This window comes from Gallinula chloropus, assembly GCF_964237585.1.
Source record: "Gallinula chloropus genome assembly, chromosome: 2".
In the NCBI taxonomy this organism is placed as follows: Eukaryota; Metazoa; Chordata; class Aves; order Gruiformes; family Rallidae; genus Gallinula; species Gallinula chloropus.
In genome coordinates this window covers 158,236,580-158,358,475 of record NC_140086.1, presented here as the reverse complement: position 1 = coordinate 158,358,475, position 121,896 = coordinate 158,236,580, and the positions used below count along the sequence as shown (strand labels likewise).

Sequence of the window (121,896 nt, the reverse complement as noted above, 5' to 3'; positions counted from 1 at the left end):
CCCAGAGGCCCCGCAGGCGAACGGACCCTGAAGGAGGACAAGGCGCAACTGACAGCGTTTCCTCCAATAGGAGCTGCGGGTCCGGCAGCGGGCAGCCAATCGCAGCCCGCGGTGGTTCTTAAACCAGCACCCGCTCCCGCCTCTTTGCCCGAGGGCGGGGAAGATGTGGTTGGCCGCCATCTTGTGTGTGGCATCCCCGCCCTTCCCTTTATCTTCCTTAAGGACTCCTCTCCGCTGCTCGTCTCCGGCAGCCCGCCGCCCCGACCCGTTCCCTGGTGGTGGGTGTGGGTAGCCGAGCGAGCCGCGTCGGGCTTGTGCGCGGCGGCGGTGGACGGGCGCCACGCTCAAGATGGCGGCAGGCGGCCTCCACCCCCCCGTCGTGGCGGGCGTGGCGTGCGCGCGGCGGCGTGCGCGGGTGACGTCAGGGCGCTCTGGGCATGGGCAGGTGGAGGGAGCAGGCAAAGTTTGGCCGGCGGTAGCGGCGGGGTTGTGGGTGCCGCTGCCCGGGTCGGGGCTCGGCGAAGGCTCGGAGCGGCCGGGCCGTGCGGGGCAGCGCAGCGTCTCTCCGCACCTTCGTTCCTGCGTGGCGCTCCCCCTCGCGGCGCGGAGGGTGGGCGGGCGGGCGGCGGGCGCGGCGCGGCCATGGCCGAGGACCCCAGCGCGCTGCCCTGGTCCATCAACAAGGATGACTACGAGCTGCAGGAGGTCATCGGTGAGCAGTTGGGGGGGACGGGACGGGATGGGACGGGGGCGCTCGGACGCTGCCCGGCGGCTGGGCGAGACGGGGAGGGGGTGTGGGGTGTGTGGGGCGCCCGTTCGCTGAGGGGGGGAGGTGGGGTGTGTGTCTTCGTTGAGGGAAGGGGGGGGGGGTGTCTGTCGCCCCTCAGCTGGGGCTGGGGGGTGTCCGGTGACACGTTCCCCGTCAAGGAGCGGGAGCGGGTGTGTGTCCCCTTCCCGGCGGTGTCTGTGGGGGGAGTGAGGGGGGATGTGTCTTCCCAGCCCCGAGGGGTGTGGGGGTCCAAGAGGCCCCTTTACTGAGGGGTCTCTCCCCTCCCGTCGGGGCTGTGTGGTGCGGGGGTCTGACCCCCTTTTCCCCCGGCTCCCTCCTAGAGGGGTGTCCGCGGGTCCGCCCCTCCCCCCCCCCCCCCCCCGCCCCCCCGCCGTGGGGTTCGCGCGTTCTGGGGGGGGGGGTCGGGGCTGCGGCTCCGTTGGCGCGGGGGGCTGGGTCCCATGGAAGGGGGCGTGGGTCCGCCTCACCCCCGGGAGAAGCTTGTTGCGGGCCGGGGGTGTGCGTTGGGGGGGTACCCTCAGGCAGGAGGCTCACCCTCCTCTGCCGCACCGGGCTGGGTCCTGACGCGGGCTGCGGGGACGGAGCGGGACGGGGCCCACGCTGCGGGGCGGCTCTGCCCAGCACCCAGCCCGTTCCCGTGTGCGGGGCCCGCAGCGGCAAACTCCGCAGCTCACTCAGGATCTCTCCTTCCAGGGCACCCCCGTTCGGTTGGGGCTGGGAAGCGGGGGAGGAGGGGGGGGGCATCTCCTCTCTTCGGAGCCTTGACTTGCAGGGGCCGGGAGGGTTTGTGGTGCCACCGAACCAGCCTTTTACCCCGGGGTTGTGCCGCTGCGGTGAATTTTCATTCATTGTCCGAGGCCCCAGCCTTGCTCTTGCCATTAAACGATTATTCCGCCTCCTCCCCGCTCTCTCTTGACTTTAAACTGCACAGTTACCAAAGGCCTCCCGCTGTGCTGATGTATCCTCTGTCTCCACCATTCTGTTGGGGTGCCTGTCTGAGGGATACATCGCCCTAGGGCGAGTGTGTGACACATCTGAGGTGGTGCCACAGGTGACTCTAAGGGCAGCGACTCCCATCTCGTCAGAATAAAGCATGAGGTGGCTGGGCAGGCCCCTGGCCAAAGGCTTTTAGGAAGGAGGGTGATTTCTAGAGTGATCTCTGTGGAGTTCTTTCATTTGAAGTTTATAAATGGTGTGGGGCTATCATGCCCCCCGGGCCTTCCATCTCTGCCTCGTGGGGAGACTTGTTTTCTGTGAAGGAGGGTGGGAGAGTTTGTGAAAATGCTGTTTTAAGAGATTAAATTCTTGGCATTGTTTAAAAGTAGGAAGGAACTAAAGCTGGGGGGGGGGGGGGGGGGAAATCCTTCTGGAAATCCTTGTTGCTCTGTGGGATCAAGCTTTGTCCTCTCCCTGTGCTTGGTGGGAGCAGCAGTGGTTTAGGAAGCAGACAAACTCCACGCAGTTCAGGATTGGGAGGGTGTAATCTTACAGCTCAACCCTTAAAACCTCCTGTAGAAAATGTGCCCTGAGGAGGGTGAGGTTCAGCCTCTTTGAGGAGCCGGAGATGGGATGCAGGGAGGAAGGTGGAGAGAACATAACATGCGTTTCCCTGTGAGAAGAAACTAGATCTTTAGTGTGGAAATGTGGTGTTTAGGTGCCTTTTTTCTTTCTTTTTCCTTTTGGGAGCCAGCAAAGGGGTGCCCTGGTAGCACAAAGCAAGGATTTGAGCTTGAGTATCCAACGAGACAATCTGCCTCTTTGTAGCTGGGAAGCAGAGTGGGATGGGAACAAAAGGGAATGTAAATGCACTCCTGCTCTTAGGAGAACTTGCTGCTGGAGACGTGGTAGAGCTTCAAAGTATTAGGAGGAGCACAGAGATGTTTCCTCATTTCTCATTAATTGGCAGAACCCGGGGAGAAATCAGGAAATAAGTATTTAATTCTCTATCTTTTTCCCTGTTCCTCTGTAAAACCAAGTTTCTGGATGTCGCCTGCTCACTGAAGGATTGTGTTGGCATTCTGGCATGTGATGGAGTGTACACTGAAATGTGTATATTGCAAACATATGGTTTCTCTTTTTAACTTCCCTCCCCCCACCCCTTTACTCATTTCAAACATTGGTGTGTCTGCCAGTGTCCTGGATGGAGATGTGACGCAAGTTTCCTAGCATGTATATGATTTGTGGGACAAAATGTTAACTGAGCTGGACTGTTTTGCCTCCTGCTTTGTGTCTACTGCAAACCTCAAGGGGTTTTTTTTGTTGGTTTCTTTTTGGGTAGGTTTTATTATTATTTTTTTTTCTTCTTTGAGCTCTTCTGTAGAGCTGTACAAGTCTTTTAGGGAGGAACAAAGAGATGTCCTGGTGTGGGAAGAGATGAACCTTGCACCGGTGCTTTTAAAGGATTTAACTTGTTTCCTGATGAAAAACGTTGCCCTTTACATTTAGAGCCCAACATTCACTAAATTACCAGCTCAGCTCTTTTTCCACGTCAGAATAAAGGAAATCCATGTGTAGCCCAATTCCTTAATTTGTGCTGGTTTTGCCTGAAAAATAGCCATGTGTGGCTTCCATTTGATGTGGATGGCTGTGTACTGTTTTGGTTCAGGAATTGAAAGAACAAGTTTTCTACCTGCAAAGAGAACTTCTCCAGTAAAACTGCCCTCCTAATTCCAGCTAATGCTTTAAAAAAAAGGATTACTCAGCACTGGGGGATGACTCATGCCATCATAAAGGTATGGATTAATGCCTGCATTTATTATGCTTGGTTAGTGTTACTAACTGCTGAGTAGCCTCCTCAGGCTTAAATAATTTCTGTTCCACTGGATCAAGGAACCTTGCTCAGGATCAGAACCTGACTTTCATATTAAAAAAAGATAAAGTGGAGATGGGGTAGGAGCAGCAATTTACAAAGCATTGTTATGAAATGTACCCCTGGAGTAGCAACAGGGTTTGCAGGTGAATACTGCCTCTGGAGACATCTAAATTTTAATCTGAAAAGAGAAATGTAGTCTGTGCTGGTGGTTGTGAAGGTGGTCTTCCAAGTGTGGACTGCATACAAATCACAGCAGTCCTCTCTTTGAAGCCTGGGGTGGGATGGGAGGGTGGTGGTGGTGGAAAAATCGACCTCATGCTGCTTGTGCTGATCAGATACTTGCACACCGTGGGTTCCCTTGGATCTCAGAATTCCTGTTGGAAATGCTGGTAGCTGTAGTGAAGTTGATTGGAACTGGGTCATTCTCATTTTGCTACTTTTCTGGAAGGGTGAGAGCTGTGCTGGCTGTGGCGGTTTGATTTAGGAGCATCCTCTTCGCTGTGAACAGGCTGTGCCAGAAACAGGAGATAAATTAGTGGTGGGAGTGCTCCTTTGCTCTGTTCCTCTGGCCCTTCTCCTCTGACAGATCCCTTCGTAGCGATGAGGACAAGGCAGGCAGCGCAGACAGATGTGGTGGGAGTTTCTTCTCCCCTCAGAAATGAAGCTTAAATTGAAAAGTGAATACACCATTTAAGGCATGATTAGGGTTTTTAATGGCTGTGGTTCACAGAGCTTTTTGAGTTGAGCTTTGCAGCTTTCACACACTGATATTTTGGAGTTGAGTGTCTTGGTTTCTAGCCGAATTCTTCCCAAACTCTATGTGTGAGTGTATGTACACCTGCATGGGAGAAACTGTCTTTTCTATTGCAGGTTTAGAGGAGCTTCTTAGAATTCAGATTTGTGATTCCCCAAACTTTATCAAAATACCTGTGCTTTCTAGTAGTGTCCTGAAGTGAAAAAGCATGGCCTTTGAAAAAGAGCTGCCTGTAAGTACTCACTGGGTAAGACTGAAGTCTCTGGATGCAAAAACCAGGCTGGAATGGAAAGCTCTTGTCCAGTGGTGACTTTTTAGGTTTCTTTTTTGAAGTGTGAGGTGGATGTTTACCTGTGAGCCTTATGTGCTAGCTGCAGCCAGTTTCATACGCCTGGGTACTTAGAACCCATTCAAGAAAAATGTTACACTCTATAAAATATAACTGCTTGAAAACTAAATTGAGCGTTTAGACTTCAGTCTTCATGCCATATGTTTTGTTTTAGCATTTCCTCACAGATTCCCACTCCTCCCCACCCAGCCTAGCTAAGCAACATTAATTCCTGCAGAGTATTCCCAGTATTCAGGCTGCTTCATTCATTTGAAGACTTGCTTTGTGTGCCCATTTGTAAAATTTTCCCACTTCAAGTTGGTAGAAAACCCTTTTTGTTGTTTCATATTATGCTAAAGCTTAAGTAAAATCATCTTGGGTCAAATGTAGATATGTTAAAAAAAATTAGCAGCCATTCATTGTACTTGGGCTGCTTGGGCACTGAAGTCAGTGATGCCCAGTACTGCAGTTTCTGAGCTGCTTGGGTGTAGAGAGTTATATCCTCTTGTGTAGTCCTGAGACTGAATAGCCAGGTTACTCCCACATCCAGGCTATCTCTTCTTTGAATGCTTGGCACACCTCACTGCTTTAAGACCTTTGATACCATCTTTCTACTAGAATAGTGCTAAATTGAATTGATCTTCGCCTCTTGGGAAGGGAAAGCAAAAGGTGTTTGGTTGTGCATGTGTCTTTGTTTAGTGTGTCTGTTGTTTGCTCTCTGATAGGAAGGAGGATAGAAGGCACAAGGAAGCTAACTGAGGATTTACAAAGCCAAAGGGTGGTGAAAGAGGCTGGCTGGGAAGAATACATCCTTGTTAACAAAGCTGTGTGGCTGTCTTGCCTACTGATGTGAGGGAAGGCAGAGACAGTTCCTGCTGGCTTCAACTATTCTGGGGTATTAAGGAATAAAATCCAAAATCCCCCCAAACAAACTGCATTTGGGGTGTCTCCTGTGGAAATAGTTCACACTTTCCTGTGGTTGGTTTCCATATGGTAGCTGCTTCCAGTACTGCCAGGATTCCCGGACAGGTTAGTGTCTAACACTTTCATTTCTCAGGAATACCATTGAACTACTTTCAGTTTAATGCAAATATCTTGGCTAGTGCTGGGAAATTTGGATGTGTTGCTCTCCTGAATACACCTGAGGGGTGTGTACTCTGGCTGACAATTGTATGCCTGGGAGGCTGCTTCCTTCTGCAGCTGATGAAAACTCTTCCCCAGAACATTTGCCCATTGAAATTTGGCAGCATCTCTTTTATTTCTGCTTGCCCACCAAGTCAGTGCTTAGAGATGTAATCTCTTATTAAAAGTTGGAACAATTTAAAATGATGGGCAATAACACTGGCTCTTATTGCTAATTGTGTTAGTGAATTGTGAAAAAAACTGCATTTTGGTCAAGTTTTCTTGTAAGATTTCCCTGAAGATGCACGATATCCATCACACGTCTCTGCAGTGGTAAATTTAGCTGTGGACATGCTGATGGAGTGCCTGTAAACTCCGTGGTGTTAAACTTTCTTAATAGGGAGAGACAGACTCAAGAGCTTTGTGGGTGTGGAAGAATAGCTGTTGGAGCAGTGGAATTTGGCATTGCAAAAATCTTTGAAATATCAGGATCCTGGGGCTTTCCTGAGGAGTGTAGCTTGTTACCTTGCACTCCCTTCAGATTCAAACTGAGATGCAGATACAAAGAACTTGGCATTCAGAGTTGTGGCAGTTTCCTGTGACTTCACCTAAGGGACTTCAGTCTTGACATTTAAGGAAAAAAAAGAAACAACCCACCAACAAAAAAATCCCAACACAAACCCATCAAACTGTCCATCTTTGTGGCAGTCATGCAGGGAAGTCTCAGAGGCAGGTCAAGTCCCTGGCTGACAGGCAGCCCAGGCTTTTTACCAGAAGGTGTGTGAGAGGAGATGTTCTACCTCTGATGTGCAGAATAACACCCATGCTAATGAAGGGAGCTGTGCTAAGAACAAAATCAAACTTGTCTGATGGGGTAAGACAGGATCATGCAGCCAATAGTGTAAACACAGCCAAATGACAGTGGGGTTACAGGGACCCCACTAGTTTGTGATACTGTTCCAGTGTTTCTCCTGTTCCTCTCCTGGGTGAGTACAAATGAAGAGACTGACCTTAGTGGGGGATTCTGTCAAGTTACTTGGTGCCTGAGGTTGTATGAGTGTGTCATTTGTCTTGAAACGCTGCTAAAGCACGGGGTTTCCATGTTAATCATCACAGCCTGCATAGTCTCTGTTTTTAACCGGATTAAGTAGTGCAAGCAAGAAGGGATTTGCGGTGATCCAAGTGCAAAAAGGAAAAATCCAGAGTTTCTTTTCACCCTGTTCAATAGCTGCAGCATCCAGCAACTTCCCCCCCCAACACCCCACCCCAAGTCCTTCCTTTCACTACTCCCCCAGGTTCTAGAAGATTGTTGTTTTTTGATGTGCGCACACAGAATTTTTGCTTAATACACATTTTCTTGTAATTAAGAGCAATTCCATCCTGGGGGAAAAAAATACTTGGTTATGTATCCATCTCCACCAAACTAGAGTCTAATATGCCTTGCAAAGATTACTCCCCTCCACCTCCCATCCGTTGTTTTTATACTGCTTGTACTGCACACTTGTGAAACACCACTTTCAAACTCTTCTAACTCAGTCAAATTAAAATGCATTTTTTTAAGGGAATACAGAAAAACTCCTCTGTATAAGGCTTTAGTTTCTGGCCAAATTTCAATTTTCTGCCCCATCCGTTTTGTCTTGAAAGCTACAGAGCTGGGGGATGGGGGGGAGGAAAAAAAATACCTTGTTCTCTTTCATTTCACTGTTCCATGCTAAACTGACTTTATACCATTCTCCCAAATGGATATTGCCTTCAGGCAGGAAATAAGCCCGGAGAGGAGAGGTAGAAGCAGCTGTTAAAGAAGTGTAGTGTGAGTTGGAATGCTTCAGTGATCAACTGTAGTAAATCCTCCTTCAGTTTTGCCAAAATGTTACTGCTTTATAGTCATGAATGGTAATTTCAGCACAAACTTCGCTCTTTCTACTGCTAGCACCTTGCTATTAATAGAGCTGTGTGGGAGGATGCACTGTTTCCTCTTCATCCATCTGCAGAATTGTTAATTAAGTTAAAACTGCAGAGTAAAAATTTTGACCTTGAGTACCCCACTGAGTCTTCTGGGGAGATCTGACTGAGCATGTGGCTCACCCTGTGGTATCATCCTCTGCTGGATTATCGTGTGGAAGAAGTTAAGTGGCCTTTCATCTTGCAGTTCATTGGAGGGGGCAGAGTGTTGTCAAATAGGAAAATGTTCTAAAAATCCCTAGTTGTGAGATTGTTGCATCTTGTGGCAATTCAGCTTGTGTTCTGTAAAACAGAAGTTTTTGAAAGTGTTGGATGAAAGCTTTGTGATGAGTTGGACAGTGATGCATTTTCATTTTTGGTTCAGTTGAAGCTAGGCTCTTGCTCACCTTTGGTCTTCAGGGGATGGAGAGTCCATTTTTCTTGGGTTCCAGGGTTTGTTCCAGCTCTCTGAAAAGGCAGTTTAGAAAACGGCACAGAGAGGAGTGGAAAATTATAACAGCCTTTAAAAAGTGAGAGAGCAACTTAATAGCTGTGAGATGAGAGCACTTGAAGAACGTTTTTCTTAGGAAAATTAGCTGGCTGTGCTCAGAGCTGATGCCTGGTGAGGTGAGTGGGGCAGCTGAAACAGCAGGCAGGCATATCAGGCCATCTCCAGCTTCAGGTACACAACATAGTCTTAGGTTATCCTTAAAAACTCCTAAAGAAGATGCTTCTGGTCACGGGGTAAACACCTTTCCTACAAACTCCCCAGGGATGGGTTTCGTTATGTCAATTTTCAGAACACAGATGGAAAGCTCCTGTCACTTGTTCTGCGGAGACACAGAGCTAGAAAGGGCTCCCAGGGTCACAGAGTCCAGTTCCCTGCTATTGCTGATGCCAAACCATGTAATCCCTGTATCAAATTAATGAGTGCTTGTGTTTGAAATGGCACATGGGGGAATTACAGGCACACGTTCTATTAAACACTCAAACCTCCATGTGACCCTGTCATCGCTGTATCAAGCAGCTGCTTAATGGATTCCCCACGACACTGGGAAGTAACAATGCCTCTTCTTATATACCATGTGTCTGTAGCTCAGTGTTTTTCCTCTGCAGCCTGCTTTACACTCAAGCTGTATCTACAGGGATGCTTCTCAGTGAAGATATAGGAGAGCTGTGCCTTGGCCTTTGTGCTGTCTCCAAATGTGACACACACTTCTGATTTCTGATTCCTTAAGATCTGCCAGTGGAAACGGAGTCCTTTGGGAACTTGACATGTTATGTGTCCTCTCTTGTAAGAACCTCACCTCCTAGGCTGCTTCTTTGTGAACCTCTCCGTGTCTCTCTTCTTGCAAGGCAGCTCACCAAGCAAGCTGAGGCTGTAACTTCCACCCCTTAACTAAAGTAAAAATTATAATTGAGGATGCCAAGAACTGTCAAATAAATAACAGTATCAACAGCTAAGAAATACCTGGGTACTGACTTCCAGCAAGCTGTACTTCACAGGAAAAAGCGGCTTGAGCACGGGATCTCTTCCTGCTGAGCGACTCACCGATGCAGATCTTTGTTTGAACAGCTGATGGACTCGCAGCCTGAGTGTAATCATTGTCCAGATCCTAAGGCCCAGGATGGCTCTCATTACTCTTGGTTAGAGCATGTAATTTTTAACCAGTGGGCTAATCTTGTGTGCTGAACACACTAATAGACGCAGAAAAGATTTATCAGATCAAACTATTCCCTGAAAAGAAAGGATAATAGCCTTCATGAGAGGACATATCTGATACTTAAAAGCTTATTTACCTAAAATAACCACTGTACTATCAAACATCTGCACTGTATGCAGACAGATTGTTCTGTTTAGTGGAATCCTGGCCAAATAAAATATCCTCTACAGTTGACAATTACAGTTGAGACAGAGTTCAAAGATAAATGTTGGGAGGGAAGAAAGGAGAATGCTGGCTTGGCTACTGTACCAGCGCTGTATTTCGAGCCTTGGTAATACCTGATGACAGCCAGCATGATATTTACATTGCTGCATATACCATAAAGACAAACTGACAGTGATTAAAAGGGAAGGATAAACCTACTCCAGTAATATCGCTGTGTTTGGAAATGAGATGTTTGAGCCTGCTTTCCATCCTGTAGAATTAACACTGCATAGCTGCAGCGCCCTTTAAATTATCCAGAGATTCTGGCACCAAATCAAATAAATATAATTGGTTTCAAACTGAAAATCTAATTTAGGCATGCTAATAGCATCTTAAGTAAATGTGGCAGGTCAGGCAGGACTTGTGTAACTGCCCCTTGGAGCTTACTGCCGTTACTGCCACGGGAAACCTGTCCCAGAGGCATTCCCCAAATCACCCGGGCACCTTGTGCTGACAGAAGGTGTTGGCATTTTCTGGGGAGGTTCTGGTCAGACTGTCAGCGTGTCAGTAGTGTTTCTGCCCTTTTCAAAGTGGGTTTTGGGTTAAATCATACCTGTCTGAGGGTATGACTGGGGTAGTGTGCTAACTTAGGGTGTCCTGGGGGCTGCGGGAGCTTAGGGATACAGTCACAGCAGCACCCTCTCTTCTGTGCTTTAGAAGTGAAAAGGTTGGGGACACTGTGAGATGAACTGATACTCGCCCCTGTTATTTCTTCTCTCTGCTGATACCGTCTGTGACCGGTGGCCTTTTCTCTTTTTTAATTTTCTTTCACCTCTTGTTCTAGCATAGAGTCTGATGGCTGGGCAGCTGCAGCTCTTCACTGTGTTCAGCACTGCTTGGCGGTGGGGAGGCAGCTGAAAGCCTGGCTCAGCTGCCTGCTCTATAAACCAGTGACTGTAGGTGAAGCAGTTCACTGATGAAATCAAACCACAAAGTGACCTGGTAACAGTTTTGTCAGCTGTCTTGCTGACATGCTTTGTGTGGCCAACCCTCTCCATCACCCTCTCTTCCAGTCCTGGCCTCTGTTACGTTGACAGGCTGACCGCTTGCTCTCCAAAGCTGTCACTTGTGTGTGTAGCCTGTGAGGATTCCCAACCTGAGTGTTTACTGAAGGTGGGAAAACAGATGACGTTTTTCTGTGTTCAGGGCCTAGGAGATATCAAAAGACTTTCGAGAGAACAATACACCATGGGGTGGGGTGAAAGTTTCCATAAGACTCCCCTTCCTTTCTGCAGAACTTTTGGCATGGAGTTGTGCAGTTTACAGTAGCCAAATCTCTCTACAGCTTAGAAATCAGAGTGATTTATTTAAAACATGGAGTGCAGTGGGGCCATGGGGAGGTGTACCCAGCCAATCAGTTGCTGATAGCTCTGAATATGATTTCTGAATTCTTACAAGTGACTGAGTGTGAGTTTGTATTCCTCCTTTTGAGTTTGAGAACTGAATCAAGGACCTGGGCAGTAAGTCTGCAGCGTCAAGTGTTCCTGTATTGACGGACCGCTGGAGGGGAAGCGTGTCTAAACAAAGTGCTGGCAGCACTGTACGATCTTTACTGTTAGGCTTATTGTTGCTTTTTCTCTGTGCAGGGAGCATTGAGGAGTCTTGAAAGACATCTTACATGGGCAGAAACCTCTGAGCTCTGAACGCAAGGCGTGGGTTTCAGTGGTACTGTCAACAGCAAGCGCTCTCATCAAGACGGTGAATGATTCACTGTCAGCATATTTACTCACAGCTCAAATATTTTGGCTGTGTTTCTAGTTTGATAGCTGAGTTTTAGAGATCTGCTTCTTATTTTCTGAAATTCTTGGAGCGTGCTGGATTAATGCTGGAGTATCAGTTGTCTGTTGGACACCGCAGGTACGAACACGGAAGGGTTGAACGGAGATTCTCAGGCATTGGGGAAAACATGTAATTGAGTATTAACAACATCAATGCCTCCTGTGTGAGTACTGTTTGAAATACATGGCCTCGCAACTTGCACAGAATTGCAAACTACTTGAGCTCTGGCTATGCTGCAATAAATGACCAGAGGTCATTGCAAAGAGATACAGCTACAGTTTAAATGAAACAAATGTAGGAGCTGATGGTAACAGAGCTCTTTGTCCCCTTTCTCCTTCCAATCCTTTCATTAGAAGGTCTACACTGTAGTCATTAGATGTGCTGGTGCGAAATAAGTCATTTGCATTTAAGTGTTAATTTTGTGCCTGGCCATATTATCACAGAATCATAGAATGGCATGGGTTGGAAGGGACCCCAAGGGTCACAGAGTTTCAACCTCCCTGCCACAGGTAGGGCCACCAACCTCCAGGCCTGGAGCTGCACAAGGTTGCCCAGGGCCCCATCCAACCTGGCCATGAATGCCTCCAGGGATGGGGTATCCATCACCTCTCTGGGCAGCCTGTTCCATCCTCTCACCACTCTCTGTAAGAAATCTCCCCCTAATATCCAAGCTAAACCTTCCTTCCTTTAGCTTTAATCCTTTCCCCCTTACTTCCCAATCATCACCCTTTTTCAGTGTTGTGTCCAGCACGTGCCCTGTGTCTTAATGTACATGTAGTCACCTTTGGCTTGAACCCAGCGACATGTCTGCAGCACTTGGCTGTGCTCAAGGTGAGCCCTAAGAAGGAATGAGCATCCTGCATTCAGTGATGTGAGTTCGGCTGGACTGAAGGGCGGGGTGACATTTGCATGTGGAAGTGCAAAGTTCTAGAGTAACATATTTAAAACAGGGTTGGGATATTCTTTTTAAAGCCTTTTTCCTCAGAAATGATCTTTGAGGTCCCTTCCAACCCAAAGCATTCTATGATTCAATGAAAGATGAGGGTAGCTGCTCTCTTGTAAATGTGAGAGTTCAGCTGTTGCACCTGCCTGTAGGACTGCTGCATGTGTGTACTTGTGCTGTGACATATAGCCAGTAGGATCATAGACTCACAGAAGGGTTTGGGTTGGAAGAGACCTTAAAGCCCATCTAGTTCTAACCCCTTGGATGGGCAGGGACACCCTTCACTAGTCCAGGGTGCCCAAAGCCCCATCCAACCTGGCCTTGAACCCTGCCAGGGATCCAGGGGCAGTCATAACCTCTCTGGGCACCCTGCATAAGGGCCCCACCACCCTCAGAGTAAAGAATTTCTTCCCAGCATCTAATCTAGACCTACCCTGTTACAGATTGAAGCCACTTCCCCATGTCCTATCACTACACTCCCTAGTTGTTCTCCCTCCCCCAATACAGACTTTAAAATTTTCTTCACAACACTTCAAATAAATCTGCTTTAACTTTTTGGCATTACTTACACTTCTTTATCATGAACAAGTTATTTTTTTCCCTGGACTGTATTAGCAAGTATTTCTTTCCACTCTTCTCTACTCCATATCTCTCTGCCCTTGCTACAGATCAAAGACCACACAACTGGGCTTGAGAGCGGGTATGCCAAGTTAAACCTGGCTTCTTACTGCCTCCATCAGGGTTTTAAATAGGGTATTGCCATCTTGGATGTGTCTGTAGCTTGTGGAGAAATGAATGTAAAGCCCTTGCTTCTCTCTCTCTGGGAAATACTATTTGTAGTAAATCCATACGAGGAACAAGCAGTGGAAAGGTCTGGGAGTGAGTGTGGCTGTTGGTGTGGTTCTGGGAGCTTCCTGGGGGTAGGCACGTGCCTGCACTCCCTGTGGTACTGGTGGAAGCAGCTCCACGCTCTCTTGTGGTTTTGTAGCTTTTTTGTCACCTTGGCCATGGATTGCTGTGCTTCTCCTTTTGTTCTCCACAGGTTTTCCAGCCAGACACAGAACAAAACCGACCACATTTTCCCTTGCTGGTTCCAGTGCTGCTCACAGTGTTTCTAACAGCAGCATTCAGAGTGCACTCGCTGTTTGGGTTTGCTCTGAGCAGTGCTCAGAGCACCACAGTGATCTTCCTGCTGATTCAGGGCTGTAACTTCACTTCTAGCATCATTAACATTTGCAACGCTCTTCCTGGTCCTGGGCTGAGTATAAATGACACTTTCCTGTGAAAGCTTTCACCTCACTGTGGGTGAGAAGGTTTTTTTGGTTTTGTCCTCTCTGTGGCAGTACTAGAGATGTGCCTGAGTCCCGTTCTGAGTTCCCTTTGCTTTATTAATGCCATTTGTAACTGTCAGTGTGGATTGCATCTTCCCTTTTGTACTAGGAATTTGACACGTAGTGTGGTGGTGGATTGAAAAACTCTGACTGTATTCAAGCACCATTAACATTGCCTTGCTTCGCTTTCTGAGTTGTGGGGCTTGTGGCAGGAAGACTTTTGATGTCTGGTGGACTCTTCCTACCAAGCCCTGCTTCGGGAAAACAGCATTCCCACCCTGCTTCGGGAAAACAGCATTCCCACCCTGCACTGAGCTGGCTATAAATTTAAGAGTAGGCTTTTTCACTAGTGGGGTTTTTTTCAGAAGAGGCTTATTCCTTGTGAGAGGACTGTCTTCAAACCAGAATCCTCACATGGGGTGGAGGAATTAAGAGGTATAACTTTGTTTTTGTAGCAAGTGGACCAAGCAATAACAAGATCAGTCTGAGTTTGCAAGCTGGTGCTTTATTTCTGGTTTCATTAGATCTGTATCTGCCCTGTCCTCTGTAAGAACACTTAAGAAATTCTATTCCCAATCTTGTAGCTTCTTGTTTTATTACTGTATTGTCCTTGGGGTGAGTAACTGCAGAGCAGGGTAACTATGTCCCACAGCTCTTGGGCATCAGGCTGTCCAAGGAGTTGAGGGATCTGGAGGCAGAGGTTGCTGTCCCTGGGCCTGCAGTGGCAGGCATGAATACAGAGTCTGTTATAAAGATTAAAGGTCTCCTGGGCTTTGGATGTCCTGTCTGTGATCTGGAGCGAGGACTGTTAATGTCACATCGTTGACCAAGAGATCTTGGTGTCTGTGTGTATCATCTTCTCCTTGTTACAGATGTGTAATCCCATAAAAAGATGTGAAGCAAACTGTCTACTTCTCTCACTGCTTCTGCAGCTCATCACAACAGGGTGATTTCTTTGGTTGGTGTAGCCAGCAGCATGTAAGATAAACCCTTTGAGACATTCTGCTGGAGCCCACAGGACACGGTTCTGAATTTTCCTTGTATTTTTTACCTGAAACTGGATACCTGGACAATGAAGGCCGTTGCTGGGTGCTGAGCAGCCTTGCAGGGAAGTGTTTAGTGTGCATTGTTCATAAGAGGAAAACCCGGGGGCACAATTATAAACAGAGCCTGCGTCACGAGCGGCTTTTTGGCACTGAGCTCCAGATAGTGGAGGATGGAATCCAGATCTCGCTTAAAAATAGAGAGCTTGTGTGTACACTGGGGAATGGTGGGAGGAGAGGACAGGGTTCTGCAGAGGCGCTCAACTGAGCGTGGACTAATGCTGAAGGAGACTTGGGAACATGATTTACGGGGTGGGCTGGGAGGTCTGGATTTCTTCAGCCTCAGAAGAGTGACCTAAGGGGCAAGTTGTTGCTGTCCTCAGCTATCTAGTGGGAGATTACAGAAGAGGTGAAGCCGGGCTCTGCAGAGAGGCACCTGGTGAAAGGCTGTAGTTGTGAGCAATGTTGGGAAATCTGATTAGATAGTGAGGTGAAAAAAACCTTTACCATGTGGGTGGTCAAACACAGGAACAGCCAAAAAGGTGGTGCTAGAATCTGTTGTTAAAGATATTCAGAACTGGACAGAATTTGATACTGAGGAAGCTGATCTTAACTTGGGATTTGGCCCTGCTTTCAGTAGGAGAGTGAACTAGAGGCCTCCAGAAATTCCTTCCAACCTTACCTACTTGTAGCATTTCACTTGACCCTGGAAGAGCATCCTTCCTCTGTAGAGGGGATTGGATACCACATTAAGATAAAGGCTGGTGCTCCAAGACTGTTACAGAGGATATCCCTTGTTGATAGAAACAGCTATGTGAGCAATAGTTACCCTGAAGGGAAGTTTTCACATCTCCCAGGGTACCTGAAACTCAGTTTCCAGTAGTGTGATGGACTTAAAGCTTGGACAGTGCTGGTTTTTAAGCACTCTTTCTATGGAGCTGCTTTAAATTGCCACTGCATGTGGTGGGGGGGAAGAGTGTTCTAGAGCCAGGATTTGATGTTTGTCTTGTGACTATTTGACGTGACTGTTCCCATTGCTTAAGCAGAAATCTCTGCCAAAAGGACCTCTGGCTTCAGTTGCGTTCGCTTGGGAGGAGGCATCAGTGCAATGCATCCCAGGCTTGCTGGGAGAGCTGCAATGCCCTTCTGTGGCTGCAAAGATTCAGTTATCTTTGGGAACAAAGTGTGTCTGAATGTGCTGTATCCTCGGGTCAGTTGCCTATCTTTCCACTCCTCCAAATAACCTTGAAATCACGGGTTTCCATCAACTTCAGTGGAGATCTCAGGGGTTTTGGTGTTGTATGTATGTGGGTTTTTTTTTTTTTAAAACAAAACAAACCCAAGTTTTATGTAAGTTTTGTGACAGCAGGTGACTGCAGACGGGAGTACACCCACCCTTGAAGGCTGGCAGTGGACTTCTGTGGAGAGTTTGTCACAGTTTAAGGAGAAGTTCAGGCTGGAGCTCTGGCTGTTGAAGGTATAGGTAGTGTGCATCCAGAGGAGATCCCCTGGGAAGTAGAGCTTCAGTAACAGTGCTGGGAAAGTTTATGGGTAGGGCTGTTTTTATCCTTTCAGAGGTTGGTTTTAGTTCAGAAAGAACCGTTTAATCAGTCACGTGAAAGAAGCAAGGGTTGGAAAGGGTATGTTTTCCTCCTTAGGCAGTGTCTCCTAAAGCAGGTCGTGACCCTTTTATGCAGGAATTCTGCAGCTGCTATCCTACAGGTTGGAACTGTATCTAACAGCCTACGGAGGCAAAAGCAAGGGGGGTATTAAACAGATCCTAATACCCACTCGGGGTCTCTTTCCTCTTGTTCCTTCTTCTCCCACTCCCAACAAAACGATCATCTGCTTTTCAGGAATAAAGCAGCAAGCCTTTGGCCGTGCCCAGTTCTCATTGTTTTGCTAAGCCCTTGTGCTGGAAGAGATTAACTAGGGAGAGAATTTTCTCCGAAAGCTGGAGGCGGAGGGAAGAGCCTCAGCACTGACCTTGATTGGAGTATCTCGAGGTGGGGAGCAAGCATGAAGGGAGCACAGAAGTGTTAACCCTGTGCTGCCCACGGGGTTACAGCTCAGCAATGCACAGGACTGTGTTTGCCTCTGAGCTGCTTCTACTCAGAGAGTTGGTTTATCTAAGTTGTGCTGCCTGAGCACAAACTACTCATGTAGATGATTTTCTTTGCATGGAAGGAAGTTCATGGCAGCCCCAGAAATCACTCCCCACCTTTTCCCATAGATTTCTTACTTGCTTTTAAAACTTACAATCTTCCCTGGTGAGTCTTTTTCTTTCTCTCTCCGTTGATACCATCACCTCCGTGCTCGTTTCGCTTAGTGATGTGTTTAGCAGCTTTGCTGCAGCATCTCTCCTTTCCTTCTCATAACCAAATGGTGTGGCTGCAAAGCCTGAAGTGGCTGTGTTGCTATGTTTTCTGTACTCCTCAGAGAAGCATGGAAACCCGTCTTTGTTCTGTCCCAGAAGCACGGCACGCTACCAAAGAGCAGCTTGCTTGTGGCACATCGTGCTGCAGCTTGGCTTAATCCTTCCTTGATACGCTTTTGAGATTTCATTGTTTCTCTATAATTAAGTGCTACAGAGGAGCTGAAAGAAATGATGAATTAGTGGAAGAAGGGGGGAGTGGGGAGAGCAGGTGGTGATCGAACTGGAGAGAGAGCTGCCAGGGAAGTAGGAGCAGCAGGGAATTAAATGGGAGGAGTCTGGAGTTTGGATGATTCCCTGCCATGTGACCAGAAGGATTTAGTTTGGGATTTCAGTACTGTTCAAATAATGCCTTACACCCAGAACAGATTGGGTCCCTGTAGGCTGGGTTATTATCCAAAAGGTTGAGCAGTTTTTTGCTCTGAAGTCCTAGTTGAGCATTGATCAGGCAGGCTTGAGGACTAGGAGGATATAGTGTGCATGGTCCTGTTTTTAGTGACTAAGTCTGTATTGTTTCTGGAAGCAGCAGCTTAGAAAACAAAGAAACCCCCACAAAACAGAAAAAAACCCAACCAACACCCCCAAAAAAAATCCCAAACCCAAACAAACACCAAATAAACCCCATCCACAGAACCTTCCTTTGTGTAGTCAGTTCTGTAAAACCCTGGATGTCACTGTCATCTTGGGAAAGGCTTGGTGTACAGTAGTGGGTGTTACCATGTCTGGATGGTAAGAAGCATCTCTGCCAGTCGTGTTTACACTGACTGAGTTTAACTGGCACAGAAATCCTTGTATGTCATATTGCAGTGAGACACAGGGGTACAGCAAAGCCATGGAGTGAGATATGTGGAAAGAGTCTGAGCACAGATAGTCTTGTGTCAATGAGGATCCTGCGTGTAGCTTTAGAGATAAAATAAACACCACCAAACGAATGGAAGAGTGAAAAGGGTTGTGTGACAGGTTAGTCCTCTGAGGTGCACAGTCCTGTGCTCTTACAGCATCTGGCTGGTGCTTGCAGCCTCCATCTATTAACTATGCACCAAGACATCCGAAAAAAAGCATCATGATACTGGTGCTTTGAATGTGTCAGCAGCCACTTTTCTTCTGGGATGTGACCTTCTCCAAAGGAACGGTACAGGCACAAGCGTTTGGGTTTTGTTCTGACTTCTGAAAGCTATTGCCACAGGGAGACCAGCAGCGCTGGGAAGGGTAAACTCACTTCTCCTGCTTTTTGTCACCACTTGTGTACGTTCTGCTGTCTATCTTGAATTGCTCTGTGCATTTTCACTTTCTTTTACCCCAGAGAATCATCAGAAAAATTTAGAGGAGCAGGTACAGGGTAGAGAGGAGCAGGTCAGTGCAACCTGGCATTCCCAGTCAGTGGGAATAATGTGTGTGCTGGGGCTGCTGCTTTTGTGTTGGGAATCTGTTCCTGCTACCTGCTAGGCAGAACAACCACAGGGACTTGTATGCAAAGATTTGCTTTTGGGATGTTTGTTCTGTGCCTAAGGTGATGCATTTCAACCCTGCTCCTGGCACTCTAGCCAAATAAAAAGCTTTTAATGAGTGTTTTTTGTTAAACATCTGCCCAGACTCTTCCATCATATCCATCCTTTGCTCAAGACCCTGCTTATGGCACAGAAACTTGGTTTTCTGTGTTTCTGTGTAAATATTCTTGCCCCTGTAGCTATCCTTTTCTTCCACCTAGGCTTCTCCTGGTAGCTTTGTTTTGCCCTGCGCTATAAATAGTCTCTGAAAAATGATCTACGTGCAAGTGATAAATGGCCTCGGTCTTGAACTTCTTAAAAACCTCTTTGCTTTGTGAACTAGTGCAGCGTTAGCAACCTTCCTGTTCTGTGTTCTGCACGGTGGTGCTGCTTTCTGCCGTTAAAATGTAAACTCTTTAAGCGTGAGGAATCAGCTGGCAAGCTGGTGCTGTTGTCCAGGGCAGGCTTGCAATGCCATATAAAGCGAAGTGAAACTCCAGCGTAGCTCCGCTGTAGCACTTACTGGTTGAAGGTTAGTAGAGCAGAGTCCCAGAGGTCAGGGCTTTGTAATTAATTTCAGGGCTTTCACAGAATCGTAGGGGTTGGAAGGAACCTCAAGAGGTCATCTAGTCCAAACCCCCCTGCCAAAGCAGCTCCCTAGGACAGGTCGCACAGGGAGGCATCCAGGCAGGTCTTGAATATCTCCAGAGAAGGAGACTCCACAACCCTCCTGGGCAGCCTGTCCCAGGGCTCTGTCACCCTCACTGGGAAAAAGTTCTTCCATATATTGGTGTGGAACTTCATATGCTCCAACTTGAAGCTATTGCCCCTTGTCCTGTCCCCACAGACCACTGAGAAGACCCTGGCTATTTCCCCATGTATCCCACACTTCAGATATTTATAAACACTGATTTGATCCCCTCTGTCTTCTCAAGGCTGAACATCCCCAGTTCACTCAGCCTTTCCTTGTAGGGGAGACACTCCAGGCCCTTAATCATCTCCATAGCCCTCCCCTGGACTCTCTCCAGGAGATCCCTGTCTTTTTTTATACCAGGGAGCCCAGAACTGGACACAATACTCCAGGTGGGGCCTGACCAGGGCAGAGTAGAGTGGAAGGATCACCTCCTTTGACCTGCCGGCCATGCTCCTTTTAATGCACCCCAGGATCCCATTGGCTTTGTGATTTATTGTAGTGGGACTTTGGATGGAGCAGTTTTTCCTGTGTCTTTCAGGGCTGGATTTCAGGCTCTCTTCCCTACCTAGCACTTGTCTCTAGTTTGTGGCTTGGTGGAACTTGGGGGGAGACTATCGATGGTGGTTGTAGGGAGCTTTGGTAGCCTTTGTTTGAAGAAAGTATTGGCAAATAGGAAGCTCTTGGGCTATTTTCCACTAATCCTACCCTGTTCTTTTTTTCAACGAATCTGAATTTATTCTCTTTTGGTGACATGTGTAAATGCAGGGAGAAGTTAGTAAAGCAACAAGGTGTCCTATTGATGAGATGTGAATGTTGCAGCTGTTTCTAGAGGCCAACAAACAGGGGCTAAACATCAACTAGATTGTAAGTCTCACCATTGCAAACTCTTTTTGATATCAAAGGATGCGATCTTGCTGAGCAGTTCAAATCTACATCTTTTATTCCTACTTCTAGCAGTTCAAAGAACTGTACATTAAAATGTGATTTTCTTTTTTTTCCCCCTATTGGACTTGAAAACATATTCTGCCTGTGGTTTTCAACCCAGACACCGAGGCAGTGTGCCACTGTGTGAAAACTGGAGCTGAACAAGCTTGAATGAAGCCTACCTCGTGTCTCTGCATAAAATGAAGAGACCAGAGCAGCGATTAGTCCATTAAAAATATTTGAAAAATCTCATTAGCTGGTAGCAGAGAGCGTGGCTTATTTCTGCACTTCGGGTGAGCACATCAGGTTAAAAAGTCTGTGTGACCTCAGTGGCCTTACTTTTAACAGCACACAAGAAGAATCACTCCTCTGTTATATGTAGGCTGGAGCCTGGAGGGGTTTTTTTGGTTTGTCTGCAGAGCTGTAATGATCCCTGAGAGGGATCATAAAGATCCACTTGTTTTCCTTCAGTTAGCCCAGCGGTTCCATATCGCAGCTGAGCTGACCCACTGAGTTGCAGACCTGGAACGGGGGAGTGCCTCTGGGGTTGCCTTTCACTGCGCTTTTGGTCTTGGAATTTCATTTTTCTGAGCTCCCTTCCTTTCTTTCTGAAGTACCTGAAGATGTTGCTAACTCTCCATCTCTCTCACCCACAGGAAGCGGGGCGACTGCGGTGGTGCAGGCGGCCTTCTGCGTGCCGAAGAAGGAGAAGGTGGCAATTAAACGGATCAATCTTGAGAAGTGTCAGACCAGCATGGATGAACTCCTGGTATGCAGTCAAAATTATCTGGGGGTTTGTACTTCAGTTAGCATCATCTCTCTTTGCTAAGTGCCTTGCTTGAGGTGGTGTGAGGGGACCTGTCCGATTTCTACTAGTTCACTCGTGGGACCCAGTGTTTAAAATGTTAAAAAGATCAGCTGTTGGAGAACTTCAGGCTATTTGTTTAGAGCTAAGCACTTGGTATAATCCCTTTGTTTTACACAGAGTTAATGTGCAAGTGTGAAGCTCAACTGTACCCATAGAAGTGTGGGATTTGAGGGATATCCAGAGCTATCTGTTTCCAGAATCTTTAAAATTTAAGGGAAAGATTTTGCTTTCCTGTGATTTCCTGCAGTTCGTTCTTTACTTTTTTTCCACCCTTCACCTGTAAAGAGAAAAGAGAAACAAATTAGCTCTTGTTCCTAATCTCTTTCTGGTACTGATGCCAGCTGTGAGGGATCACTGACGTGTTGCAGGCTGCCATATGGAAACCCCATTAATTCTGAGTTCAGGGCAGGAGAAAGTCCTTCAGAGCTGTAGCTGAGTAATTTTCTTTTGCTGTGTACTACTCTTTTCAAGATGTTCTCAATGGGAAACAGCTTCTATTAGGTAGCTGTGGTAACTTAAAATTTCCTTTTCCTCACCTGGCTTGTGTGTTGATGGGCTTTTCTTCTCCTTTCCTGTGTATGTGTGAGCTGGTGCTTCTGTAGCACAGCACCTGTCACATTCACCTCCTGTGTGGAAGGCCCCTGGATTTAAGCCAGGCAGAAATAGACATTCTTGTGAATGTTCAGGCATCCCCTCTAAAGGTGAGAAAGCTCCCTTGGGTAGGACTTTTCATCGTAATTATTGGCTGGCAGGGATTGAGGAAGGGTGGGGAGATGAGGCCTTGTACCACCTTTCCTTTTAAAGCAACTCTTTAGTATTTATTTATTTTTTTAATCCTACCTGCCTGTCATTCCACTTGCATCTCAACAGCTTCTCTAAGTGTTACCTTGAGCACTTGTTTCAGTGATTACAATTAGAAGGTAGAACAGAAGACAGAATTCAGGAGTTCTTACACTTGTATGATCTTCTGCAAGTCACTTGAACCATGGTTCCAGTTTCCATCTAGTGACTAATGTTACTTTCATCACTATAAGCATCTGCAAAATCTGCTCTTGTAAAGAGGAAAGGCTCCATCTAAGCCATTGCCTTTTAGTGTGCCTGTGAAGGGTTGCATGTAGGACTCTTGACGTGCATTCAAATCCTCTCATGGGTCATGCTAGTGTAAGAGCTAGTGTAAGAGCTTCCCTCTTCACACTCAGTCTTTTTTCCCTGCTACCATCCCTTGATACTCTTTTGAAGTCACTTATGTGCCCATATGTCCACACTGCTCTGCCTCAGTTGTATTCCAAACTGTACTGTGATATAGAAACTGAGGGGAGTAATTGCCCAGTCCAGCTGAAAGGGTTAGGTTCAGAAAGACAGGCCTAGGAGACTTGGCAGGTAGTTTTAGATAAGTACTTCTAATTGCATATTTCAAACCTCTGGCTGACCCTTTCCTCACAATGATTTTTCTTGTTACTGGTAGGACTCTAAAGAGTTGCTGTTTTCAGCTCTCCTAAGTTTCCAGATTTGTCACCAGATCAAGTACAGATCCTTCTGTAGGCTTGTGCAAAGGTCTTTTAAGAAGATAAACAGTCGTGTCTCAACATCACGTGGCAGATACCATTCATTCATGTCTGGGATGAAGATGAGAAATGGAGGTCTCCCCATACCACTCAGCAGACTCTGTGTCTTGCCTTGTACTGTTTATAAACAGAAACACAGGCATTGAATGGCTCCAACTGACAAATTTGGACACAGCCTGTAAAAAGAACTGCTATAATAGTGAGATGTTATGCCAGGAGACTGCAGAAATGTAGAGGGAACCTGACAATAACTGTTCTTCAGCCAATATCAGTCAATTCCTGTGCTGGTTTAAGGTCTTCCTTTTCATACTCTGATGTGATGGTAACCTTTTGTACCACACGTTTAGTTGTTCTCCCAAAGTCTGTAGCCTCTCTAGAAGGCTTGCATGTGATGTATAGGAGCACAGGTAAGTAATCAATGTGATATTTCAGAGGAAAGTGAAATCAACAATTTAGGGCTAATCTGGCTCTTTGGACCTCTGCAGTTGAGCTTTACTTATCCAGGTTTAAAATGATCTTACTCCTTTTTTTGGAAGCTCTTTAAAAATGCAGCTATAGATATTCTTGAACTTAAAACCATGGACAGGTGGATGAGGGAAGAGGATGGTTCTGAGCTGTAGCAGCTTCCTGGGGCAGTGGTCACCAAGGGAGATGTGTGAAAAAAGTGTTTTCCCTGGGTTTGTTCTGAATTTGTCAGTTTATTGGATGTTGTCTCCTAGTGTAAGCACTGAAGGGGTGGAAGTTCCTGATTTCCCTGCTCTGTGCTCTTACATTTCATGTTTTTACTTTGTCTCTGTATTTGATTCTTCACCAGTGTAAAGACTCTCAAGCTTTTCAGTCTCATAGTCTCCCTTAATGACAGTTTCCCCAATCAGTTTATTTACAGTTTTTGAGCAACTACTTGTTATTGCAAGACTGTGTTAGCTCTGGTGTGTGGGGGTTTTTGTCCCTTCTGAAAAACATTAAGTGTAAGTCCTTGCAGCTTACAGGAGCTTTAAGAAGTAAGCACAAAGAAATATGAGGAATTCATACTGGGGTATGTAATGCCCCATCCTTGCTTTCTCCTCTCCCCTGGTGCCAGTTAAAAGCACGAGCTTGGGCTGCTGTTAGATCCATTATCTGCTACACTGAAGGTATCGGCACAGTAGTCAGGTTACAGTAAACTTTGATGTACTGCCTGGGGTCAGGACAATGCTCTTGTGTTACAGCACTGCCCAGCCACCAGGCAATGGGATAGAAAAGGGAGAAATTGTACTTAAATTAATATGTTTTTTTTTCTACAGTGCTTCAGACTCAGGTTTCTCTGAAGCAAGCTTGTTTGTTCCCAGAATCTCCTACCAAAGAGGGAAAAAACAGTGTGGTGTTTCTTGGGAGAGGTTAGGGAGGGCAGCAAACAGTTCTGCCAGCAATGAGGATGACTTGCTGCTTCTAAGAACTCTTTCAGTGTCCGTGCTGCTGAGAGGCTGGTGCTTCTTTTTCTTGGGATGGAGGAGAAGAGGAAGGTTAGTATGGAGTGGGGTTAGGAGATGAGCAGTAAGTGGCTCTACCGCCAGCTGAATGGATGAGTGGCCTTGAGCTCCTTTTGAGTTTCTGTAGCAGCAGGTGCCCAGGGCACAGCAAATCTGAGAACACCTCCTAGCTCGTGGAGATGTCATGCTTAGGGTGATTAAGTGATATGACTTAGCTCGTTAAAGGTAGTGATCTTGATCCCTGTGTATCTTGACACACACTTGAGCTGCGTGGGTGGCCAGGGATAACCTGCACAACTTGCAAATGCTGCCTGACATTCTAAGTTAATGCAATGGATTAATTTATTGCTGCTGCAGGGGGTGGGAAGGATGTAGGAAGGACCCATTTGGTTGCATTGTAAGCAAATCAAGTCAAGGTCACCCAGCTCTTCAGCAGAAGTGGTAACTGTCATAAAGAACGTAGACAGGTAGATGTGACACAGTGCAGAGATGTGACTCTTTCTACTCCAGGTACTGAATTAGGGGATGTTAACCAGGAATTAATTTCAGTGCTTGATTTATTTTTTGTTAATCTCTTTCCCTGTACATTTTTGAATGCTTCCAGACCTTTCCTAGGAGGCATGTGGGCTTCAGCTTGTCAGGGAAGTACAATATAACTTATTCTTACTCACTGGTGTGACTGGAAGTGGAATGTAAGCAGAGGTGGTCAAACACAGCATTGTCTACAGTTAGTCTTGGACTCTTTAATTTATTGTTATATAAGTTACAATTCTTCCTTGTCTTGTAACCCACAGTAGTTAAACTTGTGCAGCGTTTCGGTGTGGACACAGTCTGCTCACGTGGTGAATCTCCCAGCTGGACACTGTTCACTGCCGTGTTTCCTTCTTACCTCTCCTTGGCTTTGTGGGGTGCTGGTTGCATTGCTGCTCTTGCCAATCCCTGAAACACGGTGGTGTGACACCTGCTTCAAAATAACCACCCCTCAAATTTTGTTCTGACATAAGTGTTTCCTTGTTTTAGAGAATTACTGATTGACAAGGCATTAAATCTCCCCTCTGTCCAGCAAACTGCTGCTTTTTTCTGTGATGAAAGCAGAAAGAGCTTGCTTTCATCCAGATGGGTTTTTTCCTCCATGCTTTGAGTAGCAGATGATGTGGTTTGTCAGTTTGGCAGTTAGTAGGTTTGTTGAATGGCAAGGAGAGGAACATAAGCTATGGGTATTTCACCCTGGGCTTTCCCAGCCAGGAGGAACTGCTGCTGGTTTGGCTCCTAAGGGTGATTCAACAGAAGACAGATTCAGGAAGGAGCGTGGGAGACGTGCTGTTGCTGCTCCTAGGAAGAGAATCCAAACTCTTCCTAGTCCAGAGATGGATAGGACTGAGCCTGATAAGTCTACTCATGAGAGGAGGGAAGTGAAGGTACTACTCTTCCAGTGCTATGGTCAGAGGACTGTTAAGAAAGCTGAAGGAACAACTTAAACTGAGTTAAAAAGAATGTCCTTTTGAATTTCATGGAATTAACCTGGGGGGCTTGCTGCCAATAATACAGAGATCAAACATTGTGTGAGATTAAATAAATCAACCTATAGCTGAGAAGGTTAAATTAAATAGGATTTAAAAAAAGGATTATGAACTCCCCTGGTTTAAAGCATAAGCCAACTGTTAACTGCCCAGGCTTAGTCAGAAGTCTTCCCCCTGGGCAGATAATTGTGTAACTGCTTGTTGCAGGTTTTTACACCTTCTTTTGAAGACTTGGACTGGATATTGAACTGACTTTGATCTGACAGAGTAGTTCCTACAAGTGGATTAACCAGATGATAAGGTTGTTGGGAACAAAGCAGTGGACTGTTGTAGAAGTAGTACAAGTGTTTCACCTGTGTCTCATCTTATGGGAATTGTCATTGTGATTCCTTTTCCAGTCCTGAGGACCTTTACACTTGCCTCAGGGGGAAAAAGTCCCCATGTGTAGATGTCAGAGAGTCCCACATACAGTATGTGGCTTCTCCATGGTTATTTGATATGCTTTGTCACACGTTGGTTTGCATGATGGGATTGCAGCTTTACAGAAGACTTAAGCTGTGTACAGCTTGGCTGTATTGTTTCCCAAAGCAGAAACAATGGAAGTCTTAATTCCTGTCTGGATGAAGGTGTGTTTTTGTGGTTTTTATTTTTTGGGTGGGAGAGGGTAAAAGTTCAGTATCAACATCAAGATTAATGGTGGTTGAAATCCTGAGCATAGAATGTCTTCCTTCACTTGGGCTGGATGGGCATGAGATGGTACATGTAAATTACAGGGTTTGCAATTGACTCTGTGTATTAATCACAGATTTAAGGCATTGTCAAACTATTAAACACAAGGTATTGATCTGTAAGGGTTGGTGATGTATTAGCTGGCAAAGTGGGTAAAGCTGGCTTCCCTTGGACCTGTGAGATGAGTCAGTCATTTGCCTATTTAGTTTGTGGCTGAAACCAGTAACAAATGGGAGAGCATGAATCGCTACACCAGAGCAGTTTAACCATCTGCTTCCTTCAGTATGTTGTCACTTCTACTGTAGACCTTAAAAGAGATAAACCACTGAAGGAAGCTGAAAGAGATGTTGAAATGGGCAACTGCTAAATGGCTTGCCATGGGGGTGGTTTGGTCCCATCACCTAAGATTAATTTTTAGATGATAACTTCTTATCCCTTTCAGAATATTTTCTTTCCTACTCTTGCTCTGCATTGGCTAATTTAACCCTTTTTTAATTGTCCCAGTCTGTCTTCTGTAGCTATCTTGAGGTAAGAAATGAGGTGGATAATCTGGACGTGGAAGTTGGATCATAATCTGTGAGTGTGAACTCTTTGCTCTTTCCCAATCTCCTTCAAAAAGTGCCTCTCAAGTTGATTGGGGTAGGAGAAAGAACATGGTTTTGGGAGGGGTTGTTTTATGCTGATGTTTAGAAAGGGCAATAAATTAATATTCTCAATTTATGAAGAGAGGCTGAGAGAGCTGGGCTTGTTCAGCCTGGAGAAGAGAAGGGAGCAGAGAAACAGGAGGGGAATCAACTTTTTCAAAGGGTAGATAATGGCAGGACAAGGGGGATGGAAGGAGGGAAGGTTTAGATTAGATATTAGGGGGAAGCTCTTCACAGAGAGAGTGGTGAGGTGCTGGAACAGGCTGCCCAGAGAGGTGCTGGATGCCCCATCCCTGGGGGTGTTCAAGGCCAGGTTGGATGGGGCCCTGGGCAACCTTGTGTTGGAGGGCTGTGTGGTAGGGCTGGAGGTTGGTGGTGGCCCTGCCTGTGTCAGGGGGGTTGGAGCTCTGTGATCCTTGGTGTCCCTTCCAACCCAGACCAGTCTATGATTCTACGATTCTACAGGTTTTTAGTTAAACTGTTAATCTTTTACTTGGAGCAGAATTTGGACAGTTATGGCTGCCTTCAGAACCAGAGCTCTAAATCCAGCTTTAGAATGATGAAGAGGAGCTTTCTTGCTTTCTGACTTCTGATTTCAGATGAGAGAGAAGTTTGTTGCCACCCATAGCTGCTGCATTGGTGTTTTCAAGGGGGAGATCACATCTCATCTGCTTTCACTGCTTTCCCTCCCCGATTCTCTCATGGCTGCGACTGCCCTCAAACAGGGCAGCTGAGCTGAGAGCTTTCTGCATTCCTCTGAAGTTGAAGGTAACCACATGAAAGCAGACTGCTGCTGCATTGTATCTCTTGAGTTCATGTCAAGGTGGCGGAAGTACAACTGAATGAAGCATGATTTTCATCCTTGTATTTGAGACCAAGTGTCTTTGAAAACGTGCCTCTGGGACAGATAAACACAGAGAGTAGAAGGTGATGATGCAAACAGAAAATGCCAGTAAGAAAATTCAGCTGCTGTCTTAAATACAGCCATACCTGCTTTGTACCTCTCCTTCTTTAACTCAAACTCCAGTTGTATGTCAGTGAGCAAATAAACCCATTTCTAAAACAGCAGATCTCCAGAAGAACGCCTGACTTACGGGAGACTAAGAGGTTTCTTATGATTCTAAATTATACTTCACAGCAGTTTTATTAGTGTTTCAGAAGCTTTGAAATGCTGCTTTTATTGCCCACAGAAGTACTGAAAACATTTGTTGGAACCTTTAATGGAAGACACGGAGGCCTTTATAGCTAATCCCAGTCTATTTGCTTCTTGGATTTGACAGTGCAGATATTTTAAATATCTAGCCCAGGGTGAGCATGTAACCATCTCCAACCCATCACTTGTGTCTAGACATGTTTTTATTGCCAATTCATTCTCCATAGCTGAGCAGGAGGCAGTGTAATTTATGGATCCTGAAATGGGGAGCTGGCAGTAAGGCTGCATCTCGTATTTGAAGCCATCAAGTGTGAGGGGTGTCTGTGCATAAGCAGTTGGATGGAAGGGCTGTCAGATCCGCTGGGTCTGTGGATGCTTTTTGGGGGTCACCCATGAGGCAGTATTTCCAGGTTAAACTTGTATATGGCTGCCCAAATGGATTCAGATGTTTAGCACTGGCGTTATTACAGATGTGTAGAAATTGCTGAGGTTTTTATTAGGAGTCTTCCGAGGCAGTTTTGATGCTAGAGAACAAGGCACAGTTGTCATCTGTTAATTCTTCTTTGTGTAATTTGGGGATAGACTGTCATGTTTAAAAAGCAGTGAACTCTGCAAAAAAACTTTGGAAATTGTCTTAAAGCTGTGCTTGCTGCACACAAAGGGTTGTCACTGCATTTAGGACCCACCTGCTCCCTCTCTATCTGTATGCCCTGACTGGGATTCCTGCCTTAACTCTCCAGCCCTTGCACTCGTACTGCAGTTACACCAACTGCTGGATGCACAGCAGAGCTGGTGGGTTTCACTTACATAGGCAAGTGTTTTAACTGCAAAGGCCCCTGTGGTTTGCTGTGATCAGTCAAAGCAATTGTATACCCTGTGTTAAGCATCCATGAGATGACAGATGTTTCATTCATAGTATCATATGGAATCGCAGACTGATTTGGGTTGGAAGGGACCTGCTAGCCCAGGGTGTCCAAAGCCCCATCCAGCCTGGCCTTGAACCCTGCCAGGGATCCAGGAGCAGCCACAGCTTCTCTGGGCACCCTGTGCCAGGGCCTCACCACCCTCACAGGGAAAGATTTCTTCTTAATAGCTGATACAAATCTGCCTTCTTTTACTTCAAAGCCATTCCCCCTTGTCCTGTCACTCCCTGCTCCTGTAACCAGTCCCTCCCCAGTTTTCCTGGAGCCCCCCTAGGTACTGGCAGGCTGCTGTAGGATCCCTCCCAGAGCCTTCTCTTCACCAGGCTAAAAACTCTATTAACCCGTCTTCATAGGAGAGAGGTGCTCCAGCCCTCTGGTCATCTTCGTGACCCTAATTGAACTGATCAGGTTTGCAAGTATTTATTTTCCCTCTTCCTCTCTGTGCACCAAAGCATATGACAGATTTGAGCTATTTTATGTTATTTTTAAACTGTTCTTCCCACCCTGTGGAGCAGAGTATGGTAATGCATGACAGGGGAAGTTCTTGGAAAAGAATAAAACAGTAACTAAGCCTCAGGGAATGCCTACAAAATGCTGTAGTACAGAACTGCTGGTGGATGCTGTCTCCACCCATGGCATATGAGGTGGAACTAGATGAATTTTTTTAAACATTCAAAACCCACCTGGACACATTCCTGTGTGACATACTCTAGGTGATCCTGTACTGGCAGGGGGGTTGGTCTAGGTGGTGTTTCAAAGTCCCTTCCAACCCCTAACATTCTGTGATTCTGTGAAGGGCAAAGATCTGGTCTGGGCTGTTAAGGAAACGTGTCCAGCTGTTTTCTCACAGCCTCCTGAATTCCAGTGGAATGCGTTTTTATATATATATATGTATATAAAATATGCAGTGTATGTGTATATTTTTTGGTATATTTCTTATACTACTGTCATGATCTCCCAGGGAGCTGATACAAAATATTTTGAGTGGTCTAGGTTAGAAAAGATAAAAACTGACTGCTCCTCTAGATCATTTCTGAGACTGGTGGGCTTGGGGCAGGTCTGGCTGAGTAATGAATCAGTGTCCTGTTTGCTGCTTCCCACCTGTCTTTGGTGCCACTTGTGCACCTGAGGGTCATCTTTTTTACTTGTCACAGAGAGGTTAGGTACCTGAATTTGCCTGCATGTTTAAAAGAGAATAAGAGAGTTAAAACTATTTTAAAGCTGAATACTAATTTTAGATAGTGTCAGGTTTATGGACCCCTTAAATTAGGGGTGCTCAGGCCAGTGCTCTGAGCACATCCGTAAAGGTCCCAGCATAGGAAATGAGTTTAAAACTCTGAGCTCAGTGAGCTGAGGTTTGGAAAGGTTGTGTGAATCAAGTGTTACACTGATGTTCACAATCAGCAGCCCAGCACTTCCCAACCAGGTTTTGTGCAAGGAGCAGGACAGGGCACAAACCAGTTGCTGAGTCTGGCTCGTGTTATCCAGGACCCCAGTTCCCATCCATCCCCTGGCAGAAATTTGAAGCAGGGAAGTAAAAACCAGTTTTATTTCCAGTTTTGTCTGTTGGGAAGTTTTCCTGCATCCCAAAGAAACCTCTCTACAAGGCATTGGAGAACTCCAAAGGTGCTGATTTATTTCCTTTTTGAAAAATATCTTGACACAAACGAGTGTTTGCAAGGAAGGGAGCAGGAGCTGTCAGAGTAAGCAGAGGATATTGTTTCAGGCTGTATTTATTTTCATGGAGTGGTTTTTAGTCAACGGGTTGGCTATACTGAGATGAATAGCCTGCTCCCCACTCTTCAAATAGCCTTTCCTGTTTAGAAGGATTCTTCTTTAATCTGCTGATCAGAGTTTCCTGGAAAGTTGGTGCCTCTTCTGGGGATGCAGAAAGAGGGCCCAACTGTGCTTGATTCCTCAAATCCACCTATTCCCTGAAAAGCAGTGTTAAAGTGGATAAATCAACATTACTGTGTTTCTTTGTAGCTCTATTGCCAGCTAAACCCTTGCCAAGGGGGAAGCAGCATGCCTTTATGCTGTGCTCAGTCACAAGCAGAGCTTTGTACATGAGCAAGAGAAGAATGTGCCATGTCCTTGGGGCAGTTGTAGACGTGCATGAATCCTTTCTCTTGTGCTTTGGTACCAAGGAGCTCCTGTGGTTAGAGGGGGGAAAGGATCTGGGTGTGAAGAGCCCTTGCTCCTCTCCTTCCTTGGGTGTTTGGAGTTACAGTGCTTGGCTGGTCGGTGTCGTGGGGAGGGGGCTGGCAGCGAGCAGCTTAAACCTTTGAAGAGTAAGTGGCATCCACGTGCTAGGGCCTAGCTGAGAGCAGAAGTGCAGGATTCTGGAGGATGAGTGTCTGGTGTGGGTGATGCTGGAAGGTACGACTTGGCAGGTTGGGGAGCATGGCCGAAGCACAGAGGCCCAGTTGGGTGTAGTGCAGGTGCTAGGCTCAGCTTAATGGGTGGCTTCTGTCTATGGGCAAGCAAGAAACTGCAAGGCTTTCTGTCCAAACTGGTGATTTGTGCTTGTATAATGGAAAAATCAGTCCGTGTTTTCTGTGGTGGTGTTCCTCACGTAGCCTGGAAAACCTCAACCCTTAAGCCATAACCAAATCTAAGAATAAGCACTGTCAAAACTCAAACAATTTAGTATCCCAGCATATTTCATATTGTGCTCCATCTGTAGTAGCTAACCATTTCCTAATCTCAAGCTAGTTTCCTTTTTCTTCCAGTACAACAAAAGATATAGCTGTCCTTTGTGCCTTCAACCTGATTGAGCTAAGCCATCTGCTTTCCTGCTGGGAAGAAACATTAGGAATCAGAGGCTTTTTCTTTGTTTTTTTCTTTTCCCCAGAGGCAAATATTTCCCTTTCTCATCCAAATTATAGTCTTCAACTGATTAAGCATCTGTTGTGTAATGTCTCACTGAAAGGGGGACTCGGCATGAACTTCTTGTGTAACAAACTGGTGTGAATCTTCTGGAATATTCTGTTGTAGCTGCATGCAGGTGCTTCACTCACAACTACTTTGTTGCCTTTCCAAGGGGGTTTTGGTCAACTGTGTTTAACTTCCAGGTATCCTTTTCCTTTGTCTCTTGAGGAAGACAAAACTTCTGTGCCTGAGGAAGAACAATGACTGGGTCCAACTGCTAATGCTTTATTTTTTCCTACAGAAAGAAATCCAAGCCATGAGTCAGTGCCATCACCCTAACATTGTATCTTACTATACATCCTTCGTGGTGAAAGATGAGCTTTGGCTGGTGATGAAGTTACTTAGTGGAGGTGAGTGGTCCAATTTCTGTACCCTAAAGGCCTGTCTCCCAGCAATCCCATTTCCCTGGCTTTCTTCCTAAGCTTCCCACTTGTGAGCTGAAATATTTGAATAACAATATTTAACTTCAATCCATTCAGCTCAGAAATAGCTTCTCATGTTATGTACATCAGTAGTAACACCTAAATGCATGACTCTGCTAGGGGTTTTTTTTTTTCCCTTCCTCCCCCTCCAATTTTGTATATTTGACAGTATTCTGTGGAGTTATTTTGTGTTTGCAGAATGACTCACTTGAGTGTTTGAAAACTGGAGCGTATGACTTCAGACATTGACAAGAGACACTTTAAGTGCAGATGTAGTAGATGAAGCCATGCAAAACATCCAGGAAATAAACGTCTCTGTCATCTTCTCAAATCATGGATCTGAACTGGTGCTTCTGAGGTCATGTTAATAAAAGCTGCTTTTTCTTGCTCTGTAAACTGAGGAGAAGCTGTTGTACTAGATGAGTGTGCAGCTAACTCCACTGAGCCCATCCATTTCCACTAGCTTTATTGCAGCTTCTCCTGCAAGCCTGACCCCTTGGCTCTTTTTTTTTTGCCTTACTTGCAGCTTGGGAGCCTGCATGGTGCTGATGGCTTGTTGGTAACCAGCCAACCCATTGATATTTTAACTTACATGTTGGCTGCCCTTGTGAGGAACTTCAAATCATCTCTATTTTGGGCAGAGCTACTCCTGTAATGTCAGCTTGTGGCCTTAAAAAGGGAGAACATCAGTGCGGGTGCAGCTTAACTTGTATAGTTTGGAATACTTTGCCCACTTGTTCTGGTTGACACAATAACTGGGAATATTTGGGACAATTTCAAATTGCCTAAGGGAAACTTCCCCATTTCTGGATTTATCCTCTCAAACACCAAAGAAACAGATTGTGTGGTTTTGAGGTTGTGTTGGGTTTTGGTTGTGGATTTTTGGGGTTGGCTTTTTTTTGGTTTTGCTCTTAGAGTTTGAAAACTTATTCTCAGTAATGCTTAATTTGATGTCATAATATTTTCCAGGATCTGTATTGAAGTTATAATCGAGACCTTAAAAAAGAGAATCAAGTTCTGGATGGTAGCACAGAGGATTGTTGCTAAATCTTAGGCCTGTCTTTAGGAAGACTTGGTTTCCTTGGCACCCTAGTGAAAAAGGAATTGACTGATGAAAAACTTTAGTGTTTTCTTGTTTTTTTTTTTTAAAAAAATGAATTCTTGGCTTCTCTGCTCTTGGCTTAATACTGAGGACTATGAAATGCCAGAAGATGATGTGGAAAAATCTGGCTAAACCTGTTGGCTTTTTCCACAAGAGCCTGACAATGACCATAAAACATGTGTCTTTAAAGATCTTTAGAAAACTTTAGCAGTCCTCTTGGGGGCAATCAAATTTCATGCCAACTTAAGTCTGTCCTAAAAGGTTTTTAATGCCTCATGTGCTCATGTGTCATTAAGCAATACCCTCTTTTTTTTGGAGGGACACATAACAGGCCATTAAAGATCTGACTGGTTGTGTGTAGCAAGGAATTCCCTGCCAGCTTAGTGCAAGTAGCTTTGCTGTAAATACAAAAAGTGTATCTATGGAAAAGTTTCCACAACATGAGGAAATGACATTTCAGGGGTGCAGGAGAGACAGGAGTAAAGGTCCTTTGCCTTTCTCAGGGGAGTAACACAACCTCTCTGAAGAAAAGGCGTAGCTGCCTTGACCAGTATTTTCACAGCAGTTTTCTGTCAGAACCAAATCAGGATTAGGCTTTTCCTTGAACTTCTACATGTTACTTCTGTTTATCCTCATTTGTGTGTGGGGGTTTTTTTTATGTAAAGCTGGAAAGAAAATCAGACTCCTAAGGTACTGCAAATCTAAAGACTGGAGTAGAAAACTTCTGGAAAAATAATCATTGCTTCAGAGTCAGCCCCTTGGTGGTGTGAATAACCACCCCTTTGTCATTTAATATTCACTTTGAACTGGCTGCTTCTGTTGTACAGAATCACAGAATGTTAGGGGTTAGAAGGGACCTGAAAAGATCATCCAGTCCAACCCCCCTGCCAGAGCAGGATCATCTAAATTAGGTCACACAGGGTCTCATCCAGGTGGGTTTGAATGTCTCCAGAGAAGGAGACTCCACAGCCTCTCTGGGCAGCCTGTCCCAGGGCTCTGTCACCCTCACAGTGAAAAAGCTTTTCCTTATGAACACATGGAACCTCCTGTCCTCCAGCTTGCACCCATTGCCCCTTGTCCTGTCACTGGACATCACTGAGAAGAGCCTGGCTCCGTCCTCCTGACACAGACAGAATTGACCCTTGTGCAGCTCTGGCATTAATTAATTAATACTTTCAGTAAAGAAGTTTCAGTGCTGCTTACTCTGTAGCACATCTTAAAGATTAGGGTCATACAAGAGGAGGTACGTGTATGTGATCCTCCCACAACATTTCTGTAAGCTAGTGTTAAACTTTCTCACTTCAAATGAAACATTCAGTGGCTGGGGGAATTGCTAAAATAGAGGGGAGGACTTTGAGAATGACCTGTCATTACTTGTGCAGGAAGAAGAAGTTACCTTGAGAGGTGTCTTTCAGCTGTTTTCTCTTTGTACTTTTTTTCATGGTGTCACCTCAGAAAGCTCATTTTAGGTCTTGTAGGCAAATTCCACAGGACAATCTTGAGGATGGGGGATGAAACTTGTGTATTGGAGCCTTCTGACAGAGGAGCTTTTTCATTCACTTTTAGTGAGACTATTGCCAGTTGGGTTTAGGCTAAGTGATGTATGTAACAGGAGACACTTTAAGAACTGCTTTTCATTCCTTTCAGCTTACTTCTTGTCAGTAATAGAGTGGCTAGTGTTGTGGTCATCTGTCACCCAGTGGGGAAGAATAATGATCTGAGCTTCTCAACAGGAAAAACCCTTAAGCTGTTCTTATAAACCTGAAAGGGAAAAGCATAACAGGGTGCAGCCTGACTCTTTCATTCCATCTAACCATTCAGAAAGCATGGACTGAGACTTGTACATCCTGATAAGCACGTACCAAATCTGTTTTGATGTCCATTTTCCTGAGGTCCAGGGCAGCGAGCTTGCTGTGCACCCTCCTCACCACCCCAAGGATCTTGAACTCTGCTGTTTCACAGTCACTGCAGCTAAGGCTGCCCTTGAGATTCACATTCCCCACCAGCCCCTCCTTGTTGGTGAGGTCCAGCATGGCATCTCTCTTAAGTGAGAGAAGAACTAACAAGAAGGAAATTGTCATTAATGTATTCCAGTAACTTTCAGGATTGCTTGTGTCCTGCTATGTTGTCCTTCCAACAGATGTCAGAGTCCTTGAAGCCCCCATGAAGATCAGGGCTGTTGAACATGGGGCTGCCACTATCTGTGTATATACAGCCTCAACTGCTCCATCTCTCCGGTCAGGTGGCCTGCAGCGGACCCCCACTATAGGGTCCCCTGACCCTGCACTCCCTTTAATCCTGACCCATAAGTTCTCAATTCCTCCTTGTCCATCCTCAGATGGAGCTCCATGCACTCCAGCTGGTAATTGACATAGAGGTAACACCCCTGCCTTCCTGAAGAGCCTGTATCCTTCCATCCCAGCAATCACAGGACCTATCCCACCACCTCTCTGTGGTGCCGGTGAGATCACAACCCTGCAGGCATGTGCACATTTCTCCTTGTCCATGAAGCATAACAGTGCCCTGCTCCTCTGAGCAGCCTGCCAGCACCCTCTGAGGTAGTGTAACAGCCTGACTGGCATCATCACTCCAACTCAGCTCTTGCTCTGCTTTGCAAGTACTGTGTTGGTGGAAGATAGTGTTTTCCATCTTTGAAGGTGGTCAGCAGTTGAGGAGGTGATGTACTGGTGACCTGTTACATGTAAAACTGCTCTACCTGCATCCAAGCCAAGCCAAACACGCTGGCTGAAGGGACTGCTGAAAGCCATGTCACAGAATCACAGGGTTGGAAAAGACCTTTAAGATTGAGTCTATAGGACAGTTTCTGTCCTATGTTAAACCATATCCCTAAGTACCTATTCTGTCTGCCTTTTAGACACATCCAGGGATGGTGACTCAACTTGAACCACCAGGTGTGATACTGAAGGAGATGTAGAGTGTAGGTGGTGCTGATGGCAGAACTGTGGCCATACCCAGCTGGTAGTGCCAAGAGGTGCTGGTGTGTCCAGTTACTCTGGTGTCCTCTTTCAGACCTGGTGATGTGTGCCTGAGCCAGGTTTGTGCAGGATCTGCTGCTGCTGTTCTGTCGGGTAGAAATTTCAGGCCCTTTCTGACGAGAGGGGTTTGTAGGGATCTAAGTGTCAACTTGGCACCCTGGCCAGTGTTACTCCAAACTAAACTCCAGTGGCTATTTCTAGGTAACTGCTGACCTGCTCTTTGCCTCACTGGCATTCCCACGTTGTAAATTTTGCTCGTGCCTTTCTAAAGCCATGTGAAGCCCCGTCCCCCTCCTGCGGCTGTTTAGTAGGAAGAGGAGCAGCTGTCCTGCTGTTCTTGTGCTCTTCCTGATTGTGACTGATTTGCTTCTCTAAATTCCTGCTGGTTTTAAGAGCTCTTGTTTCACAGGTGACCCAAGGCTGTGGCTATCTCTGCAAAGCATTCCTCATACAGAACAGCTGTCTCTGGAGGCCTGCTATGTGACACAACAATTTTTACTGTCCTGCCCTGCAGCAGATAAGACCTCCAGAACATTTGTAAACTGTGTAAATCCTTTCAATGTTGAAACATTTCCCAGCAGGGCTATCGATCTTCTGCCTTCTTGAAGGCTCCTAATTAAATCTGCTAAGGACATTACTATATTGAAATAGTTAAACCTTTTCTTTTCCATTTTTTAAGATTATCTAATCAACGTCTTCAACCTTTGCTCTTGATTTATCTCATGAACTGCTTGACCAACAGGTCAACAAGCCAGATGAGAAATGAGGTATATACAGAAGTCTTAGGTTTCCACCAGGGACACAGGACATCTTGTTCTACTTCTGCTGTGTTAGGTTCTGATCTGGCCACTCCTCATTCCAGCAGTGAGTTACTAGCAAAGTGTAAGCCACAGGTTCTTAGAAAACCTCAGTTTTATGTTATTTTGTCAGGAGAGAGCTATGCTATTTTGAGTCTGTCTGGAGGGTTTTTTAGAAATGCAACTTAATTTCAGAGAATTAAGGATGAGAATAAATCTGAAGCAGGAGATGGTGGGGACTGGCGGTGGCTGTGGAATGCAGAGTCTGTAAACACATTGCCACTCCTAGCTATAAGAAAAGCATGGAAAAACAAGATTCCTTATATATACTGTCTTATAAATGTTCCCATCTCAACCTGTAATAGGCTGTTTTACTACTTTATACTTCTTTTTTATACCTTATGATATGATCTTGCTTCTTGTCTTAATCTTCCTGTGCTCCTTACGTGTCTGTGCAACTGCTCTGGAGGAAGGAGGCAAGAAGTGGAAGTTTCCTCGACTCTGCCCCTCTGCTGGGCGGGTTTAACCCAGGTTAGAAAGAAACTTCAAAACAAGAAACTTAGATATCTTTTCCTTTGGTTTGTGTAACTTGTTCTCTCCTTTGCTTCAGCGATCTTCTGCTGTGCCTGTGCTCCACAGCCCCAGCAGTACTGAACCCGAGCAGCTGCTCCTTTTTGTGTCTTTTCTTCTTCTGTTTGTCAGAGGCCGACGAGCTGCAGGTTTAATTCTTGGCTCTGATGATGATCAAGGTTCACTGAAACCACTGGCTTCTGCTGAGATGTCTTAAAAGCAGCAGCAGTGAATCCTGGCAACTCTTGGTTCTCAAAGATGCTGCGTGTTCAGCATCAGTGTCCATCAGGTTTGGAGCATATCTGGATTCTCACAAAACTGTGTAGTAACTCCCAGCACTGTTTTGCAGCCTATTTATAACAGGACCCTAAATACCTGCCTTTTTTTTTTTGGAAATCAAGTTAGATGATTACATTTTCTTGTTCTACTTGCCAGACAAATTTAGAGAAGGTTTGTTGCTTTGTTTTGGTTTTTTTTTTTTCATTTAACTTATTCTATATCTTTGTCTTGTCACTTAGGTTACAGTATATTATGCAAGATGTGGTTCCCACAGCAACTAGCTCTGCCGTGTGTTTCTTTTGCCTCTGGGGGCATGTAAAATTCCAGTCATAATGCTCTTGCATTTATCTGTAATCTTGTTTTAAACAAGCTTTCCTTTCTGCTCAGGTTTTTGTACCCTTCTCCGCTTCAGCCTCAAGCGCTGAAGCATTAAGTGGTGTAGCTGAGGACTGTGAAGAGGATACTTTCTTCCTCTCCCCAGGAGGAACATCAGAAGCAGACTTCCTAACTGCCATTATTCTGCTTGCTGATGTAGCTGAGGTCAAAGAAACACGCTCAGGATTTGGAACAGGATGTGTGGATGTTGGTGGCTTGCTGTTGAAAGGGAATCAGTGGAACAATTAGGACTTCTTGCCCCGAGGGTGCGATCACATAAAAGTTTTCTCCAGCAGCTAAGCTGGTTTCAGGAGTTCCTGACTGCTTGGTCTCCACCCTGCCTGGAAAACTGGATTGCCAGTTACTGTGGTGATATCATTTACAGTATGGCTTCATCAGTAGTTACCTTGGCACAGCCAGAAGGTGGTGAAGCGTGGAACTCTTTGAATCTCATTTTGCTGCCGAAGAAAACTCTGGAGTAGCACAAAGTACCAATGTCCGTGTTCAAAAACTGAGTATCCCTCTCCCAGATTCAGGATATCAGTCTGCTTGTGGATTTCTGGTGCCTTTGTTGGTCAAATGCTGCTGTTGTGAGTGGAAATCAACTACTTGCCTTCTGGAAAACTGGAACTGGCTTCTGTAGATTGAATCATGCCTAGTCAGATACGTTCTGGGAAAGGTGAACTGTGAGGATTCCTGCTCCTCATTCCTGGGGGGCAGCAGGGAGAAACAGTGGGCATCTGCTGTGTTTGTGCAGCTGGACAGACTCGAGTCTGCCTGCAGAACTGGTGTGAGCAATAAGGACCCCAGAAAAAGGCGCTTGGACTTTGACACGCTGTAGTTAGATTTTTAGGATTTTATGGAGGGTAGGTCTCTGTACAGCTCATTCCTGGTGACTTCTACTGGCAGTAGGATCTATAATTGCATTAGCTGCTTTCAGAGCAGGCTGGGAAGCCTGTGAGTCTGAGCAGAAAACCACTTAACTTCCAGCTTGCACCGAGGGACTGTGCTTTACTGAGCAGACGCAATACAGTGTGCCACTGGCGTCAGAATATACTGAGGCACTTTAATTAACGATGATGTATAAATAATGCTAAATGCTTTATCAGATTGCACAATCTCTTGCAGGCTTCCTGTTGGTGTGCTGCTCAGTGTATATTTGATGGGCAGGCATTTGTTTATAGCCGCTTTTTTTCCACATCAATCTCTAAATGTCCTCTCTTTTGTCTTCTGTGGGCTTTGAGATCAGTTACTCATCACCAGACTTCTTTAAACATCCTCATTAATGACAGCATTATTTATATTTATGTTTAGGCTCTAGTCCTGGCTCATCCCTCTGGCTTGTTTTATCTTTTCCTGATACGCTTCCCCTTCTGGGCTTGGAAGAGTTTTCCAGTCAGCCTCAGCCAAACTTCATTTCTTTCTCACTTAAGCTTGCCCCTCCTGTTCTGTGAATCTGTAGTTTCTACTCCTGTCTTTCTAATGAGAAGAATCTGGAAGGAACTGTCGTAATCAAACATAGTTCCATGTGTAGTGCACACCAGAGCATTTTACAGCATTATCTATAATAGAAGCTATATTCATAGAATGTGTCAGGTTGGAAGGGACCTTTAAAGACCATCTAGTGCAACTCCTGCAGTGGGCAGGGACATCTTCACTAGATCAGGTCGCTCAGAGCCCCATCAAGCCTGACCTTGAGTATCTCCAGGGATGGGCCCTCCACTGTGTCTCTGGGCAACCTGTTCCAGTGATTACAATCCTCAGAGTGAAGAATTTTTTCCTAATATCCAGCCTAAATCTCCCCTTTTCAAGTTTATAACTGTTGTCCCTTGTCCTACTGCTCCATGCCCTCGTGAACTGTTCTTCCCCAGCTTTCCTACAGGCACCTTTCAGGGACTGGAAAGCCCGGAGCCTTGTCTCAAAATAAAGGAATAAGCCCAACTCTCTTAGCGTGTCTTCATAGAAAAGGTGCTTTGGCCCTTTGATAATTTTGTAGCCCTATTCAAGGGAGGAGTCAAAGATTCCTTTTTCTTTAAAAAAAACAACCAACAACATTGTAGTGTATTTTTTTTCTTGACTCTGTTGTAACTGTTCTCTAAGACAGAGCTGGGCATCTGACTTCCATTGTGAGCCTCACTTTCTGGCCACTAGATTATGGGAGAAGTTTGCCCTGCAAATTGTTCAGTCTCTATATATGCAGGGTACAAATCTATACTGAAACTACATTTAATCAGAGATCCAGCTGTTCAGATATACTCTTCCCAAGTTACTCAAACTAGTTTGGAAGCTGACTCAGGAACTGGCACTATGAGGAATCATGGTGGTATTTTGAAACAGGACCATGGGTTTATAAAGCACATGCTCTTCTCTAGATCAGTTCCTGGTTCCAGTTCAGCCAAGGGGAAATGGCAAGAAGCTGTGCCAGGGCAGGTTTAGATTAGATATTAGAAAAAAAATTAATTTCCTGAAAGAGTTGTCAGGGCCTGGAACAGGCTGCCCAGGGAGGGGGTTGAGTCACTCACCCTGGATGTGTTTAACAGACTGGTAGATGAGGTGCTCAGGCACATGGTTTAGCATAGGACAGGAATAGTTGGACTTGATGATCTTCAAGGTCTTTTCCAACCTTGTGATTCTGTGAATCAGGTTCCAGATAATTTCTAGGAGTTTACACTGTGCTGAATTGGGACAGGCCGCTCTGTGCAGTATGGTCTAAGCTCTTCCTTATGAGGGTGGTGGATCACTGGAACAGGTTACCCAGAGAGGTGGTGGAGGCCTCATCCCTGGAGATATTCAGGGTCAGGCTTGAGAGGGCTCTGAGCGACCTGATCTATTTAAAGATGTCCCTGCTCACTGCAGGGAGGTTGGACTAGATGGCCTTTAAGTGTCCCTTCCCACCTTACACATTCTATGATTCCCCTTAGGCAAAGGATGAGGCTCCAGCCTACTGATCTATAGCTTGAGTGTAAAGCAGTTGGTGTGAGAAAATGTTTCTATGTCCTAAGGCAGTGGAGCTCTTACCCAGTAAGTTTGGTACACATTCAACTGAGATCCTTGGGAACAGCTGCATTTCCACATCAGCCTGATAAACTCAGTGCATTATCCACCTTCCAGCAGAAAGCCTTTCCCTCAGTAGTGAGATTCTAGAGATTTCTGCTTTCCAGGTAGGTAGCTTTGTGCTTAGCTGTGCATTTCTGTCTGGGGATCTGGGTACTCAGTGGCTACATCCTGAGCCAGGATGCTGGAAGACTTTGAACACAGCACGAAGCAGCACATGGGAACACAGCTTGACTTCATTCCTTGTATCCCGTGGTGCTGCGCTTCACAAAGCTGCAGTTGAGTTAGGAGTCAGTACCTGCCTCCTAAATTTACTGATCTGTGAGGTGTAAACCCCACAAATTTATTGTGTCATTGTGCCAGTAGCAAAACTTTGTTTCCCTGCACAAAGTGGAGATGATCCAAATAATACTTTCTTCAATGGGAAGGTGGCTTTTGGGTTGCTTTCCTGCTGTTCCCTGAATAAGCACTTTGATAGCCTGTTTAGCTGTTCTTCCTGCAGATTCCTCCACTCTGAAAGTCTGTGTGAAAGTAGCTTTTAAAAAATGTGCTTTAAAAAGTGGCAGGCTGGCTTGGGGACAGATATAGTAGGGGTGTGAATCGGCCCTTTCACAATGATGGCTGGCTCTGTACAGGCCCTCTTGTCTGCCTAACCCCCACCCCCTTTTCTGGGTTAAATACAACCTCTAACTTGGCTAAATACAGGATTTTATTATTTTTTTTTTGACCCAACGAATTTTAGCACCATATGATCTGCCTCCTCATGTTCCCTGAGCCCTTTGCAGGAGAAGGGAAATGTTTGTGAACAAAGTCTGCTAACAGAGTTGTGGGTGGAAAGAGGACAAAACGAGTACGTGAAGAACCACATATTTTCACTGGACTTCTAAAACAAGTGACAGCTTGTTCTCCAGAGAAAGGCATTTTTGAGAGGAAAAACTGTAAGAGTGAAAGTGGAGGGGGTTTTTGGTGGGATTTTTCTTGGGTGTCACAAATTCTTGTCTGAAATAAGAAGCTGTGAGGCTTTTAAGCATGTACTTCTAAAATGTGAGTACGTGACGGGCTGAATCCCAGGTGAGTCCTCATGACACGCAACAGAGGATCCTTTTCTTGGATCCGAGAAGCCAAAGGTGAGGTTTTAGTGAAGGGGAGTGTGTTCTTACATCTGGAGTTTTACAGTTTCCCTTGATAGAGATGATCTTACTCCTGTGCAGGAAGTCTGACGTGCATCAAAACAACCTGAGTTAGGGCTGGGTGAAACCTTTGCCTGATTAGTGAAGACCCATGTCAAAACTCACTGAAGACAAGTGTGTTTCCGTGTTCAGAGGGGTTAAAGGAAGACAGAACATTGCAGAGAGTGTTCTTGAAAAACGTTGGGGGGATGTTATGCAACTTAATTTCTATTTTTTTTTTAATTTCCCCTCCTCCCTTTTTCTCCTAGCTTGTTAGTGTCTGCTTTGTTAAGACAGTGTCTTATATAAATTCCTTGATCCAAGCTATGTTTTTTGGAAAAAGGAAGCTGGGGGTGCTATTCAGGGCAGCCAGGGAGCTGGTTGAATCTCTTGCTGCTGACAGAGTGGGTTTCCTCCCCCATTCACAAATGTGTTCTTCTCTCTTTCACCTCTTTTCCTCCTTCATTTGCTCTGAAACTCATCTGTTCAGAGGTTGTACTCACTGCCAACCAAACACAGCTTTGCTTTGTGTTGTTCTCCCCAAATTTATTTTTTTTGTTGGATTTGGTGTGTACACTCTGAGCCCAAGAAGATGGATAGTGTGTGGCTGGGCAGAGTGGGGAAACAGTGGCTGCAGTGAGCTGTTGGATGAACTCAGCACATACAATTTCCCCCAAACGAAGGGCTGTGCACCCATTTTATTGCTTCCTGTGCGGTTCCAGTTGTGCAAAAGGAGCCTTTCTGCACAGTGTTAGGATTCAAACCTTGCAGCCTTTTTGCTTTCATGTGATAATCCAAAAGTAAAGTACTTTGCTAAGCAAAAAGTTATTTACATGATTGTTTTGGCCAAGGAATAAAAGGAGGATAGCTAGCAAAGTAAATTTTAAAGAGAAGATTTTTGTCAACCTGGACCTTAAGGATGAAAACAAAAACCTCCACTGGATTTTTCTGCTAGCTTTAAGATTTTACAAGGTGAACTTGTCATTTCCCTATTGACCAAATTCACGAGAGTAAGTTTCTCAACTTTTACTGTTCTTCAGATGCAAAAATGTTTTGATTCTCTTATGGGCTTTTTCTTTTTTGGTTGTAAATTAGAAAGAAAGAACTTCCAGTGTTTCTAAACTAGCTATGTGAGTATTGAGATGTTCTTTCCCTGGAAGCTTACTGTTTGAAGACAGTCATGCTTGCTCTTCTCATTCTTTAAGAACTTCACAGTACTGTTGAAATTGCTTTGTGTCCATAGCTGTAAAATTCCTACTTAATGACTATCCAATTGTTAAACCATAGAAACCCAAGTTTGAAGGCACTAAATAGCACAGGCCTGGAAAATAGGCTTGGCCATCCCATACTGGAGCAATAAAAATACAGTTCTGAGGAGCCTGTCTTCAGTCCAGATGCAAAGAATACCATACCCAATACACCAAGAAAGCAAGAGGCGCGTTCCTAGTCACTGATTCTCTTTATTCCTGGGTGTGATTCAAAGAGGTGGTTTGCTCTGTCAAGCCTGGTTTGTCATGCAACATGATGTAATTCACACCATGGTTGGGAGAGAGACCAATCGTGATGTTTCTAGGGAAGGATCTAAGCTACTCCAGTTTTGTATGTTGTGTAGTGACTTATACTTTATTTAATAATTCCCACGTTTTTCTTTTAGGGAGGTGTCATCCCATTAGATTTTTCTTGCTGTTCTTCTGCATCAAAGTTACAAGAGCTGAAAGAAAGTCTAATTTTACCAAGCTTGTTCCCTTCAGCTTCTGAGTCCTGGCAGTCCCCTGCTTTTTCCATTTCCCCCTCCTGCTTCTCCAGCACTCTGTACTAACACAGTTGTAGCATTGGTATCTATTTAAAAACTTCCACGAGTCCTGTGCACGTACACTTCACGTTTTGGCTTGTTCATGTAACTTCAGGTACTTGTGATGGCAGGGATTTTATAGCCCACCTCGTGCATTGCTGTCTCTTTTCCTGTAGCAAAGGCTTCAGCTACTGCTTCTGAGCCTGACCATCGTTGTTTCCCCTCCCAATCAGTTCCTTAGGCCATGGAGATGATTAGAGAGCTGGAGCACCTCCCCTACGAAGAGAGGCTGAAGGAGCTGGGCTTGTTCAGCCTGGAGAAGAGAAGGCTGTGGGGGGACCTCATTGCAGCCTCCCAGTCCCTACAGGGAGCAGAGAAACAGGAGGGAAATCAACTTCATAAAAAGGGTAGACTATGGCAGGACAAGGGGGAATGGATTAAAGCTAAAGGAAGAAAGGTTTAGATTAGATATTAGGGGGAAGCTCTTTACAGAGAGAGTGGTGAGGTGCTGGAACGGGCTGCCCAGAGAGGTGGTGGATGCCCCATCCCTGGGGGTGTTCAAGGGCAGGTTGGATGGGGCCCTGGGCAACCTTATGTAGCTCCAGGCCTGGGGGTTGGTGGCCCTGCTTGTGGCAGAAGGGGTTGGAGCTCTGTGATCCTTGGGGTCCCTTCCAACCCAGACCATTCTATGATTCTATGATATACAAAGCGATTACAAGCTACACTTAACTGCAAATCAGTTCTTGTTTAACCAAATCTAACTCTTTTCTCCAGGCTCAGTTTTGGATATTATAAAGCACATCGTGGCCAAAGGAGAGCACAAGACTGGTGTCCTGGATGAACCTTGCATAGCCACAATCCTTAAGGAGGTGCTGGAGGGACTGGACTACCTGCATAAAAATGGACAAATCCACAGGTATTTTTAACTTTTCATTTTCTCATCTTTAATTTTTCATTTTCTCATCTTTGTCCCAGAATGTGTGTTGGTGAAACAGCAGCTGAATACATGCAGTCTCATCTACAGCCAGCTGTGAGGGCATAGAAGGAGAAAGTGAGGTCAGAATTCAAATGTCCATATAGTACCTGCTGCTTTAGGAAATACTCTGGGTAGGCCAAGTTTGGGTAAATATGGAGGCATCAGACGTTCTGATGTGGAGAACCTCTTTGCAAATGTCCCCATCCAGCTGCAAACTGCAGTTGGAGGAGCTGGAAAGCTTCAGCTGGTTTTGGTTCTTGCAGAGCTGCGAATCGCCGAGGGCCCTGCAGAAGAAATACTGAGTAATTGTAAGAAGGAGCCCTTCAAGCCTTGTGCTCTCCTCTTTTTATTTTTTCTTTGCTAGCTGCAAGATCAACAGCATAAAATTTGGGTAATTTCATTAAAAACAAAACAAAAAAAATTGGAAACAAAATTAGTGGAAAAAACTTCTTCTGGAGGCAAAACCCAGCTAGCTAATGGCCTGTGATCTGATGGATCACTGAAATGTGTGGGTTTCTGTGCTGCTCTGTTGTTTGGGAGGTATTTTTAAATCATGTTTTCCTCTCGCTTAGTGTCAAGGTGTGGTGTAACTCAGGGAGAGGGAACACTAAGCCAGTATGTCCTGCTGTTACAAAGAATGAGATTTGCAATCCTTAAATATGTGCTGAGAATAGAATATACCACTTGTGGGTAATATACATGATCCCAGCCACAGACTGCTGCTGGGAACAGCAGCCTCTTCTTTCTTGGGAATTCTGTGAGCTTGGCTGTCTTTGGTACAATGCCATTATAAGCATTGCTGCTGCATTGGAGTAACTTTCTATTCTCTTACTATAGCTGTATAAGAAGTAGTAACTCCTTTTGCCAAAACATTCTTTTAATTAGAAAAGCCAAGAAGTATTTATTTCATTTTTTTGGTCAAACTGACTGGCCTTTGTAGCTTGTTTTGGGTTCAAAAGAAAGAAATGGTTGGAAGTGGTTCTAGTGGAATTCTTTCTCCCTGACAGAAGTCTCAAATTTCTCTTTCCAGTCTCTATTAAAATTCTGATTTAACAAGAATGGTTGTATTCATTGAAGATGGTTTTGACTTCACAGCTGGCTGCTTAACTTTGGTGTTTAGAGTTAGGGCTTCAGGTAGCTTTGGGAAGTTAAAGTAACAGACCAACTCACTGAGTACATGGTAGTTTTTCACCCTTGACATAAGTAACTTAAAAAATTATGCTCATCTGTGACTTGGAGGTGATTTGCTTGACTGATTTAGTTCATCAGAAGGTTATTGGGGGTGATCAGCATGGGTTCACCAAGGAGAAATGGTGCCTGACTAAGTTGATAGCCTTTTGTGATGACATGACTGGCTGGGTGGATGAGGTGAGAGCAGTAGATGTTGTCTACCAGACTTCAGCAAGGCTTTTGGCACTGTCTCCCTTAACATGCTCATGGGCAAGCTCAGGAAGTGTGGGTCTGTGACTGGGCAGAGCCCTGAGGGTCGTGATAAGTGGTGTTGAGTCTCGTTGGAGTCCTGTTGTGCTTGGTGTGTCCCGGGGGTGAGTGCTGGGTCTGGTCTTATTCAGCATATTCATCAGTGACCTGGACGAGGGGACAGAGGGCACCATCAGCAAGTTTGCTGACACCAAACTGGGAGGAGTGGCTGATGCACCAGAAGGCTGCACTGCCATTCAGTGAGACCTGGAGAGTTGGGCAGAGAGGAACTAAGTGAAATTCAACAAGGACAAGTGTAGGATCCTGCACCTAGGGAGGAGTAACCTCAGGTACCTGTGCAGGTTAGGGGTTGGCCTGCTGGGAACAGCTCTGCAGAGAAGGACCTGGGAGTCCTGATGGGCAACAAGCTCTCCAGGAGTCGTAAGTGTGCCCTTCTGGCCATTCCACAGGAAACTACTGGAGAGAGTCCAGCAGAAGGCTGCAAAGATGATGAGGGGACTGGAGCATCTCCTGTATGAAGAGAGGCTGAGAGAGCTGGGGCTGTTTAGCTTGGAGAAGACTGAGGGTCAATCTGATGAATGCTTATCAATATCTAAAGGGTGGGTGTTGAGAAGACTGTGCCCATTGCCCCTTGTCCTGTCACTGGGCACCACTGAGCAGAGTCTGGCCCCAATTGGAACACAGGAAGGTCCATCTTGATGTGAGGAAAAACTTCAAGACTCTGCTGGTGCTCAAGCACTGGGACAGGCTGCCCAGAGAGGTTGTGGAGTCTCCTTCTCCAGGGAGATTCAGAACCTGCCTGGATGCGTTCTGTGCAACCCGCTTAAGATGATCCTGCTTTAGCAGGGAGGTTGGACTAGATGATCTCCAGCCCCTACCCTTCTGTGACTGTGTGATCTTCTGGTCTAATGAAATGCAAATGCATAATGTTAAAGCAGCAGCCACCTGTTAAATTTGAATTTTTCTGTAGATGTCACACAGTGATTTTTGTATTGAAGGGAGAGATGGTTCTCCATTTGACTTCCTGTAATGAAACAGCAAAACCAGTAATGGTGGGAAAGGTTATAGAGGATATATTCATGTGTTGGGGTCTTTTACTGCACTCAGCAGTAATATGATGTTCACAGAAAGGTCAAACTGAAGCTGATGTGATTCATATTGAATTATTTGGAAGCAGATTGAACAAAACCTGCAGCAACCACAGCTATCCTTCTAATTAGAAGTGTTTTGCCCTTATTTAGGAGAGGGATTTCAGCAAAGAAATCAAAGCTGTGTCATTGCTGCTGCCTGTGATTGTGCATCAGCTACTTTGCATGTGTTCCATACTCATGCTTTGGGGCTGCTCTGATGATTGTGTAATGTTTTATCAGGAAAAAAGCACTTGGGTTACATCATTGTTGTGAGACACAGTGGAAATTTGGAGAAGTCACCATGCAGAAGGAAAGCAGGGTGCTTTCCTACCTGTGATGCAGAGGATGGGTTTTTAGCTGTTGGCAAAAAGCAAGCCTCCATGCCTTTGAGGGGTGAAGCACGCTTCCGTAACGGAGTTAATCATGCTGCCTTATGTCTTATCCAGATGTGTGCATGCTGCTGAGAAAAACACAGTTGGAAGGTGCAGTGCAGATGGGACCTTTCCTCATACTTAGGAATATCTGTATGGTTTTCCCATTTTGCTTAATGCTAGGGGTCATAATCCTGGTCCTGCCTGATGGGAAAGGCAGGTGGAAATCTTGCAGCTGTGCCAGAGATGCTCCGAGAGGAAGTGTTTAAAATACCTAAACTTTGGTCCCATGAGTCAGCTTAAAGTATCTGGCTTGAAGGAAACAGCATCAGGTGATGGCTGATATAGTGTCTGGGATGTGGGGCAGCTGCAGTTGGGGTGAAATCCAGGCCAAGGTCAGCCTTGAAGGGTCAAAAATGAAGGGTTTTTTGTTAGACCTGGAACAGCCAACTCAAAGCAAGCAGTTGTTCCACAGGGCAAAGCATTCAGCTGCTTACCCTAAATATTTGCCCCTGTATTCTGTATGGATGAGGCCACACCTCAAGTGCTGTGTCCAGTTCTGGGCTCCTCACCATAAGAAGGACATCGAGGTCCTGGGCTGAGTCCAGAGAACAGTGGCCGGGCTGGGGAAGGGGCTGGAGGGCAAATCCTATGAGGAGCAACTGAGGGAGCTGAGGGTGTTTAGCCTGGAGAAGAGGAGACACCACCTACAACTACCTGACAGGAAGCTGTAAAGAGGTGGGTGATGGTCTCTTCAGCCAGGTGACAGGAGATAGGACAAGGGGAAATGGCACAAAGCTGCCCCAGGGCAGGGTCAGATTAGACATTAGTAAAAAAGCTATTCACTGGAAGGGTTATTGGGCACTGTGACAGGCTGCCCAGGGAGGGGGTTGAGTCTCCGACCCTGGATGTGTTTAACAGACAGGTAGATGAGGTGCTCAGGGATATGGTAGGACAGGAACAGTTGGACTTGATCTTAAATGTTTTTTCCAACCTTGTGAATCTGTGATCCCAACTCCATTTGTATTGCACTTAAAAGAAAATGACTTGATAAAGTTGGAGACACCCTATGGTTGTAATGAATGTAATTAGCACATCTCAAGTTGAACAGCCCAGGCTGGTGGCAGAGCCTAAGACCCTAGGGATGAAGATCTGGACCCAAATGTGGTTTTGTGGGCCCTGTTGGCCTGAAGCAGGCAGAGCTTGTTACTGCTGTAAATCATCAGTGAGACCAGAGAATCTACATCTGACAGAGGAGCTTGATACTTTTCAATTCTGCATCATCTTAAATGGGTAAATGAAGTTAACACGTGGAAGACTGGCAGAATGAAATGCTGCTGCTGAATCTTACTCTGCATAAGCCTGCCTTCAACTTAATGCTGCTTCTAATTAAGGTTTGGAGAGCTGGCTTCACATGGACTTGTAAATCCTCTGCTTTGGACAGGAGAGTCGCTTGACAGTATTCTCTAGAGGAGATTAGAAAGCCAAATAGCCATTGAAGGCTTAAATTATATATTATTTTTTTTTGTTTACTTTCCTAATTAGCAGCCAGAGCGAGGCTGAGGCTTGAATAGATGCCATTGTTCAGCCAGAAATGCTGAAGTCTCCCACGTTGTCCTGAGTGGTAATTTTTCACATCCGTCTTGCAAGGGCTGTTGGGAACAGAGTCTGAGGCCTTATGGAAAAGACACAGGAGAAGGCAGATTGAGTTTTATTTTCATGAAAGACTCTATTCCAATTAGAAATGATCCCTGTCTTCCTCCAGTATCACTGCTACCTCCTATGTCCTGTTGGCAGTTCTCTGCCTTCATTGCCACATGCTTGTCCCTGGCCATCTCTCCTCCACCAGCTGCTGCTGTCCCTGTTCTGGGTTTCTGTGTAGCACTGTGATCCCAATGACAATTTGAAATCCTCCTGATGCAGCTCATGTTAAGTGAGTTAAATACCTGGACACCAGGATACTGAAACCTTTGGATGAAGCTGTGTCCTGCAGGAATCACCTCAGACACATGGAGGGGGGGTTGGGGTGAGGTTATGGAAGTCAAGCAAGACTGATGTGCTATGAGGGGTCACTCCTGGGCTAATCTTGTCTGGGTGACACACAGGGTGTGCTGTACCTCTTCCCCATTTGGACTCTGATTCCTCAGTGTATTTGGGGATTAGCAGGAGTTTGATGAATGACTTTGAAATAAAACTAAACCAAAACCAACCCAAGAGGTTTTATTGCTTAAAAAGACTTGGTGGAGGGAAGTTCAAGGCTTTTTCAGGTGGTGCTCTTTATGGAGGCTTGACAAATGAATCATGCTGATTAACTGTTACAAGGTCTCTCTGTCTTCCTCCCTATTTTTATCTCTGAGCTTATCTTCTGTTCATGATTAGCTGTTGTGTAACTCAATATTTCAGTTAGTCCAGGTGAAACGATACGCTGCACAAATATAATCAGATTCTCCTCTTGCAGCATAGTAAACGTGATACTCCCATGGGGGGGGGATTTTGGTAAAACCAAAAAAGCTTGGGAAGTGGGTTAGGATGGCTTGTGCTTGAAACACTGGCGTGGCAGTGATCCAGCTATTAATTTGTTTCCTGCTTTACTGCTTAGGGACTGAGAGCTGCAACAGCACATTTGATACACTGAGTTAGAGCAGCTCATGCCCCCATACAGTATGTTTTGGGGTTGCTTTATTATTTGTGGTGTCTTTTCAAAACTTGTTTTCTGAGTGTGGGGCAGCAGGGTGCTGTGGCAGCTTTGAATGGAAACAATATTCTTGCTGTGTTTCTTATGCCAAATATTAGTTGGGGGTTTTTTAGGATCTTAATGTGGTTTTGTCACAGGATCGAAGTTTAATTGCCTGCCTCTTCTACCTATATCAAGAGAGAATTGTTGAATAAAAAGGATATCTGCCTGTGACCTGTGCTTGTGGGGGGCTTTTTCAGGAGCACTCCTCCAGTAGCGAGTTGGAATTTCAGGTGAAGGAGCTGAGGGGGATGTATTTTGGCAGAACTCAGCTGTCCTACATGATTCAAGCTTAATTTTCATGTGGCTGATTAATGCATCGATAGCTGTGCTGGCAGGTACTGTGGTTAAACTGGATTCCAGTATGCCTCTGATTATTTTGATGATGGAAATACTGTACTTTTTTGTTCCTGTAGCTGTACTGTAGGAGAGCAGAGGAGGAATCTTGTTTTGGGGAGCACGTTTTGGGACTGAAGTTGGGTAGGGGAGGGTTGAGGAATGGGTAACAGGATGTGGAGCCTTTCACCTCTAATTGCTGGTTTGATTTTAAGTCAGTACACTAGTAATTTGAAAACTAGCTGTGGGCAGTGGAATTTTATATGCAGAGAAGTGTACTTCAGTGTCTTCTTCCTTACAGTAAGGGATGGGCAGAAATGACCTTTAGAGATAGCTGTTAATATAAATTTTAAAGCTTTAATTTCTAAGCAGTTCAGTAGCCAGAACAATAGAGATGCTACTCTTGGGTGTCTTGTGGAAAGGAAGAAAAGATGCTGCTCTAGGTTATAGTGGGGGATTTGTTCCCCCAAATAAACACCTTGCCAAGTAGCATCAAGGGCATGAGGACCACCAAATTTCCACCCTTTGTACGTGGCAGTGAAACTGGGGCATGTTGCAGTGGTTTGATGAACCAACATGTTCTCGTGGTGGCTGTTTCTTCCACTGCATCATCCAGAAAGTCATTGTTTTTAAAAAAAATAAATAATTTCTCTGTGGTTGCAAAGAGAAAATATGAACCAGATGTAAATCCCAAATCTGCAGCCAGCCAGAAACAATAACTCCCGTGGAGACAGTTTTCCTCGAAGTGGATAAAGGCAGTGTCTGCTCTGAAGCAGGAAAACCTGGAGATTAAAACTCTGGTGGCAAATACTGAAAGCATAGGAGCATTTGGGGGTGTTCTGCAGCAGCTCCAGGCTGATGTCAGTGCCCCAACCCTCAAGGGCTCTGTGCATTGCGAGGGTCTTTGCTGCTGCTCGAGGGGGATGGCTGTAGCCAAGCGCTTGCTGTCTGTTATGTTGAGGTGTCTGTCCCTACGTCACTCTCCTTGCACCCAGGTGCTGCCTCTGGACTTTGTCACTGGATGTCCTGCACTTACCCTTTAGTCCAAGGAGAAAACCACTACGATGCACTGCTTTAAAAGGGAGGTGATTTTGGGGTTATTTTCCCTCCTTCCCCCATTGTTACATGAAGATGAGAAGCAGGAAAAAGTCACGAAGAGCAAAGAGAGAGAGGTCAGAGCCATCTCCACAAGGTTCAGCAGCAATGACAGGTTCTGGTCAGTGATCCATGACTGAGTTTGCTCACGCAGCTAATAGGGTTTCTAGCAATTCCTGAGTTGTCAGGAGTGTTTGGATTTGATGTGTTTCAGGGGGAGTAATCTTCATTCACTGTCTGCAGTGTTAATTGTACCAGGTGAAATTGTAACTGATTCTCAACTTGAAAGAAACCAAGTGCCATTCACAGGTCTGTGTGACCACTCTGTTCAGAGCATCTTTCTTCTGTCACTGCTTTTACCTGGTGTGGCTTACTGGGAAAAAAACCACCAGTAGAGACTCTTGCAGCTTCTCTCCAGCAGTAGAGTAGTTGTTTAACTCACTGGTGTTCATCCTTAGTACTGTGGTGCATCAAGTGAATCACCTGCTTCAAAATACTATTGTCTGCTGGTGTGATGCAGCAGATTTTCTGGCCTTCATAGATTCTAAAACCTGCATTTATTCAGCCCACTGCAGTCTTTTTATTCATGTTTTATCCTAAAGCATGAGAAAAAAGGTCACTTGCTAAATCTGTGTGGCCATGTATCAAGCAGGCTTGAAAATTTTGCAAGGCTGCATCAGAAATTATTTTTGCATGTTGACCAAATCAAATTGTAGCCTGGCCTACAGAGCTGTTCTAAAACTTTACTTTTTAATGTTAAAGTTTAATACTTTGAAAAACAAGGGAGAGGCAATGCCCACACATGTTTAGGACAGCAAATAGAGAACAGTCACAGAGAAAATCTGTCATTTCTTGGCAATGTGGAAAGCATCACCAAGTTCAACTTGGAGTGCCTAGAGGACTGTTTCCATTGTACAGGTACCCAATTTTATAACCACTTTCTCTGGTTTAAGCTGGATGAAATAAGGAGAGCTTCCCTCTTTCTATGCTGGCCATGCTGAAATTATCATCTAGATTTTTGGAGAGGGAGGTTGAGCTGGCAAGTCTCTTGCGAGGTCTTAAATTTCTCCTCCTGTGTCACGTTGCAGACATTGCTGAGCCAGAGCTGTGAGTAGCTTTGTAGATACAGATGCCTTTTGGCTGTGTAGGGGAATGTCTTGGGCCTTATGTGTGTGTAGATATACATCCCACTTCTCCAGAGTAGGCATGCTTATTGTCTTTGGGAAATTAGGACCTTTTTGAGCTGCCCTGTATTGAAATTTTTGGGCCTTATCTGATCCGCGTTGATTCTGTGTTCACTGGAATGAACCTTTGTCTCTCCTTTAGGGGAGGTTTATGCTGGATGTTAGGAAGAGGTTCTGTACTTAGAGGGTGGTTGGGCACTGGGACAGGCTCCCCAGGGAAGTGGTCACAGCACTGAGCTGGACTGAGTTCAGGAAGCTTCTGGATGATGCCCTCAGTCCCATGCTCTGACTTGGCTGGCCCTGTGTGGAGCCGGGAGTTGGACTCTGGTCCTTATGGGTCCCTTCTAGCTCAGGAGATTGTAGGATTCTATGATCATGGCAGGGTCAAGGCAGGGGAGATGTATGAATCACTGACCATCCTGCTTCTGCTGCTACCTGATCCATCTTGTGCTCCAGCTGGGGTGGACTGGGGAAATTGCTGTTTCTGAGCATGCTAAGAACATGCAGGAGATACCACAGCACAGTGGTGTCCAACCTTAGTATTGCCACACAAAGCATGCCCTCCTCCTTGCATGTTAAATGATTTGATGCAAAACATGGATGTCAGGCTACATTAGAACTTGACTATTTTCCTCTGTTACCAAGAACTAAGACAGGGCCTCCCAAAAATATCTGGGCCTCCAGGGGTTGGAGGCAGACCTTGTGACTCCAGAGCTTGCTGTGTGTCTTGCTTTTTATGCAGCAGCTGTTAAAGGAGCTTTGTGCCTTGTCCCCACTGCAGTCCTCAGGAAGCAGGATCAGGAAATGGAAGGGCTGAATAGATGAATTTGTGGAAGAAACCCTGGTACATTTTTAGCTGCTGTTCAGTGGTACAAAAACTGGATTTTAAACCCTTCTGGGCAGGGTCCTTTCCTTGTGTGTGATAGAAGAGAAAAATTGAAGTTCTGACTGACTAGGGGAAACCTTAAAAAGTGTTGATGAGGTTAGAGATGGAGCTTCTCTCTTGCATTGACTGCTGAAGGGCTGCAGCTTGTCAGGAACCCTGGGTGCCAAGCAAATCCTCCTTGCCATAAGCTGATACTGCAGCAGTGATGTGCAGTGGGGTGAATATGTGATGCAACAGCCTCTCTTGTAAGAGGAAGAAGCAGGACCATGAGGGTGGGTATGATTAGATTGTCCCCATGTTGGAAGATGTGGGTAGCTCTAGTGTTTGTAGCCCTTTGTCATCTGGCTGAAGGAGCTGATCTGTCTGAGAAGTGGTTTGGTTTTTTAAGGTTTTGGTTTTAGCTGGGATAACTTCCCCCCTCACCTGGTGTGCAGTTGAGTTTACTGGAGCACTGATGCTGGAGGCCTGGTGATGGATGGGAAGTAAAGTCCAAGGCAGACAGGAGCTGGCACAGAACCACACCTCCCTTTCACCATTGTTAAACATGTAACCACATGGGAAGAGGAGGAATTATGGAGGGTACAGAACTACCAAAGATGAAGTTGGCACAGGAACAGAAAGTGTAGCTGGACATGACTTGCTGAGAGGAAGGAAAGTTGCCGGCGCTGCAGTAAGGGTGATGCTGTGACAGACAGGAGTGCAGCAAGGGATGTGACACGCTGCTTGCTGTCTTGCTTCATGTCAGGGACTCGCATCAAGTTAGCCCAAGGTCTGGAACTCTTTCTTTGCTGCCTCAGCATCTTCCCAGCCCCTGGAGCTATTCAGATAACTAAGATGACAGAGTGAATTTCCGGAAGATCTCCTGCAGGTTTCCTTGGTGAGACCTCCCTTGTCTGAGCTGACGCAGTGGCTTAACCTAAAATGAATCAGGATTCTCAGCATGGTTCCTTGGACCCCAAACTATCTACTTCTGCAGCAATGGAGGGCAAAAAATCAGGAGAGATTGTACCTAGGAAGTACATTGTGGATTCTCTGAAAGGTGTTTTAAGTTGTGGCTAAAATACAGTGGAAGAGCTCTGTGGAGAAGGACCTGGGGGTCCTGGTTGATGACAGGTTGGCCATGAGCCAGCAGTGTGCCCTGGTGGCTAAGAGAGCCAGTGGGATCCTGGGGTACATCAGGAGTGGTGTGGCTGTCAGGTCGAAGGAGGTGATCCTCCCCCTCTACTCTGCCCTGGTCAGGTCCCACCTGGAGTATTGTGTCCAGTTCTGGGCTCCCTGGTATAAAAAAGTCAGGGATCTCCTGGAGAGAGTCCAGAGGAGGGCTACAAAGATGATTAAGGGCCTGGAGCATCTCCCCTATGAGGAAAGGCTGAGTGAGCTGGGGCTGTTCAGCCTAGAGAAAAGAAGACTAAGGGGGGACCTTATTAATGTTTATAAATATCTTAAGTATGGGATGCAGGGGGAAATGGCCAGCCCCTTTTCAGTGTCTGTGGGGACAGGACAAGGGTGAGTGGCTGCAAGTTGGAGCACAGGAAGTTCCACATCAACAAGCGGAAGAACTTTTCCCCAGTGAGGGTGACAGAGCCCTGGGACAGGCTGCCCAGGGGGATTGCAGGGTCTCCTTCTCTGGAGATATTCCAGACCCGTTTGGATGCCTCCCTGTGCAATATGAGCTAGGGACCCTGCTTTGTCAGGGGGGTTGGACCCGATGATCTCTTGAGGTCCCTTCCAACCCCTATGATTCTATGATTAATTTCTCATGTAGCCTTCATACCTGTGTCAGGAGACTGGATGCAGTTATCTCTCCAAGAGGTGTCTTCACTGCTCTTGAGTGTGATCTGCCTGGATATTAAGGGAAGGGCTCAGAGAAAACAAGTGTTCAATGTACTCAGTGTATAGCTTGTCCTGCTGGAAGCTGACATTCCTTTCCAGCAGCCTTTGTCTACGTGCCCCCTGCCCCGTTTGCTAAGCCACAGGTCACTTCTGCCTTTCGCAGCCTCACTTCGTGCTGCTTAAAAGAAGCAAAAAGAACTTTCATGAATTCCTGATAACACTGGATTGCTCATTACTCATCTAACTTCCTCCAGACACTGCAGTGACAGTCAAAATGCCTTTAAATACTCCTCCTTACCTAGCCCCCATGAAGCTGGGGCTTTAAAAATGCCTCTGCTGTTTGTGAGACTGGGAGTAAATCATGAGTTGCCTTGTGCTGCTGGCATGTGGCTCCCTGAGCTTTCACCGCAGCCCAGCAGCCGGCGGAGCGGCTCAGGGAAGGGGGGAGAAGCGGTCGCTGTGCTTGCCTGATCTCAGGCAATAAAGCGCATCGCTGGGCTGGTCCCCTGCTGTAATTTATAGTAGCCTGGCTGCTGCTGCTGGTCCTGGCTGCCAGTGGCTGCTAGGGCCTGCTGAGAGGGCTGGGGATGAGCAGGGATGAAGCAAGCTGTGGACTTGGCCCTCTCTTCTCCTGCTTGTGCCTGCCTCAGCAGGGGGTGGGATGGAGAGAGGAGTAGGGAAGCTGCTTTGCCAGCTCTCTGCCGTTGGAAGACCTTCAAGCTTTGAGAGATGTTCCTGAGTCCAGCTCCACAGAGTTACCAGCAGCACTATAACAGGCAGTAAATGCACCTTGCCCAAGAGTTTGGGACTTAAGGCTCGACCCTGTGGTATGAAAATGCTGCTACACAGGGCTTTTCTGAGCAGAAACGTTGTGTGCTAATGTACAGCATTTGCAGTACAGTTCTCCTCTGTGGTACTGAATACATTGGCATTTGAGGGCATAAAAATACTGCTCTGCTTGCACGCTCCAAGCTTAGTTTCCATTTTGCAGCCCTATCTAAAATGGTAAGGCTGTTGCATATAGCTGGCTTTTTATGTCTTTGCTTATGAGGCAGAGGGAAGAGGTGCCATAGGTAAGAGCAGGTCATTGAAGGGAGAGTAGCGATCGATATTAGAGAATAGTCCTCACTTGCTGTATAATGCCACAACTGGCTTCACATTTAACTGTAAGTAGACATACTGTCCTGGAAGACCACACCTTGAGTACTCTGTCCAGTTCTCGTCTCCTCACCATAAGAAGGACATCAAGGACCTTGAGCGAGTCCAGAGAAGGGCAACCAGACTGAGGAAGGGGCTGGAGGGCAAATCCTCTGAGGAGCGGCTGAGGGAGCTGGGGGTGTTCAGCCTGGCGAAGAGGAGGCTGAGGGGAGACCTTATCACCACCTACAGTTACCTGAAGGGAGGGAGGGTGTAGAGAGGTGGGCGATGGTCTCTTCAGCCAGGTGACAGGAGATGGGACAAGGGGAAATGGCCTCAAGCTGCACCCGGGCAGAGTCAGATTAAATATTAGAAAACAATTTTTTACTGAAAGAGTTGTTGGGGCCTGGAACAGGCTGCCCAGGGAGGGGGTTGAGTCACTGACCCTGGATGTGCTTAACAGGTAGATGAGGTGCTCAGGGATATGGTTTAGCTTAGGATGGGAACAGTCGGACTCAATGATCTTAAAGATCTTTTCCAACCTTGTGATTCTGGAAGCACTTTGCATTTACTCAGAACGGTGTCAGCTCCCACAATTGGCTGCATTCAATGAAAATATTTCCAGTTATTTGTGACTGTTAACAGAAAATAGTAACTCTTGTATCTTGTACCTTGGTGGGTTTTTTTTTTCCTAATACAAGTTGGCAGCCCCAGCCCCTCCTTCCTCACGCCAAATGACGCGCTATAGACTTCAGTCCACGAACATTTATTGTTCCCGTTGATGTAAATTGCAGCTAATGGGCAGATGACTCAGGGCTGTGCTGACAGCCAGCACTGCATCCTTCAGGCACATACAAGCAGGTTGGGAGCGAAGGCGTAATGGGGCTTATCTCCCTTTTGCCCTTCCTGTGCCAGTTCCCCCTCAGTGCTAGGCTACAGAAGTGTCCTTGATGTCACTTGTGTCACGGTTGCAGTGGCTTTAACACGTTGTCCTAGCTGTTGCTCCCAGTGTAGACTTCTGAACACAAGCCAAGCGAATCCTTTTTGATTTCCAAACAATATTAAGAGGCTTGTTTAAAAAGCAATAACTTAACATGCCTCATTGCTTTTCGTACAAACATCGGTTCTTTTAAGTCTGTAGTCAGAAGTTTTATTGCATGAGGCAGGATTGTGGAGTTGTGGGTGGTTGTTGGTCATAGACTCATAGAATGAGTAAGGTTGGAAGGGACCTTTAAAGGGCATCTAGTCCAACCGCCCTGCAGTGAGCAGGGACATCTTCACTAGATCAGGTTGCTCAGCTCCATCAAGCCTGATCTTTAATATATGTAGGGATGGAGTCTCCACCACCTCTCTGGGCAACCTGTGCCAGTGATTACCACCCTCAGAGTGAAGAACTTTTTCCTACTATCCAACCTAAATCTCCCCTTCTCTAGTTTAAAACCATCACTCCTTGTCCTGCTGCTCCATGGCCTCGTGAACAGTTCTTCCCCAGGTTTCTTACAGGCATCTTTCATGAATTAGAAGGCCACTATAAGGTCCCCGTGGAGCCTTCTCTTCTCCAGGCTGAGCCTGTCTTCATAGGAGAGGTGCTCCAACCTTTGGACCATTTTTGTGTCCCTCCTCTGGATGTGCTCCAACAGGTCCATGTCCTCCTTGTGCTGAGGGCTCCAAAGCTGGACACAGTACTCAAGGTGAGGTCTCACCAGAGTGGTGCAGAGGGACAGAATCCCCTCTTTCAATCTGCTGGCCACACTTCTGGTGATGCAGCCCGGGATGCAGTTGGCTTTCTGGGCTGCAGATGCAAATTGGTGGCTCATGTTCAGATAATACTGCTCTCCATTGTAGTCCAGCAAGTCTTGCTTTTTCCCTTAATGTTGTCACTACAAGGACTGAGGGCGATGGATAAGGGTAGGTCTGAGCATTTAGGACTTGTGTAGGCTTTTTACAGTGGGAACAAGCCTGTGGTTTGCCCCCATCTTGTTGAAAAATGGGGGGGTGGGGTGGGAACACTGGACATGAAACTGGGGAGCATCTTATCATTGCTCTCCTGCGCTCCCAAGTCTACAGTAGCTGGATGCTCAGTTGTAATTCTGTTGGGTTGCAGATCAGTTCTGGTTATATAACATCTAATGCCTATGGCCCAGCCCTAACCTGGAGGCGTTAATGTGATGTAACTGGTACGTTAGCTTTTGGTCAAACTGGGAAGTTAAACCAGTTTGGAATGCAGATGAGGAGGGATTTCTGCCCTGCTGCGAAACCTTTCAAGGCTGATGTGGAGGATCCAGCTTTGCACTGGAGTGAGTCCAAACCTCTCTTCACACTCTGGTTGTGAAGTATGAGGTAAATAAAAACCACAATCATTATCTTGTGGAAGGGTTCTGGGAGGCTTTAGAAGAGAGGAAGGTGATGGCTACAGACCACGAATGTCCAGAATAACAGTAGTGATTGTTAAGCTACTGGCAAGAAAGAGTTTGCTCCTTATGTAACATCATTTAAAATGCAGTATAATTACTGTTTACACTACAGCCTAAAGCTGCTTCCTGTTCCCAGTACAGTAATTATGCCAGAGGCACATGTTTTATTCCCAATGTATCAGCCCAGGATATGGTCATTACCACATTAATAGGAAGTGCCTTCAAATGGTTACGCCTGGCAATAACCATATCCTGGAGTAACAAACTTCTCACCAGTCAACTTGCAAGTTTTAGAAGCATCTTCTGAGGAGAATAAACAGGAAAGCACCGTTCTTCTCTTCCCTGCCCAGTACTACCAGTGACACCAGCATACGTTCACCCAGTATTAGTGTTGCTTGGTGTTCACCTGGCGCTGTTTCAGCATGTGACATGATGCCAACGCGCTGGGTTGAGGAGTGGGAAAGCTGGAACTTGCCTTTTTAGCACAGTAACTCCAAAACAGAGTCTGTGTCCCCAAACAGCTTGCTGCCCATCTGATGTGCTGCTCTGGGGTGGAGTATATACCAGGCTTGGGGGTGAGTAATGGCCTTTCCAGGGAGTTTGGTCACCAGAAGGAAATGCCACATCAAGTGGTGATTTAATTCTGCAGCTTAACTGGGATATTTGGCAGTGGGCTGTTGTTGGCCTCCTGGCTTTCTTATTGTAGCAACAACTTGTTTTAATTTCTTGAATCAGCTTGAAGCACCATATTTACTGACTTTTGTTTCCAATGAGACAATATGCAATTTTTAATTAATCCAAGCTGAAGTTAAAAAGAAAACAAGTCTCTGTTGGAGTGTCTTAAGGGACTAGAGTCCTCTGACTCTTCTTCCCCGTGGGATTTAATTTGAGTGTCTGTTTTGCTGCTTTTTGTGCTCCAGCCCTGTCCAGTTTGCTGTTATAGTAAGATGCTCTGGTCCTGCTTTGTGTTGCTCCATCAGTAAAACCTGCCTGAGGTTTTTTTTGGACTCTGAAGCACACGGTAGCTGAGACTTCATCCTCAGTTCTGCTTACAAACTTCCCTGGCACTTCCTTCGTTGTTGGGTGTGCTCTGCTTTGGCTCCCTGAGCTCCACATGCTGTGAAGCCATCGGGGGAAGTTTGGAAAGGCTGTACAGTACCATATGGCCCAGCTTACTGGGAAAACACTCCTGGGCTACTTGGAGTAAGGTGGAAGAGGCAACGACTGTTACTTGCATCCATGTTCAGTAAGAACAATTACTTCACAGGCAACCTCTGGGCATGCTGTTGCTTTCCCATGACCTGGAACTCACAGGCAACTTTGAACGGGCTTCACGCATCCTGGCTTTGTGGAAGAACCAACTGTCTGGATAGATGTTTCCAGTAGGATTGGAATGTTTCCTGAACATCCATTGTTCCCTCTGAATGAGTGCTGGTGCGAGGGGGGTTTCCTGGAGATGGCCATGCCTGTGCCAAGCGCAGTTGGTGCTGTGTGAGCCAGATCCTTACCTAGGAGCACTGGGACAGGCTGCCCAGGGGGGTTGTGGAGTCTCCTTCTCTGGAGATATTCTAACCTGTATGGACACCAACCTGTGTGACCTGTCCTAGGGACCCTGTTTTGGCAGAGGGGTTGGACTCAATGATCTCTGGAGGGTCCCTTCCAACCCCTATGATTCTGTGAAGCAGCAGATTTGGGCGCTGTGCCCTCATGGCACCACACGTTTATGGGGTTGGGTCCCAAAGGCAGCATCTACCTAAATTTGGCAAGGAGCTTTTCTGTTCCTGCACTACTGTGGACTGCAGACTCTGTGGGAGTGCAGGGGTTAGTCAGGGGTGTATCTTGTGGTGATTAACTCTCTGCAACTCCAGTTGTAGTAGATTTGGATGATGGATGCTGGGGGGGGGCGGGGGAGGAGTGTAGTGTAACTGTTTATTTAATCCCTTCAGGTCCCTCTGTCTCCTTAAGTCTCCATCCTCTACAGTGCTGATACTTTCTTGTCTGCAGTGGCTCTAGCTGTTAATTGCAGGAAGAAAACAGAATAATGATTTTTGGGGGGAAAGCTGATTCCCTCCACAATGTGTGTTCATGTGTTTGGCCAAGGTAAAATGAGCAGGGCTGGAGCTGACTGGCAGTGATTGTTTTATCTGCTTATTCCAACGTTGCTGTCACAGTGTCTTACTGCTGTGACTGCCATTCTGGTGCTAAGTTAGCTTCTCAAGGCTGTCTCATCATACACCTTCAATGTTTCCATATACATCTATCCAAGTGGTCTCAATTCTTAAAGCAAATTAGGAATTTCCTCTACTTGCTCTTACGCTTGTGCCTCAGACAGGGATTGAGCTCCAAGATGGTCACTGCTAGCAAGAGGGGTACATTGGGCAGGACTCGTTTGAGGGCTGAAGGCTGCTCTCAGCCATGGTTTGCTGTTAAAGTAACCTTTAGTGGGACTGTCTGTGTTGACTCTTTGTTCTGCTGTATGCTAGGGGAAAGCTTGGCCATGCCAATGCCCTACATGGGGTGTTGGGAAGAATCTAACAAATGCTGAAGCTGGAGAGGATGTGTTTAAATTATCCTGGTCTGGAACTGGCAGTGGCCCAGGCTCTTCTTCAGAAGAGCAAAGCCAGGAAGGACATTGCCAGAGCTCTTCAGCCAGGTCATCATGCCAGTTCTGTTCTCATGATGCACAAGGGAGGAGAGAAAAAATAGCTTTTGACTTTTTGTGTGTGAAAGGATTTTGAATGTTTGTGAAAGGCATTTGAGAGAGACAATCTGCTTGTTCTGTCCTTTTTTCTCTCCTTTTCTTCTTCTGCCTTCCATGCAGGTTGTTGTCCTTAAGGTGAGGTGTGTTGTGAATCGCTGTCTATTCACTGGCATCCATTCTCCAGGCAGCTGCTTTGCTCAAAGCCTTTCTTAAGACAGCACCTGCCTGTGCCAGATCCAGGTCAGCATGGTTTCCTAGCTGGTGCAAGCCTAGCAGCCATGCTGATGGACACAGGTGACAGCTAGAAAGGTCCTTCTCTTGGTTTGCCTGGGGAGCAGCCTGTGAAAATCAGCTGTAAGGGTTCAAATCCGATTTGGAATGAAAGTTGTATTCCCCTTGAGGATGGAGAGCCTAAGAAACCAGAGCTTTTTTTAGGGTAGAAAGGGGATGGTACAGTAATTTTCACAACACATTCTGGATGTTCCTGTGTGTTTGTTGACTTTGGTTGGGACTTTCTTCACTCACGTTGAGACTTGGGAGGAAGGTTGAGTGGCCCTGCTTCCCCCTTCTCGCTGTCTGTCATACCAGCTCTGCTCACCTGACCCTTGGTAACATGGTCCAGGTCATTAAGCCACAAGGGAAGATGTTTTTCAGCTGTCTGGGTTTTCAGCAGTATGTAGGGCTACACTGACTTCCTGAGGAAGCACATGAACTCTTCCAGGGCAAGAGATGAAAGCCTGGGACAGAGAAGGATGCGTTTGGCAGTAGTGAGACTCGACCAACTCACTGTCTCTTGAAGTCTCCCCACAGAGTGCTAGGCTCTGTTCTCATGTTTTTAGCTACCTTAACCCAGGACAAACCACTTTCCTTGTGGTTTTGACGGTACCTTCTGATAAGTGTTTCAGTTTATTTCTTTCCTGTGCACAGAACTTAAAGCTGCAAGCTAGAAATCAGACAAATACCACTTCATGTCTGTCTACCAAAGATACAATTGGTGTTAAGTCCCTACTGGTTTTTCCATGATTGGAAGCAGGAGGTGCTAATATAGGAAAGAGAATATAAGTAATAATAACCTTCTAATGTATTTTTGTTGGTTGAAGGAAAGATTTAATGACTTCCACTTATTGTTGCTTTATCTTTCTGCAGGGATGTGAAAGCAGGAAATATTCTACTTGGAGAAGATGGCTCGGTGCAAATTGCAGGTAACTTTGCTAGTAGCTTTGAAGGAACTTTAGGTGTAACTGTGGATCCAGAGAGATGGTTTGGTGATGGTAAATAGACTTAGATAAAAACATTAGCTTCAAGAGACTGCACAGTTCTTAAAACAAATAAAGCAACACCAAAAACTCCACCAATAAACAAATCACAAACCAAAACAACAACAAAAAGCCCCAACCCAGAGTTTATTACATCCTGGAATGATGATAATCGGCTTGAATAAATCCTTTGACTGTAAAGTCCTCAGAATCAGTAGATTAGATAAAATTCTCAGCATAAGGTAGTCAGATTATTAAAACTGCAAGCTCATGGGTGTGGAAGTGGACTGCACAGACCTCACTGCTTCGTCAGTGTGTAAGGTGGTTTTAAAAGGACTGTGGTGAGCAGTGGATACATTAATCAGAAGGAAATTGGTATGTCTGGTAAGTAACTTGCAACTTTGCCTTAACCAAAGATCTGCTGGTCAAACTGCTCGTGTGGGTGCTCCCTCATCCACTTCAGTGGAACTGAATGGTGGGGTGCCTGTGTAACTGGCTGCCCCAACCCAGCCCAAACTGGGGTTGAGAGAGTTTAGGCTGTGAGAGTTGGTGTTGTTCAGCCTGAAGAAGAGAAGGCTCTGGGGGGAACCTTATAGCTGACTCCCAATCCCTGAAAGGTGCCTACAAGAAAGCTGGGGAAGAACTGTTCATGAGGTCATGGAACACCAGGACAAGGAGTGATGGTTTTAAACTAGAGAAGGGGAGATTTAGGTTGGATATTAGGAAAAAATTCTTCACTCTGAGGGTGGTAGATCACTGGCACAGGTTGCCCAGAGAGGTAGGGGAAGCCCCATCCCTGGAAGTATTTAAGGCTAGGTTGGATGAGGTTTTGGACAACCTGATCTAGTGAGGGATGTCCCTGCTCATGGCAGAGGGGTTGGAACTAGATGATCTTTGATGTCCCTCCCCACCCAGACCATTCTATGATTCTGTGATGGGGCTCTGAGCAACCTGGTCTAGTGAAGATGTCCCTGCTTACTGCAGGGGGTTGGACTAGATGGCATTTAAAGGTCCATTCCAACCTAACACCTTCTATGATTCTGTGAACAAGTCTTGGAAGTAGTTGTGCAAGCTGAGGGACAGGGTGGGGAAGACTCTGCTCTCCTGTGCATCTTGTGGTACCTTTCCAGTCCTTGTGCTGCCTCTGGCTGGAGCACAGAGCTTGCATCTGGTCCTGCCATCTCAGCAAGCATCCTTGTTTAACTATTTCACTCCTGTATTTAACTAGAAAGAGCCCTATCTGTTTATGCTAAGTTACCTTGTCTCTTTTTAGTGCCCTGTTGTGCCAGTGGAGGCAGAGCAGTGGGTCAGGCCAGTCTGTGGGGGGTAAGGGACAGGGCTGTGTGGCCGTGCCACAGTGACTGTCACGTCAGGGAGAAGCGTGTGTTGGCCTGGGTTTGGGGCTTGGAATGAAAAGCATAGATTTTCCATCAGGAGGCAGAAGGCATTGCAGTGCCCAGTTCTTAACAGGTAGTTCTTGTCCCTCAGCAGAAGGCAGTAAGCCTGTTTACAGAAGAGCACAGCAGCTAAAATACAAGACTTGTGTTTAAAACCTGAAGTTGCTCTGGTTTGCCTTTTAAGTCTCCCAGTGCTCTTAACTCCTGCTGTTATATATCTAATGAGGTGTAAATAATTCAGCCCTTGTGGCAGCTGATGGAAGGCAAGGTGTGGCTCCTAAAATGCTCAAAGGACCAAACTTCATCCAGTAAAATCCTACTTTCTTTTTTCCATAATGGGGCCAAGATGCAACATTCTGGATTTGTTGTATGGAGGTTTAGATGATGTTCAGGGAGAGGCTGCAAATAGCTGTTGCATTAGAGCAGTGTGCTGATGTTTCTGCCAGCCTGGCAGAAACCTGCTCGTTTCTCTCCCATGAGGATGCCAGGATTTGGCTGCTTTTTTTAAGGCTCACTGGTCATAGGTACCTGTGCACATATTTTTGTCTGCTTGAGTAACTTTGAGTTGGGAAATAATTCTAATAGTTTAATGAAAACCACTTGCTTAGCTCATACTTGAGAGCAGCCCTGCTGAGAAGGACCTGGGTGTCACAGTGGATGAGAAACTTAACATGAGTCGGCAGTGTGATCTTGCAGCTGGGAAGGGCAATGGGATGCTGGGCTCCATCAGCAGAGGGGTGGCCAGCAGGGACAGGGAGGTGACTGTCCCTCTCTACTCTGCCCTTGTGAGGCCCCAGCTGGAATCCCCTGTCCAGAGCTGGGGCCCCCGATACCAGAAAGATGTGGAACTGTTGGAGAGGGTTCAGAGGAGGCCACGAAGATGATTAGAGGGCTGGAGCACCTCCCCTGTGAAGAGAGGCTGGGGCAGCTGGGCTTGTTCAGCCTGGAGAAGAGAAGGCTGATGGGGGACCTCACTGCAGCCTTCCAGTCCCTGAAGGGAGCAGAGAAACAGGAGGGGAATCAACTCTTTAAAAGGGTAGATAATGGCAGGACAGGGGAAAATGGATTGAAGCTGAAGGAGGAAAGGTTTAAATTAGATAGTAGGGGGAAGCTCTTCACAGTGAGAGTGGTGAGGGGCTGGAACAGGCTGCCCAGAGAGGTGGTGGATGGCATGCCTCTGGAAGTGTTCAAGGCCAGGTTGGGTGGGGCCCTGGGCAGCCTTGTGTAGCTCCAGGCTTGGAGGTTGGTGTCCCTACCTGTGTCAGGGGGGTTGGAGCTCTGTGATCCTTTGGGTCCCTTCCAACCCAGACCAGTCTATGATTCTGTCATACGAGTTTCAGAGGATTTATTTTACCTGTGACCTGTAGATGCCTCCCTGGACTGAGCTCTCTCCTAGTGGCGTATCCATGCGCCGTTTAATGATGGAATCCACCTCTCTGCATGTCCTGCGGAAGCAGCGTTGCGAGATGGGCAAAGTTCCCTCTTTAAAAACCCCATAACTTTTTCACAAGCCACTGCTGAGCATCTAAACTCAACTTTAAGGTCAGCAAGTTCAATGCAGGGGCAGGAAGCTCCTTCCTTTCTTCAAAGGTGGCTGGTGACTTGAAAGAAACTAAAATTAGTGAATGACTGAATAACTAGAGAAGACCCTGCCATAGTTGTAATGTGAGGTTTTGTTTTCTGTGAGAAGTTCTGACACTTAAGTTTCTTTTCCTCTTGACCCAGGATGAAATAGCCAAATTTCTCTTGAATTTTTTGGGGAGGAAAAAATGTTGGAAGGAAACCAAACCAAATATAGCGAGTTCTGTTTCAGCAAGATCAAAGCATTTGCCTTTGACAATAATACTAATGCACATTATGAATAACTCTGTTGATCCTTGAGTGCTTCAGTTATCAGCTGGATGACATCACTGCGTTCCCATGAAACAAATGTGTTTAAGTTTCGCTGGAAAGTTAACACCAGAGGTGGAGTTTGGAAAGAAAAGGTCGATCAGCTGCAGAATGAAGCCGGAGGGTTAGAGGGAATGGGCAGCTCCCTTGAAGGAGCTGGTTTGGTGGCATGAAAAAATGCAAATAGTGTAGAAGGAAAGAATAATTTCAATTCTTTGGTAATGATTCCTTTCCCATTTTGCCATCCCACTATCAAAATGTTAAGGTCTTTTTCAGTGTTTGGTCTTCACAACTTTCTCTTCCTGTGTGTTTCATAGATTCACAAGGTTGGAAAAGACCTTTGAGATCATCAAGTCCAGCCGTTCCCATCCTATGTTAAACCATATCCCTAAGTACCTCATCTACCCTTTCTTTACACACATCCAGGGACGGTGACTCAACCACCAGCTTCCTATTGCTTGACACAATTTATGTCTCTTGTCTTAAAAGAAATGTAAATCCTAAGTGTAAATATAAGGAATGCAAATCTCAAACTGGAAGTAATTCTTTGGGGAAAAAAAAACAAACCATAGGTCATCTTTGATGTTTATTTAAAAAAAAAAAAGTGCTCATTGTTATTGTGGAGGAACCCCAACTGCTGGGCTGTGCCTCCACATTCATTGACAGCAAATTTAATTACTCGGGAACCTTTCACTGTCTGGAAATCTGTAATGACACAGGTAGAACCAGTGAAAACTATTTCACAGAATCATGAGGTTGGAAAAGACCTTTAAGATCACTGAGTCCAACTGTACCTGTCCTCTACTAAACCATATCCCTAAGCACCTCGTTTACCCACCTTTTAAATAAATCCAGGGTCGATGACTCAGCCCCCTCCCTGGGCAGGAGGTGGTCCAATGCCAGACAGCCCTTCTGGTGAAAGATTTCTTCCAGACATCCAATGTGACCCTGCCCTGGCACAGCTTGAGGCCATTACCCCTTGTCCCATCCCCTGTCACCTGGCTGAAGAGACCATCGCCCACCTTTCTACAATGTCCTGTCAGGTAGTTGTAGGTGGTGATAAGGTCTCCCCTCAGCCTCCTCTTCTCCAGGCTAAACACCCCCAGCTCCCTCAGCTGCTCTAAAAGCCTCTTGTTAATTTGGGCTGTGCTGTTAAAGCTGAACAGCAAACCCAGCTTGATGGAGTGTTTCCCAGGTTCTGTTTGTAACTAGGAACTGGAGGCTGTGACCCGGAGGTGAAAGCTGCTGGTAGGAGCACCCTGAGCAGAGGTGGGTGCAGGTACCAGGGTGACGCTGAAGAAATCTGTGAGCTCAGGGGCATTTGCTGCGAGTAGGAATGTTAAAAATGCCTCTACTGGCCTGCACAAACCAGCTCCAGACTCCTCCCCAAGACCTAGAACTTGGTATTTTTACTCACAGCTCTATTTTTAACTGTAGCTCCTTTTCCTTTCAAAATGTGCATCCACTGAACCAAGGCCTAAAACTGCCTTTAACAGATCCAGCTGACCAGCGAGACCTAAACTGCAGGAGCCTGTTTGTGTTGATCTTAACATCTTTTTTTTTCTTTCTTTAATTCTTTTTTTCCTTATCCCCCCCACTACCCCAAGGGTACTGGCTTGGGTTTGTGGCTCAGTCCCAAGTTTTTGGAGCCTGTTACAAGTCAGAGTATCGCTTTCACAGTTTGAAGTTTCCCTGCACGTTGAATTAATCTGTCCTCTGGAGAGAGAGTGACTCTCTCCCAGATACCATTGTTCTGGGCTGCGCTGACGGTGGTTGCAATGTAAATTGAGATAGCAGCATTCTTTTGTGTTCCAGCCTCTCCATGGCAATTATTGTATTTTCTTTTTTTAATCAGAGCATAAAACCTCTTTGCCCTGGCATTTATTAGCTCCCTGGAGGCTAAAAGCTGCATGGGTAAAAACACACTTTGTCAACATAAACTATGTCGGCACCAATATCGCTGCATAGACCAGAAGACTTCTCCAAGTAAGCTTTATATTCTTCAGTTTATTTAACTCTGCAGAACCTATACATTATTGAAGTGAGAGTCTTAATGGACTGGAAAGGGATGGGAAAGGTATGGAGGCTGTTGAGGGGACCTCTCCCAGGGTGGATGAGACTTGGTACGAACTGTGCTGCAGCCATGGCACGGCATTAACACCCCACTGAGACTGGGTGCTGACTAACTCCTTTCCTTTGGTTCCCTCCCCCCAGTTTTATCCATTGGGCCCCTCATTATAAGAAAGACATCGAGGCCCTGAATGTGTCCAGAGAAGGGCAACCAGGCTGGGGAAGGGGCTGGAGGGCAAATCCTATGAGGAGCAGAGCAGATGAGGGAGCTGGGGATGTTTAGCCTGGAGGAGGCTGAGAGGAGACCTTATCACTGCTTACAACTACCTGAGAGAAGGGTGTAGAGAGGTGGGCAATGGTCTCTTCAGCCAGGTGACTGGAGACAGGACAAGGGGAAATGGCACAAAGCTGCACCAGGGCAGGGTCAGATCAAATGTTAGGAAAAAATTACTCACTGAAAAGGGTTATCGGGCACTGGAACAGGCTGCCCAGGGAGGGGGTTGAGTCACTCACCCTGGATGTGTTTAACAGACGGGTTGATGAAGTGCTCAGGGATATGGTTTAGCATAGAACAGGAACAGTTGGGCTTGATGACCTCAAAGGTCTTTTCCAACCTTGTGATTCTGTGTGATACTAAATAACACTGTCACCCACCCTTCCATGGTTGAATGTGAAGAAGCAAGGGTCTGCTGAAGGCTGAAAGGCACCCGTCCCTCCACGTGTGGGGCTTTTCTTTTGCAGGGACAATAACACAGTATCTTCAGGTTATAAAACCAGTTGGTATTGTTACCATGTGCTCCAGGAGGCACACAGCCTGCCTGCTCTGTCCGGGCAAGCCGGGTCACCAAGGGCTTGAAGTAGATTGAGATTTCACGAAGTTGTTCAGGACTTGCTAATTGATACTGGGCAAATTGCCTAACCCCTTCTCTCTTTATCTATTTATAAAATGGGGATAGCTAAGGCCAGGCAAAACTTGTGTAACTGAATTTGTGTAACTTTCCACAAATCCATGCCAGCTTGTCACCGGTTCGCTGTGTTCCTGACTGCTCTTAATTCATTGTACTAAAATAGCGCTCTACATAAACATCCAGCTATGATGCAGGCAGTGTCATTCCCCCACTTCCCCTTAGGAAACTCAAACTTTGGGAGATTAAATTGCTTTAACAAGGGGCAAGGCACGAATTTCACTTGGGGAGAGGAGTACCAGTTGCGGGGCTGCCTTGAGCAGCTGGTGGTGTGTCGCTGACACCTTTGAGCATCTTCTCCCTTACAAAAAAGGGGCATAAGTATTTTACTTTGTGGTTGGTGGAGAGTTTTGGTGCCTCTCCTGCAGCAGCATGATGTGATGTAACTTAGTCTTTGTGATGCTTGCGATATCTGCGTTTCCTGAAGAGATGTTGCACGGCAGGCTGAGTTGGGGTTTTTCAGCCTGGAGAAGAGAAGGCTTTGGGGGAACCTTACAGTGGCCTTCCAATACCTAAAGGGGGCTTACAGGAAAGCTGGGGAGGGACTTCTTAGAAGGGCAGGTAGTGATAGGGTGAGGGGGGAATGGTGTTAAATTGGAAGGGGTTAGGTTTAGATTGGGTATTAGGAGGAGATTCTTTACCATGAGGGTGGGGAGGCACTGGCACAAGTTTCCCAGAGCAGCTGTGGCTGCCTGGCAGTGTTCAAGTCCAGGCTGGATGGGGCTTTGAGCAACCTGGGCTAGTGCAGGGTGTCCCTACCCATGGCAGGGCAGTTTGAACTTGATGATCTTTAAGGTCCTTTCCAGCCCAAACCAGTCTGTGATTCTGTGCGTGATTCTGTTTGGTTGTTGAAGACACTTGAGAACTTCTCCAAGGCTGGTGGTTTCACCCAGCCCAGGCCCTGTCATCCTTAAATTACTTTGTGCCCTATCAGCATATCTTTATTAGCACGCTGCTGGGCCTTGGTGTCAGATGTGATCTTTACATTTTATGCATCTTTTATGTTCCTTGTTGTTATTGCAAAAAGCCTGAACTTGTGATGCCTCTAAAAACAAAGCTGCTGTTCTGCATGGGGATTGATTTGAAATATCTGTGACTGTAGAGGTCTACCTTTCCAAAGGGTTTATTTGCAGAACAAGCATGTATTTATAGATGCAATACCACTGTATAACCAGATAGTCTTTAAAGGAAAGATGGTTTTGGTTCTTGTACTTCCCTAATCTTCATTTTCATCAGTGGCTTACCACCCCACCATGTTCTCAGCACCGTACTGCTCTTTACCACTGCTTTCTTCCTCCTGTTCTTGCCAGGCTTGATTTCATCTTCAGTGCTGTAAAAGCTGTGAGGTTTGCAGAAAAACACTAAGTACAGCTGCAGGTAGTTTCTGATGGTGAAAAACTGAACCAGAGAGAAGGTGACTAGTGGAAAAACCCCCACTTAGTGCTGGCTGCTGAAATCCTTCTGGTTTTGCTCGAGGAGGGATACCATCTTGGCTAGGCAAGGTTAAAACCAGATCTGAATGATTTGAAGTCAAATTGGTTTATTCAGTTGTTCTGTCTCCATCAAAGGTGGGAACTGATGCCTTAGGGTCTGATCCAAACCCACCATGTTTTGTAGGAGGCTTTCTGATGTCAGTAGGTGTTGGTCCTGGCTCCCAACCAGCACACAGTTGTCTTTTCCTTGTGGTACCTACCTGCAGTAGCAGGTACTCGAGCTTTTTTAGGGTTAAGGTAATGTTATGATATGAGACAGCAAGAGAGAGACGATTTTTAACAGCTGACTTCTAGTTTTGAAGGAAACTATCTAAGATACTGTGTAAATGTCTTGCTAAAATACAGAGCAGCACTGGTGCATGTTGTGGGGTGGTTCTGCCACAGTGTTCTTGTGTTGGTGAGTTGTTTAAACTGGTTGTTTGCTTATGCAGCACAGAACAGTAAAAGGAGATTTTTTTTCCTTTCAGCTTTTGCATTTCCAGAGTGGACAGAATAATTTTCAAGTTTAACAACTTGGATACCTTAATGCCTGATTCCATGGGGGTGTTTTAAACAGTAGCTGGAACTTCATTGCCACCACAGTTTGTTTGGTAGGGTATGTGGTTCGCAACACATGTTTCTACTGAAAAAGGCAAAACTGGCTGTTTTATTTTGCAGAGCCTGCATCAGCAGAATTGGCATTTCCATTCTGGATTGGTTTTGCTGTGATATGAAAGTCTGGAGATGGATATTTTATTATTTGTTTTTTAAGAAGCCTTTGGTTTCTATCACTGAAACAGGGCTGGCAGATGAATCTTTTCTATGTTGCTTCAGAAAAATTACTTTTTTTTTTTTATTAAAAAAAAAGGATCCTTCTGCTCCCATCCAGACATCCTGGAGACTATTATTTGCTAGCTGGCTGCTGGAAGTCTGCAATTTCTGGGCTCCTTTAGGCTATCTGACAGTAGTTTGATTCCCAGCAGTGGCGGTTACTGGTATTGCAAGCCAGGTCCAAACGTTTCCAGTTTCCTCCCTGTTTCTGGCAGCTCAGTCCTTTCCGGTTATCACTGTACTGGGCCAATATAATATAGCACAAGCTGCCAAAGAAAAGAACAAATATAAACACTTTTGAGCTATTGTATCTCTTGAATTTTACGTCTTCCCTGTTTTCTAGAGTTCAATTTGCAATGACCCTACTCCCTTTTAGCCTTTCTGAGGGTGTAGTTAACAGTGGCAGAGAGTATGAGATGCAAAGGGGATGAGATGCAGATCATACCAGTGGCTCAGAAGTAAGAATTGAACCCTCACTTGTGGTTTAGGATTTCATTTTATTGCTTTGTGGATATTTCCTGAGAGCAGGCACATTCTTATCTGAATAGCTGGCACTTGGATAAAGTTAGTAAGATGACATTTGAGGAAACTCTTTCAAAGTCATTCCTTACAGCAGGGTAATGCAGGCTGGTTGTGCCTGTTTTAGCCCACTGGAAATGAGGGAAATTGATTGGAAAAACATTGAATAAATCAGCTATGTAACAGAATATCACTTAATTCCGTTCAAGCTTTCTGCTGACCTCAGATGGCAGATGTAGGGCCACGATTTCCAACTGGAATCCATAAACCCGCGTTTGATGTGAGATGTGGTGAACGCTGTGTAAAGGGCTTGTGCTTTTACTGCTGGAATGCTTTTGCTTTGAATGGCATTTCCTTTACCCTCAAAATGACTGCATGGAAACTTGAGGTAAGATAATATACACAAGTTCAAATACCACACATAATAATGCTGATGGCCCTTGGACAAGCTTCTATTAGCAGTATCTTATTTAAAAGAACTTCTAATTGCCTTTGTGTTTAGAACAATAGATCTTACGAGACTTCCCATAATGAGAAGTAAAAAGTGAGTAACTTTACTCTGAACCTTTTAGGAAGTTTATTCAGTTTCCTGAGAAAAGCAAGGCTGCTGGATATGCACAGGGAAGATCTCAAAGCAAAATCACGTTTGCATAAAGTGGGTTTCCAGAAAATTGCAGGTTGCTGTGCTGGTGGGGGTAGTGATCCATCTAGGGGTGCTGAAACTTCAGGGTTAGCAGGAAGATTGGATTTCTCCAGGAACAGGGAAGAAAACAGGACAGCACGTCTGAAAGAAGCCGAACTGTATCCAGTTCTGGGCTCCCCAGTACAAAAAAGACAGGGATCTCCTGGAAAGAGTCCAGAGGGGGCTACAGAGATGATTAAATGCCTGGAGCATCTCCCCTACAAGGAAAGGCTGAATGAACTGGGGCTGTTAAGCCTTGAGAAGAGAAGAGTGATAGGGGATCTGATCAATGGTTATAAATATCTCAAGTGTGGGAGACAGGGGGAAATAGCCAGCCCCTTCTCAGTGGTCTGTAGGGACAGGACAAGGGGCGATGGCCTCAAGTTGGAGCACAGGAAGTTCCACACCAATATGCAGAAGAACTTTTTCCCAGTGAGGGAGCACTGGGACAGGCTGCCCAGGGGGGTGTGGAGTCTCCTTCTCTGGAGATATTCAAGACCCATCTGGATGCCTCCCTGTGCGACCTGTCCTAGGGACCCTGCTTTGGCAGGGGGGTTGGACTCGATGATCTCTGGAGGTCCCTTCCAACCCCTATGATTGTGTGGTTGTCTGATTCTATGAACCCTGATGATTGGTGTTTGCTGGTGTTTGCTTTTTGCCTTGACGTTTCTGTGCAGTTTTCAGTTACCCATGTCCAGTATTTTAGTGAGCACTAAGTTCCTGTCCTCGGAAGCCTCTAACCTAAGTGAGCCTGAAGCTTTCAGCATCTTATTCTTCTGAGTGAGAACTGCAGTGGTATTTTTCAAATCTTGAAGGAACTGGTGAGAAGGGGCTCATTGCACTACTGGTGTGATGCAGAGGGGAGCTTGGGACTGTCCCCATGTGGATACCATTGCTTGCATCTTAGACAGAGGGCTCTTCTGTTGCAGTTGATTTCTCAGTTAGAATAACATTCTTAAGCCATGGAGTAACTCCATGGCTCCTCTGAGTAAGATTTTAGCATTGGCAGTTCACTGTGTCAGCTGAGTTTCAAGAATTTTCAAACCAGTTTGTGGTCAGTGATGTCCTGGGTTTTTTTTTAATGTGAAGTAGCCCTTGAATTTCAGAGGTTTGTCCTCCAAGCCTGCCAGCAGTCTCAAATCTGGCATTCAAGGTTTTGATTGCTTGTACTGTGTTTAAAATGGTGAGGGGTGTGGATAAAGTTTTCTTACGGAGAGTGACCCATTGCAGGACTAGAATTCTGCAGGGCACAAGCAGTGTAAGTTTGGAACAAGTTGGGAAGAAATACTTCCAGTTTTGTGTTCAGCTTCCTTGCTACCTGATTTAATTGGGGTTTTTTTCTTCTTCCAAGGAAAGTCTGCCATCCTCTTGTGAATGACTTAATTGCCTAATGTTCTCTAATGCTCTTCTCTGAACAAACATACTGTACCCCAGTGCTGTCCCTGCACAGAACCACTGCCGTTCACAGATCCTGTTTTCTGCACCATTTGTAATTGCACAAACCACCAGTGTTACCTTTGGAAGCACAGTTTCCATGTGAAAGGATGATTTGCTTTAAGTAATACAATTACCAGCCGGTGCATGGGACATCCTTGAGCATCCTTCAGCTTGTGAAAGGGGTGTGAGAATACTTCTCTGCAAGGCTTCCTCTGGGCTGGTCAGGGGCATGTGCTGCTCGATCTGATAATGGTGCTTTATCATCAGGAACTGGTCTGGGTTCCTGCAAAAGCATTGAGCATCTGGGTGATGCAGGGTTACTCAGCAAAGCATATTCTGGTAATAAAACACCCAGAGTAAGGGGCTGATACCTCTGGACTGCAGGGTGAGGTTATAAAGACTAGTAACATTTTATGTACCGGACTTCTTTGCTGCAAATATGAATTGAAGTTCAGTTATTACTTGTTATGTATGTATACAAATGTAAATAAAGCACTGGCTGTCAGAGGCAGGTTTGTAGAGGAGCAGGGGAGTGAGGGCATACTGAAATGAGACCAGTGAGCCAGAATGGAAAGTGGAATTTTCCCCTCTGATAGCCAGTGCTGAAAGCTCTGTTGTCCCCAGTAATTGAATGATGGACCATGGACTGTTCGTGTACCAGCACTCATAGCTAACTGTTGATCAGTGAACTGTGGATCAGGAACTGTTGTTCCCGGGGTGCATCAAGAGGAGTGTGGCCAGCAGGTTGACGGAGGTGATCCTCCCCCCTCTACTCTGCCCTGGTCAGGCCCCACCTGGAGTATTGTGTCCAGTTCTGGGCTCCCTGGGATAAAAAAGACAGGGATCTCCTGGAGAGAGTCCAGAGAAGGGCTGCGAAGATGATTGAGGGCCTGGAGCATCTCCCCTGTGAGGAAAGGCTGAGTGAGCTGGGACTGTTCAGCCTAAGGGGGGACCTTATTAATGTTTATAAATATCTGAAGTATGGGATGCAGGGGGAAATGGGCAGCCCCTTTACAGTGCTCTGTGGGGACAGGACAAGGCGCAATGGCTGCAAGTTGGAGCACAGGAAGTTCCACACCAACACGCAGAAGAACTTTTTCCCAGTGAGGGTGACAGAGCCCTGGGACAGGCTGCCCAGGGGGGTGTGGAGTCTCCTTCTCTGGAGATATTCCAGACCCGTTTGGATGCCTCCCTGTGCAATATGAGCTGGGGAGCTGCTTTGGCAGGGGGTTGGACCTGGTGATCTCTGGAGGTCCCTTCCACCCCCTGTGATGCTAAGATCACTCTTTGTTTAGCAGGAGTCTCCTCATGCATTAATGTATGGGCTGGTACGTAATAAACAGCTGGGAATGTGAGGGGACAGAGGGGACAGACACCCTTCAGTCTGCTGGGGATGTGTTCTTAATAAAATCTCTTGGTTTTTTTTCTTTTCAGACTTTGGTGTCAGCGCGTTTCTGGCCACAGGTGGTGACATCACCAGAAATAAAGTCAGGAAAACGTTTGTGGGCACACCTTGCTGGATGGCACCAGAAGTCATGGAACAGGTGAATTGTTTTTACTAGCTTCCTCTTAGCTGAACCTGCACCTGGAATTCCCTGCAGTCAACAATTTACTTCAAACCAAGGGGATAATTTGGCAACCTGTAAGGTTTTCTGGAAGCCACAGGTTTATCTTTGATTTGCCTATTGCAGCCAGGCTTGTACTGGGAATATTAAGTGTGCTGTAGGTTTTTGCTCTGTTGCCTCTCTTCGGGCTCCTACTTAAGGTGAGGATGAGACAGTTCAGCTATTGCATAAATAAAATTTAACTTTCCCCTCCCTCTTGCATAAATGTATATAAATAATTTGACACATGATAAATATGCACATATAAAGCTCAGGAACACACTCTTCTGCATATGCAAATAAGAGAATTCGGAGTATCAGTCACGGTGTGCTAGAGTGGGGAGTTACTAGAGGAAAATAACACAGAGTTAACTTCATTCAGGTTTTTAGTTTTTCTTGGCTTTTGAGTATCTATACTGTAGAGGGTGAGGAATGCTTGCCTCTCCCCCTTCCTCTGCTCTTTTGGCTAGCCAGAGATGTCATACTTCTTTCCACTGTGGGGAGATATGCCACTTTTTGTCCTCTGCTACTTCTAGACTAAACTACAGAAGCTTTGTCTGTGTGACTCCTGATAAAGGCCACCTGGAAACTGTTTAACCTCAAATATTGTTGCCCATTTCTGAGCAAAATACACAAACAAAATTACACCACAGTCCTGACCGGGCATTTTCAGTAACTGTCTATTCCATTGATGTTTGGTGCCATAAGCATCACAAATATTATCCTTCATCCCCTTAAAAACAGTTTGGCAAGGGGGCTGGACTCAGCGTTTGGTTTTTGACAGGTGCACCGAACAGAAGTACCACTGACTATGAATGTGTTTCTGTTTTTCTTCCCTTCCAAAAATCTTTGAAACAAAAATATTTTGGGAAAACATGTTTTTTATTTAAAGTAGACACATCTGGTTAGTTTTTTCCTTGCTGTTCACAACAAAATATTTTGACATTTAAGAGGAATGTGAGTAAGACCCCCACGTAGGTGCAGCTGAAACAGTGGTAGAAATTTAATGCATGTTTTCCTGTTACTAAAACTTGAGGAATTCAGGTACTTTTGGAGTAGCTTAAATATACTATTGTTGAAAGGGTTTTTCAATGCTGGCCTTTTCAGTGGCTCCCTCCCCGTGGTGGCATTGAATGGCTGGTGCGTTCTGACTTCCTGCAACATCCCTGAGCACAAGTCCAACACCCAGAGTACAGGACATGCTCCCCAAGTCAGGAGCTGTCTTTGCGAACTTCCTTCTGAACTGCTTCACTGTCATGTACTTCTGGATTTTTTTATTGTTAAGTTAATTTAAAAATAAATGAAAATAGAGTATTTGGTGTTTCCAAAACCAGATCAGGGTTACCCCTTGCTTTTCTGCCCTGTGTGTCTTGTCCTTGTGTGCAGGGCTCAGCAGGCTGGCCAGGACCTAACAGCTCTGCTTCAGGCAGTTAGGGTGGCTGCAATCCACAGGACAACAGGGGAAGAAGGATCTCAGGGAGAATGATAAGCAAGGGGAAATGAAGGTTTTAGCAACAAAGTGGGGGCTCTTGGTGCGTCAGATGCGTTTCTGAAGGAGGCAGATTTTCTAGGGAGTCCAGTGTTTCCATGAAGGCTGTCCACATCTTAACTTGTTGCGACTGTGAGCTGGTAAGGAGGTACTTTGGATGCTGATGTGAAACCCTTCGATGGCCATTGATCTCATCTTGCTGTCTTCCAGCAGGTGTCACTCTGAGCTGCTATATCCAGCCCGGGAGAAAGGACGAAGGGGTTGCTGTAGGTTAGCCTTCCATACATAGATATTACCAACCCGATTCCATCTGGTTTACTTCAGCATCGTTAAGTTCCTTTAGCATGTCAATACATGACAGCCTGGCATTGTCTTTTAATGTATGTTCACTTGACAGATTTGTGGCAAAAGAAAGATTCAGTGAGGGAAATTAATGTCATTGATGTACACTAACTGCAGGGTGGTGGCTAGGATGTGTTGGCTGGATGCCATGATGCACTGTTCTAGGAGTTTTGAACTCTGTAGCTTTCATTTGCAACCAGGATTATATGATATCATTTTAAAAACGCTCCACTAAACAATTAAAACCCCAGTGGGGATTGGGAGCTCCGTGGTGTATACATGTGCTGCAAGACTAACCGAAAGGTAAAGCTAAAAACCACCCCAAGGTTATTCTCAAAGCCTAAAAATACCATGAGAGCAGAAAACCCAAACCCTTGGAGCATAATTCTTCCTGTGCTGTGCTCTTTTAAGTTATAGTAGGTAACTCAGCTTGTTTAGTTAAGTTAAATGACTCAAAATCTGCTCATAGTTGTGGCATCCATAAACTGCGGCACTTCAAGAAGCCTTTCAGACCTTTAAAGCTCATGAAAACGATGCCTGCAGAGTTGATGAAATTAGTGCAAGGTATATGTAATAGATTAGGGGTTTAAGTAGAGTATTACATGAAAAATAGTGCAGGAGTGTGTTCTTATTTGTTTGCCAAAATTCAAGATTATCTTAAAAGCAGTTTGGGGAAAGCTTTTGGCTTTGTCACAATGAGTGTCTTTCCAAAGCTTGTTAGGTTAGCTGAGCACAATATCCCTATTAGCTTTGATTCAGTATTCATTTTTCCATAGTCTAGTGAGGAGAAATACAAAGCCAAAATGCTTTGATATTTTTTTTTTTTGTAGCTACTCTTGAAGTCTGTACATAATGTCTCTCCCCTGGAGTGGAGAAAGCAAGTGCCAAAATATTACCTAATGATAATGAGGAAGTAACTGCTTTGGCATATGAAATATTTTTTCCTGTGCATGAGGGGAAGTAAATGCTATAAATTTTCCTGAACGAGTCTGGGTTTAATGTCAAGTGCAGAAGCTGCTGTTAATTAGTGGAGGGAAATATTAGTCTGCAGACAGGAACGAGGGGCTCTTTACTGACCTGGGGTGTACTGGAGTTTTAGGGTTTGAGCGTGTTTGCAGTCAGATTGATTAAGTAGCTCACTAAAAGTGTAGTGAGGCGTGTGTCCCAAGGGGATAACAGTCCATCTATTAACCACCAGAGGTTCATTAGACTTTTTAATGACTCTCTGTGTAGAAGTCGGAGTCTGGGTTAACTGAGTGTCCCATCATGCTCTACTCATGGAGAGGTTGATGGTGGAGCAGTCCTAGTTGCACAATCCACAACCATGGTGTTTTCATCAGACTGACTTCTAAAACCCCTCCTTAAAGGTTTAAATAGCTGGGGGAGCAGAGGGAGAAAGTGTTCTTCCCATCATTTTAACAAGATAGGGCTGGGCTTTCCAAATTTGAGGGGAAAGGAAGGAAAGGGCCAAAGGGATGGGCTAAAGAAAGGGAACTCAGTGTAGGGGGGCAAGAGGCACGTGCTCACATCCTCTAATGTTTTTCAGGTCAGAGGCTACGATTTCAAGGCAGACATCTGGAGCTTTGGGATCACTGCTATCGAACTGGCTACAGGAGCAGCTCCTTACCATAAATACCCGCCAATGAAGGTGAGCAGGTCTCCAGGTACTTGCACAAGATAAAGGATCAGTGTGTTCTGTGGGTGTTTCCAAGAGTTTGGCCAGCATGCTTTGTTGAAAAGTTTGTCCTTTCAACTTGCACTCATGGATCATGAAGTTCTTGGATTTATCTGAAGTCACCTTTTAAAAATATGCCACTTCATCAGTGGTGTCTGAAACCATGTGCAGCCCTTACTTAGATCCTGAGTCTTGCAGGGTCACCATTCCTGAGAGAAGGGCTGTGTGTTTCAGTCCTGGAGCCTCTGATGGCAGCAGATGTTCTTAGGGATATAAATAATGATTTAGAAAATGTTATCTGTCATCCAGTGACAACAGGATGGTGAGCCATTCCTCCTTCTGCACTGATAATCATCCTCGATATCTCTCAGAAACCCTGTTAGCAGTTATCCAAGAGAGCATCTTATTTCGTTTAATGGCAACACAGTCCTGTCAATCACTGAGCCAGGGTAGTGAATTCCTGGGAAGTACCACATCAGTAAGAAACAGCATGGTATTGGCAATGTGACTGTTTTACTGAAGTTAAGGTAGAGGAAATGTTCTTGTTTAAACACTGAAACTTTGAAAATTTATTTTTGTTTAAATTTGAAACTTTGGATTGTCATACTGTTTGGCTAAATTTCCCTGTTTTCTGACTCTGGGACCAGGAGCTGCTTTCAATGTGCTTTTAGGGATTCTGCATCTTAAAAGTAATGGAGGTTCAGTTGATGTGTGCAACATCCTGTCCTCCTGAACTTTGATATCATCTTCCTTAGCCCCTTTGAGATCTGATGGTGCCCTGTCTCAATCACAAAACTTATAGTCCATTCTGAGCTTCCCACCCTCTTGAAGGCCATTTTCTCCTCCTGGGATGTATACTCCCTTGAATTGAGAGGTGGGGGGTGGAGAACCCTTTGTGATTAGACTTCTTACCTGGGATCTGAGGCTTATGGGTGCCAAGTCCCTCACTGCAGGCATACCATGGAGCAAGCTGCTTTCCTGAGTCCCCAAACTGCTGAGTGCTATGCAAGGTGGGTGTCACCTCTATAGGACCTGGGTGCATCTCCACCTCTCAAGTGCAGCAGCATTTGGGAATCCAGTAGCTCCTACTGAGAACCAGGGACATCTGTGTATCGCTTTAAACGCCAGGACCTGGCAGTGGTTTAACACTTGTAGAACAGGATTAATTTTAACATTTCTGCCATTTCTGTGCAGGGACTTTGGAGGAGCTGAGCGATTTAGGAATGTCAGAAAGTTTGTACTGTGGCAGTAATCGTGGCAGAGCAGTGAGGGGGTCAGGGAGGCGTGTTGCACCTTTCACTGTTGCTGCTTTCATTGATAATTCCTTCTGTGCTGTGATCATTGGTGGCATTTTGTGGTACCTTCTGCAAGCTGTGCTGCTTGTTGAGGTCTCAACACATGGGCTATGGCTTTTAATACAAAGATCTCCTATTTAGTACTGCACGTTATCATATGTTAGATTACAAGTCTCCAGTTTTATTAGGTATGGGTTCCAGTCGTGCAGCCCACAGAGAGGACTTCTACATTTTATTTATTGACTGTAATTGTGTTTCACTGCAGATTAACTTTGTTATGCAGCAAAACCACCCATGCTCTAAGTGACCCTCCAAGGAGAGGGGAGAAAGCAGGGAGTTCTGTCACAGACTGTACAGTTTCAGCTAGATTGATGGGCTCTTGCTGCCCTAAGCAGTGTCGCGGTTGAAAGCTATTTAATGTGCTGTGTGCTGCTTCCTCTTCTAAAAATAGATACTCATCTGTATGTAGGTGACAAGTGAAAATGGAAATGAGTAATTTTCTTCCTTTCCTTCAGAATATCTGAGTGATGTGAAGGAAATAATCAGTTTGGCTTGATGGCTGCTTGTGTGAGAAACATCTTCACCTGCTGTCGCATCAGTACATGGAAGGGAACCCTCATGTTTTTAGGTTGCCCTTCTGATTTACATTAATTTCAGGCTAAGAAATACCTTCAGGGAGATCTAAACAGAGCCTTGAATTTAAATGCCTTGTGCATCTGCTTGTCACAGATGAGGAAGGCTGATAGAAGTTCTGGTAGGCCCACACCAACCAAGCCTGAAAGTACCATCCTGACCTGCATTTGGCTTGTAGGCCACAGTGTAGGCCAGGAAGTCTGATGGGAAACAGCAGCAGAAACTGGTGGGTATAAATTAGCTTTGCTTCCCAAGGAAAGGAGGTAAAGGTAACACTCTCTAGATCCTGTGGTATGATTCTTGATTCTCTCAGCTGACAGTCAGAGGCTGCAGAGGTGTAAAGGTTTTAAAAATAACTTTTTCTACAAAGTTAGTGAATGTGGGAAGCAGAGAGGGGTGACCCTGCAAGTGTCTAGAGAAAAAAGTAGGTGAGTTTTTGCTGTCTGGTGAATGTGAGGAGACAGTCTTAACTTTAAGGAACATTACTCTGAGCTCAGGCTACCCTCAAAGATCTGTTGTAATGAAACAGGCCTTGTCTATTCGATGCTTGATGAAAATCCTTGTCTAAAATACTGTGTTCCCACCGTTTGTCTCTACCAAAGGCCAGGAAAAATCTCACTGCCAATAGACATAATTCTTCCAGGTTTTGATGCTGACGCTACAAAATGATCCTCCGTCTTTGGAAACCGGTGTGCAGGATAAGGAGATGCTGAAGAAGTATGGGAAATCATTTAGGAAGATGATTTCATCGTGCCTACAGAAAGACCCTGAAAAAAGGTAAGAACAGGTAACAGCAGAATAAATTTAAGAAAACCCACCCCTAAACCAAACCCACAAAGCTCACTTTATCCTGTGCTTTCAAAAGCTGGTATGCTCTCTGCCTCTCCAGCCTTTCAGCCACAATAAACACAGCAATCTTGCTGTGTGGCAGCAAGTTCTCTTGGCTGTCCTTATTTTTTAAGGACAAATGTCTGGCGTGGTGCCTGGCCAGGGCACACACATCTTCCATTTGCATTAATGAGGGTGCATCCCAGTCCACTGCCTGTGTGGAGCCATTCTCCCCCTTGCCACCTTCAGCAGGTGACTGCAGTTCATGTTTTCTTCCCAGTCAGGACTGCTTTGTGTTTATAAGTCAGAAGCTGTGTATTGGGCAATATCTGTTTATTTGCAAAGCTTCATAAATAAACTTCTAAAAATTTGCCAGTGCAAAGAGGGCTTTCAGTGTGGTTTTGACTTGTTTAATTATAAGGGATATTTGCTTTGGGAGGGGTTGAAAAAAAACGAGGGAAAACACTGGCAAATTATACTGACATGTTTTCATCAATACAGATTGCTGCAGTGACCTGATGGCACTTTCAGGCTTCCTTCTAACAGTAGCTTGATTACTTAGTGCTGTTAGAAACACCACCAAGGGGGTGGTGTGTGTGAGGTGCTTTGCAGGCTACCATCGTATCGTTAGGTTAGGGCATCTTTTGGAGCTGTGCTGGGCTCTGGCTGTCTATGACACTGTTTAAACCCCACAACCTGTCATGTAGGACTCATTTGTTTCTCTGGAGGACAGTCATACTGTTTGCCAGTCTCAGTGAAGCTGTTTAAAGGAATGTTCATCCTTCATTAAAAAGTGTTCCTTAAAATGCAAAGGTAAAGAAACAAGCATTCCTGCAGATCCATTTTTATACCTCTTAGTTTTCTTTTTCCTCTGTGAGCACACTTAATTCTGGAAAGGGAGAAGTCCCTTCATAAAATAATAATAATGAAGACATTTTTCAGTTCCCTCTTGTTCCAGGAACAAAGGCTTCTCACGCACTGTGAGATGGGATTTCTCTCTTCTAACAAGCTTTACACTCGAAATGCTTAATGAATCCAGCAGAGTGCTTGATAAATGCTGATAGCAGGGTTTTTTCCCAGCATGATGGGATTTTTTTCTCCTTTCTAAAGCATATCCTATCCCTGCAGGTTAGAATGTCTGCTGATCAGAATTAAGCATAATCACTTTAAATCGTGGCATGCTCCTTCTCTCTTCTCAAGCACCACTAACAGCCACTGTCATCATCCCCACTACTGGAGCAAGAGGCCAGCCTGTAATGAGCAACTTGCAGACTCAGCTATGCTTATGCATATTGTATTGGGTCCTCAAAGAGGGGAATTTCATGCAGTTGCTCTTTAATTATTTTTGGGGGTCCCTTGTTGTGAGATACATAATTTTGTTTGGAAGCCCCTTCTAAATTGACTGAGGGATGTCTTTTGCTGTCCAGCATTTACCCTGAAGCCTAACTGAAAGGTGAGAACAGGTTGTACTTGTTCCTTTTCCATTAGACAATGGTTGATTGTCCCACCTCTGTTTATTAGAATTAATTAAGAATGTTGAGATCCTTATGAAGTGGGTGAAGAGTCTACAGCACAAGTCCTATGAGGAGCTGGGGCTTTTTAGTGTTGAGGAAAGAAGGCTGAGGGGAGACCTTGTCGTGCTCTGCAACTACCTGCAAGGCATTTGCAGAGATGTCTGGGTTGGTCCCAGGTGACAAATGGCAGGACAAGAGGGAATGGCTTAAAATGAAACTAGGGGAGATTTAGGTCAGATATCAGGAAGAATTTCACTGAAAAGGTTGTCAGGCACTGGAACAGGCTGTCCAGGGAGGTGGTGGAGTCACCATCCATGGAGGGATTTAAAAGGTGAGTGGATCAAGTGCTTGGTCCAGAGGTGGACTAGGCAGGGTTAGGCTGTGGTTGGACTCAGTCTTGAAGGTCTGTTCCAACCCAGGTGATTCTATGGTCCTGTAATTACACACACACATAATCAAGTATCTCAGGAGTAGCTGGTACCTGCACATGGCAAGCACTACACTTCTGCTGTAGGTGATGGTCATTTTGATTTTGAGCAAATTATTTCTGTGATCCTTCAAACTTGGCTCAAAGAGACTGGAGTTCTGCATCAAAATGAGAGCAACTCCCCCCCCGTCCCCAGAGTTACACACTGCTTTGGGACAGAGCAGGCTTTGATCAGAATGCAGTGAGTGTTTAAAAGACTGATGGTTTAAGAACTACTTGGCGTAAATTGGCTGATTTTGGGGAATTACAGAGGAGAAACCGATGCCCTTGTGACATGCCGTGTCACACCGGGCTGCAGCAGCCTGTAGGGCCGTCCTGTTGAAAGGGAGTGTTTGTAATTAATCTTTCTACCTCTGTTTTTATTGACAGACCGACAGCAGCAGAACTCTTAAGACATAAATTTTTCACGAAAGCAAAGGTAAGAAAACACTTCCTAAACTGGTCTGTGCAGAGGCTGTGGAGAGGACTTGTCAGAAGCACGATAGGTATGGTGACAGCTTTATTGGGCTGTCTCACTTAGGGCCAGCATAGCTCAGGGAGTTGAATGGGTCATTGTGAACAGCCAGAATGAACCCCCTCTTCTGTACCTCTGTGTATATGGTGCTATTAAGAGAAAGTAGCATGAAATTCTTGTGCATTTAAATGTCTTTCAGTGGCTTTTGGGGTTTCTTTTCTTCTCTCCAAACGGTGCCATTCTGGCTGCGTGTCCAACCAAAATGGTCTGTGTGGCAGTAAATGTAAATTATTTCAGTAAACTCTGCAACCAGTCTGTGTGCAAAGCAGTGAATGAGGCTCACTGTGTGCAGGGCGCTCTGAGACTATTTCACCCTCTCTTTTGCTGTATGGAAAGTGAAGATCCTGTGATGCAGAATAGTAGAAAACTCCCATTTCTAGCCTTGAAGTGAACTTCTGGTGAGCATTTATTTAATTACTGCCTGGAGATTAGTGCATATGCAAGGTCATCTGGGGGGGAGCCAGGCAGAAATAATAGAGGGGAGAATTTATATTTCCATGGGAATGAGGAAATGTTTTCTGTTTACTTTTTTTTTAATCCCCTGTGGCATGTTTGTAATCAAAACACAGAGGTTTTATAGCAGAACACAGATTAAACTGTCAAAAAGATGTCTGGTACCTGCAGTGGCACAGCAGCATCACCAATTAAAGTAGTTTTCACCTCACAGATTAAGATGCTTAAATGGAAACAGCCACATCCAAGTATCTGTAGAGGAGCTGGATGTCCTATTAAAGTTGACAGAAATCTAACAAGTGCAACCAAGGAAGTCTAGAGTGTGATCCAATTTATGAAAAGTAGGAGTTTGCTTTAGGGCAACTTTAATTGATTTCTGGACTCTTGACAGTATTAACTAGGTTTTCATTGTCCATAATAGGATTTTAGGCGACTGAATAGTCTGTCTCTGTACACTGGATACAAACTGGGTGTCCAAAGTGACAAGATGGTTTACACATTGCTGACCTTTCTCCATTTGGTGATGCGAGTTCTGGTTCATGTTTTACTTCATTGTGTGTAAAATCTCCTTCATGCTTTCATTAAGCTGCTGCAAAGTAACATATTAGCATATGTGGTGATAGAAAATTAACAGTATTGTAAATGAAGCCGACACCCAGAGTGAAAACCTGTGCCAGTTAACACAGTGTTAAATTACTTTCGTTCATCAGCCACTGCCAAACTGACAGCTGCAACTTAAGGACAGACAAGTCTGACTTCTATACATCTATATGGAACCATATAGTTAAATTCCATGTATGTTATGTAAAAATATGCTTGGGTAATGCTGAGAGCCAGTTACTAGGAAGTGACAGCGTGTGCCTCAAGACTCTCTGTCCTACGTGCAAGAAACCATCATGGGGGAGGTCTGGGAGCCCTTTGTGGGCAGAGGCAGCAGAGCTATCCCACCTCAATTGTGTGGTGTGAGATACCCAGCCTGCTCCCAGTGCTGCTGCTGGGTGCTTGCCCAGCCTTCAGCCCATAGTTCACCTCTGTAGTCAGGCAGTTGGAAAATCATACGCTCAGGAGCCCACGTATTAGCCAGCCCGGAGTAGCCTGCTGAAGAGGAAGTTTAATACAATAAAGTGTCACACCAGTTTCCTGATATTTAGTCTGTGTGATCACCACATTCCTCTCTAAATATCACGTGGTACGTTTCTTCAGCCACTCTGAACTCCTGTTGCCCTAATTCCTGGGTCTCGTTACTCCAGCGTTCGTGCGTCCCACCCAGCCTGCCTGACATCTGAAGCTTGCCTTTGACAGCTGGACAGGCATAAATTTTAGGAGCAAGATAAAGCAAAATTGCCAGATCCAGGTGGTGTAGTATCTGCAAATGGCAGAATGCCAAATGTCTCAGCACGGCGTCAGATGCTGGGATATAAGCTTGTTCCCCAGAATAATACACAACTCCTGGATTGTTAATTCCCTGATACTTTGCATAGGGGAAGAGCCACCACTAGCTTAAAAGGTATTTCAGATGAAACATTGTATGCTGTAGTCTGAAGGAAGAAAGTGGTTAATATCTTTGGGGGAACAGGGCTGAAAGATGTGAAACACTTCCTGCTAGAAATAGCTTAACGGTTTCTTTATTGGAGACGGTGAAGGAATCAAAGGATATTTTCAGCAATGCAAATGTTTAATGTTCTGTTTTCTGCAGAATAAAGAATTCTTACAAGAGAAGATGTTGCAGAGAGCACCAACAATCACTGAAAGATCCAAAAAGGTACTGAAAACCACCTGGGCTTTTGCTGTCAGTCATTCTAGGGGTCTTTTTTAATCCTTGTGTTCGCATTTTTAATGAGAATTTTTCTAGTACAGCATCTTGTAGATACAGAGCTAGACATTCCAATAAAATACTCAGGCACCCTCGCAGATGGTGCAACCTGAAGATGCTCTTGTGCTGTTTCTCCTAAAAATGAGTCAATTGTAGAAACTGTCTGCTTGACACGTTGGTTTTTCTGCCCTTGTGCTGAGCAGGTCCGGAGAGTCCCAGGTTCCAGCGGGCGTCTTCATAAGACTGAAGATGGTGGCTGGGAATGGAGTGATGATGAGTTGGATGAAGAAAGTGAGGAAGGCAGAGCAGCAATCTCACAGCTCAGGGTGAGTCTGCAAACTCCAGTAGCTCTTCTATTGTCTCTGTTTTGTTTTCTAACATCCAGATATCCCTAGGAAGCATGTGGCCTTGTTTTAATTATGATCCCACAATCACAGAATGTTAGGGGTTGGAAGGGACCTTGAAAGATCATCTAGTCCAACCCCCCTGTCAGAGCAGTATCACCTAGATTAGGTGTCCTGGTTCTGGCTGGGACAGAGTTACTCTCCCCAAGCAGCCAGCCCAGCTGAGCTGAGTTAGCCCAGGCTGTTTCTACACCACCTGACATCACTCCCCCATAAAAGGGGCTGGTCTGAGAGGGGTGCTCCTGGGTGCTTCCAGGGCAGTCTTGAATGTGGCCAGGGCACACAACAGTCGTTGAGTAGGTGCAGTGCTCTCTGTTATCCTCAGGGTCAGTAAGGCCCTCTGTGTTATCATTGGGTGTGAGTGAAAGTTGCCACGGGCTGTTATTGTTCCCCTTTCATGGTGATTTTGTCAGTAAGCTGTCCTTATGCCAATCCACAGAGGCTCTGTCTGCTTGCAGTGAGCAAGCAGTGTGTGGTGCTCAGCCACTCTTTGGGGCTGAACCACCATATTAGGTCACACAAGAACATGTCCAGGTGGGTTCTGAATGTCTCTTAGAGAAAGAGACTCTGCAACCTCTCTGGGCAGGTTGTCCCATGGCTCTGCCACCCTCACAGTGAGAAAGCTTTTCCTTATGTTCACATGGAACCTCCTGCACTCGTTGCCCCTTGTCCTGTCACTGGACACTGACAAGACCATGATACACAGTAAGTTCTAATCCCTCCCCTCAGTTTTGTAGCTGTGTCAGAGAAAGCAGACTAAAGCCTTGAAGAAACCACATCTCTCTCTTCTTTTCTGTCATCGTTCTGGGGCACAGCTGGTCTCATTGAGGGATGCTGAGCATAATTTGGAACATGAATTCAGAGGGCCTGCTCCCAGCTCAGCATACTAATTCACTTGAGCTAGGATGTTCTCTTTGTTTTTCAGGGTGCTGACTGTTAGAGATGCTTTCTTCTGGAAGTATCAGGAGAGGTTTTGTCCTACTGCCCTCTCCAGGATGGAGCTGAAATCGATAGGTCCTGAACTTATGGCTGATACCTGAAACACGTAGGGCCTGGTTCTATCCCCTCAGTTACACTGAAACCAGTATAAAAATGTTATGGTACCCCCAAAGTCACAAGCAGTGATTAGGCTAGCATTTGGCAATCCTGGAAAAAGCACACAATTGGATTCAAGAAACTTTTGAGATGGGTGTTGGAGCAGCAGATCTCAGTTCAGTTGCCTAAATGGACATTGTCCTTTTTGAAGCACCCCATGTAGACACAATGCAGAAGTTGAGGTTCCTGTACCTTTGAGGAGGTCAGGAAGAGCGCTGTGTCATCTTGGAACTCACTACAAATCCGCTGTGATACTCAAATCCTGCCTGGGGAAGTCTTTCCTCTGCACAGCTTTTGAGTTGTTTCCTTCAGCCCATGGATGGAAGGATGGCAGCACCTATGCTCCTCTTGCACTTGAGCCCTTCTCAAGCAATCTTAAGAATTCTATTTGAACTTCCAGTGTTTGCTGTGAACACGGTGGTGGTGTTTGAAGCCCAGTGTTAATCCTCTGTCCTGGCTGGATTTCAAACACAGGGTGTAAATTTCACCTGCTCATAATACCTCTCCAATTCTAAGTTGTAAGATAGAATAACTTGACATTAACTAGTTGTCACCTTTTATTCCTGCCCATGGCAGAGGGCTTGGGCTAGATGGACTTTTAAAGGTCCTTTCCAGCACATACCAGGCTGTGATTCTGGCTGTACCTGCACTTTATCACTGTCAGCCTTTAAGTCAAAGAATGGTTTGCAGATTGACTCCATTTGCTAAAACACCTCCTCCTCTTGCTTGTATCAAAAATAGTGTGGTCCAGGTCTAGAGAGGTGACTGACTATGCCCCTGTACACGGCATTGCTGAGGCTGCACCTGGAGTGCTGTGTGCAGTTCTGGGCTCCTCACCATAAGAAGGACATGGAGGTCCTGGAGTGTGTCCAGAGAAGGGCAACCAGACTGGGGAAGGGGCTGGAAAGCAAATCCTGTGAGGAGTGGCTGAGGGAGCTGGGACTGTTTGGCCTGGAGAAGAGGAGACTGAGGGGAGACCTTATCACCACCTACACTGACCTGACAGAGGGTGTAGAGAGGTGGGCGATGGTCTCTTCAGCCAGGTGACAGGAGATGGGACAAGGGGAAATGGCAAGAAGCTGCACCAGGGCAGGGTCAGATTAGATGTGAGGGAAAAGTTCTTCACTGAAAGAGTTGTGGGGCTGTGGAACAGGCTGCCCAGGGAGGGGGTTGAGTCACCATCTCTGGATTTGTTTAAAAGACGGGTAGATGAGGTACTTAGGGATATGGTTTAGCATAGGACAGGAACAGTTGGACTTGATGATCTTAAAGGTCTTTTCCAACCTTGTGATCGTAGAATCATAGACTGGTCTGGGTTGAAAGGGACTCCAAGGATCATAGAGTTCCAACCCAACCCCCTGCCACAGGCAGGGCCACCAACCTCCAGGCCTGGATCTACACAAGGTTGTGATTCTGTATTATTCCCCATAAAAACTAGTACATAAGGTCTTTGTACTTTTTTCTTGTCTCTGCTTTACAGAAAAAATAGGGTGACTTTAACAGGTACAAATACATATTTTTACAAGCCTGTCCCCTGAAAGCAGGCAAATATTCTTACAAACAACCAGAAATATCTGCCCAGCTCATTGAATAAGCTGATTTGCTGGGTCAATGTTACTTTTTTTGCTAGAAAGACTTACTGAACTTCATTCCTCTCTGCATTTAAAACCTTGAGTTCAGAGTAGAGCTGTTGTGCTGTGTGGGCTCTTAAATCATTCACTTGCTGTTACTCAGTAAATCTACACTAGCACGTGGGGCAGTCACGTTTCACTGGTACTCCCCTCATCTCTGGTTACACAAGCTGAAGTAAGAACTAATACATTTCAGCACATCCCCAAAATCATCTTATTTGTGCCTTAATTAGGTAAACAGCTCTTAATGTTTGTCCTGTTTCCTTTCTGTCTGTCTACGTTTTTCCTTAGTTTACCTCTGCTTGCCTTTTCTTTGGGTTGGTTATTAGCTGGGGGGGGGCAGGGCCAGAGTTTCCATCCCTGTCTGTACTGTATCTAGTGCAGTGTGATCTTCCAGACAAGCTCCTTTTGAGTTATTCCTTGAGGCATCCGGCTACTCTTGGACCTGGTGCCTGCAGGAGCAGCGCTGCAGCCGTGGCCTGCAGATGTGGAGTGTGGCTGTTTATCTCTGGGACCGATGCCACGTTTTTCATCTTGCCTGGTAACTGTCAAGATGAAGGCTCAGCCTGTTGGGATGGATTTCAGGCTTTACCTTTCCAGCTGCATGACTTTTTCCCCCCTGACTCTGCCTGCACATAATCACTGTGAAGGAACTGTTCCTTCTCCTCCTGTCCAGAGGGCTTTTTTCAACTTGCTGTTTTGAGAAGAACAGGGTTTTTTCACTTTCTTTCATGAGAAGCCTCTGGATCATATGTTACAAATTGCTCTGATCTGCAGTGGCATTGGGTAGTGCCTAAACCCACTCAAGATCATGGCATGATGAGACTCACTGTCCTGCTGTCCTAACTACAACCTGTCTTTCACACTGTTATGTGGAGAAGGAACATGTAATTTATTAATCTGAGTGGGGACCAAGCCATCCCCCCTGTCTATCTCCATGGACCTGTCAGAAGTCAAAGCTTCAGGCTGGCTTTATTGCAGGGCTTTCCAGGAGTACTTGGCTTCATGCTCATGTGGAACAGCGAAGGCACGTTATCTTTGTTTACTGATAAGCAGAGATTGGCTGCATTGCTTTGATTGTGCTTTCCCCTCTGCTTCACTGATCTCTGTTCCTGATCTCTGATTCAATTCTGAACTTGTGTACAACTGTCAGCTTTCTGCTTTCTCATGGACAGCATAATATGCTGCACAGTCCAAGGGTGAGGACTGCAGGTGGGAGATCTGTTTCTATGAAGAACCACGTGTAAGAGTAATGTAGTTTTTTCCCCCAAGGTTTTATATAGTTTAAGTAAGTTCTACAAACTAGTTCTCTAACTTCCTTCTTCTCCCAAGTCACAAGCGATGGGACAAGAGGAAATGGCTTCAAGTTGCTCCAGAGGATGTTTAGAGTGGATATTGGGAAAAATTTCTTCACCAAAAAGGTTGTCAATCACTGGAACAGGCTGCCCAGGGAACCAGTTGAGTTGCCATCCCGGGAGTTATTTAATAGACAAGTAGTTCTAGTGCTCAGGGACATGGCTTGTGGTGAGCCTGGGAGTGCTGGGTTAACAGTGGGACTTGGTGATCCTAAAGTCTTCCAACCAAAACGATTCTGTGATTAATTGTTTCCCTACTGGAATTCTGCAAGACAGATTTGTGTGGTTGATCATCTCCTGCAAGACTTGGGTACCTCAAAATGGATTTTGCCATCTTGGTGCACAAATAATTTGATCCAGTCTGGGGGATCCTCAGGAGTGTCTTTCTTTTTCTTGTTTGCTAATGGTTACAATGATGGCAGTGTACTCAATATCACTGTGTAAATATCAACTGCAAGTTCTGATTCCCAACTGTATGGTCTTGGGTGGTATGATGTTATTAGGTCACCAGCAAATGTGTGCTGTCCCTTTTGTTGTGCATCTTAATACATATATGGAAGTTGAAAGCAGTTATGTAGATTTTGTATGTTCATTAGAGTTCTGATTTAGTCATTCTGGTCATTAACTTTCCCTTTTACCTAAGCAATGACAGCTTTTTCTGTTTTACAGTCTCCCAGAGTGAAAGAACCTGTACAGAATTCGGAGGTGAGTTATAATTGCACATAGCCCCTAGTTATTGCTCTTGTTCCATGGAACGTGTTTTTATTAGCCGCTGAAAACAAGATTATGTGCAGCAGAAGCTAGTATCTACCTGAGCTCAGCTTCAAGACCTGTTTTAAATTTTACTTTCTATGGCAAATGTCTGTATCTTGTAAGATAATGAATTGGTCACGTGAATAATCTAAACAAAACAGTGTTCTTTCTGGTTTCCCCTTTAAAAAAAACCTCAGCACAGCCTTAGATCATCTGTGTTGCATAGGCTGATTCACAGATGCTCAGACCTGTGAAATCTGTAGAAATATTTGATAGCAAACAAAAATTCAATTGCAGCTTATAATCTTCAGTTCAGTCTGTGGCTCTTACTTTAGTGATATTAGGGCATCTGATCTTTCAGTGATGGAGACTGTTTATCTTCTAGAGGCTGCTCTGTCTCTCTTTTCTGTATCTGTGTGGAAAGATAAACAGAGCTGTCTCCAAGAAATTAGTCTTGCATTAGGCTGTCCTGTTCTTCCTGTATCAGCTTCCAAGGGTTGATTAGAAAGGGAGATCTTACAGTTTGGCCTCTGTAATTTGACATAAACTCTAAATTCAGAAAAAAAGCTGAAAAAAGAATACCTTTAGGACTGATTTCCCTATTGTGATACATCCCCAAATATATATTTTGGTCTGGAGGGGGTCTGCTGTCCAGTTGTTCTACATTCAAGGGGATTTATGTTTCCTACAACTTAGCAGAGTAGGCTGGATGGCACTCTGAAGGAGTGCCATCGGCCTCACAGCACATTGGCTACCATGCCAAAACCACTTGCTCTGCCCTGAATACCACAGGAGGTGACAATGGTTAAACTTCTGCTTAGCTCTCCACTCCCCACCCCCTCCCCCACCCCCCAAATTAATTATATATGAGGGTTTGGTTTTGTTGTTGCCAGGGACTAACTTTTAAGTCCAACCCTAAACAATCCCATGTGCTGTGAAGAGCTTAAACTCTGAATTCACTTTTTGATTGACTGTCCCAATTGCTCTTACTCTGACACTTGTTTTATGAAGGGATAAATTGTCCCTGGTTCCCTTAATGCTTTGCTGGGCTGTGTTCTCAGCCCAGGCACAGAGTTGCTCTCCTGTGACTGCACAGAAACATAACTCAGCCTCAGATTCTGAGAAGGGGGAAACTAAAGGATGGGGTGCTCTGATCCAAGCTAGGATGTGATCTGTGTGCATCAGCCACACTAGCTGCAGAGTGTAGTTTTTGCCCAGGATCCACAGTTTTTCTGTGGTTTCTTATCCTTTATTGGTGAGTGAAGCTTGCAAATGTCAGGGCAGAAGGGGCCTCCAGACATGAGGAAACATTAAGTCCTTTGAACACCAACTTGGGATCAATGTTAGCGTCCTGGAGGCCTGGGACTGGGAACTTTTCAATGTGATTTATGTGGCAAACAAGCACTTTTTGGAAAGCTGGTGCTTGAGTCAGAACTCTTTGAGTTCCTTTTCTCATGACAATGCCTTTTTACTTGCAGCTATTCCCATCAGCTGAGCCTCCAGGTCCTTCACTCAATGCTCCAGCACAGGCACCTACTCAACTACCTCAGGCTGCAGGACAAGTACCTGCACAACCTCAAACTGCTGTACCTCCACCTAGTCAGGCTCCTCCAGCAGCCCCAGCAGCTGCCCAGGTAAGAGCAGAATCCTTTTGTACCAGCTTTGTGCTTAGCTGTCCTATTCCAGATGCACCAAAATGATCAGAAGCCCTGAAGGTGGCTTGTCTGGAGTTGATTCAGGGCTGCTGCTTATGCAGAAGTGACAGCTGTCCTGATGGCTTGCAAGAGAAGGGTGGTCAGCATGGGCTCAGCAATCTTTAGGTCTTATTCTGTGGGTGAGCAGTGATTTTTTTTTTTTTATTTATTTATTTTTTAATGCCATTTAAGAGCTGGACTCTGGCTTGAGGCAAAGTTAAAGGTAAGAAAAAAAAAACCAGGAGAGGCTCATTTAAGTGGTAGATGCTTATTGGTGGTATTTAAGCTGCAGCACGGATGGGCTTGGATTGTGTGTCTCAGCATCACTAGTGTCTGTGAGGTAAGAGTGAGAGAGTAAGTGAGAGGAAGAATGTAACATGCAGATTCTCCAGACTTCAGGAGAAACACAGGAGGCTTAGCTGAAAATTGTCCCTTGAGCAGTCAAAAATTGGGCAGAAACTCCATCTTTGGGAAGCTCTGAACTTCATAGGGCTTTCAAACATTACCATTTCAAACAGAGAGGGAAGAATGGACCTTTGAGGGGAAGTGCAGGGGAGTGAAAGCTTGCCAAGTTTGTATGTTAGTTCTTAGCTACATCACCCCCAAGCATAGAGTATAGGTCAGACAGACAAAGAAGAGTCAGGACAGAGCTCTGACTTGAGTTAAAAAGAGAAAAATGGCCAACCCAAGTCATTTCTGAGATACTTGGAAGGTCTCTTGTGCTTTGCTGGAGCTTGCCAGACTCCTGAATGAAGGCACCTCTTTTTTTATAAAAGACACTAATCAGATTTGCTGATGGGGAGAGGCTGTTGCTGTTGGAGGGGGCCAGGCTACCATCACCCTGTGGCAGACCCAAGGGGAAGAGACTTGGCAGTGTTGGTCAGAAAAATAACTCTGAGACTTACTCCTTCCTAGAAATGCTTCCTTTAAAGAAGGCAGTGGAATGACCTGTGTATCACTTCACTGCAGGTGGCTCATCTGCCTGTTTAAAGAGGGGTTAAAGACTGAACAAAACTAGTGGAGCTGGGGTGTGAGGTGTTCTTGGCTACACTGCAAGTGGCTTGAATGCTTAAATCAAACCCATTCAAATCTGGGGCCAGTGTTTAATCCCTGGATTTTATGCAGCAGTTGTAACACTAGTGGCACTGAAGGCCAGGAGTCTGTTGGGTAAAATGAAGTAGCAGCATTGGTCACAAGGAAAGTGTTTCAATTTACACCATGTACCATGGTGTTATAATGCCCCATGGCTTGTTAGTACCTTGTCCTAAGGTGAACTTCCTACCCTTGTGTCAGTGTGTGCTTTTCATGGCTCTTATTTGTCAATACATTCTTCTTTACAGCTCTTCATATCAGCATGTTGTTCTTTATAGCTCTCCTTTGGTTCTTGTAGCTCCTTGGATGCGGTTTTGCAGACCTCTAGGCTTGCACTGTCATCCCTTGTTTGTTTTCATTGACCTGGTAAAACTTTCAGCTTCTAAATGAAGATGACTGTGATCAGAAGCCCTGAGCTGCATTGCTGGCACAAAGAGCACCAACAGATGGAATGAAATATTAAAGGGTTATTTGAAAAAACAAGTGATCTAGATGAAAAAACTTGGTCAAGACTTCTAAATTACCAGCCTAGGACATTGTCTGTCTTCTAACTGCAGATTTAAAAACCCTGCTTCAGCGTGTTCAGTACAGATGACTTGCACAGTGGAAGAGTGACTGACCATACTCTGTTTTGTTTGGGGTTTTTTGTTTTTTTTTTGTTGGAGCTTGATGAACAATTAGCCCTTTACTGGAAGTATCACAAGGGCTGTAAAGATGGACCTTTCTTACAGGAAATCTGCTGCTGACCAGTGTAAAATGCTTTGATTACATGTTCCAGTAACTACTTAGAGGTAATTTGGCAGTGAAAATAGGCAGCTATAAAATTGCTGCTAGATGCTCTTAAAGCCTTTTGATTTCACAAAAATAAAATAACTGAGAGTGTATGATCACCTGCCACTTAAATTATTTCCCAGGTATTCTTCATGACTGTATCAGTGTTTTTAAGTGAGATGCTTGAGGTGCAGGTTAAAACAGAGGAAGTCTTCAAGCTGTCATAAATTCCCCAAAACCTTAAGTTTTGGATCAGAGCAGCAGTGTCTTTATGTTTAGTGCTGCTCCTGAAGTCTCCTGCCATTTTGGCATTTCTCAGAGCTGTGTAGCTTTTACTCTTTTAAGACAGTTGTGGAGAGGAACTCCTGGGTGGGTTACTAATTAAATGTGAAGCTCTCCCAGTTCATTAGTCTGTCGCCTTTTTCACTCTACTGTCATGGTTCCAAGGAAGAGTTAAACTTTTATTTGCATTTACAGTTGATCAAGGTTAGCTGTAGTTTTAAAACCAGAGAAAAGGAAGTGTTCATCTGCTTTAACAGGATGTCATCCTATTGCAGGCCCCACCTGCCCCTGCTGCAGCTCCGGTACAGGAAGACACGAAAGTCCCCATCAGCCTCGTACTAAGGTTAAGGTAAGGGCACAAACCCAACCTGTTCTGGCACAGTGAGCCTCTGGACAGAGGGACACCAGAAGACTTCCATAGTGCATCTTGCAATTTGCCTTTTAATTAAGTCTGGTGGTTATATGTCGCTTGTCAGCTTGGATTTCATCTATTCTTTTGAAACTGGGACCCAGAAAAAAGCAATTTATCCCATCTGCTTGTTCAGTTTGGCAAGAGTTGTAGATTGAAAGATGTAGTGATGTTTATATAAATACCCCTAAAGCCTACCGGGGTGAGGAAGAGGAATTAGCTGGGTTCTCTAGAAGGGGGTCAAGGATCCAGAGTCCTGGCCTTGTGCTGGACTACCTTAGTATTCAGGCACAGCTTCAGCCTTCAGCCAGTTCTGAATGTGAAAAGCCTTTACCCAGTCCAAGGCATGGATTCTGGTCTCTGTCCTAGAAATAGGGAGAGGAAGGATTGCAAGCACATCCTACTATCATTCCGTGTATTGATGTTTCTCATTTAAGGAACCTCATCATCTCTGTAGGCATCTCAGTTGTTGGTAGGCATTGGTCTGGGACTTCTGAGCATCACCTCCCTGGACAGCTGCATCTTCTGTGTGCATCTGCAGTCAATGGGTGCTTCCTTCCTCTGAAGGATGTGCTCCAAGGATCTGTTTGCTGACAGATAGGAGCAGCTGAGACAGTGGGACAAGGTGGCACTCATTTATCCTGGGCTTCAGCCCACTTGGGCTTTGTCAGGTCGAGACACAGTGTGACGAGATCCCCGCTTCCAGATGTACACCCAAGACATTTGTTTCCACCCTATGAGGGGGGGAAGGTGCAGTGAGCTTGCTTCTCTCAGATACTGTTCAATGATGGCACTTCCTTTTGGGCACCAATTGGTGCAGTGAAATGGTCTCCTCTATATAAAACTCTTTCTCTCTCCACAGGAATTCAAAAAAAGAGCTCAACGATATTCGATTTGAATTTACCCCAGGGAGAGGTGAGCTGGTGGGAAACTGTGGTGTGGGAAGGTGGCTTTGGTGAAGGAGAAGTCTTGTGTTTGATGTTGATCAGTTGTACGTATGGAAACCCTGTATGAGTGTCTGGCTGCAGTACCTTCCAAAAGGCCTTGCCTTGTGGTTGGGCTTGGAGCACTGCTGTTGAGAAGACCCTTCTTGTAAAACTGTTCATGAATGTGGCCAAAGTTCATCCCTATGATGAATTCCAACTCAGGCAGCAGCACTTGTGAAACCTAACTCCCTTAGGTTTCTGTGTGATGCCTTCATGAGTTGGCCAATTTCTGTTCTGTGGTGACTGGCTCTTGGGTTTCTCCCCAACAGATACTGCTGACGGGGTGTCTCAAGAACTCATTTCGGCAGGTCTCGTTGATGGCAGAGATCTAGTAATAGGTAATTATGCTTTATTTCTCTGCTGTAACCATTTCAGTCCTTTTTTTTTCATGCTTAAAATGACACAATTACTGGGTGCTAGGAGAGGCTTCCATGGCCATGGTTCTCTAGCCCTGTTAATTACTGCTGTTAATTCTGGTGGCAGTTCTGTGCTGGTACATTTAGGCAACCCCCTGTCCACAAGAATATGATCCAGTTGGAAAGATGATGAAGCAGATATTCCTTGTAATGCAAAGTGAAGGCAAATTGATGCATCAGCTAAAGCTTCATCATCTGACGTAATGCATTCCCCAGCCACTGTGCAAGCCTGTATTACTGTCAGGTCCTGCACAGCAGAGGTCTGGGACTGGAATCAGCCAGGTTTTTTGTGTTTTAAGGAGGGTTCAGGAAGGAATTACGAAATGCACGTGCAGTAGGGCAGCAGCATGAGTGGTATGGCTGTGAACAGCTATCTCTAGCTCAATAAACGTGTCCTGCACAGCAGGTGGGACTCTTAAACTGTGAGCAAGCAAAACCGTCCTTTATGCGCAGGCTACGACACCTGAAAAGGCTGCGAGTGCAGCATTAACTGGCTTTCCAGGTGCAGTCTCCCCCTCTACTCTGCCCTTGTCAGGGACCACCTGGAGTATTCTGTCCATTTCTGGGCTCCCTGGTATAAAAAAGACAGGGATCTCCTGGAGACAGTCGAATGGAGGGCTAAAGAGATGATTACAGGACTGGAGGATCTCCCCTACAAGAAAAGGCTGAGTGAGCTGGGGCTGTTCAGCCCTGAGAAAAGAAGACTGGGAGGGGATATGATCAATGTTTATAAATATCTGAAGTGTGGGACACAGGGAGAAATGGCCAGTCTCTTCTCAGTGGTCTGTGGGGACAGGACAAGTTTCAGTGGCTTCAAGTTGGAGCACAGGAAGTTCTGCACCAATATGTGGAAGAACATTTTCCCAGTGAAGGTGACAGAGCCCTGGGACAGTCTGTCCAGGGGGTGTGGAGTCTCCTTCTCTGGAGATATTCAAGACCTATCTAGACACTGACCTGTGTGACCTGTCCTAGGGACCCTGCTTTGGCAGGGGGGTTGGACTCAATCTCTGGAAGTCCCTTCCAACCCCTGTGATTCTGTGATTTAAGTAGATTGAATCTAAATGAAGCCTAAACTGTTCTAGCATTTTAAAAAGTTCTAAGTTTGAGTAATGGAAAGAGCTCTAATGAGTTTGGGATGTTTTTCTCTAGCCTGTCCTAATATTTGCCCATTTTCTTTGTGTGTGTGTGATTTCAGTTGCAGCTAATTTGCAGAAAATTGTGGAAGAGCCCCAAGCAAACAGATCCGTCACTTTCAAACTGGTATTTATTCCTGTTCCCTAATTGAACAAGTTGTCACTTGCAAAGAGAAGGCGTTGCATATAGATGCTTGTGATGTCTACTGGAGGCATCTGATGTATGCACTCTTAAATCTTCCCTCCTTTCCAAAAGCTCCCTACTAGTAGGTAGGCAATGCTGCCTCCCCATTTGCATCCTCTGAGCAGCACCTGGGTTAACTAACTGTGTGAGATGATGTGTTAACAGAGACATTCCCTTACCCTGGCTACAAAGGTTATCAAAGTGTTATTAAAAAAAGGGTATTTTCTAGGCTTGGAAGGTACACTTGCCTGGAAAGGCAAGATAGCTGTCAGGCAGAGAAGGACATGGGGGTGTTGGGTGAGTGAAAACTGAGTATGAGCCAGCAGTGTGTCTGGATGACCAGGAAGGCCAATGGCATCCTGGCTTGTGTCAGAAATAGTGTGGCCAGTAGGTCTGGGGAGGTGACTGTGCCCCTGTACTGGGCACTGGTGAGGCTGCACCTCGAGTGCTGGGTCCAGTTCTGGGCTCCTCACCATCAGAAGGACATTGAGGTCCTGGAGTGTGTCCAGAGAAGGGCAACCAGGCTGGTCAAGGGGCTGGAGGGAAAATCCTATGAGGAGCAGCTGAGGGAGCTGGGGGTGTTCAGCCTGGAGAAGAGGAGGCTGAGGGGAGACCTTATCACCACCTACAGTGATCTGACAGGAGGGTGTAGAGAGGTGGACGATGGTCTCTTCAGCCAGGTGACAGGAGATGGGACAAGGGGAAATGGCCTCAAGCTGCAGCAGGGCAGGGTCAGAGCAGATGTTAGTAAGAAGTTCTTCACTGAAAGAGTTGTCAGGGCCTGGAACAGGTTGCCCAGGGAGGGGGCTGAGTCACCAACCCTGGATGTGTTTTTAAAAAGGGTAGATGAGATGCTCAGGGATCTGGTTTAGCACAGGGCAGGAACGGTTGGACTTGATGATCTTAAAGGCCTTTTCCAACCTTGTGATTCTGTGTGACTCTGTAATACTTCAGGGCAGGTAAGTTTGCTAAGAAATGCTGCAGACTCCTTTCTTGGAGGAGGAGGAGAATGGGGAAGGTCCAGATACTTTGTTTCTGAGTGGGAAAGGAAGGGAAGCAATAAAAGAAAAAAGAGTAGGGGGAGGAAAAGAAGAGAGTGGGAGCCTAGGAGAAGAGGAACAGCAGATGAATTCTTCAGAAGTGGTGAAACTGAGAGGTAATTAGAGTGGAAAAGCAAAGATGTAACCAGTTTATTGGCAGTGAAGCAGTAAATGCCGTGATTTTTGTCTCATTCTGTAAGGGTTTTTCAGTTGTTTTACCCCAGGTAGAGTGTGTAACCCAGGTCAGAGCCCACATTGGCAAAACGTCTGTCCCAGCCCTTCCTAGCTTCAAAAGAAAAGAAAATTGTGCTCAATTTTAGAATTTGGGTAGTGGCAGCTGGTGAATACAGTGCAGAGCTGGCCTGTGACTGCTCCCTCCCCAGCCTGCCTTCCCTGATACACCTTGTGAAATGTAGTATGGTATGTATGGCACTGGTACAGCGTGCCCAGAGAAGCTGTGGCTGCTCCTGGATCCCTGACAGGGTTCAAGTCCAGGTTGGATGGGGCTTTGTGCACCCTGGGCTGGTGGAGGGGGTGTCCCTGCCTGTGGCAGGGGGTGGGACTAGATTGGCTTTGAGGTCCCTTCCAACCCAAACCATTTGATGACTCTATGGGAGGGTAGAGCCTGTGTGTCACGATTTGGATCTCTGTTCCTTGTGTTTCAGGCATCTGGTGTCGAAGGCTCAGATATTCCTGATGATGGCAAACTTATAGGATTTGCACAGCTCAGCATCAGCTAAACAATGGTCCCAGGAGATGTTTCCCAACTGAGAACCCACGTGTGCATATTCGTAATGCTTCTGTTAGCCTAAAAACCACTACTGCCAAAGAATTGAACTACAGCCCCCTTCCTAGAAGCTTTAACATATTTTCCTTAATAGGATCACAAACCTTTCTGAAATTACCGGTGGCGTTTACACCTTTTGTAAACAACTCTCATGTTTTTGTATCTGTCATCTCAAACATGCAGACCCAACACATCATTGCCTGCATGTTCATTTTATTATTGCCTTACTTTAAAGAAAAATACTACTGAGTACGAAGCAGGGGGGGTTCCACTGCTCTGATGATTTTGCCTAAATGTTTGCTTACATGTGGTTTCATTTTTTTTTTTCACTTGCTATTTTTGCACAAGTTTTAATACCGAACGGATCTTTTTTTGTTGTTGTTGTTCTTTACCTGCTTCTCCTTCCATCTGAAACACCAATGTACATGTTGTTTGGGTCACCTGGAGTGCTGAGACATCTGCTTCTCTGCGGCTGGTTTGAATGCTTGCACCTGAGAAAGCAAGCCAAGTCTTAACCCACAGGAGGGAGAGCCTTCTTCCCTTGTGTTTTGTGTTTTTGAGAAGTTCCTTGACTTTGAGGTGTTAGAAGTCAGCTTCCCTTTGTAAACTGCCTTAATTTTATTTTTATTTTTTAACTCTCTTGGTTCTCTCCACATGAGTGCCAGGCGTGGCATGAGGGCTGAACCTTTTCATTTACACTCAACAGTCCTTCCACAGAACGTCTTTCATTCTGCATCGGAGGTGTAGTCTGTTCTTAAAAGCAGACCCATGAGGCGTTGCCGGCTGGGAAACTGGTCTTTCAGGTAGATGGTGGACAACTTAGCCCTGATCAGAGGGGAGAGGAGGTCCGTGGCGTTCAAGAGGCGCTTGAAACCCGCTCCTGAAACCCAGCCCGCGGTGCCCGGCTGCGCGACTCCTCCCGACGTGTCTCCCAGTCCCTCGGCAACTGGTCCCCGTGGAACCATCCCTGTCGTGTTTTACAGCAATAAAGAGGCGCCAGCGGGGTGGCAGCGCTGGGCGAGCGAGCGCCGGGCTGTGTCCCTCCTGCCCTCACCGCTTGGGTCGGCCGCCTCCTCGCCGGTCCCAGCCTGGGCGTTTGATCAGGATGTCACCCCCCAAGCCCGGCACCCCCACCTATCCAGCTTTCATTTTTCTCTGTGGTTGTTTTGAGTTTCTACAGGAATAATATAAATTATACTGGGAGTTTGATAAGAGACACTTGTAATGCAACATGTGAATAATAAATGGTGTTGATTCTTTTGGTTCCTGCTGGTTCACAGTTGGCCTTTGTAACCGCTATTGGCTCGGGAGTGTTTTCCACACAGAAATTGTCAGTCTGTAATTTACCACACAGATGGAAACGGGTTTTGTTCCCATCAGCCACAAACAATGCAGAAACAGAGTGTTAAAGCTGAACCACTGAGTTCAATTAGGACTTTTTCTTTTTCTTTTTTTTTTTTTATTATTTCCAAGTCTTTAGATGAACAATCTGTATTTATATATTGTTCTCTCTGAGCAGCTGTGGAAGCTTCCTGAATTGTGCATGTTCTTGTTATACCGCCCTTGTTGCTTTTAGCCTCTGGTTAGATGTTGGGTACGTCCCCATGGGCTATTTGCAGCCCCGTGGCTGGTGAGCATGAAGGGGAGGAAGAGGAGATGGAGGGTTTGGGAGCAAGAGCATCCCAGGGTGCTGAGGAGAATCTCTTGACAGCACAGGGAGCAGGGTACCCAGTACCAGGGAGTTGGTGGTGTCTGAATTTGGCCAAGTGTGTGGCACCTCTGGCGCTTTCTCCTGTTTGACACACAGCACTCCCAACGGCTGCACCCACTCAGCTTCCTGGCTTGTGAAGAGCAGGCTGGCATCTCAATTTTCATGTCACCCTGTGGTGGATAGGATGTGTTGGAAGCCCTTAGGATATGGAGACAAGGTAGTCTTGCTACAGTATTATTTTCCCTTCTGCCTGCATGCCATGGGGACCCCCTTGTTTATTTGTGTACTGGTGCTGAGAAAGGTAGGACTCGAACTGCTCAAACGGAACAATGCAGCATCTATTTATTGTTATCCCCACCTTCCCAAAGCCAGGATTTAGAGAGCTGGAGCCCAAGCTGACCGAAGGCTCCTTAACCCTTTAACAGAGAAAATACAGAAGAAACGGGTGGGTTTTGCTCTATAGATCTCCAGATGTTTTGGGTAGGGATCCAAAATATTTACTTGGGCTATTACAGTGCTAGACAACTGTCTTTTCTGATGTTGTTCCAGTAAGTGCCAATTCTGTTCATAATTGTTTTCCAGTGTCATTAAGAATTTGGTTTTTGTGCAAATTTCTGATCTGAACCTGGAAGCAGGTGGTAATTTCAAGTTAGTTCCTACTTTTAAGGACAATGCTCTGTTAATGAAAACGGATCCTCTTCACAACTTTGGTGTATTGTAGATTATAATGGAAGATGTAAAATATTCAGGCTTTTTTTTTTTTTCCTTTTTTGGACTTTGTATTTTACTGCATGTCTCTAATTTTTAATCAATAAAGAACAAATTGTCCATTGCCACGTTGTTCTGTGCGGGGTTTGCATGGCATTGGGTTGGATGGTGGTGGATCCTGGGGATGTGGTTTGAATGGGGGGGTCACAGTTTGAGGTGGTAGGAGGTTCAGCAGTGCCTGGGAAGATGCAGTGAGGAAGGGAAGGGGATGCTCTGCAGGAGGAATGGAGCCTGGCTGGCACTTGGAATTGTACCCTCAGTGCTGCTCTCCAGGTGAAGAGCTTGCTCCAGGCTCTGCTGCCCTGTGCAGCTGGGGATGAGCTTCCCCTGGCCAGGAACACTCGGTGTGACAGAGGCTGGTGTTGAAGTAAGGTGAGAAGTGTTTGGAGTGTGGACTGCACTCGTCCTTCCAACCTCCACGACACTTGTTCTTTCTGAATTTGAACAGAATGTGGCAGCAGATGTCATCCAGAGGTGCCTGTGAGGTTTCTCCCTTAGGTTTGCAGTGGGGCCAGGACTTGAAGAACATGCACTGATGGTGAAAGGTAGAGCCCCACGCATGTTCCTGTCTCATCCTGGCAGCTGGCAGTAGCTGGGCTGTTCCTCTCCACAAGCACCAGTATCCCTGTACCAGTGGTTGTGCTTTGGGCTGCGAGACCAAGGAGGTGCCTGAAGTCTTGTCCAAATGCACAGGTGAGAAGACTGGTGGCAGACTGGGAGAAACCTTCTTGCCATGAGATTAAAACCACTTCTGTGACCTGGCACTGAGCTGCTGCCATGGTTAAGGCAGTACGTTTGTCATGATGAATGATTCCCCCTCCTGTGGTCATCCACATCATTTAACATCATCATTTACCAGTAACCTTGGCCACAGCCTTTTAGTGTCCTTCTAATATCATCAGAGAAGTGCCTGGTTGCAGGTGAGCTACCTCCCTCCCTCTTGGAAAGCTAACCCTCTGAGGCACTGTGCTGGAGAAACGTTGTAGAGTTTTCTTGCATGTCCTTCAATTCTTGCCCATCTTACATGAAGGAAGGAGGTTCTCAGAAATGAAGGGAAATGTTAACCAAGAAATTAAAAAGACCCTTGGTATTTCACACTGGAGGTGCTGCTGAAAGCTACTCCCTAATACACGGCTTCTGTTCCCACAGTGACCTGTTCAAACTGACAGCTTTGCTGGTGTGATCTACCCAGAGCTTTGTGAGGTCTTGGTTGAGGGAGGTCATGGTGTCCCCATTAAGAGAAGCAGAAAGGGTTTTCCTGCTCAGAGGGTGGCAAAGGAGGTTTCTCTAGAGCTTTGGGGACTGTCCAGGGCAAGATGTCTTTTGGGAGGGGATGGGGTGATCCAGTTCAGCCATGATCCCTGGGCCTTTTGGCTGGGATGCATCCCTCTGATGTGGCTTAAAAACACACATGCTCTTAGAAACAGCCCCCCAAAACAGCAACAAGAAGTGGTGGGTTTGGTTGGTGGCACTTTCTAAGCTGCCTCTTCTGTTCCCTTTCCTTGGGGCACTTGGGTTTACTTCGCCTTTCTCTGACTTTTGGTTTCCCTTAAGGTGTTCCTCTTCACTTGTAGACCCAGAAAACTTGATGTTAGGTGGATGAAGATGAAGGCGTGGGATGGTGGGGTTGTCCTGGGTCACTGAATCTCATCCCCTGCATCTAAGCCACCTTCTTTGCAGTCTTGCCAATATTGGCAAACCCCGCTGAAAAAGCCCCAGAGAATTGTATCTGAGCTGAGATTTACCAAACCTGCCCCAAGCAGCTTTGCCTTGTGTCAGATTTCTCCCATCCCTACATGCCTTCCCTGCCTGTAGCCTCCGCCAGCCTGCGGGGTGGCCCGGGAACGATGGGCACACATGGCTTGATACTCATTGCACAGGGAAGCTGCAAAGATGAAGGAAACAGAGTCTTCTGTCACCTGGAACCTCAGCCAGCTGCCCACCCTTCCTCATCTCTGGCTCTGCCTATCCATCAGCATCACTCCCTTTGTTCCCTGGACTTCTCCCACCACGCTGGGCTGTCTCAGCCCCCCTGAACTTTGCTTGCCAAAGTGGAACTGCTGGGGACTGTCTCAGCAGTTGCTTTGGAGAAGTCTCTTTCCTCCCATCCATCATCTGCCACTGGCAGAGGGGTGATCCAGGTTGTCCCAAACAGGGGTCCTTCAGCTCCAGCCAGCGCCGTATGTGAGCGAGTGGCACGGGGACGATTAATATATTACATGGTCTATTTAGGTAAAACATCAGGCGTTAAGTGTGTCATGACTTTACATGTTTGTGGTGGCTGCTGACAACTGCAGAGCTTATCTTAGGTTTAAACATTAATTCCAGCCCCCTGGAAGGTCTATCCCAGCACTGTCCTGTTTCAGATACTGCTGCCAATGTCAGGCGTCGGAGAGATCCTGAAAGCGGGTGGTGATTTTGGGACCTTTCAGAAATGGCTGGTGCTGCTCACCATGTTTCCCTGCCTCAGTGTGGCTTTCCACCAGTTCTGCCAACTCTTCATGGTTGTGGACGTGCCCCATCACTGTGACACCAGCTGGATCCGCGCTGTCGGCCCCAACCTGACAGAGGAAGAGCAGCTGAACCTCACCCTGCCCCGGGACGCGGACGGGGAGTATGAGCAGTGCTCCATGTACTCGCCGGTGGACTGGGACCTCGCCTCCATCGTGGCGTACGGCCTGAACGCCACGGAGAAGTGCAGCAGGGGCTGGGTGTACCCCTCAGCACCACCACCGTCCCTGCTGACCGAGGTCTGTAGCCCCTTTTTTGACGTGCTGGGGATGTGGAAGGAGAGGGACACCTGCATGGCCACCTTGTGCTGGTGCCAGGCACTGTGTGTCTTGGGGAGCTTGGGTCTACCAGCCAGCCCCCAGGTGTGGTCCTTGGGGGGAGCTGTATGCAAGCAAGCTGCAGTATAGACACCAGCAAGGCCACAGGCAGAGCCAACGGAGAGGTTAGTCACTCCTGGTGGGACCCTTTGGGTCTCCCTGCCACAGCTGCCCCTCTGCAGACAGCAGGTAACCTGCCAACTTGTCCCTGTGCACAGCTTTGTGCTTCAGACACCCGGCCAGGGGAAGGAAGCAGGGCTTCTGCCCCCTTTGCATGGTGGGGAGCTGTCAGGGCAAGAGGTTGTGGGGTTTCTGCCCCAGGGTCTCAGTGTGCAGGCAGCCAGAGTCCCTCAGTGCTCTTTGCTCTGCATGGAGGTACCAGGTTTGATGAGGGCAGGAGGGCTTGCAAAGCTCACCAGGAGCTTGAGCAGTACCAACAGTGCTGTAGTGAGCAGTGCTAGACTTCTTCCAGGGCTTCCTCACCTCTCTGTCTTTCCCACACCTTCTCTTCCCTACGTGACGCTGTACAGATGCTGTCTGGGTGCTGGTGTTGCAGGACATCTCTGTAACAGAAGCTGCTTGGCCCAGGAATTAGCTTTGCACTCATCCTTTTTTCCCTAGGAAAAGGAAAAGCAGTCTTGAGGGAAGCAACCTGCTGGGGCTTCTGTCCCACTTGAAGCAAAGCTTCCCAACCAGGAGGCTTCCCTGAGGTGCCTGGGCTGGAGATGAGTCCTGCAGGCCCCAGTATTCAGGAGAGGGGCATCACTGAGTGCTCCATAGGCCTGTCCCACCGCTCGTGTCCTGTGTGCACACTGCTGAGGCTCACATCCTTGGGTGGGATCTCTGCTCCCAGGGGCTGCAGCAAGACCTCACGCACCTCTCTTCTGGGTTTACCATGGACCAGAAGATCCAGCCACCCTCAGAAAGCACCTGGGGTCTGCTGAGAGCAGAAGCATCTGTGTTTTCTTCCTCCAGTTTGACCTGGTATGTGACAGGAAGGACCTGAACGACATCTCCCAGTCCATCTACATGTTGGGGCTGTTCCTTGGAGCCATGATCTTTGGGCCACTAAGTGACAGGTGAGGGGGCACAGCCGCCCTTCCAGGGCTGGTGCAAAGCTGGCAGTGTGCAGAGCAGCACGCTGCTCCCAGCCTGGCTGGGCTCTGCACCCAGCTCATTTTGTCACCACTCCTGGCTAACAGGGACCCTGACCAAAGTCCTCAGGTCCTGTGGGGACACAGCCACACAGAGGGTGGAAGGGAGAAGGGCAGGGCGTGTGTGCAGGGTGCTTCACATGGCAACCCAGACTCTAGTCTGAACCTTATCATCCTCAAGAGAGGGTGATACAATCACTGTGTAACCTGCTGGGTCTTCCCCATCTCCAGGGGGGTCTCTCCAGATCCTGACTGTGTCTTCCCTCTTTCTTCCCAGGATCGGCCGCCGGCCAGTCATTCTGATCTCCATCTTCCTCCAAGGCTTGTTTGGTGTAGGAATTGCCTTTGTGCCCCATTTCTATGTGTACATGGCCTTCAGATGTGTCGTGGGGGCTTCGGTGACAGGGATCACTATGACACTACTGGCCTTGGGTGAGTAGGATGCCCGTGCCCTGAGGCAGAGAGCTGTTGCTTCTTGAGATGCAATAGGAAAGGTCTGTGAAGAAATAAAAACCATCAAGTAAGACTTGAGAAACACCTTGCTCTGTGCTGTCCTTGGGCAATTTGATATCTCCTCATCCTGAGTGAGAACAATGGGGAGCATCTCTCCCATGCCTGTGCTCAGAGGAGGTCAAGGGGAAAGCCTCCCAGCTCAGGAGGTCAGTGCTGGTAGAGAGGCCCATGGATTTGGGTGCCAGCTCTGCCAGTGAGGTGCTCTGTGGATGCTGGGAGCAAAGAGGTGATGAGTTTTGGAAAGCAGCATAGGGGGTCCTGATTGAGAGTGGGATGGCCATGAACCAGCAATGTGGCTAAGAAGACCAATGACATCCTGGGGTGTGTTAGAAGGGAGGTGGTTGGTAGGTCAAGAGAGGTCCTTCTGCCCCTCTACTCTGCCCTGGTGAGAACACACCTGGAATATTTGGTCCAGTTCTGGGTCCCTCAGTTCAAGGAGGACACAGAACTGCTTGAAAAAGCCCAGTGCAGGGCCACCAGGATGATGAAGGGAGTGGAACACCTTTCCTATGAGGAGAGGCTGAGGGAGCTGGACTTCTTTAGCTTGGAGAAGAGGAGACTGAGGGGTGACCTCATTAATATTTATAAATATGTAAAGGGCAAGAGCCAGGAGGATGGAGCCAGGCTCTTCTCAGTGATGTCCAGCGACAGGACAAGGGGCCACGGGTACAAGCTGGAGCAGAGGAAGTTCCATGTGAATGTAAGGAAAAGCTTTCTCACTGTGAGGGTGGCAGAGCCCTGGGACAGGCTGCCCAGAGAGGTTGTAGAGTCTCCTTCTCTGGAGACATTCAAACCCCACTTGGATGTATTCCTGTGTGATTTAGTCTGGGTGATCCTGCTCTGGCAGGGGGTTGGACTGGATGATCTTTCAAGGTCCCTTCCAACTCCTGACATTCTGTGACTCTGTGATTCTGTGATTTATCTGAGTTTTGCATCCTCTTGCAGAGGACCAGGACAACAAGTAAAGGTGCAGATCATCAAATACTGCTGATTTGCATGTGTGACTGATGCCAGAGCTCTGACTGGCAACCTCCTCTCCTTATCTCCAGGACAGCTCTTCTCCAGCAGAAAAACCCTGTTTGCACCAGGGGAAACCAATTCTGTGGATGATTCTGAACCTTTTTTCCTCTCCTCAGGTACAGAATGGGTTGGTGTCTCCTCCAGGCCAAAGGCAGTGCTTATCTCCCACTGCTATTTTGCCATTGGGCAGATGGTCTTGGCTGGGTTGAGTTATGGGATTCGCAACTGGAGGCTGCTGGAGATTGCAGGATCCACTCCCATATTTGCGTTTTTCTTATTCAGCTGGTAAGTGGGATGTGGGCAGAGCTCCTTGAAGACCTGATGGAAGCAAGTGTGAGAAGTTGGGGTTGGAGCCGATGATCTCTTGAGGTCCCTTCCAACCCCTATGATTCTATGATTCTATGTGGCAGTGAAGGGGGCATCAGCTCAGGAGCAGGCTGGGTATTACCCATTGCAGTGCAGATGCTGCAGGAGCTTCTGCAGAAGCTCAGATCTCCCTGAGGCATGGAAACTCTGAGAGCAGCAGCTGCTTTGATTCAGATCCTCAAAGGTGGCCTTTCAGGCCTAAATGCAGGCCTGGAAAACCTGACCTGAGGAGGCATTCACACCCATCCATCACATGTGATGCCCATTGCTTGCTGGCTGTGGTTGAAGGGAGATGAGCTGTGTGTGGGGAGGAGACTCAGCAGGTCCCAGCAGCACCTCCTGGTTTCATCTCCTCAACAGGGTGCTACCAGAATCAGCTCGCTGGCTGGTCACAAAGGGCAGAATAGAAGAAGCCAAGGTGGCCCTGCAGAAGGCAGCATCCATCAACAAGCGCACCATCCCCCCAGAGCTCCTTGAGCAGGTACCTGTACTGGCACGGGGAGCTGCCTGTCCTCTTCAGAGGCTGTCCTCTGCCCTTGGCTTCCTAGCAGCCCTTAGGTGATGTTTATCAGATGTTTATCAGATGACCTCACCCAATAAAATTCTGATCATGCCCCCTGGGGCTGACTTGGGGCTGGACCACGGGCATTGAGCAGAGGCAAGGTCAGGGAAGAGCTGCAGCTTCTGCTGAGGCTCAGCCTGGTGCTTTCTGGAGCCAACCCTGGGATATGGAAAGGACTCAGCTGCTCCCCTGGCTTTCCTTCAGTCAGCTCTGCAGGAGTGTTGAGAGCAGGGTCTGGCTTTACTCTGGTTTCCCATGTGTAAGTGCCCAAAGTGGGGGTTACCTCTCTGCACACCCTGATGTCCCTACCCTGGGGAATCCTTCTTCCTGAGGAACCTCTTAGTCACCAAAGCAGTGTGTTGGGCACCCAGAGCTCCAACACAGGAGCCCAGCCCCTGGGGGCTGCCTTCCCTCCCAGAGCTGTTTGGGATCACCAGCCTGTCCCACTGAGGCCCCTCCTTTGACTGCAGCTGGAGAAGGAGCTGCTTGAGGTTTGGCTTGTTGCCTGTTTTGACTGTGGCTTTCTGCATTTTGAAGCTGAAGCCTGAGGCACAGCCCAAGTCTGCAAGTTTCCTGGATCTCTTTCGGAAGCAGCACCTCCGGAAGGTGACTTTAATCATGTCCTGTGCCTGGTAAGACATCCTCTGGTCCCATCTTACCGAAACTCTATGCAAATAATGAAGGGATTGGTGGTTTGGTCCTAATTTTATATTCACTTCATGGGGTTTGTTGTTATTTAGGGATATTTCTGTTCCTGGCTCTTCAGGATGCTCTGAGGCTTGTGGGAAAGATTAGAGCTCTTCCACCTTTGGTTGTGCTGTGTCATTCACCTGGTTTTATGTCCCCTTGGAAATGCTGTGGCTTGATCATAATGTCATTGGAGATCAATATTGTATTTGCTCCTGGCCAATAGCTATGCTCAGTGCCACCCTGGCTTTCAGGTTTGTGAACAGCCTTGTCTACTATGGGCTGAGCCTGAACGTGACAAATTTTGGCCTGGACATCTACCTGACCCAGCTTGCCTTTGGAGCAGTGGAAATCCCAGCCCGTGTTGGTTGTATCTTCACGCTGCAGTGGTTCGGGAGGAAGAAAACCCAGGGTGTTCTCCTGATGCTGAGTGGCCTGGTGTGTCTGATCATCACTGGCATCCCTGAAGGTGAGCCACCTCTTCCCATCCTGAGGACAACCTCTGGGACAAGGAGGCTACAGAGCTAATCAGCCCTTCCCTTGGTGGTGCAGATCCTGTTCTCCACACCAGGTTGGCTCACATCTCTCAGGGACTGAGCTGATCCTGGTGCTATGGCCACATAGTCATCTCCCCAAGGTCCAGTCTGATCAGAAAACCTTTGCCTTCTGATCTCGATAGGGGAGGGGAGAGCTGAGACTGGTAGGCCAACTATTAGCAGAGTTGTCCTCTAGGAAAATTAATGCATGAGGATGTGAGATGATGGATGCAAAGTGTGCTAAAGGTGGCCCCCAGGCCAGAGCTGCTCCTCACTCCATGCTCAGGCACTGTTCAGAGGTGATGGCTCCCTACAGGCAAAGCTGTCATCATACATCCCCAGCCTCCATGCCCGAGCACTGCTGGGCCCTTCATTGTCCCTCAACACCAATCTCTCCTCTTCCCCTCAGACCAGCCTGTGGCAACCACTGTCCTGGCCATCATTGGCAAGTTTACAGCCTCGGCCTCCTTCTCCACCTCTTACGTCTACGCCGCAGAGCTCTTCCCCACGGTCGTCAGGTGAGGTCTCCCCACATTTGGGCTTCCATCTGCCATGGCTGGTGGCAGTGACGGGCCAAGAGCCTGGTTGTCCCCATGGCTACACTTGGTCCCACAGTAGCCCAGGGGACGCTGAGCCCTGCCCACACTTCCAACCACCTCTCTCTTCCCCAGGCAGACGGGAGTGGGGCTGTGCTCCATGGCAGCGCGGGTGGCAGGGATCATGGCCCCGCTGATCCGCCTCCTGGGCCAGTACCACCGGGCCATCCCCATGGCCATCTATGGGAGTGCCCCTGTGGTGGGGGGGCTGCTCTGCTTCCTGCTGCCCGAGACCCGTGGCACCGACCTGGTGGATGACATGGGGTCCAGCCACCCCCCAGCAGAGGTGGGTGCCTGACAGTGCCTCTGTTGCCTCCTGGACACAGGACCACCAGACCCCCTTGGCAGGGAATGGGCGTGCCAGCACTGTGGGAGGCTGTCAGCATTGCATGGGTTGGGGGTGTCTCTGAGGGCTTATGGTGATGGGAAGCAGGTAATGGGACTGCCCAAATGTGGAGGGAGGGAACAAGACCCATAACCCTGTCAGTGGTGGTCATCCCTTTGCTCCTGTCCTTGGAATGGAAGGACTTCAGGAGCAGCCAGAGCTTCACTTTATTCCATGTGCCCTCCCTCAGAAAGGGCTGATGCTTTGTAGCCATGTCCTTTGGCTCCAGATCCTGTTCCCCATGGGACCAGGTGGAATTACACCCCGATACTTCTGTCCTCTTTCTGAGAGAAGTTGTCCACAGGGGCCCAGAGGGTGAGTGGTGACTGAGAAGCCAGGTTGCTAAAGGCTGCACATCTCAGAGGCGGCTTCCATCAGCTCATAACGGGTCTGCTTTGCTTTTAAACTCTTTTCTTTTCCATCAGGTCTGTGAAAATGCCAACAGCAGCTCTGAAAACGGGCACGTGAAAGGAAAAGATGGTGGTCAAGACAATGAGCACACAAAGACCACTCGCTTGTAGCAGGGCCTCAAGTGGCTGCAGCTAAAGGTGACCTTGTGTTGTGCTGGCACTGGGGCCAGGCAGGACCTCCATTTACCCCACTCCACCACCCCTCAAGCTGTCACAGTCAATCCTTGCTCTTCCTTTTCTGTTTTGCCTTCCTGTATCTCCCTCTATAGCTTCTCTTCAGGCACTGCATCCTGGCTCTGGCCAACAGTGCTGTCGATAAGGAAAACCTGATGCTTCTTTTTTTTAAGGGAAGAAAGAAATAAATCAGAAACTAGGATGCAGGCAACGTTTTCTCTCCTTTTCTCCTATCCCATCTCCAGGAATGTGAGACTGTAAACTTTGTCCAAGTGAGACACCTGGTAGGGCATCGAATAGACTTGCAGTGAAGCACTGTGCTTGCTGAAGAGAAAGCCAGAGCAGATGCAGCACTGAAAACAACCTCACACTTGCAAGGAGGAGTGATTTCTCTAGACTGTCTAGCATGATCTTCTCACCCTCTTTTAAAAACACTTTTTTTATATATATATTTTTTTAATTTGAGATGCTCAGCTGACAAAAATAAAAAGATGTGATGGAAGAAGCAGCAAGCAGTGAGCAAGGGTGTCTAACAGGCAGCAGAATGTTCCAGCCTTCGTGCTGGTGGCTTTGAATTAAAACATGTCTCGATGCTTTGTGCACAGAGAATTGTGCTATCAGGCTGTGGTGTAGGACCACACTGATGTGTCTGCTCCAGGAAACTGAGACACGTTGTAGCAGCTGGTCCCTTAGAGGAGAGTGCAAATCTTTCTGGGAACTATCAGGTCTTTTCTGCTCTATTCCAGCCTATCCCTCCTGTCCATTTCTGTCTTTAAATGGTTTAGGACCATTTTTGTCTTATAATACGAATTAAAAACATGTGGTACTTTTTATTCCTTTGCTTCCCCTCCTTTTATCTTCTGTCCCTCAAGATGACTTTGTTTTACCACTGGCTTGATACAGATGAAGCCCAGAAATGATACAGTGGTGGTGCTCCAGTTCTGCCTGTATACAACTCAAAGGCTATTTTCTGGTAGTGCCAAGAAAGCAGACTTTATTTCTTCTCCTTGTTGTCATGCCTGCACGTCTTCCATGGGTGGAAGAACCCCATGGATATGCACTTTGATGAAAACAGAGATTCAGATAAAACCAGTGACATGGGACAATGCCCAGAAGGAGGGAGCTGTCAGTGGTGCCATCTTCTCTCTGGCACTGCTTCTCAAGGATTTGCTGAGGGTAGAGGATCCCAGTCCTTTGCCAGAGGGTATTCTTTCCTTGGCAAAGGCTGGGGGCTGCCTCCTTTGGGGTTTTGTGGAAAATAAGGTACTGACAGTAAAGGCTGAGGGAAGAGTGTGGAGCAAAACACACAGTTGGTCAGCATGGCTCCTTTTGGGAACTCTGCTCTAAGACTCTGTTTCAGCTCACTTCAAAAATAAAGGTGTCTAAGCACATCTGCTCTACTTCTGCTTCCATCTCAGTCATGCCTCCAGCAGGCTGAAGATCCATTTCACCTGCTCTTCTCTACACCTGGTGAGCTTGAAGACCATTGGAGGGTGCACTGCTCCCTGAAGAGCACCTGAGCAGCTTGACTTATGATGCTTTACACAGCTCAACAGAATCACAGAACATTAGGAACTGGAAAGGACCTTGAAAGATCATCTAGTCTGTTTCCCCTGCCAGAACAGGGTCAGCCAGACTAAATCACACAGGGACACATCCAGGCAGGGTTTGAATATCTCCATATCCAGCCGTGGACAGGTCCCACATGACACTGGGGAGATTTTGTGCACCAAAGCCAAAACAAAAAATTAATATCACTTCCAGGCATGCCTGGCCTGGACTTGGGACACACCAGCCTTCAAAATGCCACTTACTATAGCACCAAGCAACCAGAAGTGAAAGGATGGTACAAGGCTGTGACCAGCCTTCTTTGGCCAAGAGCTGTGCTGCTGTGTGAGGGGATAGTTTCACTGAGGGCACCAAATACATTCTCTACTTGCAAGCAAGCAGCACAGGGGGGCAATCATAGAATCATAGAATGAATCATAGACTGGTCTGGGTTGGAAAAGACCCCAAGGATCACAGAGTTCCAATCCCCCTGACACAGGCAGGGACACCAACCTTCAGGCCTGGATCTACACAAGGTCCAACCTGGCCTTGAACAACCCCAGGGATGGGGCATCCACCACTCTCTCTGCAAAGAACTTCCCCTTAACATCTAATCTAAACCTTCCTTCCTTCAGCTTCAATCCATCCCCCTTGTCCTGCCATTGTCTGCCCTTTCAAAAAGCTGATTCCCTTCCTGTTTCTCTGCTTCCCTCAGGGACTGGAAGGCTGCAATGAGGTTCCCCCTGCAGCCTTCTCTTCTCCAGGCTGAACAAGCCCAGCTCCCTCAGCCTCTCTTCATAGAGGAAGACACTAGATGACACAGAAGTGTTGTGGCTGAGCTGACCATATCTAACCAAGGTCAGAGCTGAAGGCTGGTCACGCCTGGGGAAAACTGTCCAGGTGCCCACTCAGCCTAACTGACATTGGATCACAATGCACACCACACAGTTCAGGAAGCTCCCACAGCTTCTGGGAGAGAAAATAAATGTGGATTGTTCATCAGAAGACCTGGGGATGGGGGTGGGTGGAGGAAAAAGTCCTAATTGAACTCAGTGGTTCAGCTTTAACACTCTGTTTCTGCATTGTTTGTGGCTGATGGGAACAAAACCCGTTTCCATCTGTGTGGTAAATTACAGACTGACAATTTCTGTGTGGAAAACACTCCCGAGCCAACAGCGGTTACAAAGGCCAACTGTGAACCAGCAGGAACCAAAAGAATCAACACCATTTATTATTCACATGTTGCATTACAAGTGTCTCTTATCAAACTCCCAGTATAATTTATATTATTCCTGTAGAAACTCAAAACAACCACAGAGAAAAATGAAAGCTGGATAGGTGGGGGTGCCGGGCTTGGGGGGTGACATCCTGATCAAACGCCCAGGCTGGGACCGGCGAGGAGGCGGCCGACCCAAGCGGTGAGGGCAGGAGGGACACAGCCCGGCGCTCGCTCGCCCAGCGCTGCCACCCCGCTGGCGCCTCTTTATTGCTGTAAAACACGACAGGGATGGTTCCACGGGGACCAGTTGCCGAGGGACTGGGAGACACGTCGGGAGGAGTCGCGCAGCCGGGCACCGCGGGCTGGGTTTCAGGAGCGGGTTTCAAGCGCCTCTTGAACGCCACGGACCTCCTCTCCCCTCTGATCAGGGCTAAGTTGTCCACCATCTACCTGAAAGACCAGTTTCCAGCCGGCAACGCCTCATGGGTCTGCTTTCAAGACAGATTGGATCAGATTAGATGTTTAGTATCTGTCTGTCCATTCATCACTGGCTGGCTGAGCCTCTGCTGATGTCCTTCTCCAAGTCCACTCCATCCCCCGTGGTGTTTCTCTCGGGCAAAATTTCCAGTCTGCTGCTGCTGAAGCCAAGAAGGAAAGAGGAAGAGATGTTAGTGGTTCCATCCAGGTTTCTGACTTGTTTCTTGTTGCCTTTAATTTTGTGCCTTTGGGGTTTTTTTGCCTTAAATTAAGAGTTCCAGGTACTCACCTCTGCTGGGGGGCAGATGTCCCTGTGCTGTCCACCAGGTCGATGCCGCGGGTCTCGGGCAGCAGGAAGCAGAGCAGCCCCCCCACCACAGGGGCACTCCCATAGATGGCCATGGGGATGGCCCGGTGGTACTGGCCCAGCAGGCGGATCAGCGGGGCCATGATCCCTGCCACCCGCGCTGCCATGGAGCACAGCCCCACTCCCGTCTGCCTGGGGAAGAGAGAGGTGGTTGGAAGTGTGGGCAGGGCTCAGCATCCCCTGGGCTACTGTGGGACCAAGTGTAGCCATGGGGACAACCAGGCTCTTGGCCTGTCCCTGCCACCAGCCATGGCAGATGGAAGCCCAAATGTGGGGAGACCTCACCTGACAACCGTGGGGAAGAGCTCTGCGGCGTAGACGTAAGAGGTGGAGAAGGAGGCTGTGGCTGTAAACTTGCCAATGATGGCCAGGACAGTGGTTGCCACGGGCTGGTCTGAGGGGAAGGAGGAGAGACTGCCATTGTGACCTCCATGGAGAAGGTTCAGTTTGAATCAAAGATCTCTGCAGTGGGATTTATTGCAACAGCCCTTTCCAATGGCTTTACCAAGCAAAGCTGCCACCTAACCCATTGGAAACCATTCCTGGCACACCCTTTATTGGAAAATGCCCTCTGGACAACTGGAAAAGAGGACCCATGTTTCTCCTGAGGCCTTGGCCATTTCCTAAATCTGCAACTTCAATGCCTCTTCTGCTACACCTTTCTGAGAGGAGATGTTGTCTGGTTGGTGGAGCTGATGGTGTCTAGTGGGTGGTGGTGTATTATGGACACTGCCTGCCAAGGGCCAGGAGCTGTGGAAGGACCAGGCACAGCTTTGAAGGGGAAGAAAGTCGTGTGGAAAGGAAAACAGCACATTGGGAGTGCAGCCCATGGGACTGAGTGGGTCTGAACCAGCCTAGAGCTGGCTGGGGCTCTTTCCAGCTCTGCTTTCAGGTTGGGAAGAGGTTATTCACCTTGAGGAATACCAGTGATGATGAGACATAACAGGCCAGAGAGCAGCAGGAGAACAGCTTGGGTTTTCTTCCTCCCAAACCATTGCAGCAGGTAAATGCAGCCAAACCGAGCTGGTAACTCCACTGCCCCAAAGGCAAGCTGGGTCAGGTAGATGTCCAGACCAAAGCTTGTCACATTGAGGCTCAGCCCATAGTAGACAATGCTGTCTGCAAACCTGAAATTCAAGTGAAGTGGAGTAGAACATGTAACCAGATGGGTTTTTCAAGTGGTTTGACCTGGAAAATTAAGGTGGCTAGACCACAAACAATCTATTTGGGGGTTGGACCCGATGATCTCTCAAGGTCCCTTCCAAGCCCCACAATTCTGTGATTTCAATTCCCAGAAATCTTTGGTTTACTTCATCTGAAACAGTTCTGTGGGACAGGGTTACATGAGGTAAAGCAGTATGGATTTCCATATGGCCTGCAGGTTTTAGACTGCACCCAAAACTTTTGGAGGGGCACAAAACTACCCCAAAACCCAGGGATTGTCAAAGGATGGGATTACTCCAGCCTTTCTCAGAAAATCCACAGCATCTTGAATAATCTCTTCTTTATCTAGGAGGTTGGAAAGAGGGGATGAGGGGATGTCTTACCAGGCACAGGACATGATTAAAGTCACCTTGCGGAGGTGCTGCTTCCGAAAGAGATCCAGGAAACTTGCAGACTTGGGCTGTGCCTCAGGCTTCAGCTTCAAAATGCAGAAAGCCACAGAGTCAAACCAGGCAACAAGCCAAACCTCGAGCAGCTCCTTCTCCAGCTGCAGTCAAAGGAGGGGCCTCAGTGGGACAGGCTGGTGACCCCAAACAGCTCTGGGAGGGAAGGCAGCCCCCAGGGGCTGGGCTCCTGTGTTGGAGCTCTGGGTGCCCAACACACTGCTTTGGTGACTAAGAGGTTCCTCAGGAAGAAGGATTTCCCAGGGTAGGGACATCAGGGTGTGCAGAGAGGTAACCCCCACTTTGGGCGCTTACACATGGGAAACCAGAGTAAAGCCAGACCCTGCTCTCAACACTCCTGCAGAGCTGACTGAAGGAAAGCCAGGGGAGCAGCTGAGTCCTTTCCATATCCCAGGGTGGGCTCCAGAAAGCACCAGGCTGAGCCTCAGCAGAAGCTGCAACTCTTCCCTGACCTTGCTTCTGCTCAATGCCCATGGTCCAGCCCCAAGTCAGCCCCAGGGGGCATGATCAGAATTTTATTGGGTGAGGTCATCTGATAAACATCTGATAAACATCACCTAAGGGCTGCTAGGAAGCCAAGGGCAGAGGACAGCCTCTGAAGAGGACAGGCAGCTCCCCGTGCCAGTACAGGTACCTGCTCAAGGAGCTCTGGGGGGATGGTGCGCTTGTTGATGGATGCTGCCTTCTGCAGGGCCACCTTGGCTTCTTCTATTCTGCCCTTTGTGACCAGCCAGCGAGCTGATTCTGGTAGCACCCTGTTGAGGAGATGAAACCAGGAGGTGCTGCTGGGACCTGCTGAGTCTCCTCCCCACACACAGCCCATCTCCCTGCAACCACAGCCAGCCAGCAATGGGCATCACATGTGATGGATGGGTGTGAATGCCTCCTCAGGTCAGGTTTTCCAGGCCTGCATTTAGGCCTGAAAGGCCACCTTTGAGGACCTGAATCAAAGCAGCTGCTGCTCTCAGAGTTCCCATGCCCCAGGGAGGTGTTCTGAGCTTCTGCAGAAGCTCCTGCAGCATCTGCCCTGCAATGGGAAAGACCCAGCCTCCCCCTTCACTGCCACCCCTCACACCCCCTGCTTTCAGGTCCTTAAGGGGATTGCTCCTTGCTCCTGCTTACCAGAAATAGAAGAAAAGGGCACATGTGGGAGTGGATCCTGCAATCTCCAGCAGCCTCCAGTTGCGAATCCCATAACTTAACCCAGCCAAAATCATCTGCCCAATGGCAACAAAGCAGTGGGTGATAAGCACTGCCTTTGGCCTGGAGGAGACACCAACCCATTCTGTACCTGAGGAGAAGAATGAAGTTTCTGGTCACACTGAAACATGCAGGAATGTCTTTTGTTATTATTCCTTGTGAGGCTGTACCTGTCTGCTTCAGGTCATCCTACTCACCCAAGGCCAAGATTGTTATCAGAATTCCTGACACCGAGGCCCCCACGACACATCTGAAGGCCATGTAGACATAGAAATGGGGCACAAAGGCGATTCCTACAGAAAACAGGGACTGGAGGAGCAGGGAGATCAGAAGGACTGGCCGACGACCTATCCTGTGAAGGAATGGGGAGGATATAGTTGGCATCTAGAGAGACTCCACGGACATGAAGAAGAGCCCAAGTGGAATACAAAGTAGTTTGAGAACTGTTCTCACCAAAGGTGATTTACATCCTGTATACACCCCAGGAGGCAACTGGTAGGAAAAGCACCATCTCCACTTTTGACCCTTCATGGTGGTAGTATCCATGAAAGGAAATGCTGCTAAAGGAACCAGCCCCTATGTCCCCTCTCTTGAGACCAGTGAGGATCACACTGCAATGGGGTGTGGTGTTGGTTCCCTGTAAGGCACCCTGTATGCATGCTGTGTCCTTCTCCTTTTCATGTGCCCTGTGTGGCTGTGTCCTCTTGGGAGCTGAGGACTGGGACCTGGATACCTGGAGGGTGTCCCAGGTTAGAAATAGATGGGCTTTGAGGTTCATCCCAATCCAAACCTTTCTATTATTCTATGACATTGGTCTACATCACCATGAGCCAAGGAGAGCCACAAGGAGGGACAGAGTGTCTGGTTAACACAAGGTGGGTCCAACTAGTCTGTTCCCAAATGGAGATTTCTAGGCTTCCTGAAACACCTTTGGATAGTTGAGACACCAGTTAGGGCTAGACCTGTGATTCCTGAATGACACCCCCATAAGGCTGTATCTGCTTCCCTCTCTTTTCAACCCTCAGACATCTACAGACACGTCAAGTGGTCCCAGATGCCCTTGCTCAGCCAAGAGGACCAAGTGTAGAGGGAGTAGTTTGCACTCAGTACATGGACATCCTGAACACTGAGCTGGGCTGTCCTTGGGTGCTGGACAATAACTCTGTAAAGGTGACTGTGTTTCCTCACCTGTCACTCAGTGGTCCAAAGATCATAGCTCCTAGAAGCAGCCCCACCATGAAGACGGACTGAGAGATGTCGTTCAGGTTCTTCCTGTCGCACACCAGGTCAAACTAGAGTAAGGAAACACAACTACTTTTGCTTTTGATAGACCCCAGCTCCTTTCTGAGGGTGAGCAGCTCTTCTGGTCCATGATCATCCCAGGAGTCAAGTGCTTGAACTCTTGCTCCAGTTCCTGGAAGGACAGAACCCAGCCCCAAGCATGTGAGCCTCCATGGTGTGCACATAGGACACAAGTCAGTGGTGGGACAGGCTTATGAGGTTCTCAGCCTTCCTCTTAATCATAGTGCTTGTCTCCCGAGTGCTGGAACCTGCAAGACTCATCTCCAGCCCAGGCATCCCTGAGGGACCCTCCTGGTTGGCAAGCTTTGCTTAAAGTGGGACCTTGAGATAAGATTCCTAGCA

At 46.6% G+C, this 121,896-nt stretch overlaps 3 protein-coding genes across 4 annotated transcripts in view; 2 read left to right on the top strand and 1 right to left on the bottom strand.

The window, feature by feature from the left end:
* Positions 1-642: 642 nt before the first annotated feature.
* OXSR1 (oxidative stress responsive kinase 1) lies at positions 643-104,641 on the top strand (the record flags this gene model as incomplete). Of its 2 annotated transcripts, none has more annotated exons than XM_084280147.1 (18): positions 643-712; positions 20,967-21,079; positions 32,354-32,462; positions 45,443-45,584; positions 64,052-64,107; positions 76,859-76,968; positions 80,406-80,507; positions 83,106-83,239; positions 85,661-85,709; positions 87,955-88,020; positions 88,275-88,397; positions 93,226-93,261; positions 94,788-94,943; positions 97,424-97,497; positions 98,420-98,472; positions 98,813-98,881; positions 100,155-100,219; positions 101,982-104,641. In XM_084280147.1, the coding sequence occupies 18 exons, from the start codon at positions 643-645 to the stop codon at positions 102,054-102,056; spliced, it is 1,602 nt and encodes a 533-aa protein (XP_084136273.1). In that variant the 3' UTR covers positions 102,057-104,641. The 2 variants fall into 2 exon arrangements, with proteins under 2 accessions (XP_084136273.1, XP_084136274.1); XM_084280148.1 differs by having other exon boundaries at positions 97,406-97,497.
* A 2,319-nt stretch (positions 104,642-106,960) lies between these two features.
* Positions 106,961-113,965, top strand: LOC311205619 (solute carrier family 22 member 13-like; the record flags this gene model as incomplete). The annotated part of the gene is made up of 10 exons (XM_084280092.1): positions 106,961-107,332; positions 108,386-108,489; positions 108,842-108,996; positions 110,214-110,382; positions 110,824-110,944; positions 111,563-111,657; positions 111,967-112,181; positions 112,658-112,766; positions 112,920-113,130; positions 113,655-113,965. The coding sequence occupies 10 exons, from the start codon at positions 106,961-106,963 to the stop codon at positions 113,748-113,750; spliced, it is 1,647 nt and encodes a 548-aa protein (XP_084136218.1). The 3' UTR covers positions 113,751-113,965.
* A 3,159-nt stretch (positions 113,966-117,124) lies between these two features.
* The window catches only part of LOC311189122 (solute carrier family 22 member 13-like), a gene marked incomplete at both ends in the record, with an annotated part of 5,959 nt that continues 1,187 nt past the window's right edge, over positions 117,125-121,896 (bottom strand). Inside the window, 9 exons of the mRNA XM_084260702.1 lie at positions 117,125-117,218; positions 117,347-117,556; positions 117,710-117,818; positions 118,337-118,551; positions 118,972-119,066; positions 119,687-119,807; positions 120,175-120,343; positions 120,450-120,604; positions 121,441-121,544. Of these exons, the coding sequence (XP_084116828.1) occupies positions 117,125-117,218; positions 117,347-117,556; positions 117,710-117,818; positions 118,337-118,551; positions 118,972-119,066; positions 119,687-119,807; positions 120,175-120,343; positions 120,450-120,604; positions 121,441-121,544 (1,272 nt within the window). The remainder of the gene's footprint in view (positions 117,219-117,346; positions 117,557-117,709; positions 117,819-118,336; positions 118,552-118,971; positions 119,067-119,686; positions 119,808-120,174; positions 120,344-120,449; positions 120,605-121,440; positions 121,545-121,896) is intronic.